This window comes from Microcaecilia unicolor, chromosome 1 (genome assembly GCF_901765095.1).
Source record: "Microcaecilia unicolor chromosome 1, aMicUni1.1, whole genome shotgun sequence".
Classification (NCBI taxonomy): domain Eukaryota; kingdom Metazoa; phylum Chordata; class Amphibia; order Gymnophiona; family Siphonopidae; genus Microcaecilia; species Microcaecilia unicolor.
Window position 1 is genome coordinate 127,030,686 of NC_044031.1, and position 144,179 is coordinate 127,174,864.

The following is a 144,179-nucleotide window of genomic DNA, read 5'->3' on the forward strand; positions in this document are numbered from 1 at the left end:
ATATTCAGTGGCAGTACCGAGAGAGCTACCTGGTTAGCTTAGGACAGCCTTTTTCTGTCAGCTATCTTGTTACCACTGCTGAATATCAGCGGTGCCCAGAAAACTCCTGGCTCCACCGAGACTCCACATCCAGAGGGCTCTGACATTGCTCGGATAATACCAGTGCAGTCAGCCCAGATTTTCAGCAGCATTATCTGGGTAACTGCTGCTGAAAATCCAGGTTAGATCCAGTCAGCCTAAGTTAACTGGATAGGAGCTCCTGATTTTCATCTTGTTCTGTCTAAAATCTTAGGGCTCCTTTCACAAAGCGGCGCTACTGATTAGTAGTACGCGGAGGGGCCCTTTTACAAAGCAGTGGTAAGCCCAACGCAGACTTACCGCACGCTAATCTGCAGCTACTGCCAGCCCAACACAAGCACCTGTGGTAGTTCCTGCCCCAGCATGCACCATTTCCTGTGCTGGATAAATCGGGGCTGTAATGTGTAGCGTGGCACTAACCCAGCGGTAATCGAGCAGCACTGCGCACCACCAGGTTACCACTAGGTTAGCGCAGGAGCCCTTACTGCCACCTCGATAGGCGGTACATGCTCCCTCTCGGATGGCCACGCAGTAAGAGCAATCAATGCATGGCCATGGCTATTTTCAGCCTTTTTTACCCGCTGCAGTAAAGGGGCCACATCATGTGGCAAAAACAGCCCCCACCGCTAGCCCAGGGCACTTTTTACCACAGCTTGGTAAAAGAATCCCTGAATGTGAAGAAGCCCATTCAGTTCCTATAGGCTTCTTCACATTCAGTGCACACTAATCAGTAGCGTTGCTTTGTAAAAGGAGCCCTTCATTTTCAAAATGAAGTTCCACAACTGTGAAGATGTGATGTAATACAGAAATCAGTCTTTTTAGCGTTTGTATAATATTTTGAACACTTTCCACTACAATAAAACATTTTAGCAAAAACTTCTAAAGAGATTTGGGATCACAATATTAGTGTATACACAAACTAGAATATCAACTACTTCCAAAGATCAATATTCAATATTATCTTTGTTCATTTTGTACTACTTATGACATTTACTCAGTGATCACAGATATATTTCTATACTTCTGTCTTGTATAATGAACATATGAAGGTTTGTATTGTGAATATCATGCCAATAAAGACATAAAAGCTTGCCTTCATCTTTTTATATACAGTAAATCATTATACGCTATTTGATCGATTTAATTGTTATAAGTAATATGTGTATATTGAATTGCGAATGCATCACCTGGATTCCTTTAGAGGGAAGTTACTAAACTGCACTCAGATTTTATATTTGATCACAGCTTAGTCTACCTTGGAAATCACATACCTGAGGTAACTCAGTACTGCAGGTTAATGACTCCCTTGGTAAAGGATTAACTGAACCTGCACTGAACTTCATAAAGGGAAAGTGATTTGGGATACTGCTTTTCTGTGGTTACAGTCAATGCAGTTTACATATTATATACTGGTACTGTACTTATCTTGTACCTGGGGCAACAGAGGTTTAAGTGACTTGTCTAGAGTCACAAGGATCTACAGTGGGAATCAAACCCTACCCATGGTTCTCAGGACACTGCACTAACCATTAGGCAACATCTCCACTCCAAGGTTGATGCAGTTTCTTCCAGGAATAGGTTGTGTTATTCCTGGAAAAATAATGCCAAATCAAAGCTGGCCTTATTTTTCCTGCCTAGGAACATCGCACTGCCGAATGCTCACAGGCAGCATGTTAAAGGGACCGCAACATTTCTAACTTGGTATGGACCCTCTTTCAATCCAGACCCCTTGTCCCCTGAAGTCTACTACTACTACTACTACTACTACTATTTAGCATTTATATAGCGCTACAAGGCATACACAGCGCTGCACATAGTCACCCCCATCCTTCTTCTCCTCTGAAGTTCTCCCATCCATAACCTCCCCTAATGAAAACATCCATCAGTAATTTCCCACCTCGCCCCCACATCCATTACCCTAAGATTCCCCACTGCAAGGAGGTCACCTGGCATCATTTTTGAACCCTGCAATGGAAGGAGCAGGAGAGACTGGGGATCACTCCTGCCCATACCTGCTACACCACCATGAAGTTCTTCAGGTAAGCCTGGTAGGAAGCTTCTGGGGGGGGGGGGGGGGGGAGGAATATTTGAGAATGGTTCTGGATGGGGGACTTCTTTGGGGGGGTGACTTCAGGGAGTGGGTGTCTGGACTGAGGGGGGGATCTACACTTTCCAAATATACTAGGACTAGGGGGCATGCAATGAAACTACAGTGTAGTAAATTTAAAACAAATTGGAGAAAATGTTTCTTCACCCAACGCGTAATTAAACTCTGGAATTCGTTGCCAGAGAATGTGGTGAAGGCGGTTAGCTTGGCAGAGTTTTAAAAGGGGTTAGACGGTTTCCTAAAGGACAAGCCCATAAACCACTACTAAATGGACTTGGGAAAAATCCACAATTCCAGGAATAACATGTATAGAATGTTTGTACATTTGGGAAGCTTGCCAGGTGCCCTTGACCTGAATTGGCTGCTGTCGTGGACAGGAAGCTGGGCTCGATGGACCCTTGGTCTTTTCCCAGTGTGGCATTACTTATGTACTTATGTACTTATTTAAGAAATCTTGTAGTCCATTTTGAAGCTGCAGCTATGTTTCAAGGCAGTAGCCACAAATTGCAAACACTTGAATGGCAGAGAAAACAGAACAATTAAAAATTAAGTGCTGAGTCAATGGGCACAGGAATCTTAAGAGACAGAGGACAGCTTTATGTATTAATTTAACTTGAATAAACACACTTACTGGCAAACTGGAAGTAACTGAGGCCAGGAGCCTTGATATATTGTGAGGACAGTCTGACCACAAAGAAAGAAGGATAAATAAAGCACATTTGGATCTGTGAATCAAAGAAAGGCTGCAGCAGAGCAAAGCATAGAAATAAATACTGCCAGAAGCCTAAAAAAAAAAAAAAAAATCATCTTAAGAGGAAAGGAGAGAGAATTTTAAAAAACGGTAGGTGGGTTCAGGCATGTACAAAGCCACCCCTTGCAACAAAGGCCTTCCTAATATTGTGCTGCATGGCTAGCAGAACTGGAGCTTTATTTACAGTGGGAATTAATGAGATCTAACATAAATATCTTAGGGGTCCTTTTACTAAGCTGCAGTAAGCTAGCATATGCTTGCCACAAACTTAAAATGGCTTACCATGGACATGCTTAGGTGTCCTGCAGTAAGTTTTGCACTAAAAATATATTTTTTTCAATTTGGGGGGAGGGGACATGTCTGAGGGCACGGAGTGAGTATTTATGCACTAACCAGTTGACACGTCTTCATTACTGTGCACTATGGGGTCCTTTTACTAGCAGCGGGGGTTGTTTTCCCGCATGTCATGGCCCTTTTTAGCTCAGTGGGTAAAAAAGCCCCTAGACACACATGGCCATGCAGCAGGGAGACCTTACCACCACCTACAGATAGTCCCATCAAAGCTCCCATCAGCTTATGAGGAAAACACTCTCTGTCCCCCACCATGCACCAGCCATCTGGGACTCATTCAACCAGGCCACAGAGGAAACGCTTGAAAAAATTCTGAAAGTTCTGTGGCCTACAACCTGCCCTCTTGACCTCTGCACAGCAAAGATAGTACAATGAGCGAGCATAGGCCTTATTAAAGGGGCCACTGAAATTGTTGACGCCACTCTTGTGGAAGGGCAGTTGCCATCAACACTAAAAAGAACTGTGGTGTACCCCGTACTGAAAAAGAGCTCCTTTGACCAGGACAAGCTTGAAAACTACCGACCAGTCTAGCAGTCTCTAACATTCCTTTCTTGGAAAACCCCAGTCTACATTTGACTCAATGACTGGCTAATTGAAAGTAATTGGCTAGACCCATATCAATCTGGCTTCAGACCTGAGTACAGAACAGAGACAGTTCTTGTGTTCCTTCTTGATGATCTACACAGAAACTGTGACAGAGGATCTGCCTCGATACTAGTGTTGCTAGATTTCTCAACAGCCTTCCATACTGTGGATCATAATATCACGCTTACAAGGCTGGCAGAAACAGGTATCAGTGGCACAGTATTTACATGGTTCAAATTCTATTTTTTCTAACAGACAACAATCAGTTCTGCTTAGCAACAGCACATTGCTACCTTGGGCACTGAATTGTGGGCTGCCTCAGGGATCCATACTGTCTCCCTTTTTATTTAATAACTACCTCAAGCCTCTGGCTGAGCTGTTTCAGTCAATGGACACAAAATTCTATATCTGTGCTGATGACGTGCAGCTACTCAAACTGTATGCCTGTCTAACTGCAACTCCGAATGGGCAAACAACAATAAACTCTGCCTGAACCCAAGTAAAACAGAGATTCTTTGGGTCCCTAACCCGTGGATAAATACCTGACTTCAAAATACCTTGGGATACTGCTAGAATCATCACTCACTCTGATTCCACAAAGTCAAACAACCTTTAAAAATTGTCTCTATTCTATTCCGTGATTTCTATTCCACTTTTAACCTTACAGTGCAAAGCAGATTACAGAATTAGAGGAAAATCCCATCTGGATCAAGTTTATTTATTTATTTATAGCATTTATACCCCGCTCTTTCCCACTCGATAGCAGGTTCAGTGCGGCTTACAAAGTACGGTACAAGTATCACAGAGATAAAACAAAGTATGGTACAACATATCACAAAGGTAATCCAGTTATAGAGAGTAGGAAAATAGGACGAGACGTGGGAGAGAGGATTGGAGTATGGGTGGTGCTAGTGGTGTGGATTAGGTTCGAGATTTAAGTTGGGTTGTTGGGGTAGGCTTGTTTGAAGAGGTAAGTTTTCAGCAGCTTTCGGAAGGGTAGATGTTCATTGGTTGTTCGGATATGTCAAGGTCTTGCGTTCCAGAGTTTGCTGCCTATAACGGAGAAGTTGGATGCGTAGTAGGTTTTGTATTTGAGGCCTTTGCAATTGGGAAGATGAAGATTGAGATATGTTTGAGAAGATTTGGACCCGTTCCTAGCTGGTAGGTCGATCAAGTTGGCCATTTAGCTTAGAGATTCGCCATGGAGGATCTTGCGGATCATTGTGTTGGCTTTGAAGTTTATGCGTTTTTGGCGCCTAACCACCTTCCCCATTCATGATACCTACACTGACTACATAGTTTGTTACCTTTAGATTGTAAGCTCTCTTGAGCAGGGACTGTCCTTCCCCATGTTTAAACTTGTACAGCGCTGCGTAACCCTGGTAGCGCTATAGAAATGCTAAGTAGTAGTAGTAGTATAGAGAGCCAGTGAAGTTTTTGACGTAGTGGTGTTGCACTTTCAAATCGTGATTTGCCAAAAATGAGTCTGGCTGCTGTGTTTTGGGCGGTTTGGAGTTTTTTCATGATTTGGGCTTTGCAACCGATGAAGATGCTGTTGCAGTAATCGGCATGGGTGAGTACTGTGGATTGTACTAGATTGCAGAAAGTTTTCTGTGGGAGGAATGGTTTTACTCTTTTCAGTACCCACATCAATAATCCATCCATTTTAAAATCTTCAATTTATACCATTAAAAATAGTTCCTATGAAACTGAATTCTGTAGGGAAATTAGATGAGTTTTTAGACCTTTCAAAAGGAGCTCTAAGGTGTAATCAAGAGAACATTTATAAGTAAATTATTCCATATTTTAGCTCCCTGAAATGTAAACGAGTGCTCCCGTACTGACTTCAAATGCACATGCTTTACATATGGAATGTCAAGTAACAGTGTTTAGAACTTCTTAGATGCATTCCATGAACTGGAAACAAAAGCAAATCCTCTACCATTTCTGAATTTGTGCTTATAAACTACGCAGGCCACTTTAAATTGAATATAGAATTCCAATCTCAACCAGTGTAAATTATTCAAACGAGGACTGACCTTACTAAATTTACTCAGTTTAAAAATTAATCCAGCTGATGTATTCTGCAATGGCTGATGTGTTCTGCACAACTGAAGTCTCCTCAGTTGTTGCTTAGTTATACTGCAACAATGCAACAATGGCATAAGAATCGCCTGAGCTATAGCTCAATATAGTTTGAAATTCTCCAGGACTCAAAGGTGCTCTAATTGCTCTCAGCTTGCATATGTGAAAAATATATTCCTTACTAATACACCTGTGGACGCTATGAAATGTCTCGCCATATATTGATAACATGAGTCTGACCACAGTAGTCCATGCCATAATAACATCACAACTAGACTGCTGTAATGCCCTGTACACTGGTCAAACCAAAAAGAGTTTGCATCAGCTCCAACTAATTCAGAATGCTGCAGCACGACTGATAGAAGGCTGCAAGTGGTGTGAACACATCACACCCTTCCTGCAAAAGCTATACTGGCTACCAGTACCTTCAAGGGCTAAATTTAAAACTCTATAGCCCCTGTTTACAAAGCCATGCTAGTGGCTGTTGCATAGCAATTCTGATACAATCCATTCAAAGTGAATGGGCTGTGTCGGCATTACCGCACCACCAGCTTCTAGCACGGCTTTGTAAACAAGGGGTTATGTTTGGTTTTCAACAGTGCTTTTTTTGTAGGAAAAAAGGTACCAGTACTCATTATGGGCGGGTCACCATCTATGGCTCTGCCCCTATGGTAGCCACACCCCTTATACCAGCCGTGGTGCATACAAGCACTATCATTGAAAATACTATACCAGTATAGGAGAAAAGCTTAACGTTTGATTTTTTTTCATTATAAATCATTTCTGTAAGCTGTTACAGCTCCAGTATACCCAGTGCAAAATAAGACAGCAGATATAAATTCTCAAATTGGACATCTTCCAAACACTAAAATGAAAATAAAATGATTTTTTTTTTCTAACTTTGTTGTCTGGTGACTTTGTTTTTCTGATCATGTTGGTCCCAGTCTCTGATTCTGCTGCTCTCTATCTGTTCCCTGAGCTCCGTTTCCATGGATTCCTTTCCATTTATTTCTCTACTTTCCTCCTTTCTTCTTCATTTCTTGCCCTACATCCATAGGTAAAAGCTGGGTCCTCCGCAGACTTGAATGGAGGCGGTATAGAGTAGATCCAGCTTTTGTCTATTTTATCCATCCATGTGTAGTTTTTCTCCTCTTTTCCCTTTCCCTCATCTCGTCAGTATGCATCTTCCTCTTTCCATTCACGTCCAGCGTTTTTCCTCTCCCCCTCCATCCATGTCTAGCATTTCTCCTCTCTCTTCCCCTCCATCCATGTTCATCTCACATCCTCTCTCTTCCCTCCCCTCCATCCATGTCCAGCATTTCAACTCTCTCTCCGTCCCTCCATCCATGTCCAGAATTTCTCCTCTCTCCCCTAAATCCATGTGCATCTCCTCCTCTGTCTTCCCTCCTCTCCATCCATGTCCAGCATTTCTCCTCTCCCCCTCCACTTCATCCATGTGCATCTATTTCCTGTCTTCCCTCTCCTACATCCATGTCCAGTTTTTCTCCTCTCTCTCTTCTCCTCCAACTGTGTGCATCTCGTTCCTCTGTCTGTCTTTCCTTCCCTCCAGCATTTCTCCTCTCTCCCCTGCCCTCCATCCATGTGCATCTTCTTCCTGTCTTCCCTCTCCTCCATCCATGTCCAACATTTCTCTTGCCCTTCCCTCCATCCATCCATGTCCAGCAACGCTGCTCTCTCCTCTGCCCTCCCCTCCTATCTATGTCCAGCAATTCTCCTTTGCCCCTATACTCCCCTCCCAACCATGTCCAGCAATTCTCCTCTCTCCCCTGCCCTCCCCTCCATGTCCAATGATTCTCCTACCCTTCTCTCCATCCATCCATATCCAGCAACTATGCTCTCTCCCCTGCCCTTCCCTCCCATCCATGTCCAGCAATTCTCCTCTGCCCTCCTCTGCCATCTATGTCCAGCAATTCTCCTTTTCCCTATCCTCCCCTCCCAACCATGTCCAGCGATTCTCCTCTCTCCCTTGCCATCCCCTCCATGTCCAGAGATTCTCCTCTGCCCTACCCTCCAATCTATGTCCAGTGATTTCTCCTCTCTCCCCTGCCCTCCCCTCCCATCTATGTCCAGTGATTCTCCTCTGCCCTCCTCTCCATGTCCAGTGATTTTGTGCTGGCATGTACCAGCACGAAACAAGCACTGGTTTTCAAGGTCCTCAGACAAAATGGGCCAGAGTACTTAAATAACAAGTTAGCCCTTTACATAACTTTCAGACCTCTAAGGTCCTCTCAAAGAGCATCACTATCTGTACCCTCATCAAAAGAAATTGTACGATGTGATACCAGTCAGTGAATCTTCACGGGAGTAGCCCCCATGCTCTCAAATTTATTCCCAGAAGGGCTACATCTAACTTGAGACTACCTGTACTTCAGGAAGCAGGTGAAAGTCTGGCTTTCTCCCAAGCCACTCTGCACCTGGACTAGCTTGCTACACACACTGTAACTTACCAGTTTCTTATATCTTGTTTAACTGTACAAAGAACTTGCCTTGAGTTTAGCCCCCCATCTATTTATCCCAACTGACTCTCTACTATGCATCTTCTCCCCATCTATATATCTGCACTTGGCCCCTCGGCTACATGGTAAGCTGTATTGTAGAAAAGCATTAGCATCATATCTGTTTTTTGAATGTTTTAATGTGTGCTTATTAGATGTTTCATTAGTATTATGCTGACATCGTATTATAACACTGTTATTTGAATTTCAGTGCTGTTAAATGTGTGTATTTATGATACTGTTTCATGGTGGTCCTATTAGGTTTTAATTTGATGTTCTCTAGTTTACCGTATATGAAATATGACCCCTTGTGGTAGTAGAACGATACTACCACTAAGGACACCATTTTGAAGGTGGCACTGGATAGGACAGGAGCAACTGGGCATCGCTCCTGCCTGAAGATCCCCATGGGCCCCTGAAGACCCCCCACTTCTGGACCATCAACCTTTCAGATAGGGGAGGAGGACTAGGGGACTTCAACTCTTGGAGGGTGCCTAGTGGGGAAGGGAAAGTCTGGTGGACCCTCAGCTAGTGGCCCAGGAGCATTGGGCCACTATTTTATGGAAGGATACTCCTGGGCCACTGGAATAACACTGCTTGTGAGGTGGCTCGCAAGCAGCATTATTCCTTTAAGGCAGGATTCAGCAATCTGTGGTACTGGGATCCCGCAGTTGCTGACTCCCGAAGAAAAATTAAGGTGTGGTAAAAGGCAAACTTTTACCGCACCTTGATGAATCCCCCCCCCCCCCCCCCCCCCAATCTATATAAAAAATTTAAAAAGGCATCACTATGCAACTGAGACTACTACAGAGAACCTCTGTATTTATATCCTTCAACAATAACTGTCATAAGAGTGAGTTTGAATGTAGAGCTGTTAATCATTAATTTTGCATAGAGTCCTAGGTTGACTATAACTGCTGCAGTATTTTACTGAGTGGCTATACAGAGGAACCCCAGTGACATTTGCCAGTAACTCTGCTGCATCTAATCAATATTTTTAGAACATATTGTGGCTTAGAGATCTTGATAAAGTTTTTTGAGAGAAATTTCTCAAAGCAGATAGTTGGTTTACAAAAATAATATCAATTATAAGGGAAGTTGATTTAGCGATATGATTGATTCCTTCATAATACAATTTCAAAACAATCTACTCTGTTTTTTTCTATAACATAGCAGTACCATTTGAACTGTTATTAGATTTCTGAGCTGTATTGACAGTGTAGTATTTAAAGTACATAAGAATTGACTTACTGGAATAGACCAAAGGTCCATCAAGCCCAGGATCCTGTTTCCGGAAGTGGCCAATGCATGTCAGAAGTACCTGGCAGGATCCCAAAGAGTACAATATATTTCATTCTGCTTATCCCAGGAATAAGCAGTGGATTTTTCCAAGTCCACTTTAATAATGGGCATTTAGGACCTCATCCAAACCTTTTTTTTTAAATCCTTATGTTTATAAATTGGCCTCTGAAAATTTTTCTACAGATTTGCTTAACCACTTTTCAAAAGCATTTCACAAGCATTCACATTATTCTGATTGGGGTTCAAAAGAAAGTCAAGATGCTTGACTTAACTCTTATATGAGCATATCACAACAGGGGTACATAGCATGAGAATTATTGAACTAAAATAGACATGGGGTCCTTTTACTAATGCACGCCGAAAAATGGCTTGCGGTAGTGGAGGCACGGGTTTTGGGTGCGCGCCAATCCATTTTTCAGCGCACCTGTAAATAAGGCCTTTTTTTATTTTTGCCAAAAATGGACGTGCAGCAAAATCAAAATTTCAGCTTGTCCATTTTGGGTCTGTGACCTTACCACCAGCCATTGACCTAGCAGTAAAGTCTCACGTGGTAACCAAGCGGTAATGACCTATGTGCATCAAACACCACTTGGCGTGCATCCGATACGCGCGTCTGAAAATAAAAATTATTTTTCGGCTGCAGGTATTGGATGCGCACCAGAAATGAAATTACCGCAAGTGTCACCCGGTAACTCTAATTTGGCGGGTGTTGGGTACGCATAGACACTTACATGGCTTAGTAAAAGGGCCCCATAGTTATTCTTAATGATACATAAGGAAACAAACATATTACTGTCCATCTTCGGATTTTTGTTCTTTGGAGATATGTTGATGGACTTAGGTATCCACCCAGCTAGTTTTTGTTATCAGTAATTTCCAGGGGGGGGAGGTGAAAGCAAAGTCTTTGCTGCTGTATATAATTTATAAATACATTTGTATCTGATCCAGCAAAATCAATAACTCTGACAATTAAACTCGTATCATGCTACAAGGGAACTGTCACGCTGAAGCAGGTGTGATATGATGCTTCAAATTAGATTACTGATGGCACCAGAATTGTCAGGCAGTTCTGCTGCTATGATCTGGTGTTATGTTTGGATTCGTATAGAATTAGGTACACAGTATTCTGGTTGACATATATACAACCCTGCATGACAGTATCAAGATTTTGAACTTCACCCACACTGACATTGGTAACCAGTGTTGATCTATCAATAGTGATATTACATGGTTAAATCTTTTGGCGCCATAAAATAACTTAATAGCTGTATTTTCTTTGAGCTCAACTACTACTACTATTTATTTCTAAAGAGTAATTCCTTCGTTTCATCAGATATGTTTTGAAACAATTCATTCCTCTATTTTCAGTATCTTAGGGTATACACTATCAAAGAATATATCACTTATTTACATATAATCGCCTAGTCTTATTAGGCCCTTACATTGGTGACACAGATGAATTATACGGACACATGATGCAAGAAATGATTTTCTTTTCTTTTTCCTTTTTATATTACATTTCTTTTAAATTTTTGAAGTTTTTGTATTAATTTATTTGTAAACCGCCTAGACAGCATTGTTTGCAAGACAGAAAATCAAAACTGAAATAAATTTGCAAACTATAGAGTGATATTAGACTTACACATGAGATATTCCCAGCTGAACAGAGCTCACGATCTATCCAAGACAAACAAACAGGACAAATACAAAATTAGGGGATTTCATTTATAAGAGGAATGATTAAAACAAAATGGATATTAAACAGGTGATTAAGTGGTTAAGGGCCCCTTTTACGAAGATGTGGCTGTATCGGCATGTGTTTTTGATGCGTGCCAAGGCCCCCTTTTACCGCAGAGGGTAACAGGCAGGTGTTTGTTTTTTTCAGGGAATGGCCGTGTGGCAAGTGAAGCACTTGCCTTGTGGCCATTTCATGGGGAGAACTTACCTCCACTCATTGAGGTGGAGGTAAGGCCTCCTGCACTAACCCGGCGGTAACCGAGCAGCACACGGAATTGCCCGATTACTGCCAAGTACTCACCGGCACAACAAAAATAAAAATACTTTTGTAATGCTGGATATGACACTTGCTAGAGTTGGGAACTACCGCCGGGCTGCTGTGGTAGCCCGGCGGTACTTCCCTTTTAGCAAGCGGTAAAACCGCATTGGGCTTACTGCCTCTTTGTAAAAGGACCCCTAAGAGTTAAATGCAGCTTTATACGCGGCTTCAAAATGGCGCACTTTTAGTATGGATCTTAGTAGGACCACAGCTGGAGAATGATGTACTAACTCAGGAAGTATGGCACAGCAAGATAGAAGAAAAAGTCTGGAGTTGGTGGTAGAGGAGAAGGGTACAGATAAGAGTGACTGGAGCAAAGTTCCTGGGTAGGGGTGCAGGAAGAGATAAGAGAAGAGAGATACTGAGAAGCTGCAGAAGTAATACATTTGCAACTCGGTAAGAGAAGTTTGAGCTGTATACAGAAACAGATAGGGAACCAACGGAGTGGCCTGAGAAGAGGCGTTATGTGAGTATAGTGACATTTTGTGCAGCAGAATATTGAAAAGATTGAAGGGGAATAGTCTAAACAGGAGGTAAGGAGAGCATGGATAAGGATTTTGGTAGTGTGTTCATAAAGGAAGGTCTGAATTTTGGTGATGTTATAGAGGAAGAAATGACAGCTTTAGCAGTCCATTGGATATGTGCAGAGAAAAAGAGAGAGACAGGAGTCAAAAATGACCCCACGTTTAAGAGCAGAGCAAATAGAAAAGATGGTAGTGTAATTTGTGTTATTCCTGGTGTGTGTAGAGAGGTAGATCTGGGAGTCATCAGCGTAACGATGATACTGAAAACCATGAAGGGAGAACAAAATATGAAGGGAACAAGTTAGAGGCTGACCGAATTTCGGTTTTGGTTTTGTTACCAAAACAAGACAAAAATTGGTATTTGGCCTTGTTTTTCTTTGAGCCAGAAATGCCAAATACATTTTGAGCTGGAACCAGAACTTTATGGTGGGTCCCTTAGATCTCCCTCCCCCTGAAAAGAAGCCCTCTCCATCCTCCCCCAAGCAGAAGTCCTTTTCCCCAGAAGTCCCCTCCCGGAACCACTCGTAAACCCTCCCCTGGTGATCTAGTAGCTAGTTAGGGCAGGATTGATCCCCATTTGTTCTTGCCTATACTGCCAAAATGGCTGCCATAATCTCCAGTGGCAGCCTTGCAGGACTACCGCAGGAGGTTGCAGCAGCCATTTTGAGATTGGAGCCAGCACAAGCAGAAGGGAAAGGGAAATGGGACTTGATATAGTGCCTTTCTAAGGTTTGTGCAACTATATTCAGAGTGGTTTACATATATTCAGGTACTTATTTTGAACCAAGGGCAATAGAGGGTTAAGTGACTTGCCCAGAGTCACAAGGAGCTGCAGTGGGAATTGAACTCAGTTCCCCAGGATCAATGTCTACTGCACTAACCACCATCCACAGTCACATGCTCCCTAATTGTGTCTTTCTGTATTCAAACCTGCTAGCATCAGTACGCTCCATCCAGCTATGGAATGGGAAAATGATTATTGAAAGGCTGTGGGATATCAAGATCATTTGATCCCATGGGATGGTATGAAAAATTTCCTATGGGCTAATATTCTTTTACAATTTGCTTCAACCATGGGAACTCTCCATAGCTTTTCAGGTGCCATGGGGAGTACTGAACCAGTATAGTTTGAAGTCAAACTATGCACAAGCCTGCAAGTCACTGAAAACACCTTCTATATCTACTTCTAGCAGCTGGTCATTTAAATACTTACCAGTTTTATAGTGCTACTGGATGTACACAGCACTGTACGGTGGTGATAAGGTCTTTGGTACAATATGACCCTACCCCAAAGAGCTTACAATCAGGCAATGGGAGATCAAGTGACGTGCCCAAGGTCACAAGCAGTGTCAGTGGTAGAAGTGGAATGATGGACTCCTGTTGGAAAGGCAACTCAGGCTTCACTGGTTCTCAGCTCATTGCTTTAATGACTTGACTATTTCATCTCCTAAAATGTTTATCTTGATCACGTGCACCATGATATTGCAAACAAAAAAAAGCCAGCATTTAAAAAGTAATATTAGAAAAGAGCACCTAATCAAAGCACCTTTTAAGCTGCCTTCGTTTAGCCAATTTTAAAAAGACAAGGAGGCATCTAGTTGTCTTTATAAAATACTAGCAGAAGTGACAGGGGCGGATATTTACACCAGCCTTAACATAGGTACCTCATTTCAAAATAATTGTGGTGCTAAACGCACTGCAAATTTCCCTTCCTTGGACAAAATAAAGGACCTTGATTAAATTTGAGGGTGCTCTGCACCATTGCACCCACAGAGTTTGTACCTATAAGCCCAGAGCTGGTGTACATCTCCACATTAACATGTATCAAGTATGTACATAAATTATAGTATTTTAGAATCTATCCGGCTAATACTCAGCGCTATTTAACACATCAGGATTGGCTCCTGGCCAGTTAAATAGCACTTAACCGGCTATCTGCGAATATCCAGAGGGCGATAGCCAGCTATCTCCCACTGAAAATTCACAGTCAACGCACAGGAGATTCTATGTATACATAAGTACATAAGTAATGCCACACTGGGAAAAGACCAAGGGTCCATCGAGCCCAGCATCCTGTCCATCGAGCCCAGCACCCTGTCCATCGAGCCCAGCATCCTTCTGGGCGGCTAAAAAATCAGCACTGAAATCAGTGTCAACTAAGCATATTCTGTAATCAGCTCCTAGATTTAGGCACTGATTATAGAATATGCTTAGTTGATATTTCAGTGCCTATATCTGTGTGCATCCATTTACGCCAATGAAAACCTGGTGTAAATCTCAGCGCGTAGATTTAGGCGCACTGGGCTATATTTTATAACTAGGCACCTAAATTTTGGAACGCTCATGAAACGCCCATTTCCCCATCCATAACCACGCCCCTGCTTGCCTCCATGCATTAGAAGTTCGGCGCACATTGTTAAGAATACACTTAGCGAATTGCGCACCTAAATTCTCATCAGTGCCAATTGGTGCTCATTATTACTTGTTAAATGCTGTTATCAGCGCTCATTAGCTTGTTAAGCCAATTAAGTTATGCGCGGTGTTATAGAAGTTGCACCGATTTCGGCGCCTAAATCTAAGCACACTATATAGAATTCGGAGGATTGCAGCTAACTGGATATATCGTGTGATACAAATATTCAGTGCTTCACCAGCTAAGTTAAGTGGCCATATTGGACCATGCAAATAGTAGGCCTATCTTTGGCCGCTATAAACGTAACTGGCCAGCACTGAATATTAACTTAGCTGGTTAAGTTTATAATGGCCCAAAAAAATGGATATTCAGTGCCTGTCACCGGAAACAGCCCGGCATTCAATATCCAGGCTCAGTGCTGACTGCAGGACTTAACCAGCCTGCCGCCCATGGCCTGAATATTGGCCCCTATGTGTGTATTTGCTCCATCCATGTTTTTCCCAAACTCCACCCCTCTGCCTGCCCACTGGCAGTGTATGAGCCATGATGTTATGATGTGTACATTTATTAGTCACTATTTTATGAGATCATATATGGCCACATCTGTACGTAAATGATGAAAATACCTCAAAGCATGCAATACTGCTTAAAATAGGCATCCTCTTATAGAATTATCTTCTTCATGTATGAGCTCCAGAGGGTACAGTTAAAAACTCTTAAGTGGTATCTTGTCTGCAGTAGATTCTTGAGCTAGTAGTCCAGAAAGTTCCGAATCTGAACAACATACCCGGTCTGACAGCCCTGGTCTTGGAATGGATGTTGCTGGATCTGAATTATGGTGCTATAGCTGTACTTCTGTCTTCCAGTTTAGTATGTTAGTATGCTTTATTTTTTAAAAAAATATGTTGTTTCTAAAATGAGGTATATTCAGTCGGGGAGGGGGAATTCTAAAGTGACAGGCAGAGCAAGAAAATAACACTGTGTGATCAGAAGAGGGTCTTCACTACCCGCATGAAAGCTGCACACAGTGAACAATCAGAAAATAGTTGCGTGCATGTTTTACCACAATTTTGTACTGAAAATTTTAAATGGATCTTTAATAGAAAAACATGTGAAACTTTCTCTGCCAGATGCATTCCACACCATGGCAAGAGCAAGAAAGCAGAGGGGACTGTGTCTCTTAATCATTCCATTCTGCATTTGCTACTGAGAAGATTTGGCCCTCAGGCCAAGAAGAATTTGTGCAATTATGTACTTCCCTGCAGATGTCAGTTTGGCTGCAGTTTTCCTACGTCACTTCTCACAAAGGGAGGACTTACAGTTGTGAAATCTGACTACTAAATAAATAAAGCATGTGGAGTTGCTAACCAGAGAGTGAGTGATTATGAGGAAGCTGGAACTTCTCTGAATCCTTCTCACCCCATCTGCAGTTTCAGCTTTGCCTCTCCACTTAATTATTTTGAAAAGGAGGAAAAAAGAAGCTTCAGGTAAGTCGGAGTTTAAAAGATTATCCACTCCCCTGAGCTGTAATCGATACCCAGTGTTCAGAGAACGTGTAGTGTTAGCAAATTGACATATGAAGACCATCAGTAACCAAGCAAAATTATACTTAATTGTGCAACTTGAGTCGCTCATCAGGTATTTAGAAATAATGATAGTTAAAAACTGTGTCACCATTACAAAAAAAAAAAGTCAAAGAACTTCAACTAAGTTCTGTTGATAAAAAAATGTTTAATAATTGTGGAAATGAGACATTCAACTGCAGGGTTTATTTGTATAAATTATTATATTTAAACTCTATCCACTAGATAAGGTTTGTTTTGTTTTGGGCCTAACAGCTTTCTTGCCGTTTTTGGAGCTTACAGCTCAATCAGAATATACTGGATTTATGACACCAATTTCATCCAGTCATAACAAGCCAGGGTAGATCCTTCTGCTGTAACCCAACCATAACTGTCCTTGGGCAAGGGCTACATACCTTGGCTTCCTCCAGATCATGGTATATTTGCATACTGACCACTAGATGTCACCATTGTGCAATATCTAGGCTAATTCCCTCTCTTAAGGATTCTCATAACTGGCCCAAGCAGCAAGAGATGGACTCGAGATCATAACTCACAAGGCCCACATGGCCTCACATAAGAATATTTAGTACAATAAAGAAGAACCAAAAGATAACTGTGGATAACAGTAAGATGCATATCATACTGGAATATTAATAAGATGATTTCAAATATAGGACTGCCTGTACAATACATCTACTGTCACCAAGAGCCTTTGGGACCTCTTGATTAGCAAGGACACGATAGGATTTGCAAACACATTAGTGGAACTATTTGGCCTTAGGATGGCTGTGCTGGTGCACACTACAACAGTAGTCTTTGACAGAGGTACCTAGCCAGAATTGTGAGTTTTAAAAAAACTTGTATAAAATAGTCCAATATGATAATTCAGTAAAAGATAAATGAATGATCAAATAGCAAGTTGTGGTTTTGCAATGAGATCTGTCATCATAGTTTACTTTGTGAGTGTGGGATGCTAATAGTGAACAGTAGCTGTGCACAGCCATAAGATACTGCAACTTTATCCCTGAGAGCATGTGCAAGAGGAGGTTGGTGCAGAAGAACCCCACCCTCCCCCACCCCATCCCCATCTCAGCTCTCTTCAGTAGCACATAATATCCAGATAAGAGGACAGAAAAGCAGAAATGATTCATAGAAATAAGGATGTTTTTCAAAAACTGATGTATTTTTAGATTATTGATGTAGTAATTTGATGTTGTAGTAATTTTTGTTCTGGGATATTTTTTTCCTGCATGTTTGATTACTTTCTAGACTACACTGCATTGAACTTTGCTTTACAAAAGGCAGTTTTAAGCACAGTATAATATCTGGAGGATCTGGCCTTCAATTGCTCATGCATAGCACAGGGTCCGACTAGAATTCTCAGGGATTGAAAGAGAGCCCAGATCACTGAGCAAATAAAAAATACATGAGATACTTTTAGAAGAAATTTTTAAGCTGTTTTAATACATTACACGTGAAGACATCTAGAACACACATTGCTGGAAATTGGGAACTAAACTGAAGTCCTTATAGAGTAGGCCAGGACCATGGTCCTTCTTGTTTGTGCTGTAATGCAAGTTTGAGAAACCTGTACAAGTTCATCTCTTCTCCAGTGGTAAAATAGAGAGAGCAATTTTCAATGCCATTGACCTGACTGGCTGAAAATTGTCCTCATTCAGTCCAGTAAGCACATATGGCATTCCACAGTGTGTGTATTTTTAACTAGATTGCTTTTAACTCCTAACCCTTACTCACTTGTTCAGTACCCTTATTTTATCATCCCCACCTTAGTAATTCCCTTATCTCTTATTTGTCCTGTTTGTCTGTCCTAATTAGATTGTAAGCTCTGTTGAGTAGGGACTGTTTCTTCATGTTCAAGTGTACAGCACTGCGTACATCTAGTAGCACTATAGAAATGATAAGTAGTAGTAGTATTGGGTGAAGTATTTCTGCATATCATATTTTGGGAGACATTAGAAAATAATGGTCACAGAGGCCAATGTGTGGCAAAATTCACAGAGTTGCCTTCCTATGTTAAAATCCTATTAGTGATTTTCCCTTTTGCTCTCAACCATTAGTGATGTTCAGAAGTTTTCTACATAAGCAAAAGGAGACTAGAACATAAGCCCTGAGGCAGGTGATTATTTGCTGAAACACTTGCCATGTCAGGTTCATATTTGTGAATAAATGTTGTCTCCTACATCATTTCAGGCCTATTGCTCTTTTCTTCTGTGCTGTTTACACATGTAACAGGCAGTATGGAGAGATTTAAAGGTACTGCATTCCTGATGTGGTTTGGGCGGTCCCTTAAAGTATACATGCATACCATATTTTAGAATAGCAACATCCATATAGCTTGGAAAATTTCCCCACCAGTATTTACAAAAGATGTCCATATACTGGCTCTACTTGTCTGTTTGGGCTGCTATTGTTGCAACTGGCTGGAGGAGATCTGAGTGTGATCTGTTGGTCAGGTTGGTGTCTCTGTCCACCCTGGTCTGTCAATCCCAAACCGTCACTGTCATGCATTATGTCTGAGTTCATTCTGGAACCAGATAACCCTCCCTCTGCAAGCTCCCTTTGCACACCTCTCCCCTGCTACCTTGCAAACCTTCTCTCTCATCCTCTACCTTCATCTGTGAGTCAATCATGCCCCACTGTGTGTCTGTCCACCTGTGCTATGCTGTCTGATAGCCTCCCCAGTCCCACCTGTTACCTGTGTCTCTGTGTTCTGTCACTGTCTAAAAGTCACTGCATGCAGAGGTGGCCGAAGGCAATCTGCTGCCTCAGGCGAAGGATGACATGGTGTCCCCCTCCCTGACTCCTCCGCAAAACTACAATCAGGGAGTAAGGAGGCTGAGAATCATAGAAAACAATTAAGCAATTAAGTTTATTACAAAATCATGAAAATACATATATGAGAATTATAAATGTATGTTATATGCACATAAAACCAAAGTTGAAGAGCCTGATGAAGTCGAACCACACACAAAAGAAACATGTCCAGTCCATTCTACCAGAAGTAGAATGTTCCACTTTACAACTCATCATACAAACGCTGGTGTCAAATCAGTGATAGCAACACAAACCACTACCAAACACTGTGTGATGTAAGACAAAACCTAGCAAATAAACATTCAGAAGCTTACCATACCATACCAGCTCCAAGTTAAGAACTCAAACTGCACCAACACTACACATGAAAAGTTAGTGCTGCAAATGCTCTAGAACACTACTATACCTCCAGGGATTGGGGGTGAAGGGGGGAGAGTGTCTTATTAAGGAGAAGAGGAACAGGGGCTCTTTTCCAACTGGAAAAAATAGACTGATTCAGATTCCTATACATCAACAGAATCCCTCATCTCTTCTACACAAGGATAACACAGGCCATCACTTCGTAAATAAATAAATAAAAATATATGAGACTGCAAACTAGAAACAAATGTATAGGCAAAAAAATGAAATGGAAAACCAAAGAAACCAGAATTGGTGCAGTGGAACTCCAAAGAATGAGAAACAGAGATGCATTTCCTTCAGTACAGAACAAAATACAAGAAATGCACAATTTCAAAGCTGGCATTATGTTATTTTGTAAGGGGCCGATATTCAAACCGTGGGATATATTATAGACCAACTGATTCCCACGGTCGGCGCTGAGCCCGGATATTCAGTGCCAGACCATTTCTGATGATCAGCATTGAATATCCGGTTTACTTTTGGCCAGTTTAAGGACAACTGGCTAAGTTGATATTCGGACTTGGCTGGTTATCTTTCAACCGGCCAAAAATATCCTACCTTTTCACATGGCCAAATATGGCCATTAAACTGGCTTTAAAATAGGCACATAGCCAGTTATATTAGGTGATATAACTAGCCATCTGCTAGCCGCTAACTGGGGATATTCAATGGAAGTTATCCTCCACTGAATATCAGCAGATAGCCAGTTAGCACTATTTAACCGCTTAGCAGCCATGCTGACAAAATGCCTAGCTACCCACCTGGGGTTACCCCACTGCCATTCAGAGGATCTATCCCCAGCACAGCTCAGGTCCACCTGCACCTGCTGCTTGTGCTCTACACTAGCACCTTCCTCCCACCGACTGAGTCTCAATCGCCTCTGGGTGAGTCTCCTGCTCCTAAATTATCCCCAGTGATTTCTAGGTTACTGGAGGCCACACTCCCCATGGTCCTTCAGTTCCCAGAAAGCACTCACAGACCCAACAAACAAACCACCAGGATTCTTTATCAGTCCAGACAAACAGGGCGAATAAACAATTTTGAACAGTGGACAAAAATGTACAAATAGCAAACAGTAACAAGTAACTGAAAATGGATCAATTAGAAAACTAACTAAACATCTATATACTGTCTAAACAGTACCTGGGAAGACCAGGACATATAATTGTTCACAGAGCCTTAGCAAAGAGATCTGTCTCCCTATTTTTCCAGGCTAAGACTGAATCAACAGCCAGCATCTGCTAGGTAATTTCAAATCTCCAGGCCAATCAGAGCCCAGAACAGTCAAGTTTCAAATAAAAACTGGTTACATCACTACAGGCACTTCCTATTATCTGTGTGACAAATAAAAGAAAGAGAAGTCAGTCCTCTGTTACAGTTTTAAGCATAAACTTGCACCATCTGCTGGCCAAACAGGAGAAATACACTTCAGACATATTTATGACAGGAAAATATCCAATACATTTTAGAGGCTTAAACATACTGTTTCTTCACAATCAGACAGTAAATATCAAAAATAAATTTGTTTGTATCCTGGTTATCTGACCATTTTATTTTTCCAGTTGAGTTGGTCCTGGTCTCTCTTTACTACTTCCTTTTGTTCCTGTTCTCCAAGTCTCTTTCCAGGATCTCTTTTCCATTTTCTGTTTCTTTACTACATTGTCTTCTTCCTTATACCTGTCTGACACTAATGCTTCTGTTTCATTTTTGTCTTCATTTTTCTCATCTGCCTTTTATGTACCTGTAACTACATTTCATCCCTTCCCCCACAATCCTCAGCCTCCTCTTTTACCTACTTATCAGCTTTCCCACTTCCTACACTTTCCTCTCTTATCCTCCCATTCCCACCCCTCTCTCATTCCTTCACCAGCCTTCTATTCCCTGAATTTCACCTACTTTCTAGTCTCTCATTTCCACCCCCTGTATCCATTGCATCCCTAATCCCTACTCTTTCCCTGCTATTCATCCCCTCCCCACCTTCATTCTCTTTCTTATGTCTTACCCCCTTATTCAGGCTCCCATTCCCCCTTTTACCTCCCCTATTTCCACCTTCTCTTATCTATGTCACATTTTTTTATCCCTTATACTCTTTATAGCTCACTGTCTTTTTCACCTTTCCCCAGCAGCCATTGTCCCTGCCTCTATTCCCGTATTTCCTTCTCCACTTTCCCAGCATTTACTCATATCCTTCTGCAATATTTTTCTACCCTATATTTCTTCCACCTTAATCCCAGCATCCATCTCTGTGCCATTTCACCTTCCCCTGCATATTTTCATGTATCTCCCTCCCCCCAATATCAGTCCTTCTCATACCAGCAATGCCCTCTTCCTATCCTCTGTACAGACCTATCTCTAAGCAACAGCTCCCACCTCCCCAGCGCCACTAGTCCTGTCTTCCCTCCATGTACTCTGGTAGCCAGCACCACGCAGGAGTTGAAAGCAGAGAACAAGCATTTCCGGTATTGCACATAAAACAGGAAATAGATCTCTCTTTAACAGGTACATGGTGCTGGCAGCCAGAGCAGCCGGAGCGAAGAAAGAAACTCCCTGCTCTGCAGATAATTTAATGATGCCAGGCCAGGCAAGTAGTAGAAATGAGCAGCTGGCACAAGATTTTGTGGGGCAGGACCCGCTGGGCCAGGGCAAGGTCCCATGTGCGCCCCTCTGCTAAGTTGAGAGACATCAAGGGTGGCCCCTCCCAGAGTGTCAGTTTTACTACCACAGTGACTAAGATTGAAGGCCAATGAGTAAGTTTTTCTACCAGTGCATTAGGGGTATGGCATTTTGAATGATCTACATGCTTTTTGCTTTGTAGATGCTGCTGAGAAGTGGAGTAGCCTAGTGGTTAGTGTAGTGGACTTTGATCCTGGGGAACTGAGTTCCATTCCCACTGCAGCTCCTTGTGACTCTGGGCAAGTCACTTAACCCTCCATTGCCCCTGGTACAAAATAAGTATCTCTATATTTATTTATTTATTTATTTATTTATTGGTCCACTTGTATCCCATATTTTCCCAGCTTATGCGGGCTCAATGTGGCTAACAAAGTTACAATAAAATTACATTATACAATAGCAAAAATTGGCAAGATAAGAGAAGCTGACAGAAGGGAAAGAGTGGATAAACTAACAAAATGGGAAAAGAATAAGGGTGTAAAACAGCATTGTTGACTTCGGGGTAGGCTTTGTTAAACAAATAAGTTTTTAGCAGTTTTTTAAAAGTTTGATGATCCGTTGACTCTTTCAAAAGTCTCAGCAAAGCATTCCAGGTTCGTGGACTGATGAATGAGAAGGAAGAGGCGTAGATTGTCTTATATTTTAGATGCCTGCATGAAGGATAGTGCAGATTAAGATAAGTTCAAGATGTCACCAAGGATCATGTAAACCGCTTTGAATGTAGTTGCAAAAACCTCAGAAAGGCAGTATATCAAATCCCATTTCACTTTCCCTTTAAAAAATAGGGCAGGGATTCTTAAAGCAGTCCTCAGGCCACATCTAGTCAGTCAAGTTTTTAGGATGCAAATTTATCTTATGCATATTCATTTTAAGTATCTTCAAAGCCTGGCTAAGTGAGGCCTAGGTTGATAGCCCCCTGCTCTAGGATAATGATTTTCAACCTTTTTTTAGTTGGGATACACCAGATGGATGATGCTCGTATATGTAACACGCTTTATATATGACCCTCAGGGGCTTTTGGTTCAACATAATATAACAGTTAAATGTAAATGGTTTGCATTGACAAAAGTCCAACCTCCCCCAAACAAGTGCAGATCATAACTAGAACATTTCTCTATGAAAGTCACAATACAAAAAAAATATTGTGATTCTCATGTCATCTGAGCAACAGCAACATAAATCTCTCCACTACCAGGCACATTGTGAAAGAATACAAAACCTGAAGAAAATCCAAACTCAACCCACATTTAAACAAACATGTCATACAACAGTAGCACCAATGCTATGATTCAAACAGTAAGAGCCCTATTACTCCTGAGAGAATTCAGCACAAAATGAAAATTTCTGCATAAAATTTTTGGAAATTCTGTGCACAATATTTTAACATTCTGTATTATTTGTACTTTTTTGTGTGGAGTTTCCCTAATCATGACTATTCTCCCAGCGTATTCCTTCACCAGTAATAATCACTCTCTATGTTCTACGTTCTCCAGCTCTTTCTCATGCAGACTTTGCTTGAGCCCCTTCCTTTCACCCAGCTTTCTCTTTCCCCTAGTTCTTTCTCTCCTCTTAGCCACCAACCTTTACCTTTCTGTGTTTTCTCTCTTTGCCCCCCACTTTACTGTATCTTTCTTCCAGATCATGTGACATAATAAGAAGTAAGCAGCTGCATATCAGACTATTTCCTCCTCCTCTACCAGCCTTTGGCTATCTATAGAATCGCAAATTTCGTATGATGAGCTGATGCTTGATGAAGATGCGTCTGAGCTTGCTAAGTTATTAAGGATATTAATCTAATATTTAGAAAGTCTTTAGGTTATATAGTATATTGTGTGATTTAGTTTTTCCTTCTTTGAAAGTAATGAAATGTAATTAAAACTCTGTAAGAGCACACCTTCCTTGTTATCCTAATTAGAATAACTGACTAAAGAGTTGTGCTAAGCGTGAGCGGGAGTTGGGGAGGGTGAGAGAGATTTAAGCCTAAACTAGGTCCTTCTGTGCCTTCTAGAAACTATCTGTAATGTTGTAGGCTGTGACAGAAAGTTCAAGCTAACTCAGTAATCCAATTGTCCTTAATAATCTTTGCAAGTATTCTACTTCCTCACACCTTAATTAACAACTAATTCATGTTAGTAGCAGTGCTACCTCTCCAACAGCCAGAGAACAGAAAATAACTGTCATATTGAAAATGCCCCTCCACATGGACTCATTTGGACTTTTTGCAGCAGAACTAGGAACTGTAAAATTATTTGGGGTGGTTGTTGGTACTTATTTTGGATGAGGATATATATAAATCAAAGAATACATCGTGTATATTAATATAGCTATGAATTTTACATTTTTCTATTCAGTCTTTTAATGCACTTATATTTTGTCTTTTTTCCACAGATTATGGAAACAGATTTGTCTAATATGATTCCACTGTATGCAGGCTCTTCACAAAAGTATGATACTGTATGTATTTTTGGAACAGGGGATTTTGGAAGGTCCCTGGGATGTAAAATGATGCAGTGTGGCTATTCTGTAGTGTTTGGGAGCCGAAACCCTCAGGCTTCCAGCCTGCTTCCTAAAGGAGCAGAGGTCCTAAGTCACAGAGAGGCAGCACAGAAAGCATCCATCATCATCCTGGCAATTCACAGAGATCACTACGAGTTTCTTACTGGGCTGACCGATGTCCTTGAAGGAAAAGTCTTGGTGGATGTGAGCAACAACCTGAAAATCAACCAGTATCCGGAATCCAATGCAGAATTTCTTGCTGAGTTGATACCAAAAGCGGAAGTAGTCAAAGCATTTAATACAGTGTCAGCCTGGGCTCTGCAATCAGGAACACTAGATGCAAGTAGACAGGTAAAATAAAAGGAAGCATGTGGTTTCTCATGTACTGCACTGAACAAGCATATGAGAACGAATGACACAAGTAATAATCCTGCCAAGCAATAAATTTAGATACTGTGGTTTAGTGAACAAAAGGGTGTCATTCAGAAGCAGATCTTACTTACTGAAGAAAATCTTGCAAATTTTTGTAGCACTGAGTTCCTACAAAATGACTGTGGAAAGGAAGCATTACAGTGCATGCTATACTTCAGAGATAGCATAAGTTTACATTTATTAAATATACCACACCAACAGTACAAGCTAGTGGTTCCCAAACCTGGTCCTGGAGGCACCCCAGCCAGTCAGGTTTTCAGGATATCCACAATGAATATTCATGAGAGAGATTTGCATGCACTACCTGCACTGTATGCAAATCTCTCATGAATATTCATTATGGATATCCTGAAAACCTGACTGGCTGGGGTGCCTCCAGGACCAGGTTTGGAAACCACTGGTACAGGCCATCTGGGTGGTTCACAAAGTTACAGTAATTAATGTATAGAGAAAGGAACTACAAATGCAAAAAGTAAAGAAAAATAAGAGAAGAGAGGAGAGAGGGTAGGACTAGGCAGGCTATACAAAAGAAGAAGGCAGAGGTTCACAGAAGACTATCTATATATGCTGCAGCTCAACCAATATCTGAATAGGCATCTCATGTCTTTAGGCCTGATTTAAATTTGTCAAGATTACATTCCAGTCACAGGTGAAGTGGCAATGAGTTCCAAATAAAAGGAATGGATTAAACATTACCAGACTTTATTAAATGAGAAACTATGGTGGCAGCTCTGTTTGGGCACCTGTCTGTAGCCAACCTGCCACATGCGGTGATACCCTATCCTATAATGGTGTCTGGGTGCTTTCGGCACCTAACCTTTATACCTTTCAGGAAATCTAGACTGCCCCTATTTGACTGACTGTACATTTGTCCTTTAGATTGTAAGCTCCTTCTATGTTAAATTGTACAGCGCTGCGTAACCCTAGTAGGGCTTTAGAAATGTCAAGTAGTAGTAGTAGTAGTAGTAGTGTAACCCAGCATCAGTGAACCTTATATGCTGGCACTGGTATGACTAAACACACCTAAATACAACAAGGGTGTACGTGACCTAAAGTACTTCAGCAAGGAGGAGTAGCCTAGTGGTTAGTGCAGTGGCCTGGAGAACTGGGTTCAATTCCTTCTTCAGCTCCTTGTGACGCTGGGCAAGTCACTTAACCCTCCATTGCCCCAGGTACAAAAAAAAGTGCCTGTATGTAATATGTAAATCTCTTTGATTATAACCACAGAAAGATGGTACATCAAGTCCCATCCCCATTCCCTTCTCTAGTCTATCAGTTGCAATGTAAGTAGGATGCATGCCCATATCCTGTGCATGTTCTTCCACATGAATGCCCCCCTTGTATTTGCACGCTAAAGTGCTTATTTGTGCCCTTATAGAATAATGCTTAGGGTGCTTAAATGTGTATGTGCTGCTTTTTGGCAATTATACATGCGCAAATGAGCACCTAACCTCATGCTCCTAGTTATAGAATTGCCTTTCATGCTCCTACTGGTCAGTAAAATTTAATTGAGGTTAGTTTTCAGCAGCACAGTCTCTGAGTTTTAATCATAAAACTTGAAGCCCTGAAATTCAAATGCATTTATCCAGGTAGCAGCACCTGTTATCCTGAAAAGTGCTACTGACTGGTATCATCAATTGATTTTCAGCAGCAGCATCTGGACAGACTGATACTCAGACTGGTGCCTAGTTAACTCAGCGTATAAAGTTAGCAAACCGAATATCATCAATAACTGTCTAAGATATGGCTCAGCCCAAACTTCACACCTGGACTTCCCCTAAGTTAGGGAATGATTGGTTAGTGGAGATATTCACCAGCGTTAGTGCCCCTGAATGTCAGCAGCTGACCAGCTCAGCGGGGTTTAACCAGCAGAAGCTTTTTGAGCAGTGCCGTTCGTATTGGTTTATAGGAGCTGAAAAGTTTCTTTGACTCAACATTTTCCAGGATTTACAGTATGCACATAAAGTTAGGCACCTGGATCCATACTTCAATTTTACGTGTGGGTTCGAAAAGGGGGCATGGCCATTCGAGGGTCATGGGTGGATCAGGGGCATTCCTTTGATTTACGTCTACTATTTAATTATTTCCTAACATTTGATACACTGCTAAAAAGGACTGTGCATAGGCAACTAAGTGATTTACAATCACTTAATAAAAGAGCAATCATTAAAACTGATATGCAAGGACAAATATAAAAGGTATGCTAGATACTTAAAAACAAACTAGCTGGATTCAGAAAAAACACATAGGAAAAGATGAGTCTTGAGCAATTTCTTAAAATCTTACACAAAAGGCTGATTCCTGATGTGTAATGTCAAAGCATTCCAAAGCTTGGGGACAACATAGCAGAAATTGGAATGATGGGAGGTGTTGAGACGAAGTTGAAATGGAGTGGGTAGTACCAGCAGATCATGGTCAGCAGAACGGAGACACTGGAGTGTATGGGATCAGGTGGGTGTTGAGATACATGGGAGCAGATGGGAGCCTGGATTTATATTCAAAAATAAGAATCTTGAATGTGATGCACGCAGAAACTGGCAGCCAATGTTCCGAATGAAGGAGAGTACATAAGTACATAAGTATTGCCATACTGGGACAGACCAAAGGCCCATCAAGCCCAGCATCCTGTTTCCAACAGTGGCCAATCCAGGTCACAAGTACCTGGCAAGATTGAAGCAATGTGATTTATGAAGTAACTTTACTGCAGTGGACTGGATCAATTGAAGATGTCTAAGTGAGGAAAAAATATGATCAGTGTAAAGTGAGTTACGTTAGTCTAAGTGAGAGATGACAAGTGCTAGAAGAAGAGGCCAAAGAACAGCAGCAGGAAGAAGCGGATAGACTGAGTGGACTCAATGAACGACAAAGAAGGAAGAACATAGTACAGAATCTATCTGGGGCATGAAAATAAGGTGAGAATTGAAAGTGACACCAAGGATCTTGACAGTGTCTTTAAAAGGAAGAGGAGTGCCATTAAGTGAGGGAGCAAGGGATGTAGCATTACTAAAGAAGGGGAAAATATGAATTCACATTTAGACGTATTAGGATAGAGCAGATTGTTGGAGAGCCAGGAAGAAACCCGAGAGAGGCAGATGTTGAGATGGGTAAGTGATGAGGCATCAGTAATTTTGCAGAGTATCTGAATATCATCTGCATAGCAGAATGGGGTGCAGGAGTGATCTTGGATGATGGTTAACAGAGGAGCAAGGAAGCTACTGAAGGAGAGGAAGAGATGGGATTGTGGAATCCTGAAAACAACGTTGATAAGAACGATCCTTGAGGTAGCTAGTGAACCATTCTAGGACAGTCCCAGAAATTCCAATTGAGCAAAGATGGTGCAGAAGTGTGTGGTTTACAAGACTGAATGCAGAAGAAAGATCAAGGGAAACCAAAATGACAGTACACTGATCAAGAGAGGCACAAGTGAGATCGTAAAGTGCTAGAAGAAGTGTCTCAGTGCTGTGAAATGGGTGGAAACCAGATTGGTAAGGATGAAGAATATTGCTTAGTTCAAGATGCTGGGTAAGTTGATGAACAAGCTTTTCAATAACTTTTGAAAAAAAGGGAAGATTAGAAATAGGTTGAAAGCTATCAGGGAGAGAGAGGTCAAGAAAGGGTTTCTCCAGCAATGTGAGGACCGAAGCATGTTTCCAGACTGAGGGAACAATGCCTTCAGAGAGAAATGAAGGAGTGATATGAGATGGTGGTGATGACTTGAAAAAGATGCTTAGAGAGAAATGTTGGCTAGGGGTCAGCCTTGAAAGAGGATAGGTTGAGAGAGGCAATGGTCTTCTGAAGGGTGAAGGCAGAGGGAAGGTTAAAGGTAGACCATATCAAGGAAGGCAGGGAGAGGACAAGGAAGGCTGATAGGAAAGAGAGGTTGAGGGAGCAGGAAAACGGGATGGTGGGGTGGGAGGCAGGGAAGGAGAGATGCATATAGTCATTTTTAGATTGCCAAGAGGAGGCAAGAAACACGGACTTCAACAGGCAATGAGGGAAAAGTGGCAGAAGGGCGGATCAGGGTTCAGTTGGTGTAAATCCTCATGACTAAAAATAGTCATGGATACTGGTGTGACTGTTGTAAAGGGGGGTCCTCTTCCTCTTCTTGGGTGGAGCCAGCAAGCCTGCGGGGCTCCCAGAGTTCCAGGACAGAATACTGCTGATACTGGGACTCAGGGCCAAAGTATTTTATTATCAAGGCAATTTCATACCAAAAATCATAATTATATTTTTCCAAACAAAAAGGTATAGCCCTCTTAATATAGTCTTCAAAAGAAAAAGGTACAGTCCTCATAAGATAATCTTCAAAAGAAAAAAAGGTACAGTCCAGGCCCCCAAATCCCTCAGCAAACGCTCAGCTCCTCAAGACCTCAGGTCTTCTATTAGGGCATTAGCTTTCCCTTCCCCCTCCTTCAGAAGGGTTTAGTAAGAGTTCAGCACACTTCCAATATAGCACAACAGTTCAGAACAAATCTTCATGGACAGTCTTTGCACATCAAACCAATACCACAAATCACCTGCCTTTTCACAGCACAGAGGGAACCCTGTATGGAGCAGGGTTGGCAGTTTCTCCCACCTCTCATCACTCTGCCCGGTGTGGCCTCCTCCACTGCCTTCATTTGCTGGGCAGGGCAACCTTTGAATTCTCCCACTCCATGGTAGCTGGCTCCTCTCCCTTGGGCAGCTCTAGTGGCAGACTACTTCCTTCCTCCACATACTCCATGGAAGCTCTCTCTCCCTGCATCTCTCCTCTCTCCTGGTGACTGAGAGCCTCCAGGAAATCTGCTGTCCCCTTCTCACAGCTGGGGGGAATTATATACTGATGGTGAAGCCAGGGAAACTGAGCTTCATCCTTTCCTCTCCCTCTAGTGGGGAAGAGAGTAACAGGCTCACCCTGCCTTGAGCCATTGCTCCCCCTGCTAGGGCTAGGAATCCATTCCATCTTTTTAGGACTACTCTCATTCTTGCAAGGACTTCTGGGACCCTTAGTCTGGGCTCAACTGCTTCACTGGGGAATCTCCGGGGCTTGCCTTGTCACAGTGTGATTCTATAAACGGCACTTTTTTTCAATGCTATTTATAGTATTTAGTCCCAAATGTCATCTGCCATTTGAATGCCCAATTCCCAGTCTCATAAGGTCCTCTTGCAATTTTTCACAATCCTCCTATGATATAACAACTTTGAATAACATTGTGTCATCAGCTTATTAAATTTTTTCAGTAGTTAATCCCATCTCTAGATCATTTATAAACATGTTAAAAAGCAGCGGTTCCAGCACAGACCCTTGGGGAGTCCCATTATCTACCCTTCTGCATTGTGTGTTGGGTCTGTGAGTTCTTTCTGGGACTGAGGGACCACTGGGATTGTGTTCCCCAGTAACCCAGAAATCACTGGGGATAATTAGCGGGAGACTCGCTCAGAGGCGGTTGTAACCCAGTCAGTGGGAGGAGGGTGCTAGTGTAAGCATAAGCGACAAGAGCTGGTAGACCTGAGCTGCGCTGGGGATAGACCCTCTAAGTGGTGGCAGGGTAACCCCCAGGCAGGTGGCTAGGCGTTTTGTGACAGGTATATTTTTAATGTCTTTTATAAAGGCAATAAAGGTGCTTATGCATCTTTATAAAATAGACTCCCAAATTGAGTCCCAGTAGTGGGCAAATACTGAAGCACACATTTACACCTTCTCTGAGGCAGAAGCATGATACATTTTACAAAATACACATGTACACCCACCTTCTTAATGCCATCTCTCCTGCTCTTATTCCTTTTATCTGTCACATTCTCAACCTCTCACTTTCCACCGCGACTGTCCCTGCTGCCTTTAAACATGCTGTGGTCACACCTCTCCTTAAGAAGCCTTCACTCGACCCTACTTGTCCCTCTAATTACCGACCCATCTCCCTCCTTCCTTTTCTCTCCAAATTACTTGAGCGTGCTGTTCACTACCGCTGCCTTGATTTTCTCTCCTCACATTCTATTCTTGACCCACTACAATCTGGTTTTCGCCCTCTCCCCTCAACCAAAACTGCGCTTACTAAAGTCTCCAATGACCTATTACTGGCTAAATCCAGAGGTCAATATTCCATCCTCATTCTTCTTGATCTTTCCGCTGCTTTTGACACTGTCGATCACAGCATACTTCTCGATACCCTGTCCTCACTTGGATTCCAGGGCTCTGTCCTTTCCTGGTTCTCTTCCTACCTCTCCCTCCGCACCTTTAGTGTTCACTCTGGTGGATCCTCTTCTACTTCTATCCCTCTGCCTATTGGCGTACCTCAGGGTTCTGTTCTTGGTCCCCTCCTCTTTTCTATCTACACTTTTTCCCTTGGTTCATTAATCTCATCCCATGGCTTTTCCTACCATCTCTATGCTGATGACTCCCAAATCTACCTTTCTACCCCTGATATCTCACCTTGCATCCAAACCAAAGTTTCAGCGTGCTTGTCTGACATTGCTGTCTGGATGTCTCAACGCCACCTGAAATGAAATATGACCAAAACCGAGCTTCTCATTTTCCCCCCCAAACCCACCTCCCCGCTCCCCCCATTTTCTATTTCTGTTGATGGCTCTCTCATTCTCCCTGTCTCCTCAGCTCGAAACCTTGGGGTCATCTTTGACTCTTCTTTCTCCTTCTCTGCTCATATCCAGCAGATTGCCAAGACCTGTCATTTCTTTCTTTACAACATCCGTAAAATCCGCCCCTTTCTTTCCGACCACTCTACCAAAACCCTCATCCACACCCTTGTCACCTCTTGTTTAGACTACTGCAATCTGCTTCTTGCTGGCCTCCCACTTAGTCACCTCTCCCCTCTCCAGTCGGTTCAAAACTCTGCTGCCCGTCTCATCTTCCGCCAGGGTCGCTTTACTCATACTACCCCTCTCCTCAAGACCCTTCACTGGCTCCCTATCCATTTTCGCATCCTGTTCAAACTTCTTCTACTAACCTATAAATGTACTCACTCTGCTGCTCCCCAGTATCTCTCCACACTCGTCCTTCCCTACACCCCTTCCCGTGCACTCCGCTCCATGGATAAATCCTTCTTATCTGTTCCCTTCTTCACTACTGCCAACTCCAGACTTCGCGCCTTCTGTCTCGCTGCACCCTACACCTGGAATAAACTTCCTGAGCCCCTACGTCTTGCCCCATCCTTGGTCACCTTTAAATCTAGACTGAAAGCCCACCTCTTTAACATTGCTTTTGACTCGTAACCACTTGTAACCACTCGCCTCCACCTACCCTCCTCTCTTCCTTCCCGTTCACATTAATTGATTTGATTTGCTTACTTTATTTATTTTTTGCCTATTAGATTGTAAGCTCTTTGAGCAGGGACTGTCTTTCTTCTATGTTTGTGCAGCGCTGCGTATGCCTTGTAGCGCTATAGAAATGCTAAATAGTAGTAGTAGTAGTATGTTCCTGGAATGCCTACATGCAGCTTGTATGTAAGTACATGCCACTTTGTTGGTGCATGCATTTATACACTGGTATAATGTCATGCAATTTTATGAATGGCTCAAGTACAGGGTGAGGCAAAAAAAAAAAAAGTAACACGCTAGAGTTTTTTGCAGTTTTCTCAGCAACTGTTTGGCATTTTCAATGTGAAACTTTACAGCTTTATTTTTTGTTACTATCCACGTGTATGTGCTGAGTGGATTAAGTTTATCTTTAAATACAGTGAAGTTACAGACTTTTTAGTGTGACCACCCAGTGATTTTTGTGTGTTCAAAAATGCACTGTAAAGCAACTGTTAGTTGAAAAACAAATGTGGTACTGATGATGACGTCACACAGTGACATACACTTTTGTCTGGGGAGCATTGCTGCAGGGCTCTCACAAACCCGTCCAAAAAGTCGACACCCCCACCCCGCCGTCATCAACCCCGCCCCTGCCGTCATCAACTCCACCCCCGCCGTCATCGACCACGCCTCATCCGTCATCGACCCCCCCGCCTCTTCCATCATCGGCCCCCGCCTCTTCCGTCATCGGCCCCGCCTCCTCCGCCATCAGCCCTGCCCAAAACGTCATCTAACCCCGCCTAAAATGTCACTAGCCCCGCCCCCGCGGCCCGAAAAACCGCACAAAAAACGTGGAAAAGACCCAAAAACAAGCCCAAAAAAACGCGACCCGCAGCGGGCAAAAATTTCCCGCAGCGGGTCGCGGAAAACCGCACACAAGCTCCACCAAAACCAGCAAACAATCATTGAGCTCAAGGAAGTGCTGCAGATGATCTGGGACAGCCTGCCAAGACAAGGATGTTAAGAACTTCCCAAAGCAACTGAAGCCTGTGTTAAACTGCAGGTGGACACATTATTAATTGTATCATTTGAATGATATTATTTTGCTGTGTTTGAGCTCAAACATTTTTTTTTGTTACATTTGTACCATGCACTTTCCCACTCATGGCAGGCTCAATGTGGCTTACATGGGGCAATGGAGGATTAAGTGACTTGCCCAGAGCTGCCTGTGCCTGAAGTGGGAATTGAACTCAGTTCCTCAGGACCAAAGGCCACCACCCTAACCACTAGGCCACTCCTCCACTCCAAACATCAAATTATCTCAACTGAATCTGTACCACGCATCTTGTTCCCATCATATATCTGCTCTTGGTCCCTCAGCTATATGGTAAGCTATATTGTAGAAAATCTTTAGCATCATATGTTAGTTGAATGTTCTAATGATGCTTATTAGGTGTATCATTTAGTATTGTGCTAACAATGTATTATATCTCTGGTATTTGAATTCCAGTGCTGTTAAATGTGTATATTTTTGATACTGTTTCACGGTAGTTCTATTATTAGGTTTCAATTTACTGTTTTCAAGTTTACCTCATTTATTGTATTTAGTCTATTCTTGGTTATTTTACAAAATTGTAAGTTGCTGTACAGCCAGTGGCGTTCCTAGGGGCGCTGACATCCGGGGCGGATCGACGATGCGCCCTGCCCCCCCAGAACAGCGCGACCCCCCCCCCCCACGGCGAAATAACCCCCTGGATGCAGCGCGACCCCCCGGCAAAAGAACCCCCCCCCCGGGTGCACGCCACTGGGGGTGTTGCCACGCGCCTGTTGGCTCTTCATTTCCATGCTACCTCTGCCCCGGAACAGGAAGTAACCTATTCCGGGGCAGAGGGAGCATGAAAACGAAGAGCAGACAGGCGCACGGCACCCCCCCCCAGCGGCGTGCACCTGGGGTGAACCGCCCCCACCGCTCCACCCCCTTGTTACACCACTGTGTACAGCACCTTGGGTGAATCTCTTCAGAAAGGCAGTTAATAAATCTCAATAAATAAATAATGCACAAAGGGGTTCTTTTACTAAGGTGCACCAAAAAATGGCCTGCGCTGATGTAGACGCATGTATTAGGCACACGCAGGTCCTCCTTTTTGGGACCAAAAATGGACGTTCAGCAAAATGAAAATTGGCGCACATTCATTTTGGGCCTGAGACCTTACCACCACCCATTGACTTAGCGGTATGGTCTCGCGCGTAAACCGTGCGGTAATCATCAGTGCGCGTACAATGCCAATTACCGCCCAGTTAGTGCCGCACACCAGAAAATAAAAAAATATTTTCTAGCACACATATCGGACGCTCGTCAAAAATAAAAATTACCACCCGTGCCACACAGTAGCCGGGTGGTAGTTCAAAATTGATGCACGTAGGATGCACATACATGCCTATGCGGCTTAGTAAAAGGGCCCCAAAAATTGCCAGGAACTAACGGTAAACTCTCAATAACATCAACATAGCTTAACATAATTAAATGTTGTTTAATAGTAATACGTAAATATAATGAATAAACATGTAAAATTTCTCACTGAAATTCAAAACAGTTGCTGAGAAAATAGCAAAAAAAACCTCTAAGGAGTTACATTTTTTTAGGCCTCACCCTGTAGAACAGCATCACATGTGGGAAAACCTTTATACAATTACCCCACAACGCTCCCTTTCTCTGGACAAATACCTTGGCCATTTTTTAAATTAAACAACCAGCTGGGAATTGTGTCATATTCTGATTATCAATTCAATGTCAGTTTTATAAATTGTATAATATCAGAACAAGGAAGCCAAAGAGACTGATCTAATGAGATGGGTCCTTGTCTTCTGTTACTTACTGATGACTCTGACGTCTGCCTATATTTTTTTTATAGTAAAGAAGTCCTGTGAGCCATCTGTTAGTTATTAGTATAGCATATGAATTTGGATGCTCTATTTACATGCTTCACTACCTTCTTGCTCCATTCACCTTTCAAATTAAAACAATATGATTTTATTTGCATTACATGAGCTTGTTAGTTGTTTTGCAGACATTTTCTATGCAATTCATCTACGATGCATCCAAATCACAAGGGGGGGGGGGGGTGTCATAGGCATTTTGAAGGCAAGATTAGGGTGGGATCTGGGCATGCCTAACACTTGGATGTTTACAGCCATAATAGAACAAAATGAAAGCGTCCAGGGCGAAAATGTAAATGCTTTGGTCTAGACCTGTTTTTACAATGAAAAAGGGAAGGGGAAAGGGAAAGGGGACTTGATATACTGCCTTTCTGAGGTTTTTGCAACTACATTCAAAGTGGTTTACATATATTCAGGTACTTATTTTGTACCAGGGGCAATGGAGGGTTAAGTGACTTGCCCAGAGTCACAAGTGGGAATTGAACTCAGTTCCCCAGGATCAAAGTCCACTGCACTAACCACTAGGCTACTCCTCCACGCAAAAAGACTCAAAAGGTGCCCTAAATTCCCAGATGACACCTGGAAAGAATTAGAGATGGCCTCTCCTTACTCCCCCAGTAGTCCCACCCCCCCCCAAAAAAAAAAATGTCAATAAAAGTAGTATTCACCAGCCTCTATGACATCCTCAGATGTTATAGCCAGGTACATTAAAACAGCATGCAGATCCCCAGAGTACTGTAGTGGTGGGTGCAGTGCACTGTAGACAGATGGACCCAGGCCCATACCTTCCCCTACCTGTTACACTTGTAGTGGAAACTGTGAGCCCTCCAAAACTCACCAAAAACCCACTGTACCTACATATAGGTGCCCCAGCAATGGTGAAATGTACCAGGAGCATTTATATGAAGTCCACAGCAGTGCCCCCTAGGGTGCCCCATTGCTCTTCTGTGATGTCTGGGGGACCAATATGCTAAAAATGCCAGCTCCTCCTACATCCAATGGCTTGATTTTCTATGTTTTGAACTTGTATATATATTTTTTTTCAAAATAGCCTGAACAGGTAAATGCACAGAGCACAAAACTTTGTTACAAATGGCTTATAAAAAAAAAAAGACATCTTACTTTTTCGAAAATGGTTGCATTTGCTATTTGGATTTAGGACATTTAATACAAAACATCCAAAGTCCGACCTAAACGTCATATCAAAAATGCCCCCTTTTGTCATCACTATTTGATCCAAATAGCCAACGCTATTAGTGAACCTCTTGGGATCCCTACAAAGCTTGCTAGAAAGGCCTGGCTACATGAGCCCTTGTGTTTCCAAGACTTGGAAAACTTATATAACTTGCAGCCTGCTGGACAGACCCAGTTACTCATTTGATTCCATTAGGATGGCCTGTTCTAAATATCTACCTTTCAATTACCAGTGAGCTAATTAAGTTTCCTACAGGGCTGGCTATGTTTGCCACTTTTGTTATTGTGAATGAAATGGTGGCAGCCCAGAATGGTCAGGACTTCGCAATAGCAAGACAGGAGAGGAAGCAGACTATTTTGAAGTGAGAAAATTACAGAGCATATTCAAAAGCATGGATTAACAAAACAAAGCCAACACAGATTAAGTGAAGGGAAATCTTGCCTCACCGATCTATTACATTTCTTTGAAGGGATAAACATGTGGATAAAGGTGAGCAGGTCAATATTGTGTATCTGGATTTTCAAAAGGTGTTTAACAAAGTACCTCATGAAAGACTCCAGAGAAAACTGGAGAGTCATGGTAGCTGTTATGCCCGTTAAAACGGGCAGGATTTCCAGCTACCGCCCCCCCCCCCCCCCCCGAGGTCGCCGCTACAGTGATTCCAAAACGTGTTTTGTTTCCTACAGAATTTTCAATCTATTTGATTCAAGGCCCTCGTTAATATGCAATGCTACCCCTCCACCAATTTGATACATCCTATCACTACGATATAATTTGTACCCCAGTATGACAGTGTGCAACTTAAAATATTCTGTAAGTTGCATTTGTAAATAGGAGACACACCCAAGTCCCGTCCATTCTCTGCCCAAATGTATAACCCCCTTGCAATTGTGCACTAAGAGGCCCTTAACTAAGGTGCAGTAGGCCTAATGTGGGCCTACAGCATGGTAAAAGGCCACTTCCGCAGGAAGTGTGGAGGCTTCCCACAGTTGTCTGAGCAGCAACGCACACTACTCCTGCAGTAAAAAATGGGGGGGTTTATTTTTTGCCCCGAGAATTATATCTGGGGGAGAGAGTAGGTTTGTCTGCACTAATCGGGTAGTGTGGGTACATTTCCATGTGCTACCCGATTAGTGCAGGAGTAGCGTGGGAGCCCTTACTGCCTCTTAAATAGGTGGTGGTAGGGGCTCCTGGAGGTAATGGCCATGCGTTAATGGAATAATTAGCATGTGGTCATTTTCAAAAAACCCCAACCACAGCCATTTTTCAGCCATGCTAGAAAGTGGTTGGAGCACGCGACATGTACTAGTCGCGGCACTGGCCACTTTCTAGTGCACCTTAGTAAAAGGGCCCCTAAGTTGCAATTTTCCCTGCAATTACACGCAGATAACTGCAAGCGGACAGTTATAGAATTGTTCTTCATGATTGTACTTGAGCTAATGGAGGGTTAAGTGACTTAACCAAGAACACAAGGAGCAGCAGTGGGATTTTAATCCTAGCTAGCTTCCCAATTCATTGCTCTAACCTTTAGGCTATGCCTCCATATGATTCAATAATGAGATAATGTAGAGTCAGGGATCAACCCTTATGGCTGCAGAGAGGGAATGACCATGGGGCCAACTGATGCCCTTTTTCAGATCCTGAATTTGAGGAGTCCTGTTATAGCTGAAATATTGCATTCTCACAAAGTTTTGCAAGGAGAGCTGTTGTAAGGGGTGGGCAAGACTGACAGACACTTTGGGCAAGTTCAGACTATGAGTCTGCAAGCATGCGAAGCTGAACAGGAAGAGTACCGTCAAAAACAATCTTTCCTCTGGGTGCCATTTTGTTCATCCACTGCACTGTTTGCAGATTTACACCTGTGCATTCTATTTTAATATTCTTGTTGCATGGATAACACAGTCAACAGAAATTCCTACCAGACTGCCTGGAGCCCTTGTAGTTAATGCTTTGAACATTACAAGTTTTTAAAGTACTCAGATATTGTGAATTTACAATTTAAAAGCCATGTGCATGCATTTTCTATTATATTCCCAGCTTCTTATGTGCTAAATATTTTGTCTCATGGGCCAAAGTGAATGGCAACTAAAAATAAGAAAAGATTGTAATGTATGGTCCTACTTATGAGTAAGCCTTGTTTATACAGACAACTTGATTCACATTGAAAATTATTCTTTTGTACCTCAGGTCTTCATATGTGGAAATGATCACAAATCTAAAGAAATGGTGGTGGATATTGTCCGAGCTCTTGGTCTTACACCACTTGATCAAGGAACTCTTCTGGCATCTAAAGAAGTGGAAAACTACCCACTGCAGCTCTTTCCAATGTGGAGGCTTCCCATGTACATAGCTACTGGTTTAACTGTGTGCATTTTCCTCTATTGTCTACTAACTGATGTTATCTACACCTATGTTTCAGATGGAAGAGATATTTCATTTCGAATTGCTATTTCTATTCCTAATAAGGTCTTTCCAATTGTGTCCCTCATACTACTTGGTCTGGTATATCTTCCGGGTTTAATTGCGTCAATTCTTCAGTTATACAGAGGTACAAAGTACAGTCGATTCCCTAACTGGTTGGACCATTGGATGCTATGTAGAAAACAACTTGGACTGGTAGCTCTGGCATTTGCCTTTCTACATGTTCTCTATACTCTTATTATACCTACTCGCTATTATGTACGATGGCATAGAGGCAACAGCATCATAAATCAGGTAATTCCCTACTGTTATCATATCATATTTCATAGGTCTTATTTGTTTTTTTCTGCAATTATTGTTGAAATTCCTTTCATTTCCCATACTGTTTGGCTCTTTAAAGAATTGTCATGCATAAGACATTATTGCAGCGTAAAATATAGCAGTTATTAGTATAACACTAGGGTCAGTATACATAATTTCCCAAGATGGCAAGCATGAGGCAGGAGAAAATGGCGATTGCTCCTGTCCCCTTTATCCTGGTAACCTTTATCTTGGTAACCCCACAAAGAGAGTAATGTTTTCTATCAGTTCCAGGGGTACAGTTTTTGTTTGTTTGTTTTTCTTTGTGTGTGTGTGTGAAAACAGGCCCTCAAAGCCTTTTTTTCTCACTCAAGGCTCCTTTTACTAAGCGGCGGTGAGCCCAACGCGGGCTTATGATCACTATACAGGAAGTACTACTGGGCTACCACAGCAGCCTGGCAGTACTTCCCACCCTTAGCACGCTGTTATTTCCAGCACTACAAAAATATATTTATTTTTTTTGCACCAGAGTGTGCCCGGTGATAATCATGCAGTGCCATGTGCTGCCCGGTTACCACTAGGTTAACATGAGAGCCCTTACCGCCACCTCGATGGATGAAGGTAAGGCTTCCCCCTGAAATGGCCATGCAGCAAGTGCTTTACTTGCCGCACGGCCATTTCCTGCAGGAAGGCAAGACCCCCTTTTGCTGCAGCTTGGTAAAAGAGGCCCTCATTTTCCTCTAAGAATGCTTAGGTTCCTTGTGAGCATAAACTAGCTGTGCCACCTGTCATGTATGCTCAATTGGCATCTACCCAGGAAGGTGCATTTGTTTGGCTGGCCCCAGTTCTCTGGAATAAGTTGCCCTTCCAGATTAAAGCATAGCTCTTTTACAGGAAGTATAGGTCCCTTTTTGAAGACCCATTGTTTTAAGATGCCTTTGGGGGCTAGAACCTTCTGAGTCAATGAAGGGGGTAGTTGTCTGTTTGATTATATGATTCTATGAATGTATGATTTTATGACTGAATATGACTGACATACTTTGATGTTTTGAAATTTATGCAATTATGCTTTTCTCTTTTTATTGTAGTTCTTTCTTTTCTTTGTTATTGTTTGAAAACTATTTCGACCTGTTTTGAATTGGCAGTACAGGAGAATCTCGATTTTCTGACGTGAACCGAACCGATGGGTTTTTGGATAATCAAAAAGTTGGATAATAAAGAAAAAGTGGATGAAGGATAAAATAGAAATATAATAAATGCATATTTCAAAAGAGGAAGCAGTAAAAAAGAGTTTAAAATGAATGCACCCAAGAATCTTACCTAGCATTCTGCCCCACCCCCCATAAAGTTTCTCTCCAATCCATAACTCTGAAATTCTTTTCCTATCACCCAATTCCTTTCCTTCCTACACCTAACCTTTCTCCTACAAATCGGGCACTCGGCACACACTCAGTTCTGTATTTGTAGTTACATACTCACACAGGAGTCAGTTTTCGAGAGAAAGTTAGAATTTATTTAGGCCGCAGCCAGGAACATAAAACACCATCTTTTATTCACACAATATAACAATTTAATAACTTGTAACATTCTTACTATCTAACTCTTGCCGGATACAGAGCCTTTTCTGTAATCTCCTACTTCCACACAGGGGTTGCCATCCAACCAATCTGTCTCTGCTTTTTTTGTGCCATCCCATTTAGCACACGTTGTCCTTCGGCCTATCCCATTGAAGGATGTGCCTCCACAGCTGTACATAGTATTCTGATGTATCAGGCCTCCCAACCATCCACGCCAGAAGACAAAAGTGTCAAATATTCATGTCTCTCAAGTAGCCACTAACCTGCGGCAAAACGTTTCTTTCATTAAATTTCAACTGAACACACATAGTTTAACATTTAACTTTCAACCATTAACTGTCAAGGTGCTGTGTACCCGGCCCTAACTGACCTAACATATCCACCACAGATCATGGCAGCGACACCTCACTTACCATGGGCTCCCCATTTCACTCCTGGCTGCGTCCTCCCCCTAATGTAATCACCTCTATATAATCCTGAAATGCTGAATTCATGATATCTAGTTCGATTTCGGACAGGTGCACTCCATCTGGTCTGTATAGTCCATAATAGAACTCTGATATCAAATCGTGGAATATATTATGGCCTTTATTGTGGTGCATGAACTTTGACATCCATTTATTAATCTTTTTGCGACATTTTTCTGTTGACCGATGTGATCTTTTGCCTCTCCATACCCGTTGTGGGGTGATGCAGGATCAGGCCAAGCGCGATTCCGGTATGACAGTTGTCAGTGCTAGAAAATCATTTTGCATCTTCTTTACTGGCAAAACACAATTGGTATCAGTCAAATCGTCCCTGCTCAGGTGCACTATGAGTGCAGTCGGGACTGGGTGGTGTCGCAACGCCCATAGTACAGTCGCCATGAACTGGTCCCACTTCATCTCTCTCCGTCTGCGTAAATGTACGGGTTAAGGCCTTGGGTGGATAAGGACTGAGCTAGCGGGTCATCATTAGGTTGAAAAGGATCGGTGATAGTGGTGATCCTTGGGGTACTCCACAGTCTGTTTCCATGGTGGTGATATGTTCGAATTTGATTTCACTTGATATGTTCTAGTGGTTAGAAAACCCTTAATCCAACTAAGTACATTTCCACCAATTCCGAAGTATTCTAGAATGTTTAGTAGTACGTTGTGGTTAACCATGTCAAACGCTCTAGACATGTTGAATTGTAGGAGATGTATGCTTTTGCCGGTTGCAATTTCTTGTTTAAATTTGGTTAGGAGAGTAATTAGTATTGTTTCGGTGCAGTGGTTGGAGCAAAATCCTGATTGTGATTCATGTAATATGGAGAATTTATTTATGTAATATGTGAGCTGTTTTGGTTTCCATGCTTTCCATCAGTTTGACTACCAGTGGGATAGATGCTACTGGGCGGTAGTTGGTGATTTCATTCGTTTTTTTCTTTGTATCTTTTGGAATTGAGGTGAGTAGGATGTTACCGTTTTCCTTAGGGAAGTGTCCATGTTGTAGCATGTACTTTAGGTGAGATGTGAGGTCTGCTATGAAACGTAGAGGAGCGGATTTTATTAGGTAGCTGGGGCAGGTGTCCAATTTACAGTGAGTCTTGGCGCCTTTGTTGATCGCTTGGGTGATTGTTTTAGCGTTGAGGAGATTGAGGTTTGTCCAGATTCGGTCTGCTGGGTATTCACCGGGGTTTGGGTCCAGACAGTCAAAGAATTTATCGATGTCAATGTTGTTCTGAGGTAAGGTGCTGCGTAGGTTTTCAATTTTTTCCTTGAAGTATTTAGCAAGTTTGTCTGCAGATGGGGTGTCTGAATTGGTCATGGTGACCATGGTGGTGTCTAATAGTTTGCTTACGAGTTGATATAGCATGGAAGCCCCTGTCACCTACAAAATAGGTGACAGTAAGGGCTCTCACGCTAACTGGGAAATTAGCGCATGGCTATTAATAGAAAAATATTAATTGTGGCCATTTTACAGCCACGCTAAAAGTGGCCTCAGCACTCAGGAAACCCACACGCTAAAAATAGTGCAGGCCATATTTTAGTGCATCTTAGTAAAAGTGCCCCTATATTTACCTTTAATAGTTTTGCTACATGACTTCCTAATATCTTGATTCATTTAAATTAATTTGACAGCTGGAGAAACACTTAAGCACATTCCCCCGGATTCTATGTAGTGCACCTACAGTTACGAGTGTTTCTGCATGTAAATCTAGGCGTATTCTATAACTATGCACATAGATTAATCGTTTTAACAAGCAATAACGAGCACTAATTGGCAAAAATTAGAATTTATGCGCGTGCATTGCTAAGCGTATTTTGTAATGTACTGCACCTAAATTCTAATGTGTGCAGGCAAAAAGGGGCATGCTTAGGGGCATAGAAGTGAGCATTTTGTAGGCATTCCAAAATCTACATGCATTGTTATAAAAAAATGAGCCAGTGCACGTAAATCTATGCTCAGGGATTTACACCAGCTTTTCGTTGGCATAAATGGATGCACATAGATTTACGTGCGGTATTTAGAATACACTTAGGAGTGATTGCCTAATGCATGTTAATTTTAGGCGCAATATATAGAATTTTAGGCGCAATATATAGAATTGGGCCCATTATCTCCTGGAGTGGAGGAGTAGCCTAGTGGTTAGTGCAGTGGACTTTGATTCTGGGGAACTGAGTTCAATTCCCACTGCAGCTCCTTGTGACTCTGGGCAAGTCACTTAACCCTCCATTGCCCCTGGTACAAAATAAGTACCTGAATATATGTAAACCACTTTGAATGTAGTTGCAAAAACCTCAGAAAGGTGGTATATCAAGTCCCATTTCCCTTTCCCCTGCTCCTGGGCCACATCTCACAAGAAGAGTCAAGAATTTACCATGCTTGGGTGGTCCTTTCTATGATTTGATCTCTCACCAGTCAGGCTAATAGGTGAAAAGTAGCCTGGAAATTCTGCACAGCAGATTGATGCAATACCATGACAACATTGTGCTGAATCATATGAAGACACATTTTATAAATTAAATATGTATTTTATATTTTTAGATCAAGAAAAATGAAACATCTCCATTTGAAACTAAGTCTGCCTGGCGTACTGACTCATACATGGCTCTGGGTATGCTTGGATTTTTATTTTATGTCATCTTGGGGATAACCTCTTTGCCGTCAGTTAGCAACGTGGTCAACTGGAGGGAGTTCAGGTTTGTGCAGGTATGTGTACCAAAATTTATCATTCCTAAATGGAAAAGATAATGGCTATAATAAATTTATTCAGCAGTAGATTTGCACAGCAGTGAACATAATCAACTTTCACCAAGTCATCCCTGGTTACATGGCCCAAGAGCAAACTTGTAATTTTGTTTACTTCCTCATACCACAATCATGAGGCGCATACATTAATCTTCACACATACACCAAAAAAAACCATTTAGTCAATTTTCACAACTAGAGATTGGAATACTCTTGCAGAACATTTGTTGCTTAATGTTTTCTATGTAGTGGTGTACCAAGGGTGGGACGGTAGGGGCGGTCCACCCCAGTGCACACTGCAAGGAGATGCAGGGAACAGCCACACAGCAGTCAGTTCCACTGGTTCCCTGCTCCCTCTGATGTTACTTCCTGTTCCGGGGCAGGGAACTGGCAGAGCCGACAGCCACACAACTGCTCCTTGCAGTCCCAGAAGGTAAGAGTAATGCGCTTGGGAGGTGGAGGTGATGTGCCGGGGTGGGGGAGGTGATTCACTGGGGAGGTGATTTGCCGAGGTGGGGGGTTCAGTGGTGATCCACCTAGGAACACCACTGTTCTATGGAATGTTTCCTTTCAAGAATTTGCAATAAATTAACTATTTGAACAACAAGTGGGCATTGCCAGACTTGTGCAAGCAAACTGACCAGATTTAGGGGGGAAGTTATCAACTGTTAAGTTGGGCTATTTTATAAGTTGGGGTATTTTAGCACAGGTTCTCGCTGCATAATTTGGGACCCTCTGCTAAATTAACCCAACTTGTGGTAAAATAACCAGACTTAACAGCAGCTCACATTGATAACTTCCCTCCTAAGAAAGCCTTTGGGACCAGATTCAATATACGGCAGTGAAAAAAAATGGCACCGAAAAAAAAAACAACACCTAAAGTTAGGTGCAGTTTATACAATATGTGTAGCACCATCCCCATGACTAAAATTTGCACGTGACCATTTATGCCAGCTAAAACCTGGTGTAAATGCCCCTGCCTAATTTAGGCAAGGATCGGGCATATTCCATAACAGTGCGCATAACTCTGAGGAACACCCATGACCCGCCCATGCCCCTCCCATGGCCACGCCCTCTTTTGAGATCCATGTATTAGAATTTACACGCACCACTTGACAGAATACACATAGAAAGTTGTGCATGTAAATTCTAATTAGTGCCAATAATTGTGTGTTAGTGGCCATTATCGGCTTGTTAAACGATAGAGCTGCATGTGCAACTTCAGTCGCCATATATAGAATGTCAGGTTTGATGTATTTTTAGTATAAGGACAAAAAACTATTAAGGAGAAACTGAACAACAGAGGTAAAATCCAACAGAATAATGAAGATGTAGCAAACAGTTGGAAATAAAGACAGAATCCAGTGCAGTATGGTAAAGGTCACTTTTATGCAAGAAAGCCTGATGTGGCCGTGTTTTGCATAATGCTTTCATCAGAAATACAGACCAATGTCTAATACATACTTAAATAATGAATAAGAATGCATATACAGTGCAATCCATTTAAGTGCACGTTGGATAAACGCATGCTCTGTTTAACTGCATGCCGTACTTCGGTCCCGATTTTGGCACCATCAATTTCTATGGGGACAAACTTCGGTTTAGCGCACCACTGATAAGTGCAAGATTCGCTTATATGCATGGTTTAAGACCGCTCCTCTGCAGGAAAGACTCCGCATAAGCGCACGCACGGAATATGGAAGCCAATTGGCGCGTGACAAAGGGGCGGTAAATTTGAAATCTCGTTGGTTAACTGCCACAGGCAGAATAAGCGAAAGAATGTTGTTAGAGTGTACACTGGAGTTGTCATCGTCGTCATCGCGTAACTGTAAGACTTTAACACTGGCTGAACAAATAGAAGTTCTTAAAAAATTAGAAGACAAAAGTCAAGCATCTATTGCTAAAGAATATGGTGTCAATCCCAGTCAAACTTCACGTATCTTGAAGCAGAAAGACCAGCTTCTGGAAGACTGGCAAAACAATACAAATCCACACCAGAAACGTAAATGGGCGGGAAAAGCTGAGGATGTAGAAGATGCTCTTCTTCGGTGGTTTTCTCAAGTCAGGAGCAGACAGTTTCCTGTCAGTGGTCCACTGCTTATGGAGAAAGCTAATCAGCTAGCTGAAAGTCTTGGACTAACTGAATTGGATGGTTGGAAAGATGGAAGGAGAAGAACAACATAAAATTCAAGAAACAGCATGGTGAAAAACAAGAGGCTGATGACTTTGGTGCTGAAAATTGGGTTATTTCAATTCTTCCTACCATCTTGAACGAGTTTGCACCTCATTACATTTTCAATGCTGATGAAAACGGTCTTTACTGGCGAGCAATTCCTGATGGAACACTTGCATTCAAACAAGCCGAAACTACAGGAAGTAAAACGTCAAAGGACCGACTGACGATCCTCCTTTGCTGCAATATGGATGGGAGTGAGAAGTTGGAACCACTCGTCATTGGAAAGAGCAAACAGCCCCATTGCTTCAAGAATGTTAACTTTCTGTGTCATACAAGGCTAATGCAAATTCATGTATGACTGGGGAAATTTGGAAGCAGTGGCTAAAGAAGTTAGAAACTAGAATGTGGGCACAAAAGCGTCAGATTTTGTTGCTTTGTGATAATTGTGTTGGACACAGTAATGATGTCAGGCTGTCTAACGTCAAGGTGGTCTTCCTGCCACCAAACACTACCTCTCTGATCCAACTTATGGATCAGGGCATAATAGCAATTTCAAACAACATTATCGGGCTCCTGTGCTACGTCGTCTGATGAGCGTTATGGATGACCAGACTGGCAAGGATAAACGTGCTGTTGAACTGGCTTGTAATCTATCACTGTTAGATTCCCTACATATGCAGAAAGAAGCTGGAACATGTTACACAGGCAACCATTGTGTGAACTGCTACAAGTGGGCAAGCTTTGTTAGGGATGTGGAGAGGGACGAAACAGATGCAGCTGTTGCAAACGCGTCAGATGAACAGGCTATTGACATCCCAGCCAGTGTTACTGAAGAGGACTTTCTTCACTACATAGATATTGATTACGATCTACAGACAGCTGACAACAACACTGATGTTGAGATATGCGCCTACACACAGGCAACGGATGATGATGAAACAGATGATGAAATTAGCAGTGAGGCACATGCTGACGAAATTCAACAACCTCCTGTCAGTTTTGCAAGAGCGCTGGAGAGTCTCAACACCGTGCGGGCCTATCTGGAGGCCACTGGATGTCAGTGCTATGACAGTTTTTACCGTCTGGCAGACGTAGTCTATGGAATTCACAGACACAAGAGCATACAGGGGACTATGACTGGTTACTTCAAGTAAGCCTAATGCCAGTTAAAGGAGACTGTATAATGTCAGTGACTGTATACTGTACATATAATAAACAGTACTGTACATATGTTTATCAGATGTCAAGCTTCTTTGGGTCACAACGGTTAAGTGCATGCTCTGGTTAACTGCATGTATTTCTTTGGTCCCAGACCCTTGCACTTAAGCGGATTGCACTGTATATATATTTTTTAAATTGTACAAGTTTCCACACCATATAAAAATCATGCAAAAAATACTTTGACCATTAATAAATACATAATTAGGCAAATTAAAAAAACTAAGATGATAAACTAATAATAAGTTTATAATAATAATATAATTTCATCCAATATTCTTTCAGAAGATGTTGTTGACTCACTTTCCTCAAAAAGTGAATCTTCAAAAGATGAAATACAATGTAAAAAAAACTTGTTCCAATTGAAAATCTAAAATACATCAATGTACACTAAAATAAACCTCACATTTCTGTTTTCTCCCAATTAACTTTATAACCAGAAACCTCTGAGAAGTTAGATATGAGAGCAAAAAGGGCTTTCAGGGATGACTGAGGGTTGGTGAGATATAACAGAATGTCATCCGCATAAGCGGAAAGTTTGAACTCCTCAGAGCCGAGATGAATACCAGCAACATCAACTGACTGCCGGATGGCCACTAGGAGAGGCTCAAGGGCCAAATTAAATAGCAAGGGGGAGATGGGGCAACCCTGCCTAGTACCTCTATGCAGAACAAAAGAATCAGAGATGTCACCATTAGCCACTATACGAGCCGAAGGGTGAGCATAGAGTAGCTGTACCATACGCACATAAGTATCAGGAAAACCAAATTGCTTAAGCACTATAAATAGATATTTCCAGTCTACTCGGTCAAAGACCTTTTCCGCATCTAGGGAAACAGACAGTATGGGATAATCCTGTGACCGAGCAAAATGTATTACATGACAGAGCAATCTAGTGTGGTCAGCACTACTCCGGGACTGAACAAAACCAGCCTGATCCCTGTGAATAAGAGACGGGATAAGACTCTCAATTCTACAGCACAAAATTTTGACATAAATTTTATAGTCAGTATTTAACAATGAGATAGGCCTATAATTCTGCACCAGGGTGGCGTCTCCAAAAAGTGACCAGGAGTAGTAGATTGCAGCAGCGCCTGAAAATAAGTCAACAAATGCAATGAGATGGTGGAAGTGAAGGCCTTATAAAATTCTGCAGGTATACCGTCAGGGCCTGATGCCTTGCCCAAGGGTAGCTTATTGATTGCAGCAAGAACTTCAGCAAGAGATATAGGCTTGCAAAGATGCCTGATGTGACTGTCCGACACCCGTGGTAACTGTAGCGCTGCTAGAAAGTGGTGAACATCCGTATCCTGAGCTACAGAATCTGAAGCGTAAAGGGCCTTGTAGAAGGTTTCAAAAGCCTCCAGAATTTGAGAAGAGGAGGTTAGTGGGAGCCCTGCAGGAGAATTAACCATTGCAATTCTCTGACTTGTCCTTCTGCCCTTCAAGTAAGTGGCAAGTAGTCTACCAGCTTTATTTGCGTCCGAGTAGTACACAGGGCTCTGTTTAAAAAATACCATGTTAGATATGTTGGACAGCAGGGTGTTGTACTGCAGCTTGAGCGGCTGCAGCTGCTGCAAAGAAGACTTAGACGATGAGGTGTAAAGCAACGCTTCACTCCGATGAATTTCCTCTTCCAAATCAGCAAGCTTAGCCCTATTGACTTTGCGAACATGGGTTGTATAGCTAATTATTTCCCCTCTAAGCCAGGACTTAAACGCCTCCCAAACTACCGTAAAAGAGGGCACAGAGCCCACATTGTCCTCAAAAAATTCAGCCATCCGTGCGGTGATGCGCTGTAAAAAGGCAGTCTCTGATAGCAAGGTGACATTGAATCTCCAGAGAGATGAGTTAGGTTTACTGACGGACCAAATGAGATCACAAGTTACAGCCCTTCTTGGCCCGTTGCAGCACTCCCATCCCCTGGGTATGCGTCTTCCCAGGGGCCTCGTGTCTAATCCGCTCATCCATGCAACCTTTAAATTACTGGTGTCCCTTGATAAATTAATGGATATCCCTTGGTCTGCTACGCCTCTCACCTCTATTTGGAATAACCCCAACTTTAAAATTGGCAATAAGCAGGTTTCATGGTCTTAGTGGCAACATATCGGCATTTGGACTTTAGAGGATTTGATACATGCAACTAGGCAGTCTTGGAAAACCTTTGCAGAAATGAAACTGGACTTTGGCCTTTCTGACGCCCAATTTTACCAGTGGCTTCAGCTTGGCTCCATGGTAAAAAAGCAGTACAAGGGTGGATTTCAAGCCCAGTTCCTCTCCCAAACCCTAGGGCTTCTGGATTTTGGTCTGAAGCTTCAGCGCACTGGTCATGTGGCTTCCCACATTTACAAATATCTTCTTTGTAAATCCAGCACTAAATGTACTGGTTTGCGAAGGTGCTGGGAGGAAGACTTGTGGCAATCTATTTCTGGCAAGCTGTGGGAATTGCTTTGGAAGTCCCTTTTCAGGTGCTCTAACTCTTCTACCACCACACAGTCTATGTATTTCTTTCTGCATAGATCCCTCTGGACGCCGTATAAGTTGCATGTTATTAATCCCTCTAGTCCAGCTGTCTGTTGGTCTTGTCACTCCCAAACGGGTACTCTCAGGCATCTTATATTTGAATGTGTGTGCCTTCATGAGTACTGGTCAGAAGTCTGGTCCCAGCTGGTAGCCATTTTTCCCCTCCCTGGCTCCATCTCTTATCAATTTGTGATTCTTCGGGAACAGTCCTTTGAGGGTCAGTTAACTCCTAGTGAGGGGGCTCTTGTTGGTGCCATGGTCTCTTTGGCATTGAAGGTGATCTTCTCTCACTGGAAGTCCTTACATCAGGCCACTTATCAGGAATGGTGGAGCTCATTGCTCCAAATGTACAAATTCGAATTACATCTGGCAAAGAAATCTTCTTGCTTCGCTTCCTATAGGGAAAAATGGCTGCCACTGGGGTCCTATTTTGCTTCGGTACAGAGTTAAGCACTGAGTTGATGTATTTTGTGGCCTATGCATGCTCCATGTCTGGATTTGTATCCTCCAACACCCCTCTCCCTTTTTTTTTTTTATTTCTCGACCTCCTCTTTCTTCCCCCTTTTTCTTCATGTGTTTCTAGTTGTGGATAGATGTTTCTTGAATGTGAGCTCCAGTTTTGCCATGTTTGTAACTGTTGCTTGTTGAACTGTGGTGAGCTCTTGCTTCTATTGTATTATGTTGAAAGCCAATAAAAGATATTAAACTAGAAAAAAAACCTCACAGATGTTAACAATAATGTTAAAGTATGTTTGTCCTGCTTAATAACTGGACATAATCCACAGCAGACTATCAAAAAAACACATCATTCCTTGGATTCTATATATCGTGCCTTAACTTCCATGCAGAAATCAAAGCGTATTGTGTAACAATGCGCACAACTTAATTAACTAGCTAATCACCAATTTTAATTGGATGTTAACAAGCAATTATCAGCACTAATTGCTATTAATTAAGATTTATGTGCACAACTTACTAAGCGTATTCTGTAACATGGTGCACGTAAATTCTAAATCGCTTAGTGGAAAAGGGAGCATGGCCAGGAACAGGGCATGGACGCTTCTAAAATCTATGCACTTTATTAGAGAATACACCAGCTCGGCACATAATTTAGGCATCGGGATTTAAACCAAGTGAAACACGGCATAAATGACCATTACTAAATTTGGTCATATGGCGAGGCACTTGGCGAGGAAATGTAAGCCTATTCTATAAAATTTAGGTGTATTTTTTTTTGTATGGAATTATCAGGCACCATATAAAGACTCTAGTCCCGTGTGTTTTACACTGAATAGATAACCAAATCTGCATGGTTATAAAATGTTTGGTGGAGATGAAAACAATAATGGAATTCAAACATGCTTGGGATAAACTCAAAGAAATCCTGTTTAGAAGAAATGGATACATGGAATCTTAGCAAAGATTGGGTGGCAACACTGGTAATTGGGAAGCAATATGCCCTGATCGTGACTGAATAGATATGGATGGGCTGGAGTGTAAATTTTAAGGGGCTTCAACGTTAGTTTCAGAACTTTTAGTACCAGAACAGTGCTGGGCAGACTTCTACAGTCTGTGCCCTGAAAATGGCAAGGTCAAATCAAACTCGGGTATACATATAAAGTATCACATACCATGCGAAATGAGTTTATCTTGTTGGGCAGACTGGATGGACCATACAGGTCTTTATCTGCTGTCATTTAATATGTTACTATGTAGGACATTAAGAAGCTAAGGGGCCCTTTTACTACGCTGCACTAAAAGGTGGCCTGTGCTATGGTTAGCATGTGGATTTAATTATATGCTGAAGCCACTTTTAGCGTGAATGTAAAATAGCCACATTTCCATTTTTCCTATTAATTGCCAGGCACTAAATTCCAAATTAGCTCTTGGTCATTAGCACGCGAGCCCTTACCAACATGTATTTAGAAGGTGGAAAATGCTCACACGCTAACCATCCACTAATCAGTTTGCATGCAGCAATGTAGCTGCGCTAACCGATTAGCGCTGGGTAGGCCTGCTCTCCGCCCCCCCCCCCCTAAATATGCCTCCAGTGCTTTTGTATTTTTTAGCACCAGGGAAGCATGTGCAGATGCCTGAACTACCACAGGGCACCGGGATGCATCATGTGGTAGTGTATTTTGATGCGTGGAAAGCATTAGTAAAAGAACCCTTAAAATTGTTGTTACTACATTGCATTGTGCATATTGCTTAATTATATGCAGATGTCAATATAAAACCAATGTGAGTTAACTAGAATTTGTGAATTAAAAATACTAATGATGCTTGCCATGCTTCTCCACAACCTGATCCAAAAGGCACTGTCTTTTATAGCTCCACGAACCACATTTAAAATGACTAATAGTAGTTATACTAATGAATATTAGCATGCTGCTCTACAAGGAACAAAGACTTGCTTTCATTTTATTGTTTAAATAATTCACTCTTCTTTTACATAAATATATATTTTCATGGACTAAATCAATTAATCATGAGCCCCTTTTAGGAAGCTGCGACAAAAAGGAGCCTGTGCTGGCGTCAGCGTTTGTTTTTGATGCGCACCAAGGCGCAGCGGGTAAAAGGCAAGTCTTTCTTTTTTTCACGAAATGGCTGTGCAGCAAGTGAAGCACTTGCTGCAGGGCCATTTTTTTGGGGGGGGAGCTCTTACTGCCACCCATTGAGGTGACGGTAAGGGCTCCTGCGCTAACTCAGCGGTAACTGGGCAGCGCACGGCACTACCCAAATACCACTGGGTACACACCGGCACTACAAAAACAAAAATGTTTTGTAGCGCCAGATTAGATGTTCACAAGGGGTGGGAACTACTGCTGGGCTGCTGCGGTAGCCCGGCAGTTCTTCCCTGTTAGCAAGCGGTAAGCCTGCATTAGGCTTACCGTCACTTTGTAAAAGGACCCACGTGTGAATAATAAATATAGTGGCCCTTTTGCTAAGCCACATTAAGCGCTATCACGTGCTTAATGCTGCAAAAATAGCATACGTGAGACGCACAAAACTCCCGCTTTTACAATTCTGCATTAGCGGCTGCCGGCTATGTTGGCATTACATTGCAGCAGCCGCTAGCATGTTTTTGTAAAAGGGGAAGTGGGGGTAAATTTGGCACAGTAATTATTTTTTTAATTTTTAAGGGAACGTATCAGGGGTGGAGAATGAGTCTTCAGCTCCATTACCATGTTAGCACACTGTTAATGTGGGAGCCCTTATCACCTCCTAAATAGGTGGTGATAAGTTCTGCCATGGTAATTTTTTTAATGGTCACGCACTAATGCTAACATTAGCACATATCCATATATTGAAAAAAAGAAAATAGCCCTTTGTCACAGCCAAGGTAAAAATGGTCTTAGCGTATGAGAAAAACCCATATACTGTACAGTTCAGTTAACTGTATTCTGCAGTCAAAAGCATATTTAAGAGAAATTACAGAGCAATCTCAAAGAGGACTTGCTTATTAAAAAATCCACTAAAACCCATCTTCTCATCTAAGCTATACGGTTGCATGGTTCTGAAAAATCAAAGTCTGCTCTTTCCTTAACAACAGTGTATCAATAGCCATCTCTAAAGGTTCTCTTTGCAACAAATAAAGCACAAAATCTAAGTTCCTCAAACCTATGATTTCTTATATTATAGCTATTTTTCTTTTTCTACAACTTTTATGTTCAGGAATCCTAGTCTTATTTTTTTCTTTTTGTTTTACTGATGTAGACCAATGTAACTAGATGAATAAAAGATTTGCCCTCTAATATCACTTCACACGCTGTGCAGTTACACATTTGAAATTTCCTATGGATGTTTTTTTCTTTTGTAAAACCATGGATTGTACTACAGCAAGGCAGAAGGTGCCATTAATTTTTTTTTCAAATTCTTTCCCCTTGAATAAACAATTTTTTTTGTTACATTTGTACCCTGTGCTTTCCCACTCATGGCAGGCTCAATGTGGCAGGCAGTGGAGGGTTAAGTGACTTGCCCAGAGTCACAAGGAGCTGCCTGTGCTCAGAATTGAACTCAGTTCCTCAGGACCAAAGTCCACCACCCTAACCACTAGGCCACTCCTCCACTCCATAATGACTTTCTTATTACAAAAACTTTCCAGTGTTTGTAGAATGTACCTATTTTTTTTCTCAGTATTCTACTGATGCTGTGTCCCCCAAGTTAAAGAACTTCAGTGGACAAATTACTACATCATCCTTGATTTTATTAGCTTTTTTTTTTTCACATCCTTTCAGAAGCAACTTCCTAGTTCTTTGCCCACCAGTAAGTTTCTGAATGGGAGGAACATAGCCTTCTTAATTGCATGAATTGGTTTGTGGGTAAATTGATTTTAAGGGGCAGGGCCTATTATTTAGATTTACAAGTTTCCATAATAGGTCCCTTGAAACCAATCTCCTACTAACCAATTTTTGCAATTAAGAAGGCTATGTTCCTCCCTTAAACAAAAATCATCTGACACGAGGAAGATATTTCTTGAGAATCAAAATTCCATACGATGCATTCAGAAATCAGTTGTATAAAATGAAAAATAGCTGACAAACCTTTGGTAGAGAAATTATAGGTTTCATAAATTTGGGCCTGATATTCAGCCAGTAGAAATCAGCGCTTGCTGACTGCCACCAGCATTGAATTTCTGGGTTTCTGGAGCCAGCTAAAGCATGACTAGTTAAGGGGCCCTTTTACTAAGGTGCAGGAGGGCTAACATGTGGGCTAGCAGTGTGTGTGCCCGGCGATAATTCTGAGTTTGGAGCACGGGAACATTCCTGGCAGTAATGAGCATGGCTACCGCGTGGGTAGTGAGCGAGCCCTTACCATTAAGTCAATGGGTGATGGTAAGGGCTGAAGCCATAAATAGGCACACGCTAGTTTTAATTTCAGTGCAAGCCCATTTCCCAGCCCATTAAAAAAAGCCCTTTGGCCCAGCGCGTGCCCAAATAACGCACCCACATTACCACAGGCCACTTTTTACCGCAGCTTAGTGAAAGGATCCCTAAGTGTGATATTCAGCATTTAACCAGCTATGGGGCCCTTTTACAAAGCCATGGTAGGGCTACCGCAGCAATGGTGTGTGGCAAATTGTTCCCACCACCGGGCTACCGCAGGAGCCCAGCAGTAGTGCCGGTGTGTGCCATGCACCATTTCTAGCACTCAAAAAAATAATTTTAGTTTTTAGTACTGGAGGCTTACTCAGCAGTAATCGGGCAGCCCTACATGCTGCCTGGATACCACCAGGTTAATGTGGGAGCACTTGCCACCTCCTAAATAGGAAGCAGTAAGGGCTCCCCCAGGAACTGGCTGCATGGCAAGTGCTTAACTACTGCACCACCATTTCTGTTGTGTTTTTTCAACATCATTTTACTCACAGTGGTAAAAGGGGGCCTCAACACGTGGCAAACCTGTGCGCCATATCACCGCAGGGGTCCTTTTACCGCAGCTTGGTAAAAGGACCCCAAAGATAGCACTGACCAGTTAAGTGTTCAATATCAGTAGTTAACTGGCCAAGATGCCAACTTCGTCCCTGGAGCAGTCCCAAAATAGCCGATTTTCAGTTTGGCAATAACTAGCTTAAATCACTTTCTGCTGCCCGAGTGGTGATATTCAGCAGCACTTAAGCAGAGAGTACTGCTGAATATCCCCTCAGACTGCCCAACTAAAAGGTGGGCAGATCAGGGGCAGCACTGGGGGCAACAACAGAGAGGAACCCCTGGTTATGTGGGTGTTGGTAATATTCAGTACCGGCACCTGCATAGCTCAGTGGCTTAATTTAGGACAGCTCAAGAGCTATCCTAAATAAGGCCACTGAGCTATATGGGTACTGACTCTGAACATTGGGCTGGCACCCGCATAACTATTTTTTGTGTTTAAAAAAAAGCCCCCAAGACCCTCTCGCCCCCCTCCAATGTCCCCTCTTTCCTTCCCCCTTCCTGCAGCCCACATCAAGATCTCCTCCCCAGCCATGCAAGTAGGCCATCCCCCGGGCCTACCCGTATACCTGGTAGTCCAGCAGAGTTGTTGGGGGCAGGAGCGCAGTCCCTTCACTCCTGCCCCTTGTGGCACTGGTCTAAAATGGCTGCTGCAAACTCTCACGGCAGTTCACAGTACTTTGTTAAGGTAAGGCATTTACAAATGTTTATGTAGTTTATATTTTTTGGCACAATGACCGTGATTTAAAATTGCATGCTCAGTCAAGTGAATATAAATCAAGTCAGCTTTACTGCAGTTTAGAGAGTTTTTTTAAGTAAACAACATAAAGACATTTTTTCAGACCCACTGTGAGGTTACTTTGCTTAACAAATGCACTATGTTTCGAAAATCAATCATTTTGAGTGCTGGACATAAGCTGCACTTGTATTTTAGTGAGTTGATCCTTTTTATTACAGAACAGTAAGCCACCACAGTGTTCCTTTTATAAAACACAGTAGAGTCTTGATTATCTGATGTAACCAGGACAAGCCCACTGTTGGATAAGTGAAAACTCAGATAATACGGAAAACAATGGGAACCTCTCACAATGCACGGAAAACATACTTTATGCATGAAGAACAGAAATACACTAATTAGCAACGAAAAAAATGAAAAAAATTGTACAGCAGGTAAATTGAACCGAAATACAGAGCAGTATACACAGCACAGCAATTCTACAACAGGCAATGTTGTACAGGAAGAGAACCGAGGAAAGGAAACCATACTTATCAACTGCATATACAGAAATAAAGAACCAAGCAAAGCCGCATTTCTCAAGATCACTGTGTTGTCTTCTGCAGTCAAAACTGATGTGAAGCAGAAATCAAGGCAGCAGAACTAAAACTGGAAACCCTCTGGATCTAAGAATGAGAGTACGAATAAAGAAAGTGCTGTAAATGTAAATGAACAAACAGAAATACAGTAGGTGTACATACGGTACTGCATAAAACTCATTGTGCACAAGAATCTTACCATGGTTCCAGTGGCGTTCCTAGGGGGGCGGACACCCGGGGCGGCGCCCCACCCCCCGGGTGCAGTGCCCCCCCCCCCCCCGATGCAGCACGGACCCCTCCCCGGTGAAAGACACCCCCCCCCATGAAAGAGCCCCCCCTGGGTGCATGCCGCTGGGGGGGTGCCGCAGCGCGCGCCTGCTGCGAGTTTACTAACTTTGCTCGTTCGCTGCAGCTCCCTCTGCCCCGGAACAGGAAGTAACCTGTTCCGGGGCAGAGGGAGCTGCAGCAAACGAGAGAAGTTAGCGAACTCTCACAGCAGGCGCGCACCGCGGCACCCCCCCAGCGGCGTGCACCCGGGGCGGACCCCCCCCCCCCCCCTTGGTACGCCACTGCATGGTTCTGTTTCTGCAGAAGTATGGCCTCAGAACAAAAATGGATCCCTGGCAGGAAAAGCAGGTTCTCGGGTCACATAGCACTCACTGAGTGTCAGCTCCAAATATTTCTGCAAAAGCACGGGCTCAGATCAAAAATGGTTCCCTGGCTGGAAAGCAGCTCAAAACATCTTTAATGTTCACTTTCTTTAGAAGTTCCTTTCTGCAAAAGTTTCTGCTTTATAGACAAAACAGCTTTTTCCTCTTTCCATTAATTGCTGCCATGCTGTAAAAGCAACGTCTCAGATAGAAACTTCTTCCAACAGTTTCCTCGCTGCAAAAGTGGGGTCTCAGGTCCAAACATTGCTGCCATGCTCTAAAAGCAAGGTCTCAGCTTAACCGTTTTTCTATGGTTCCTCTCACTGCACAAGCAGGGTCTCGGGTCCAAAAATTATGATTCCCTTGCATAGAATCATGGTCTCAAAAAAAAATGAATGTATGAAAGCATGGTCTCAAATCAAAAAAAAAAAAAAAAAAATGTTTCCCTTGCTGCAAAAGCTGGGTCCCAGATCCAAAAATTCATTCTTAAATGTAGGCTAAAATTGCAAAGAGAAAGAGAAACCACCCGCTCCTTAACTCGTTTGAGGGGTGCATGAGGGGTGCATGAATGAATATTAGCTGCACCACAAGGGTCCCTTGCAGAGACGATCTCAGATCAATAACATGGCTTCCTTGCAGCGTATGAAGCCAGAAAACAAGAAGAGAAGCTGCACACTTCTTAATGGCAACGCGATGACATCACCAGGGGTCCATCAGATATACCGGATGCCGATGGTCAGAGTAGCAAAGGTCGGATAATCAAGACTGTACTGTATAAATGGTTGACTATAAAAAGGCACCAAATGAGATATATGCAGGTGGAAAAGACATGACATATATTAAGGGCTCCTTTTATGAAGCAGCGCTGCCAATTAGTGTGCACTGAATGTAAAGAAGCCCAAGAGAACTGAATGAACTTCTTTGCAGCACATGCTAATCGGTAGCACCACTTCATCAAAGGAGCCCTAAATGCAATGCTATATTTAAATTGGTATGTATGAATTTTTTCTAGCAGGAATCTCCATTACTTACTAGTTCATAGTAACATAGTAACATAACATAGTAGATGGCTGCACATAAAGGCCTGTACAGTCCATCCAGTCTGCCCGACAATATAAACTCATTACATATGGTTTGAAGTATTGCATCAAATGTATATCTGCTCTTGATTTATCCTTGCCATAAGAGTCTCCCCAGCACTGGCCTTGATCTAAAATTTCTGAAGTTGTTGTCAAAGCACCCGAAAAGCTCCACTCCGGCCCATCCAAATCTACTCAGCCTCCGTCAAGGAACAGACTGTAGAAGTCAGACCAGCACCAGTTTTCTTACCTAATCTCCCCTAAGCTTCTTTGGATCCGATCCTTCTAAATAGGATTCCTTTGCGTTTGACCCACGCATTTTTTGAATTCCATTATCATTTTTATCTCCACCACCTCCTATGGGAGGGCATTCCAGGTATCTACCACCCTCAGTGAAAAAAATACTTCCTGACATTATTCCTGAGTCTGCCCTCTTTCAATTTCAATTTATGTCTTCTAGTTCTACCACCTTCCCATCTTTGAAAAAGGTTTGTTTGCAAATTAATACCTTTCAAATATTTGAACGTCTATATCATATCACCACCCCTGTTTCTCCTTTCCTCCAGTGTATACACGTTTAGGTCAGCAAGTCTCTCCATGTATGTCTTGCTGCCTCAATTTTGCAGATCTCAGCAAAGCCAAGTCCTGCTTCAAAGTTGCAAAAACATTCTCAGATTTGGTATCTATCAGAACACACGAAAGGCATGCCAAACAGATAGCATGTATGGTCAACTCCCTCTTATTGTTTTAGCAGCCAAAAAAAGAGATACCAAGATAGCTGGTGGAGATCTTGCAGAAACTAAGGTTGCAGCATTGCGACTTTCTGAGAGCTGAGAGCCCCTGAATCTTATCTTGGCTGAAACACATTTCTTTACTGTATGTGCCCACCCTGCGACAAAGTTTTACTATTAATTTCAAAGGGAAGCCTATTTTCAACATATATATGACAAATTAATGTTCTTTAAAAACTTATACTGTAACCAAAGATTATGCTATTTTTAAAAAGATTGTGCAAAGGGATCTAATGTAATTGCTATTACATGTAGCTCTAAGATGCATAAATAATATTAACTGTGTTTTTTTTTTCATTTTTAGTCTAAATTGGGTTATCTTACACTGCTATTGTGCACCGGACATACACTGATCTTCGGCTGGAACAAGTTTCTCGATGTTTCCCGATACCGATGGTATCTTCCTCTGCCATACATGCTTTCTCTTGTTATCCCTTGTATTGTGCTAGTCATAAAGTTTGTTCTTATTATGCCATGTGTGGACAAAACAATTACACAAATCCGTCAAGGCTGGGAAAGGAACCCCAAATCTGCTAAGCAGTCAACCTTTAAGAATGGCAAGATAGCTGTGTAGCCACTGGGTCATTACTAGCTGTCAGTATCTTCTTATGCATGTCCAGGGATAAAGCTGAGTTTTACACACACAAAAACACCCTTTTATAAAATCACCTGGATTACATGTGCCTAAACGTATGTGCATACATCTTATCCATATAAGTTTTTCCAACCCGAGTGCCGGTGTCCTAGGGAGCAGGGCTTGGGCAGAGTTTTGACATGTACCTACTGAATAAAATGCACATGGACATAAAATAAACAAGAAACTTTTGAGCATGCCAGAGGGCAGGTGTAAACAGATGCATGTATTTTCCCTTTGAAAATTTGTGGAACTTATGTGCATATCTGCCATACAAGTTCAGTGGCCTATTCTAAGATTATCCGCCCTGTGTATTAGTGTCATATTCCAGTCAAGCTTCAGACTTTAAAAATTTAACCCACTGTTATCAAAATGATCAAAATCAGAAACAAATAGAATAACAAAAAGTAAGGGCCTGATATAAAAAAATAAATAAATAAACAGCTGAGCTCTTAAATGTATCCTTTTAAATTACGCTGCTATAGCTGTCAACTACTTTAACCAAATTTAGGGCTCCTTTTACTAAGCGGCGGTAAGCCCAATGTGGGCTTACCACTCGCTAAACAGGAAGTACCGCCGGGCTACCGCAGAAGCCCAGCAGTACTTCCCACCCCTACCGCGCCGTCATTTCTGACACTACAAAAACATATTTATTTTTAAAACATATTTATTTTTCTAGTGCAGGAGTGTACCCAGCAGTAATCGGGCAGTGCCATGCATTGCCCAGTTACCGCCATCTCAATGGGTGGCAGTAAGGGCTCTCCCCTGAAATGACCGTGTGGCAAGTGCTTTACTTGCCGCATGGCCATTTCCTTCAGGAAAGCAAGACTTTTACCTACTGCGGTAAAAGGGGGACGCAGTGACCGTGAAAAACATGTACCGATGCCAGCACAGGCCCTTTTTGCCGCAGCTTGGTAAAAGGAGCCCTTAGGGGTTAAAGTTTTCAAATGAAAATTCATCTTAATTTAGTTGTTTAAAAGTTATGAGCAGCATTGTAGAAAAGACGTACAAATCAGAATTGAGAAGTCCATGTCAGGACATCTCAAATCCCGCTAGGATTTTTGAACAGTATCTGCTAACATAGAACCTGCTGTAAAATGCATGAAGAAATGGACATTTATGTGATGGCTGCGTGTGGCAGGAGCATCCATTTTAGAATCATCAATGTCTAAACTATGAGTGGGTCAATATGGGCACAAACCCCAAGTTTATGTTATGAAAAACAAGAGAAACGTTTTTGTTTATGGTGACCATTTTAGACACAAATATATATTTTTCCTGAAGTGTCATAGAGCCTGGTTTTCCATGCCAGTTTTGCTTTCAGGGCGGAACATCAACCACTGGCAGATTAATGGGGTGATTTCCCTTAATCCCTCCAGTGGAGCACTGCTCAATTACTACTACTACTACTACTTAACATTTCTAGAGCGCTACTAGGGTTACGCAGCGCTGTACAATTTAACAAAGAGAGACAGTCCCTGCTCAAAGAGCTTACAATCTAATAGACAAGTGAACGGTCGGTCCGATAGGGGCAGTCAAATTGGGGCAGTCTGGATTCACTGAACGGTAAGGGTTAGGTGCCGAACGCAGCATTGAAGAGGTGGGCTTTAAGCAAAGACTTGAAGACGGGCAGGGAGGGGGCTTGGCGTAAGGGTTCAGGAAGGTTGTTCCAAGCATAGGGTGAGGCGAGGCAGAATGAGCGGAGCCTGGAGTTGGCGGTGGTGGAGAAGGGTACTGAGAGGAGGGATTTATCCTGTGAACGGAGGTTACGGGCGGGAACGTAAGGGGAGATGAGGGTAGAAAGATAGTGAGGGGCAGCAGACTGAGTGCATTTGTAGGTAAGAAGGAGAAGCTTGAATTGAATTGAATTGCTCAATAAGGCAGTTTTCTGAAACCTAGATGTTCCAGGTAACAGATGTAAATCCATGTGTAGCTGACCCATTTTATAAACCAACACATGTAAGTACAACCAATTAAGTAATGAGGCAATGGTTTCATTTTGGGGGAGGCAATAATGTACAAATCAGCGCAGACTATAACAATGTGTGCAACTTAACAAGCTTAATAAGGTAATGAGTGCTGATAACAGCACTTAACATGCAATAATGAGCACTAATTGGCACTGATTAGAATTTATGCGCACAATTCGCTAAGCATATTCTGCAACAAAGTGCGCCGAACTTCTAATGCATGCAGGCAAAAAGGGGCATGGTTATGGGCATGGGAAAGGGTGTTTCGTGGGTGTTCCAAAATTTACGCACATTGTTATAGAATGTGGCCCAGTCTGCGAAAATCTACACGCCAGGATTTATGCCATGTTTTTGTTAGTGTAAATGGTTGCACATAGTTTTAGGCGCTGAAATATCAACTAAGATTGTTCTATAATCATCATCAAATAAATTTAGGCACAAATTATAGAATATGCTTAGTCAGCACTTATTTCAGTGCTGGTTTTTTAGGTGTCATATATAGAATCTCACCCCTATACACCTCTCCATGCAACCAAATTTAGTTGCAACCATTTACACCATGTTTTCTTTGGTGTAAATTCTAACTCCTAAATTAGCCACAGAGCAGGAGTATTCTATAGCAATGCACATAGATTTTAGAAATGCCCATGCTTCAACCATGGCCACACACCCTTTTCAACTATGCAATTAAGAATTTACACGCACCATGTTACAGAATACGCTTAGCGAGTTGTGCACGTAAATCTTAATTAATGCCAATTAATGCTGATAATTGCTTGTTAATATCAGGGGCGTAGCCAGACAGCAGATTTTGGGTGGGCCTAGGCAAGAAGTGGGTGGGCACCAAGTGTTCTCCACCCCACCAAAAAAATATCTCAGCTTGTGGAAAAATGCTTCTCTCCACCTTGGCAGTCTGCAGCAGGCAGGCGCTGAAAACTGAGTATGTGCAGCTGCCGGTATCGTGGAGAGTAGCGTTTTCAGCTGGCAGAGATTGGGATCCCCACCAGCTACTGCTAAATCTGTATTACTGTTGGGTGGGCCTGAGCCCTATGTGGGTGGGCCCTGGCCCACCCCAGCCCACCTGTGGCTACGCCACTGGTTAACATCCAATTGACAACGCTGATTAGCTAGCTAACCAATTAGGTTACATGCATTGTTATAGAATACACTTCAATGTCCACATGCAAGTTAAGGCGCGATATATAGAATCCAGCATATAGCTTATGTTCTACTAAAAGCACACTCCCCTTGAAATTTTTATGTGGTACAGCTCTCCACATGTAAATAGAAACTTTCTGAAATCAGTATTTTTGCAAAATAATGGCCTGGCTCAAATGAGGCACATTCCCCGCTTGTTCCCTGTCTCCTTCCATGTTAGGCAGATAAAGCAAAAATAGCACACAGTAACTGCTAAGATATTATGTTAACTGGAAGCACAGTGTATACATCATGTAATATAATGCATGTGTTGCCATGTTAACAGCTAACACAGCTTAGTAAATATGCCCCTATATTTACCTATAATCAATAACAGTACCTGCCATATATTTTAACATAGCTTTCAAGTGATGAACAAAGCTACATTACATTGACTGTACAAAGGCTTGCTAAAATCTTATACATGGTGCTAAAGTCTAAAGAGAATCCACGTGCGTGGAGAACTCAATAGATCCCACGAAGCGTGAAATGAAAATAAAAAGGTGGACCCTAACACGTCAATCGCTTCTTTGTAGAGTGCAGCGGCAGACAGATTATTTGCCCAACGTTCTTTTTCAAGACCATTTTTAAGTCCTTGTCTACATTTGTGATTTGAGATTCCCTTATTATATCAATTGATGATCTTATTTTACTGTTTATCTCAGTTACAAGACTACTGATGTAGGCCATCTGGCCGAAACACAACGTTGTGTCGAGTCACTTTTAATGTGGAATTGTTTTATTATCATTAGTTTGAAAATTATTAAACGCTGTTTATGTTAAATTACATTTTGGTTCCAATTTTTGGATAGCCTGGCTCATATTCCCACCTTTTTATTTTCATAAAATCTTATACAGACACTTCTTTCATCATTGTACTTTTCTGTGTTGTAAAATAAATTTCATTACGGTTTTACAACATGAGAGTATTGTAACAATAAAAACCATAAACTCCTGAGAATCCCCTCTGTATATCAGTGTGAACCACAACTTGAAGTTGAGTACTGAATGTTGTGAAGCAATTAAAAGGAAGTTTAATAAATGAGTGTTTTGTGTCAATGTGGCTTCATGTGGAAAAATGTAATTGTTCAGAAAGAAACCCAGCTGTCATTAGACTGTGTAATTGTAGGTCTAGCTTGATGGTGCAGCAGCAGTGTTGAGCTCTACCATATAAAAGATCTAGGTTTGATTCCTAAGCCCCACTTCTCCTCTTTGGGCTTGTTCCATTGTTGAATGCACTGTGGAGGCAATATTCCTAGCACCCAAGGGCATAATAACATGCAGGGGCATTTTTGAAAAAAACCCCATCCAAATCAGAATTTGGATGTCCCACTCATTATGCCTAAAAAAAAAGTCCATTCCACAGCTATTTTCAAACAAGAAAAACATTGGGATTTCCTGTTTGAAAATATGTGAGAAGGATGTTCTTGCACTAAAAATGTCCAAAATATGAACAGCCAAAAAAGCAGGCACAAAAATGTCTGTCTGACATCATTTGTACAAAAATGGCCAAGCAGACTAGAGGTCAGTGCTGTGGACATTAACAAATGGCACCCAGGTACAAATCTCACCTCCTTTATTATGAATTGTGAGCCCTCCAGGCCCAGAAAAAAAAAAACCCTGCAAGTGTCTCCTATACGTAGGTACTGTATTTGGAGGGCTCATGATTTTCACCAAAAAAGAACTAGTTAGAATGGGATTTGGACCCAGGTCCCCTTGTGTATTGTCCACTTCACAGACCATTAGGCTACTCCTGAGAGCTGCTTGCTGCTCTGTTGAGTATGCCCATAATTAATACTTGAGTCTGTCATATAGCCTGCTATCCCCTTTCAGGTTCAGTTCTTAGGGAGGGTGGGAGGGGAACAGCATCAACTACAGGATTATGGAGAGCACCTTTTTGTTACATGGGCATGGTTGAAACAGGTCTAAATACACACATCCTTTTTTTTTTATTTGGACTTTTCTTCCTGTTCCATTATAGCTGAAAGACATCCTAATTTTGGACTTAACCTAGTCCCATACAAAATATGCCTCCAACGTGCCTCCTTGCTATTTGGATTAACTGCAGTGCAATATATTCAATTTTTGCTTTTCAAAAAAGCTATTTGGACATTTTCAGAAGATAGACTTTTTGGCCATTTTGAGATGTCCATGTGCTTCAAAAATGAGCGCCATAGTAACTAGTAGATGATGGCAGATAAAGACTTGCATGATCCATCCAGTCTTCCCAACAAGATAAACTTATTGCATATGCTAATAACATATCCATACTTGATCTTGATCTGTCCTTGGAATTTCTAGACCTAATTTAAAAGTGGAAATACTTTTATTCAAGAAGGCTCAGAGCATATTTCATTTGTACAAAAGCCAGTTTACTCCACCCAATCAAAAAGCTTTTCAGGACCAAATGAAATTTCTATACCTGGAATTTCCACCTCTTTAGTCCTATCCAGGATATTACATAATAAGTTTGCATGCTCTGTGACTTGATGTTCTTAAAAAATACTTGTCTGATCCATGAAGATTAATCCTTCCATGACTTTGTTTAATTTTAGGGCCTATTTCTCAGCGTATGTTTGACAACCCGTATTAATAAATTAGACAGGCCTGTAATTTAGATTACAGGTACGTAGCTAAAGGAATTCCTTGGTTTCTTTAATAGTATAATTTGGCCTGAGTAAAAGTACTTTCAGGTTTACTCTAGCAAGTTCCATCTTGATGCAGATGCTTAACAGCTTACAATTAAATTCTTGGTAAAATGCCACTGTAAACTACCCAGTCCAGTGGAATTACCAGGTGTCAGATACAAGAGGCAATTTTGAAGGCGTCTGTATAGTTGTGCCTCAGATGCTGCACACCAGGATTACGTGGTAGGAGAGGAGTAAAACAAAAGCCTCTGTGGCTATGTTAGATTGGGAAAAGGGGGAGAGACGAGAATAGGTAAAAACTCCAAAAAGCATGATAAATTATTGCAGAATAAGATCATCTTGAACGATAACAAATGCCTTTTAGACCCTCTTGATTTTTTTGTTGTTGCTGTTTTTCCTTCAAAAACAATATGTATAGTAGAGGATCCAAAAAAGTACAATATGTTGCAATGATTATAGCGGGTAAGTCTCATATATACTTAACGGCTGGTGTCACTTCACTCCCTCAGTGAACCTCTTGCCGTGTCAATATTATAATCATAGACTTTTACCCCCAACCTACCAATACCTCAATTCTTTGCTGTTTATTCTTTTATTCTTTTATTCTTAACATTATATAAAAAAATTCAGGCAATGTGCTACTTATCTTAACTTATTCTCAAACGGGTGTGCTCACAGACCTTCAAGCCACTTCTCTGATGAACTGCTCTGGTGACCCTTTCCTTCACTCGAATTCTTTGTGGTCTCTTTTTTCCTCTTTACTCTGGGATTTCTGCAATCCCATTCTTGATTATATGTGAAGACACCATCACCCAATGATGTTCCTTCTTAAGTCCAGTCATAGGAGATAAGTCCTAGTGAACCCCCAAAACAAAGTCCAAGAGTTCTCCCTAAGTGCTGGCTGTCTTACTAGCAGGGTTAGAAATGAAACAAGGACCTTTTTCAACCTTGAGGTATGCACGTTTCCCTAGGGATATGCTGTTATTTCAAAGTGCCTGCAAACCTTGTACATCCTATTTTATACATAGGTGTAGTGGGTGTATTTGTGAAAATGCAAGTACTCATGCTGTTTTCCTCCCTGACCTAAATAAATCTCTTGCAATGTCTCTTTTTAACCCACCTAAACATTTGCACGCTATGAACCCCTGTGCATAATTTTATCCAGGCACAAATTAATATATACAGGTAAATTGCTATGTACTCAGAGAAAATGATCCTGAAAATTGTCATTTTAATGACTTCTTGAATTTCCTTCTCTATAATTCAGAGTCCAATTAACTTTTTTCCTCCTGAATTAACAGGGGCCACTCTAATGTACTAAAAGAGGCACTTAAAATTTCTCTATACTACATATGACTTTGATTGATACAGATTGGAACATATTTCAGAAACTGTTGGCTACGATGATTGCACAGCTTGATCTCTCTCCCTGTTCCATCTTGCTTCTAAAAAATTGTACTAAAATATGACCACATTTACTACTGTCTGAATAAGGCCTAGTTTTCAACAAATTCAGTGATTTGCCCACTTGTCAGTGACTAATGGTATTATATTTGCGATTCAGCTTCTGACATTGCAACAGTAATGTGTCAACTTGCCTACTGATGTGTTGATTCTCCATATGTTTGATGACACTTCCCTAATTGTGCATCTCCAGAGTCTTTAATTTATTCCTTCCAGTGTTAAACTTTATAATCACTCCCTTGAGTTTTCTAAAAGTATTCCATTTAATATCAAATCATGTTCCATAGTTCCCTTGTTGAATGACATCCAAGTCAGCATAACAATAAATTTACTTTCCAGTTTTGACACCTCAGTGTACAAACTCATGATACACAGAATATGGTAATATTAGCATGGTTGTGTTAAAGACAGTTTGCTAAAAACAAGTTGTATTCTGCAAACCAAGGGGTCCTTTTACTAAGGTGCACTGAAAAATGGGCTGCTCCAGTGTAGGTGAGTGTTCTGGGTGTGCGCTGATCCATTTTTCAGTGCGCTTGTAAAAGAGGCCTTTTTAAATTTTTGCCGAAAATGGACAGGCAGCAAAAAATCAAAATTGGCATGTGTCCATTTTAGGTCTGAGACCTTACTGTCACCCATTGACTTAGCGGTAAGGTCTCAAGCGTTAACTGGGCAGTAATGGTCTACACACATAGAATGATGATTACTGCCCAGTTTCTGCCGTGTGCTGGAAAATAAAAATTATTTTCCAACAAGCATAGCGGATGCGCTTAAAAAATGAAATTACCGCCCGGGCCACGCGGTAGCCAGGCAGTAACTCTGAATTGGTGCACATTGGGTGTGCATAGGCACCTACACAGCTTAGTAAAAGGGCCTCCAAGTTTCCTTGAGAAAACTAGGTCCATGTGAAAGGGCCAGTTGGCACAGGGAAAACTTTCCTCTCCCCTCCTTCTCTCTTCCCCAAGAATACATCTAGGCCTCAGTGCTCATCCTTGCAATCCCAGAAGTTACAGAGGTCCCTAATTTCCCCCAGTCTGCATACCTCCACTTATGAGAATCTGGAATTCTTCACTATACCAATATGTAACATAAGCATTCACATGCCCACATTTCAACAACTTCCACATTAATAAAGAAATAACACTTTACTCTAACTGTGGATCACATCGACAGCAGCTTTATTAAACAAGTTCAAACCAGTTTAAATTACTTAACCACTTTAATGTATAATTAACAATAATGTAATAAACCGCCTTTAGGCAGATGGTCGTGTACTGACATATCAAATTAGAACCAACCCATTCCTCCTAAGTCCATGGCGGTACCGCACATGAACCCTCAATTTCCTTTCAACAAACTCCCCAACTGTTTTTCACTCTAGAATTCACACTGAGAATAAAATGATCATTCAAACCCTCCACCACTAGCAGTGGCAGCTCAGCTTGTCACTGCTGCCCCACTCCCACCCCTAGCTGCTAGCTGATGAAAATCCACACAAAACTCCAACAAATCCTGCATACTAGACAAAAAAATATCCAACCCTATATCAGAAAGATGGACCCCATCTCCCATAATTAAAACCTGGGCAATCTAGTAATAAGATCATGCAACAAAACTAGACCTCCCAAATGACTAATGAAACGAGACACTTCAGAATTGACTCACTTCCTCAACCGTTCAATAGCATGCACTTTAACTGCCCCATGCCAAATCAATCTGGGAATAAATTGAGACCAGATCAACCTGGCAGTTGGAAAATAACAGCGTATGATCAACTAAGCACGCTTCATCTGTTGGATCAATTCTACACTCTTTACATTACACAAGTCATTGCCTCCCAAATTAATAAAGAGAAGAGCTGGAGAGGAGAAACGATGAGCTTGTAGCAATAGAGAAAGCAATTGATCCCATGGCTTGAAGTCCAAACCAATGAATATGGACTCCTAAAGAAACGAGGCAAGAAATGATGACCACCATCAAGTTTCACTCACTGTCTTCTGTGCCCAAAAAAATGTAAGAATGGCCACAGAGCCAAACACAAATTCCTGGCACCACTGGACCTACAACAGGAACTAAAGAAAAAACATTAGCAAGCAGCAAATTTATTCTCAGATCTCTCATAACACTTGAATTTGTTAAAATGCCATCTACCCACTCTTTTAATTAAATCCACTGACCCTCCCCACTCTGCCACAGAACTAGCTGCACCAATACAGAACAAATGCCTGGCAGGAAGGGTAAAAAAAAATGAGACCACGGGGTGTGAGTAAGAGAGAGAGAGATGGAGAAGGAGCAGAAGATGAATGGGACAAGGAGGTATATGGGAGGAGGAGGGAGAGGGAGCATAAGATGAATGGGACTAGGGAGTGGGGGAGAGAGAGGGAGCAGAATATGGATGGGACTAGGAGTTGTGGGGAAGACAGAGAGCAGAAGATGAATGGGACTAGAGGGTGTGGGTGGGGGAGGGAGAAGGGCAGAAGATGGATGCAACTAGAGGTGTGGGGGAAGGGGAACAGAGCAGAAGATGAGTGGGACTTCTTGGTGATTGAATGGGAAAAGAAGACACCAAGAGGAGAGAGAAGAAATGGAAAAACCAACCTGGAAAAGAATTTAGAAGACTGACACATGGAAAGTGGAAGAGAGTGGGACCAGTCCAATCAGAAAAATAAAGTGCTCAAAGGTAAAAAAGAAAAAATATATATTTTTATTTAATTTTTTTGTAAAGATTGAGATATACCTGTTTTGTGAACTGTACTTTTTTATTTTATTTTTTTTTTTTTTTTGCAGAGTACAGGAGAAAAAAATATTTCTGTTTCTCTCTTACCAGTATTGCCCTGCTTGTAGAGTCTAGCTTTCTTGGGTGGAGGGGAAGGGGGGTCTCCATTTCATTTTTTGTCTGAATGGTTTTTTGTGGTCCCCTATTTTTATAGATAGATAGATAGATAGATAGATAGATAGATAGATAGATAGATAGATAGATAGATAGATAGATAGATAGATAGATAGATAGATGCTCAAGCCAACTCTGGGGCCATTGTTTAGCACACCATTCCCCCTCTAAAATAAACTCCAAAACCCTTCCCAGCAGAAGCCTCTGAAAACAGCTCCAGATCCCAATTAGTAACTCAAGGCGCAGACCAACAAATTCAAACTCCATTAAATCCCACAAAAAGGAAAGCCAAAGACGCAAATCTTCTTTGACACTGGTAGGAATCCGAATGATATGATGATGCCTTCATATTCCCACTGTGAAACACGCTAAGCGATGAGTAAAAACTCTCCCCATAGGAATTACTCATGCTGCAAAATTAAATAAACCCAATAACGACTGCATTTGCTTCAGAGTTACTTTTTTAGCCTGAAAAGCCATTACAGCAGCCTGAACCAATTTGTCAACCTTTGCCTTGGGTAATCAAGATTCCACAGCAATAGAATCCAACTCAATTCCCAAGAATGTCAATCTGGTAGTTGGACCTTCAGATTTACCAGAAGATAATGGCACACCCAATTCATCAGCAATGCAATGAAATGTTAAAACCAAATCCTGTCAGGCAGGCCAAATAATGCTGCACATGAACAGTGCCCGCTACTTGCTGAGTCACCCACTCCAAGAAGGTAGCAAAACTTTCAAAGCAGGCACAAGCTATAGAGCAGTCCATCAGTATGCAATGGTCATAATAATAAGCTTCATCAAATTTAAGCTCAGTCATGTTAAACCACCCAGCATAAAATCTGGGGTGGAACCAAATTCTTGTTGGTTGTACCTTCCACATATCTAGATGAAGGCACACTACCCTCTTATAAGTGTAGCAGATTGTTTAATCTTGGTGATTATTAGGGCAACACATAGAAGTGAGGAATATGCTCACATTTCAAGTATATTGCATTCAAGTTCATGAATTACATTTTCTTTGTGGCATGTAATGTTTATGAAACTTACGCATTTCTAGTATATTGTTGTCAATCATTTGCATATGTTGAAAAATTAAACATCAGACATCATGAAAATGTGACCTCTTTGCCCTTTCCTGTAATGTCGGAGGGTACCTTTATCAAAAAAATTGAGAAACAATGCATAGCCATAACATAGTACTGATAGAACTGAAAAATGAGCTTGCGGAGCTACTGCTAGTGATATGCAATTTATCCTTAAAATCGAGCATGGTACCGGAAGATTGGATGGTGGCCAATGTAACGCCGATTTTTTTTAAAAGGTTCCAGGGGAGATCCGGGAAATTATAGACTGGTGAGTCTGACGACGGTGCCGGGGAAAATGGTACAGGCTATTATCAAAAACAAAATTACAGAGCACATCCGAGGACATGGATTACTGAGACCAAGTCAGCACGGCTTTTGTGTGGGGAAATCTTGCCTGACCAATTTACTTCAATTCTTTGAAGGAGTAAAAAAACATGTGAACAAAGGGGAGCCGGTTGATATTGTGTATCTGGATTTTCAAAAGGCGTTTGACAAGGTACCTCATGAAAGGCTACAGAGGAAATTGGAGGGTCATGGGATAGGAGGAAATGTCCTATTGTGGATTAAAAACTGGTTGAAGGATAGGAAACAGAGAGTGGAGTTAAATGGGCAGTATTCACAATGGAGAAGGGTAGTTAGTGGGGTTCCTCAAGGGTCTGTGCTAGGACCGCTGCTTTTTAATATATTTATAAATGATTTAGAGATGGGAGTAACTAGTGAGGTAATAAAATTTGCTGATGACACAAAGTTATTCAAAGTCGTTAACTCGTGACAGGATTGTGAAAAATTACAGAAGGACCTTACGAGACTGGGAGACTGGGCGGCTAAATGGCAGATGACGTTTAATGTGAGCAAGTGCAAGGTGATGCATGTGGGGAAAAAGAACCCAAATTATAGCTACGTCATGCAAGGTTTCACGTTAGGAATTACGGACCAAGAAAGGGATCTGGGTGTCGTCGTCGATAATACACTGAAACCTTCTGCTCAGTGTGCTGCTGCTGCTGCTAGGAAAGCGAATAGAATGTTGGGTATTATTAGGAAAGGTATGGAAAACAGGTGTGAGGATGTTATAATGCCGTTGTATCGCTCCATGGTATTGTGTTCAATTCTGGTCGTCGCATCTCAAGAAAGATATAGTAGAATTGGAAAAGGTGCAGCGAAGGGTGAAGAAAATGATAGCGGGGATGGGACGACTTCCCTATGAAGAAAGACTAAGGAGGCTAGGGCTTTTCAGCTTGGAGAAGAGACGGCTGAGGGGAGACATGATAGAGGTATATAAAGTAATGAGTTGAATGGAACAGGTGGATGTGAAGCGTCTGTTCACGCTTCCCAAAACTAGGACTAGGGGGCATGCGATGAAACTACAGTGTAGTAAATTTAAAACAAATCAGAGAAAATTTTTCTTCACCCAACGTATAATTAAACTCTGGAATTCGTTGCCGGAGAATGTGGTGAAGGCGGTTAGCTTGGCAGAGTTTAAAAGGGGGTTAGACGGTTTCCTAAAAGACAAGTCCATAAACCACTACTAAATGGACTTGGGAAAAATCCACAATTCCAGGAATAACATGTATAGAATGTTTGTACGTTTGGGAAGCTCGCCAGGTGCCTTTGGCCTGGATTGGCCGTTGTCATGGACAGGATGCTGGGCTCGATGGACCCTTGGTTTTTTCCCAGTGTGGCATTACTTATGTACTTACTTATGTACTTATGTACTCATAAAGGGTTTTGTCTCAATATAAGGGCATATGATAGGAACCAAATACAGAAGGGCCTCCACACAGCTTCTCTTATGTGTACATTGATGACATTTTTGGAATCCTGCTCCTATGTTTGCTGAATAATGATGTGTTGTCTGTAATTTATGTTTATTAAAATTTGGTGAGAGTTCCCTGACTAATTTTAGAAAGAGTTATAATGACCTAGACAACAGAAAAAGAAAAAGATATGCCAACACAGCAAGTGTGATCAGGGAGCCATGGAGGGTCCAAAGGCTGTGGGAGAAGCTAAGGGAACTGTCTTTTTGAACGGATAGCTAGACCAGTAGAGAAGCAAGATGATTCCCTTAAGGCCAGCTAGACCTAGCCAGGAGATGGAGTCAAAGAGGCTCACAGACCAAAGGAAGGTCTGGAAGAGCCCATGGAGAAGTTATCTGAAGCACTAGAGGTCTAAAAGGACTTTAACAAATACTCCAGAAGGAGGCCTGCTGCTGCTGCACTGAGTATGTTGTATCCCTTAGAACGCGAGTGGGACCAGCACAGCATATCTCACCTTTCCTACTTAGACATACAATCTGCCATGTAAGGGGCTAATTCTATAAGGGGGTCTTTTACTAAGGTGCACTAGCATTTTTAGCTTATGCTAAAAATCAACTGGCACTAAACGCTGAGGCGTCCATTATATTCCTATGGGTATCTCAGCATTTAGTGCCAGCTGATTTTTAGCGTGAGCTAAAATCACTAGTGCACCTTAGTAAAAGACCCCCTAAGTGTACCTATATTTAAGAGCCTGTGTGGTATCTATTCTATAAAAGAAAATAGGTACCTATTTTCCTTTATAGAATACTAACATAACTGGGTATATATGCATGTATGTGATTAAGCATGAGCACTTATGCGCAGAGCGGGTGTATTCTATAACAACGCGCATTGATTTTCGAAACACCCATGACCCACCCATTCCACATCCATAACCACCCCCACTGTTCAAGTATGTGACTTATATTTATGCACACCAAGTTTGGATGGAAAGTGCAATTCTCTGATCAGTTGCACTTTCCATCCAAACTTGGAAATGCCAGGCTCAAAAACTTGAAACACCAGGCTCAGTTTCAGGCTTTTCAGAAGAACATTGCAGATAAGTGTTTTTCCAGGTGCACTTTTGAATTGATACCTGGAGGGTGTTTTGCTGTTAATCCCTTTTAGTCTACATTAATAGATGGAGAGTTTTTTATGCCGGTGATATGATTGAAGGCAGCTATTGAACTATGATATAACGCTGCTACTTAAGCTTGAGGCTTTTTTCTCCATCTGTTGTATTTGGGTAAGACAATATGGGATTGCAGTGATACAACACTTGAGAGTATTTATGGCAATAGTTGTTAAAGATAGCTGTGCAGTTAGTTTAATATTGCCTCCTACTAAATATTTTATTTTATGTAGAAAACTAACTTATCGGTGATATTGTCCCTAAGCTTGGTGTTCTAATAAATTCTAATCCTCTACTGTATCTGTTTAATATCTGCCACTTAGTATTTTGATTTTGATTTTGTAAGTGCCTAATTTTTGAGGACATGCTTAATACAGGCTTTTTTTTTTAAGTATTCCCTGAACTAGACTTGTTTTTGGACTGCATGAAGATGATTTGCAGTTTCTTTGAAAATCAATCAGTTAGGACCCTGGGACATCTGTCTCCTCCCCTCCCACCAGAACCCTTTCTAATATTTTCCATTATTTTTGTGTACCCTGTGTGGCAACTCTCAACCTACTGTAAGGAGAGGCTTAACAAGAAACTTGGCTACCACATTTGTCACAAGCAGTATGAATGTTTAAACTGTACTAATGGTTATATTCTGGTATGTAGCTTTCCAGCAACCACTCTCTATGATTGTAATATGCTCTCTTTTTTGCAGAAGATACCAGCTTATTAGGATAACCTCTATCTAACAATTTCCTCTCCAGCTTATTTGCATGCTGATAAAACTGGTCTCGAGTGGAGCAGATACGCCTATATCTAAGAAATTGAGCAAAGGGTATGTTGGATCTACAATGATCTGGATGCATACTCTTAAATTGTAAGGAAGTCAGTGGGCACTAACTGAGGACGAGGTCCTCCATCCAAAATTTCTCTCAAGACTTGCAAGGCTTCTTTTTGCGGGATAGATGTATAGAGGGCGCACACATCTAGCGTCACCAGTCTCATACTTGAAGTAAATCGCTCTTGTACTTCGTCCAGCAATCTTAAAAAATGAGAACTGTCTTTTACAAATGATTTAATCATCGATAAATGAGGTTGTAAAATTCTGTCTATATATTGAGCAGAGCGTTCCAATAATGATGCTGAGGCATCCCATAGTAATTTGGGTATGTGTGAGTGTTATGCAAACATTAAAAATAACATTTATTTTTTGGCACAGGGGGCTTGTTTGCACACTAACCTCCTATTTGGACAGACTGGATGGACCGTGCAGGTCTTTCTTCTCCGTCATCTACTATGTTACTGTCCTGCTTATTTTCGAAGGAGAAGGGCGCCCATCTTCTGACACAAATCGGGAGATGGGCGTCCTTCTCCTAAGGTCACCCAAATCAGCATAATCGAAAGCCGATTTTGGGCGTCCTCAACTGCTTTCCGTCGCGGGGATGACCAAAGTTCAAGGGGGCGTGTCGGCAGTGTACTGAAGGTGGGACGGAGGCGTGGTTAACAGATGGGCGTCCTCGGCTGATAATGGAAAAAAGAAGAGCGTCCCTCACGAGCATTTGGCCAACTTTACTTGGTCCATTTGTTTTCATGACCAAGCCTCAAAAAGGTGCCTGAAATGACCAGATGGCCACCTCCCACCCCGAAAAAAACAACTTCAAAAACTTTTGTCTTTTTTTTGGAGTATGTCTTTCACTATGCCTCTGTCCCTGCAACGCAGTTGAGGACATCCAAAATGTGGATGTTTCTATGAGAAGGACATTCATGCCTTTGCTATGCCTCTAGCACTCTCTTTATTTAGATTTTGGATCACAAGTAGCAGCAGTGGGATTTGAACTGACCACCTCTAGATTACAAGACCAGCGCTCTAACCACTAGGCCACTCCTCCAAGTTACTCCACTCCCTTGAAATTTGGCCATCCCTGTGGGGGGGGAGGGCAGTATGCAGGTCCCTGGGGGGAGGTATGTGTGTGTCAGCGGAGGCATAACGAAGGCGTGGACATCCTTCTTTCAAACATTTTGGAAGTCCTCAACTGCCCCTCACAGGGATGGCCAAATTTCAAGGGAGTGAAGTAGCATAGAGGAGTGGCTGAGTGGCCTAGTGGTTCAAGAATTGGTCTTACAATCTAGAGGTGGCTGGTTCAAATCCCACTGCTGTTACTTGTGATCCAAAGAAATAAATAAAGAGGGTGTCAGAGGCATAGCAAAGGCATGGACATCCTTCTCACAGAAATATCCACATTTTGGACAAAATCATGTGCAAATGAGCTAACAGCGATGGGTAAGGGAAGGGCTTTTTCCATTCAGTTAGTGGGACCAGTGCACTACGAATGCTGGCTCCTCCCGTGACCAAATGGCTTGGATTTGGTCATTTCTGAGATGTGTGTCCTCGCTTTCCATTATCGCCAAAAACCAGGGGCCACCACCTCTAAGGTCAACCTAAATTTCATGATTTGGGCGTCCCCGACCATATTATCGAAACAAAAGATGGACGTCCATCTTTTGTTTCGATAATACGGGTTGCCCCGCCCCTTTATGGGGCCATCCTTTGAGATGGGCGCCCCCGTTCGATTATCCCCCGTTACTATTCAGGAAGGACTGGGTAAGAAGAAAGAGAGGAGAATTGGTATTTATTTATTTATAGCATTTATATCCCACAATTTTCCCACCCATGGGCAGGCTCAATGTGGCTTACAACAGTCTATAAAAGCATACAACAATTCAGCAAACAAACAATCAATGTCATAGGAGTGAAAGAGAGAAAGGTTAATAGCAAAGGAGGGAAAAGGAGAAAGAGTAGTGGTGATCAAAATGTCGCTATGACAGTTACAGTTCAGAAGTAAGAGAGGCCAGGCGGGTTTGGAGCGTAAGTGTTTCCAAATAAAAAGGTCTTGAGGCACTTTTTGAAGGTTGTGTGATCAGAGGTAACTTTACCAATTTAGGTAGACCATTCCACAAATGAGCGTTAATATAGGAGAAGGTGGATGCATAGGTGGTCTTATACTTGAGGCCACAAAGTATTGGGTAATGGAGATTTAAGTACGAACGAGCTTATCTGTGAGAGTTCCTAGGTGGCAGGTTGATTAGGGTGTCCATATAAGCTGGGGCTTCACCGTAGATGATTTTATGCACCAGAGTGCAAATTTTAAAAGCGGTTCGGTCCTTGACAGGAAGCCAGTGCAGTTTCTCATGTAGTGGTCTGGAACTTTCGAATCTCGGTTTACCATAAATAAGCCTAGCTGCTATATTCTGGGCAGTTTGTAGTTTTTTTAGAAGCAAATCTTTGCACCCAGCATATATTCCATTGCAGTAATCAAGACGGCTTATGACTAGTGATTGAACCAACTTGCGAAATACTTCTCTAGGGAAATATGGTTTGACACGTTTTAGTTTCCAAAGAGAGAAGAAAATTTGTCTGGTTGTAGAGTTCATTTGGTGCTGCAGTGTTAAGTTTCTGTCAACAATGACACCTAATATTATTAGGGTCTCTGAGATTGGCAAGGTAAGCTCAGGAGTGGTTAATGTTGGGGGCGTGAATTTGTTTTCAGTATTGAGTTTAAATTTAAATGAGTTGGCCCAATTAAGCATGGTGTGCAATCCAAGTCGTATTTCATTGGTTATTTTGCTTAGGTCTTTTTGAAAAGGAATAAAGATTGTGATGTCATCAGCATAAATAAACAGGTTGAAACCAAATTTGGAAAGGGCAGTGGCCAGAGGAATCAACATTATGTTGAAGAGAGTGGGCAAAAGTAGGGAGCCCTGTGGCACACCACAGTACGCCTTCCAAAGAGGTAACAAGCTTGAGCTGTGGACTTCAGAAAAAGCTCCCAGGTACATAGCTCCCTTACTTTGTGTGCTGAGCCCCCCAAAACCCACTACACACAACTGTACACCACTACCATAGCCCTTACGGGTGAAGGGGGGGCACCTCGATGTGGGTACAGTGGGTTTCTAGTAGGTTTTGGAGGGCTCACATTTACTACCACAAGTGTAACAGGTGGGAGGGATGGGCCTGGGTCCACCTGCCTGAAGTGCACTACACCCACTAAAACTGCTCCAGGGACCTGCATACTGCTGCAATGGACCTGAATATGACATTTGAGGTTGGCACAAAGATTTTTAAACTTTTTGAGGGTGGGAGGGGGTTAGTGACCACTGGGGGAGTAAGGGGAGGTCATCTGGTCAGTTTGGACACCTTTTCGTGGCTTGGTCGTAACAAAAAAAGGACCAAGCAAAGTCATCCAACTGCTCGTCAGGGACGCCCTTTTTTTCGATTATGGGTCGAGGATGCCCATGTGTTAGGCATACCCAAGTCCCGCCTTCGCTATGCGTCTGACATGCCCCCAGGAACTTTGGTTGTCCCCGTGACGGAAAGCAGTTAGGGATGCCCAAAATCGGCTTTCTATTATGCCGATTTGGGCGACCCTGGGAGAAGGACGCCCATCTTCCGATTTGTGTCGAAAGATGGACATCCTCTTTCGAAAATAAGTCTGATAATCTTTATCTGCCATCATTTTCTTCATTTCTTGGTTTCTGTTACTGGGCTTGACATCTAGAGGTGCCTAGTTCAAATACCACTGCTGCTCCTTGTGATCTTGGGCAAGTCACTTAACCCTCCATTGTCTCAGGTACAAATTTAGTGCCCTTTTAAAAAATCTGCAGTAAGCAACATAAAATGGTGTAGTATGGGGTATGCTGAGGCATTCTAAAATATCGGAATAGGTAGAATACTAAATCCACAATAATCCCAAAATAATTCTATCATTAACTATGAGTGTTCAAGGGTAGATGGAAATCAATTGAAAAAAAGGTGGAGAAAAAAAAGACCTCAGTGAAAACCGGATACACCTCTTTGTAAAGGACACACCTTTTAAATAGAGAGGGAACCTCTTAATCATTAGTCTTTAAAAAAAAAACTCCACTTCATTAACTTTCATATTCATAATGCCATCTCACCCTTGTAAACATTCATTCAGGGCAGACACGCAATGCTTCATATCAAAAAAGTCCAAAGCTTAAAGATTACTTATCTTGGACGGTGATCATTTCCATCTATGAAACTTCACGAAGTATTTTCTTTTGTTTTTCTTTATCTTTATCTTATCTTTTAATGATTCCCAACAGGGAAACCCTGTTTCGCCACTGTCCGGCTGCTTCAGGGGAAAATATGTTAGTTCAACACCTCCAAGAGCAATTGACTCACCAGCATACTGTCCTCTGGCTTCTACATAGAAATGGCGGTCGGCGTCTTAGTTGAAACTTCCAGATTAAATACACAGCGTGTGACGTCATTCCATACCTATGACGTATATTCACAGGAACGCTTTCCATTCGATGGATATATTTAGACCTTTCGGTATGACAGTTTGTAATGTGAAAATCCACCTCTGCTCCTTTCTGATGTCTCCCCTTCTCTCCGTAACTTGAATCTGCTCTATTACCATGCATTTCAATTCTGAAAAGTCATGCTGCTTGTCTACACAATGAGTCACCATAGGGTCATGCATTTTGTTTGACTGTATGCAATGCCTATGTTCAATAAGTCTAGTCTTCAACGCCCCGTGACGTCTGCCCGACATAATTCAATCCACACGGGCAAGTGATAACATATATCACATTTATTGAAGTACAATTGGTGATGGCACGGCAAGCATACACCTTTCCGGTATTCTGATCAATAAATTCTTTCGTTGTCATCATGTTCACACAAACAGAACATTTCCCACAGCTACTATGCATGCCTTCATGAGTGTAATCCATGCGTTGTCTATTCCAAATGTCCGCAGGGCATAGGATATCACTTAGATTGTTGTTCCTTTGATATGCAAATAAGATCCTCAAATTTTGCAGGCAAGGATGGACCTGTAAAAAGGGGTAAATGTTTTTTTACAATCTTGGACATGATTTTCGAATGTGAGTTAAATTTTGTCACAAATGTCAATATCTCTTCCTCCGATTGTGATTCCACTTTCGGTTGAAGCAACCACTCTCTATGATTGTAATATGCTCTCTTTTTTGCAGAAGATACCAGCTTATTAGGATAACCTCTATCTAACAATTTCCTCTCCAGCTTATTTGCATGCTGATAAAACTGGTCTCGAGTGGAGCAGATACGCCTATATCTAAGAAATTGAGCAAAGGGTATATTGGATCTACAATGATCTGGATGCATACTCTTAAATTGTAAGGTGGTATTTCTATCTGTAGGTTTTATATAAATAGATGTCTCCAACTTCTCGTTCCGAACTTCCACCCATATATCTAAGAAGGCAATACCAGTGCAGCTATGTTGCGCTTCAAATTTAATAGTATCGTGACAGGCATTTAATTTCTCCACAAATTGCATCAACTGAGACTCCGTACCATCCCATATCATAAAAATGTCGTTGATGTACCGGAGCCAGCATACTGCATGCCCAAACAATTCCAGCGTATATATCTGTTTTCTCTCTAAATCTTCCATAAATAGATTTGCAATTGTAGGAGAACAAGCGGCTCCCATCGAAACACCCATTTTTTGAATGTAATACTTCCGATTACATGTGAAATAGTTCTCTGACAGAGTAATCCATATCAGGTCTATAAGGAAGTCAGTGGGCACTAACTGAGGACGCGGTCCTCCATCCAAAATTTCTCTCAAGACTTGCAAGGCTTCTTTTTGCGGGATAGATGTATAGAGGGCGCACACATCTAGCGTCACCAGTCTCATACTTGAAGTAAATCGCTCTTGTACTTCGTCCAGCAATCTTAAAAAATGAGAACTGTCTTTTACAAATGATTTAATCATCGATAAATGAGGTTGTAAAATTCTGTCTATATATTGAGCAGAGCGTTCCAATAATGATGCTGAGGCATCCCATAGTAATTTGGGTATGTGTGAGTGTTATGCAAACATTAAAAATAACATTTATTTTTTGGCACAGGGGGCTTGTTTGCACACTAACCTCCTATTTAAAAGCTGTGTGGCAATGCCGACATAGTATATTCAAACTGAATGGGTTGTGTCAGCATTAGCGCACCAACAGCTGCTAACTCGGCTTTGTAAATAGGGGGAAGAAGGGTAGCTGATTATCATGAGCTTAGCGTGTGAGCTCTTACTGCCTAGATAATGGTTGGCCATAGGGGCTCACATGCAGGTCACTGTTTACCTCTGTTGGTAAAAGGACCCCTTAGACTGTAAGCCATCTGGGGACACAGAAACATATGGAGAGGCATAATCGAACGGGGCACCCAAGTTTTCCTGAGGGCATACTCGCAGGGCATTCTCGTGAAGGGGCGGGGAAACCCATATTATCGAAACAAGATGGGCATCCATCTTTTGTTTTGATAATACAGTCGGGGCTGCCCAAATTTCAACATTTAGGTCAACCTTAGAGATGGTCGTCCTTAGGTCATCCTTAGAGATGGTCGTCCCTGGTTTTTGGCGATAATGGAAACCAAGGACGTCCATCTCAGAAACAACCAAATCCAAGCCCTTTGGTCGTGGGAGGAGCCAGCATTCATAGTGCACTGGTCCCCCTGACATGCCAGGACACCAACCAGGCACCCTTGGGGGCACTGCAGTGGACTTCACAAATTGCTCCCAGGTGCATAGCTCCCTTACCGTGTGTGCTGAGCCCCCCAAAACCCACTACACACAACTGTACACCACTACCATAGCTCTTATGGGTGAAGGAGGGCACCTACATGTGGGTACAGTGGGTTTCCGGTGGGTTTTGGAGGGCTCACATTTACCACCACAAGTGTAACAGGTAGGGGGGGATGGGCCTGGGTCCGCCTGCCTGAAATGCACTGCACCCACTAAAACTGCTCCAGGGACCTACATACTGCTGTCAGGGAGCTGGGTATGACATTTGAGGCTGGCATAGAGGCTGGCAAAAAATATTTTTAAAGTTTATTTTTAGGGTGGGAGGGGGTTAGTGACCACTTAGAGAGTAAGGGGAGGTCATCCCCAATTCCCCCCGGTGGTCATCTGTTCAGTTCGGGCACCTTTTTGAGGCTTGGTCGCAAGAAAAAATGGACCAAGTAAAGTCAGCTAAGTGTTCATCAGGGATGCCCTTCTTTTTTCCATTATCATCCGAGGATGCCCATCTGTTAAGCACATCCCAGTCCCGCCTTCCCTATGCTTCCGTCACACCCCCGGGAACTTTGGTCATCCCCGCGACGGAAAGCAGTTGACGACGTCCAAAATCAGCATTCGATTATGCCGATTTGGGCGACCCTGTGAGAAGGATGCCTATCTCCCGATTTGTGTAAAATAAGCCAACTAGTGTACCTGAATGTAATTCACTTTGAGCTAGTACCGAAAAAGTATGAGCTAAATCTAAATAAATAAATAAATAAATGTAAAAACCTCTTTGGACCTCCCTCTTGTCCTGCTCATTATAGGTTTGCTGGATGTAGGCTGGTATATAGGCAAACATGGCTTCCAGAAAGATTATGACCATGTGGAGACAAAGCTCTAACTATTGTCAGACATCAGACATGTCTCCTGTCATCCTCTACAGGAAACCAGTAGCTAAATAAGACAGCGGCTAGAAAGCCTATTGTTAAGATTTGCCATTAGTATCTCAGTCTACTGATGGAATGTAGCTTTAAATATCTTCAGTCAAGTTGTCAATAGTAAAACAATTGATGGAATCAAATGTTAAAGACCCATCGTTTTAGTTTCACTTCTTCTTTATGAGCTTTTCTGAGTCAAAAATGGATTTAGTGTTTGGGATGATAAAGTTGCAGAAAAATAAATTAGATCAGCCACAGGAGATGATTAAGTATTTCATTTTGCTTTAGATACTCAGTATTGAGTTGCAGACCTAATATTACCTGAGATTATGAGAACCATGGTGCTATTCTCTGCAAACACTACAGAAATAAGTGGACTGCAATTTCGTAAGGCTCCCAAGGCCAAACAAGGATGAATTCCTGGAAATGCAATACCAATTTTACAATCAGACTAGCAAAAGTCATTTGATATCTTGTCGTTTTGGATGAGTCTTGTGACCCTGAAGAGATTTATTTTAACAGCATGCTCCTCTGCCTGGTGCACTGAGAATCTTGGCATAAAGTTGATGTTGTGACGAATGTTATTCTTGGAAGTATTTTTATTATATCACTGGTTGCTATAGCAAATAAAGGGAAGCATGAACTCCTGTTCGCCAGTATTCAAGCTAATGACATTATGTTCAATCAGCTAGATGAGAACTTCTCTAAATGTAATATTTGTATGTACTTGCTGCGTTCTTTTTTAATATACACTCATTTTCATTTAAGCCTCCACGTAAGGAATCTTCAGAGAGTTATATTGTTGAAAACATGAAAATGACTTACTGAACTGGAATAAAACATTTTAAAGGGAATGTGACACAATAGATCATTTTTTTTTTCAAAAAGGATAAGAGGAGAGAAATAAAAACATTTCCCAAAAAGTAAGACTTGATCCTTTAATTAAGCAAATAGCTAATGTTTGCGCACTTTCAATTTCAGATTGTGTCTGAATGGATTCTAATTTAAACTTGGACAGGCATATACAGTATTCACTATGGAGCCATTTTTCAAAGGGTTTAGGCTTCTTAGCCTACAAAATTGGCCTCTGAATATTTACTAGAGCTGAGTGCCTAAAATCAAAATCAAAATTTCACTGAACTGCAGATAAACTGCTAAAAAGCGGGTGGCAGGATCAGATAGGGCATGGAAAAAGTAGTTAGGAGCTTATCACTGATTTCATTAGCTTTCCAACAATTTTTGGAGTCAAATCCAACTAACTAGCCACCTGAGTATAATATCTATATCCCCCCCCCCTTTTTTCCACTTCTCCTCCTTGTTTTGGTTTTTTTACCTACTATTCATATTCATATAACTTCCATTAAAGTGCATATCAATTCCATCTGTATATTTGTTGAGATTGTGTATTCACTCAATTCAAACTTTTGAACTACTATAACATTATTCAGTTTTTATACAGTTACATGTCTTATTACTACTACTACTTAACATTTCTAAAGCGCTACTAGGGTTACGCAGCGCTGTACAATTTAACATAGAAGGACAGTCCCTGCTCAAAGAGCTTACAATCTAAAGGACACGTGAACAGTCAGTCTGATAGGGGCAGTCAAATTGGAGCAGTCTGGATTTCCTGAAAGGTAAGAGTTAGGTGCCAAACGCAGCATTGAAGAGGTGGGTTTTAAGCAAAGACTTGAAGATGGGCAGGGAGGGGGCTTGGCGTAAGGGCTCGGGAAGGCTGTTCCAAGCATAGGGTGAGGCGAGGCAGAATGAGCGGAGCCTGGAGTTGGCGGTGGTGGAGAAGGGTAATGAGAGCAGGGATTTGTCCTGTGAACAGAGGTTTCGTGCGGGAACGTAAGGGGAGATGAGGGTAGAGAGGTAGTGAGGGGCAGCAGACTAAGTGCATTTGTAGGTAAGGAGAAACTTGAACTGAATGCGGTATCTGATTGGAAGACAGTGAAGTGACCTGAGGAGAGGGGTGATATGAGTATATCGGTTCTGGCGGAATATAAGACGTGCAGCAGAGTTCTGAACAGATTGAAGGGGGGATAGGTGGCTAAGTGGGAGGCCAGTGAGGAGTAAGTTGCAGTAGTCAAGGCGAGAGGTAAATTGTTCTACATTGTTGATACATTTATAAGAACTGTCTATTATCATATAGTTTCTCTTTTATGTAATGGAAGTTATAAAACATTGTTATTTTGTATTGTATTTGGATGTTTGTTACCCTTAAAATCTAATAAAATTTACTTCAAACCCCAAAAAAACTGAGCTTCTAAATTTAGACTCCTGATTTAGGTTCCTAAATTTTTCTCTTATTTTCAGTCAAACATAGGACCCTCAGTTTTCTGCTCAAAATGCACCTAAGTATAGGAACTTAGGGGGTCTTTTACTTAGGCACACTGGCGTTTTTAGTGCGTACTAAAAACAGGCGCACGCTAAACGCTAAAGACGTCAATGTATTCCTATGGGCGTCTTTAGCATTTAGTGTGCACCTATTTTTAGCAAGCGTTAAAAACACCAGTGCATCTAAGTAAAAGACCCCCTTAAAACCTATGCCCTTCGTTTGCCAAGGTTTATTAGCACAATTTAGGTGCCTCATTCTGAAAATCAGTGCTAAGCGCATAACTGTTGTCTCTGCACTAAATCTGCCCATTGCCACATACTTTTGAGGATCATATATTTAGAGGTTTGGTGAAATATTGTGCACAAAATTAGAAACTCAGCCTTAGTAAATTTTCAGAAGTCAATTTAGGAGCTGAACCCTGAACGTTAGAGGTTAAAACTCTTTGAATACATTGCCTGCCTAGACTTCTAAATTTGGTTGAAAATAGGGTCACATTCAGAAATCTTAGGGGCCCTTCCACTAAAATATATGTTACATTTTGGGTGTAATATACTATACCACAGAATTTTAATGTAAGCTGTGGGTTATATTTTATAAATTGTTTACCTAGGGTCTGGGGTTTGTGGGGAAAGGCTCTGAGCTTCCAGAAGGCATTGGTGGCCAGTGCTGTCCTCAGTTTGGGCTCCAGAGGACGTTTTAGGGCTACTGGGGAGGAGGTTGGACCACCTACGACCTTCCCCGACACTGCCCAGCCAAGGAGTGAGCTTTCCCAGCCAGGCACAAGCAAGAAAATGGACGGTTTTGGCCTGTAGGAGGAGAGCTCTGAGCATGCATGACTTTTCATGCATGCACAATAGCTGTCAACACTAGGTCACATCCCATTTTTGAGGAACACTCCTTGCACATTGCCTTTTAGAGGGGACAAAATTTTAAAGAATTATTGAGTCCAGCAGTGCTGTCGAAGAGTGAGCCCCATGTAAGTGAACGTATTGGCCATTTTAAATGTGGCGGTTGTCAAACATGTGAGATAACTAAAGAATGTGTCTCATTTGCAAATCCAATGAATGGAAAAATGTATAAGTTATGACAATATACTGATTGTAAATTACAGGGAGTGATCTACTTGTTGCGTTGTCCTTGCAAAAGAATTTATATTGGTAAGACCAAGTGATGCCTACATATCAGGATGAATGAGTATCGACATAGCCTCTCACATTTGAGACCAGGGGCACCTTTGGTAGAGTACAACGTGTTTGCATGTCAATGGTATTGCCATGGTTTCACGGTGATGTCATTAAGAGTCGATGGATATTTGAAGGGAGAAGTGCTCCCTGGGCATCTTTTGTGCACTCTAAAATGCTTTAAGATGGGCTCTGTGTATGTGCATGTCAGTTTTGTCAGCAAAGAAATAGACGCCTGAGGAAGATGTTAAAATGGGGCACTCCTCATGCTGCAGTGAAAAACTCTGTCACAGTTGCTGAAATGAAGCTAAATGCTTTGTGACTTTTTCAATGTTTTATTATTATAGCAATTTTGTGGCCACTTCCTAAAAAATCTTTTTATTGCACATTTAGAATTCTATTCCTCACTAGTGGATGGTGTTTAACAGTTTAATTTCAATACGGATTCACAAGTAGCACCTCGGGGATGTGTGAACAATATCACCGATCTGGCAATAGAAGCCTTTGGGCTCCATTTTTTTTATATTAAGCCTTGGTATGAGCCTGTTGAGTGATACACTGAGAGGTTCCATCAATATAAAATACATTTATAATGTTGAATATTCTACCACTGTGGGGAATGAAGTGATTCCATTTTAAACTCATGGAGTTTGATAGGTGTGATGAATAATCAGTGGTCATCCAACTCCAGGTAGGAGCCTTTCTTACCCAGTTAAACCCCTTTGACTATCAGGTCCAATTCTGCTAGTTTAATCACAAAGAAGAAAAAGCCTTTGAACCACATCACCTTAGTGTTAACTTTACACTGGCTTCTATTTTTTTTTTCTACTCATTTGCTTTAAGAATTTGACTTTCGTTTCTAGAGTACTCCATAATTGGGTCCAGACCACATAAAGAACAAATTGTTCACATATAAATGTATAAAAATCTTTGTTTATTGGTGCTTTCCTCAGAGAGGGATATAAATTTACAGAGCACAAACAACAGATTTTTATGCTAGAAGGACCTTAGACTCTGGAATGACTTCCAGAAAGAAATTAGATATCGAAGTAATCTTCTGGGCCCTCAAAAAGACAGTAAAAGCTTTATTGTACCAATTTTGTAAGTGTTTTCTTTTATATTTCTTACTGTTACGGGTTTTTATTAGGTTCTGTAAGACTTTGGGGTGGGTGTGAGCTATTCATTTTGGGTGCTTAGTGGCATCATATACTTTTTTGTTGAGATGTCAGATTGATATGGTGACTTTGTCTAAAGGGAGGAATTTCTTTTGTAATGGTTAATCCTTACATTATAAACATCTATCGACTGATTTTGATGCATATGAAGGAAGGACAAATTATGTGTTGATTACCTGAACATTACTAAATTTTGATGGACAGGCAGGCAGACAGGCAAATGGGACTTCTCTAATAGGCACTATTGTTTGGGTGAAATAAATTTTAAAAGCAAGCGATAAATCTAAAATCCAAATCCAAATATCTGAATACAAGTCCATATACACAATATTTTATCAGAGCAATATTCAATTAAACCTTTGCAAGAATTCTAATTACTTTTATGAAGCTGAGCTGTGTTAAGTGCTAACACATGCCCAATGCAGCAACAATGGCCTATTGTGGGACGCACTAAAGCATTCCATTTTAGGTTTGCCATCTGCATGTGCTAATTACACAATAATTATTTTTTGGGAGGGGCCTGTCAGGGGTGGAGAATGGGCACAGATACTTTAATTGATAGTGTGCTGATATTAACACCACACTAATTGGTTAGTGTGTCCATAACTTGGGAGCCTTTCTGCACCTCCGAAATTGGAAGCAGTAAGGGGGTCTTTTACTAAGGCACGCTGGCGTTATTAGCACACGCTAAAAATAGTCAAGCGCTAAACGCTAGAGATGCCCATAGGAATACATTGGTGTCTCTAGCATTTAGCGTGCCTATTTTTAGCGCATGTTAAAAACACCAGCGCGTCTTACTAAAAGACCCCCTAAGTGCTGCCGTGGTCATTTTTTTCAACAGCCACACACGGCCATATATTCAAGAAATGAGATAATGTTCTTTTTGATGGCTGCAGTAAAAATGGTATTAGTGGAAGGGAAGGACACTCATGAAGGACACACTAAGCCCTTTTCTTGGCGCAGCTTAGTAATAGCATGGGATTTCCCTGTGCATTAGTCCCAGATTTTCCGCAGCAGTATTTGGGGCATTTGAAATAATTGTTTTTCTACATGTCCTGCATTAATTTTTCAATTAGCACATGGGACTTGAAAAAAATTAATGCAGGAGCAGTTACCGCCTCCTATTCAGGAGGTGCTAAGTGCTCCCATGTTAAGTCTGCATTATCCAGTTAGCATATGTTAATCAGAACACACCAGCTGGATAATACTTCCATGCCCTTTACCTGCCGATTGCATGCCCCCTCCCCACACAAAAAAATAGCAAAATAATAAAAAGATGATGCACCATTAGCACACACAGAGGTAAATGAGTATTTTTGGCATGAACCACACATTAGGGTTTAGCACCCTTTTAGTAAAAGGGCCCCTTAGACATCAACTTTCCTTTATGGAATACTAGCTTAACAGGATAGATATGCATGTGTGTGCTTAGGTGGGAGCACGTATGCCTGCCATAGGGCTCACGTAATTTCAGAATATACACACAAAAACGTATATGCTAGTACTTTAAACATTTGCATGCACAATCGGCTCATAAATATTAGCATCTATATTATAGAATTACCCCATATACAAATGATACCTTAACAGGTGCATGCAAAATAGACTAGTATGCTCGCCTCGATGCATTATTTCATGTATGTTGACTAAGACCTAAACTTTACCATTTGCCTAAGTCCAAGTGTCTAACTTGGACATAGTTGCAGTCACAGAGACATGGCTCAATGGTTCCCATGAATGGGATGTAAACATACCAGGCTATAATCTTTTTAGGAAGGATAGAGAGGGACGTATAGGTGGAGGAGTAGCTCTGTATGTCAGAAATGATATCGCAGCGACTGAAATGACAGGGAACTGGGGAAAGGAAGAAGCGATATGGATCACCTTAAAAAGAGAGGATAGAACCTTGGTCCACGTGGGTGTTGTCTATAGACCCCCGACACAATTGGAAGAACTAGATAAAGATCTGATTGCTGATATTCAAAAGTTGGGGAAGAAAAGAGAGGTGCTGTTGTTGGGAGATTTTAATCTGCCGGATGTAGATTGGAAGGTTCCGTCTGCAAAATCAGAAAGAAGTAGAGAGATTGTGGATGCTTTCCAAAGTGCTCTGCTCAGACAAATGGTGAACGTACCCACAAGGGAGGGAGCCACGTTGGATCTGGTGCTCACGAATGGGGATAGTGTGTCAAATGTCCGAGTGGCTGCACACCTGGGAAACAGTGACCATCAAACAGTTTGTTTTGATGTAACGGCTCATGTGGATGGCGGCCACTCTAAACTCAAAGTCCTCGATTTCAAGCGAGCTGACTTTAACAAAATGGGAGAATACCTGAGGAAGGAGCTGATGGGCTGGGAGGACATACGAGAAGTGGAAGGACAGTGGTCCACGCTAAAAGAAGTCATAAACAGGGCCACAGACCTTTATGTAAGGAGAGTAAATAAAAGCAAGAGAAAAAGGAAACCAATATGGTTCTCAAAGCAAGTGGCTGAGAAAATAAAGGTTAAAGAGTTAGCGTTCCAGAAATATAGAAAATCTCAAGAGGAGGAACACGGGGAGGAATACCGGATGAAACTGAAAGAAGCCAAGAGAGAGGTACTGTACGTCTGGCGAAGGCGCAAGCGGAAGAACAAATGGCTAGAAATGTAAGGAGGGGAGACAAAAACTTCTTCAGGTATATTAGTGAAAGGAGAAAGACTATAAAGGGAATTGTGAGACTAAAAGAAACATCAAAACGCTATGTAGAAAACGATGAAGAAAAAGCCAATTTGCTAAATAGATACTTTTGTTCTGTTTTCACTGATGAAAACCCTGGGGAAGGACCGAGAGGGACTGGCAAAAGTACACCTGAGAAGGAGGTGGATAGAGCGCCGTTCACGGAAGAGAGTGTGTATCAACAACTTGGAAAGCTGAAGGTGGACAAAGCCATGGGGCCGGATGGGATCCACCCCAGAATACTGAGGGAGCTCAGAGAGGTTCTGGCGGGTCCTCTTAAAGACTTGTTTAATAAATCCTTGGAGACGGGAGAGGTTCCGAGGGATTGGAGAACGGCGGAGGTGGTCCCTCTTCACAAAAGTGGGGATAGGGAAGAAGCTGGAAACTACAGGCCGGTAAGCCTCACTTCGGTTATTGGAAAAGTAATGGAAGCCATGCTGAAGGAAAGGATAGTGAATTTCCTGGAAGCCAATAAGTTGCAAGATCCGAGACAACATGGTTTCACCAAAGGGAAATCGTGCCAAACGAATCTCATTGAATTCTTTGACTGGGTGACGGGAGAATTAAATCAAGGACGTGCTATGGACGTCATCTACTTAGATTTCAGCAAGGCTTTTGACACGGTTCCCCACAGGAGGCTCTTAAATAAACTAGACGGCCTGAAGATAGGACCCGAAGTGGTGAACTGGATTAGGAACTGGTTGACGGACAGACGCCAGAGGGTGGTGGTAAATGGAGTTCGCTCGGAGGAAGGAAAGGTGAGTAGTGGAGTGCCTCAGGGATCGGTGCTGGGGCCCATTCTGTTCAATATATTTGTGAGTGACATTGCCGAGGGGTTACAAGGTAAGGTTTGCCTTTTTGCGGATGACACCAAGATTTCCAACAGAGTGGACACCCCGGAGGGTGTGGAAAACATGAAAAAAGATCTGAAGAGGCTAGAAGAATGGTCTAAGGTTTGGCAATTAAAATTCAATGCACGGAAGGGGAGAGGGATCTTGGGGTGATAGTATCTGAGGACCTGAAGGCGAAGAAACAGTGCGACAAGGCGGTGGCAGTAGCTAGAAGATTGCTAGGCTGTATAGAGAGAGGAGTGACCAGCAGAAGAAAGGAGGTTTTAATGCCCCTGTATAAGACGTTGGTGAGGCCCCACCTGGAGTATTGTGTTCAGTTTTGGAGGCCGTATCTTGCGAAGGATGTTAAAAAAATGGAAGCGGTGCAAAGAAAAGCTACGAGGATGGTATGGGATTTACGTTCCAAGACGTATAAAGAAAGGCTTGCTGACCTGAACATGTACACCCTGGAGGAAAGGAGGAACAGGGGTGATATGATACAGACGTTCAAATATTTGAAAGGTATTAATCCGCAAACGCACCTTTTCCGGAGATGGGAAGGCGGTAGAACGAGAGGACATGAAATGAGATTGAAGGGGGCAGACTCAGGAAAGATGTCAGGAAGTATTTTTTCACGGAGAGGGTGGTGGACGCTTGGAATGCCCTCCCGCGGGAGGTGGTGGAGATGAAAACGGTAACGGAGTTCAAACATGCGTGGGATATGCATAGAGGAATCCTGTGCAGAGGGAATAGATCCTCAGAAGGTTAGCTGAAATTGGGTGGCAGAGCAGTTGAGGGGAAGAGGGGGTGGTGGTTGGGAGGCGAGGATAGGGGTGGGCAGACTTATACGGTCTGTACCAGAGCCGGTGATGGGAGGCGGGACTGGTGGCTGGGAGGCGGGAAATACTGCTGGGCAGACTTATATGGTCTGTGCCCTGAAAAGGACAGGTACAAATTCAAGGTAAGGTATACACATATGAGTTTGTCATGGGCAGACTGGATGGACCATGCAGGTCTTTATCTGCCGTCATCTACTATGTTACTATGTAAGTGTTATGTTTTTGGCATGCCCATGAGTTAAAATCCCCTGTACAAAGTAGCCTGACATTAAAACAGAGAAAAATGCAGCATCTAATGCATCAGTTTTATGGTGTACAGTACCTCTGTATGGAGGATGCATCAGCGCTAATTACACAGATCATTTATGTATCTTCTCCTCTGAAAGAGCTAAAATACCCTTTATGTCTTGGGTTAGTAGCCTTTAGGAAAGAAATGAATTGTGCTTTCCTGTTCTCTCCACATACCAAGATGAAAATATAATTTGTGCTGCATAAGAGTGGATCTAAGAATTCATTCAGGGCCCTGTTTACTAAGCCGCGCTAACGCTAAAGACACCCATATATTCCTATGGGTATCTCTAGTATTAGCTTGTGCTAAGTTTTAGTGCACGCTAAAAAGTCAGCGCACCTAGAGCACAGCTTAGTAAAAGGGCCCTCAAGCTCTTATGAACTTTAAAAAAAGACGTTGAGCTTTCTGTGGCTGAATCGTTGAATGGAGGCCAGTAGGGTTATGTAAGGCAAATATGTTTGGTTTGTTTTTTGTTTTGACTTTGGATGAATTTTGGAAATTTTGGTCAATTTTTGGATAGGCTGTAGTTCCTTTCCAGCAGATAATAACCACATGGTCTATTCAGTCTGCCCACCCATATGAACTACTAAGCTACACAATCTTTTCCTCTTCCACAGAGATCCTCTGTATTTATTCCATGCCTTCATGAATCCATATACAATCCTCATCTCCACCATCTCTGCTGGGAGACCGTTCCATACATCCACCACCTTTTTCATATGGAAATTTTTTTTAGATTACTCGAGTCTATACCCTTTTATCTTTACCCAGCGTTTTATTTCAATTGAAAGATGTTCACCTCCTGTGTATTTATAACATGGAAGTCTTTCATGGGTGGCATTATAAAACTGCATTAGGGCTTTAAGTAGCATTATTTGCCCCGTAACATGACTTAAAGGACCCTAATGCAGCTTCATGGCGATATTTAGGTCACTGTAGATTACATAGTAATAAGATGCAAAACATGCAAATGCATGAAGGAACTCACTACTATGTCAAACTTTAATACAACTTGCAGTGTGCACTGGATGCATGCTGCAAGTCATATCATGGTCTCAAACCCAAGTAAAATATCCCCAACCAAAAGAGAGAGATGGAGAGAAGGTGGGAGGGACATGCTAGACACAGTGATGGAATAAGGAGAGAGAAGGTGGACATAGAGATGGGAATAACTAGTGAGGTAATTAAATTCGCCGATGACACAAAATTATTCAGGGTCGTCAAGTCGCAGGAGGAATGTGAACGATTACAGGAGGACCTTGCGAAACTGGGAGAATGGGCGTGCAAGTGGCAGATGAAGTTCAATGTTGACAAGTGCAAAGTGATGCATGTGGGTAAGAGGAACCCAAATTATAGCTACGTCTTGCAAGGTTCCGCGTTAGGAGTTACGGATCAAGAAAGGGATCTGGGTGTCGTCGTCGATGATACGCTGAAACCTTCTGCTCAGTGTGCTGCTGCGGCTAGGAAAGCGAATAGAATGTTGGGTGTTATTAGGAAGGGTATGGAGTCCAGGTGTGCGGATGTTATAATGCCGTTGTATCGCTCCATGGTGCGACCGCACCTGGAGTATTGTGTTCAGTACTGGTCTCCGTATCTCAAAAAAGATATAGTAGAATTGGAAAAGGTACAGCGAAGGGCGACGAAAATGATAGTGGGGATGGGACGACTTTCCTATGAAGAGAGGCTGAGAAGGCTAGGGCTTTTTAGCTTGGAGAAGAGACGGCTGAGGGGAGATATGATAGAAGTGTATAAAATAATGAGTGGAATGGATCGGGTGGATGTGAAGCGACTGTTCACGCTATCCAAAAATACTAGGACTAGAGGGCATGAGTTGAAGCTACAGTGTGGTAAATTTAAAACGAATCGGAGAAAATTTTTCTTCACCCAACGTGTAATTAGACTCTGGAATTCGTTGCCGGAGAACGTGGTACGGGCGGTTAGCTTGACGGAGTTTAAAAAGGGGTTAGATAGATTCCTAAAGGACAAGTCCATAGACCGCTATTAAATGGACTTGGAAAAATTCCGCATTTTTAGGTATAAATTGTCTGGAATGTTTTTACGTTTGGGGAGCGTGCCAGGTGCCCTTGACCTGGATTGGCCACTGTCGGTGACAGGATGCTGGGCTAGATGGACCTTTGGTCTTTCCCAGTATGGCACTACTTATGTACTTATGTACTTATAGGGAGAGATGGAGGAGTGAGGGAGAAGAGAGGGAGGTGCTGGACAGGTAAAAGGCCATAATGCTCTCACTGAAGGGGGATCTTCAGGTGGAGGTCTTGATCAGGGGGTCTTTGGAGGGAGTGCCCTTGATCAGGGGGGTCTTTGGGGGATAACCTTCATCACGAAGGATCTTCAAGGGGGTCTTGATCTGAGGGGGTCTTTGTGGGGGTCTTGATTGGGGAGGCGTGTGAGGGTGAAATGATGGGGGGTTAATAGGAGTACCTTGGCCCCTTTAACATCAGGCCAGGGACCATCTACCTGTGGCTTTCATGCCTGATGCACCTGGCACAGTAAAATAATCTCAGGTGCATCAGGCATGAAAGCCACAGGTAGATGGTCCCTGGCCTGATGTTAAAGGGGCCAAGGTACTCCTATTAACCCCCTATCATTTCACCCTCACACGCCTCCCCAATCAAGACCCCCACAAAGACCCCCTCAGATCAAGACCCCCTTGAAGATCCTTCATGATGAAGGTTATCCCCCAAAGACCCCCTGATCAAGACCTCCACCTGAAGATCCCCTTCAGTGAGAGCCTTATGGCCTTTTACCTGTCCAGCACCTCCCTCTCTTCTCCCTCACTCCTCCATCTCTCCCTATCCCTCTCTATGTCCACCTTCTCTCTCCTTATTCCATCACTGTGTCTAGCATGTCCCTCCTGCCTTCTCTCCATTTCTCTCTAACCCTTCCTTCCATCCTGCATCTTCCTCTTTTTTCTTATTCCTTCCCTGTATCCGGTATCTCTCTCCACTCTCTCTCTTCCTCAGCATTAGCCCTCCATTTCCTAAGATCTCCCTGAGTGTACCATCTCCTCTGTATCCTAGTTTATGCCTCCCATGTCCAGCATCTGCACTCTCTTTCTCTACATTTCCCCATGTTCAGCATCTCTCCATTCCTATACCCCCCCCATGTCTAACATTTTCCCTCCATCTCACTATTTTCTCCGCCACATCCAGCATTTTCTCTCCATCTCTCCATACCTCCATGACTTCATATGCTCCCCAGCATCCATCTCCTTTCTATGTCCCTGTCACCCATGCCCCAAGTGTCCAACACCCTATGCCCCACTCATATCCAGCATCTCCCTTCCATTTCCCTATACCTCCAATTTCCAGCATCTGTTCCATCATCATATGTCCCACCCCATAACACCCTGTGCCCATCTCCCCATATAACCCCTCCCATTTTACCAAGCACCTGCCCTCCACATCTTATTCCTCCTCTACTAAGTAGTCCTGATTCATTTTTGCAAGTGGGTTAACGCATCATGTCCCTGCATCAACCCACTTACACCTCATTGCTGCTGCCAGGGCTGCCACCTGCCTTGTTCATCTCCTCAAGTCTGCAGCTGTGGCAATGAATAAAGAAATAATAAGCATGGGGCCTTTGAGACTCTGGTATGCTTGCAAGGCCTAGATAATCATCCCCACCCGTGCCCTGACACAAGCCTATTTTATAAGGTTGGTGCATCAGGGTCTTGGAAGCGCACAGGAGTCTCAAAGGGAGTCTCAAAGGCCCCATGCTTATTGTTTCTTTATTTGCTGCCACAGCCACAGAGTTCAGGAGATATGGGGCTGAGCAATAGCCATAGAATCAGGTCAAGGGGAGAGAAAGCCATAGAGGAAATGCTGCGACTAGCCAGCAGTAGAAGTGAGGTGGTCACTATAGATGAGCTGGTAAGGCAAGCTTTTGTCATCCTTGACTCATTGCCTCACCTTGTTCATGCCTTAAACTATCCCTGGTGAACCAGGCATAGAGTATGACTGCTATGTTTATTACCTTGTTAAAAACTGCTATAGGTTGAATCTTGGTTTCTAGGAAGGCAATCTAGAAGTGTAAACAAATGTGAGTTAAATAACTTCACAGCTGCCCCACTTCTTAAACCTCAAAATTAATGGCAAGAGAGAACAAATCCTCAGCCCCACAGTGAGGGTAGAGGTAGCTGGCATAACTTGGTCCTTTGGAAAGCTAGAAACTGCACAAGAGGCAACACATCACCAGGCAAGTAGGCCAAGAGTAGCAGAGTAGCCAATGTGTCTAAGGCACTATGGGGGTAATTCTACAAGGAAGACAACAACAGTTTGCTGCCAAGAGCACACGTACAGTGGTGGAAATAAGTATTTGATCCCTTGCTGATTTTGTAAGTTTGCCCACTGACAAAGACATGAGCAGCCCATAATTGAAGGGTAGGTTATTGGTAACAGTGAGAGATATCACATCACAAATTAAATCCGGAAAATCACATTGTGGAAAGTATATGAATTTATTTGCATTCTGCAGAGGGAAATAAGTATTTAATCCCTCTGGCAAACAAGACCTAATACTTGGTGGCAAAACCCTTGTTGGCAAGCACAGCGGTCAGACGTCTTCTGTAGTTGATGATGAGGTTTGCACACATGTCAGGAGGAATTTTGGTCCACTCCTCTTTGCAGATCATCTCTAAATCATTAAGAGTTCTGGGCTGTCGCTTGGCAACTCGCAGCTTCAGCTCCCTCCATAAGTTTTCAATGGGATTAAGGTCTGGTGACTGGCTAGGCCACTCCATGACCCTAATGTGCTTCTTCCTGAGCCACTCCTTTGTTGCCTTGGCTGTATGTTTTGGGTCATTGTCGTGCTGGAAGACCCAGCCATGACCCATTTTAAGGCCCTGGCGGAGGGAAGGAGGTTGTCACTCAGAATTGTACGGTACATGGCCCCATCCATTCTCCCATTGATGCGGTGAAGTAGTCCTGTGCCCTTAGCAGAGAAACACCCCCAAAACATAACATTTCCACCTCCATGCTTGACAGTGGGGACGGTGTTCTTTGGGTCATAGGCAGCATTTCTCTTCCTCCAAACACGGCGAGTTGAGTTCATGCCAAAGAGCTCAATTTTTGTCTCATCTGACCACAGCACCTTCTCCCAATCACTCTCGGCATCATCCAGGTGTTCACTGGCAAACTTCAGACGGACCGTCACATGTGCCTTCCGGAGCAGGGGGACCTTGCGGGCACTGCAGGATTGCAATCCGTTATGTCGTAATGTGTTACCAATGGTTTTCGTGGTGACAGTGGTCCCAGCTGCCTTGAGATCATTGACAAGTTCCCCCCTTGTAGTTGTAGGCTGATTTCTAACCTTCCTCATGATCAAGGATACCCCACGAGGTGAGATTTTGCGTGGAGCCCCAGATCTTTGTCGATTGACAGTCATTTTGTACTTCTTCCATTTTCTTACTATGGCACCAACAGTTGTCTCCTTCTCGCCCAGCGTCTTACTGATGGTTTTGTAGCCCATTCCAGCCTTGTGCAGGTGTATGATCTTGTCCCTGACATCCTTAGACAGCTCCTTGCTCTTGGCCATTTTGTAGAGGTTAGAGTCTGACTGATTCACTGAGTCTGTGGACAGGTGTCTTTCATACAGGTGACCATTGCCGACAGCTGTCTGTCATGCAGGTAACGAGTTGATTTGGAGCATCTACCTGGTCTGTAGGGGCCAGATCTCTTACTGGTTGGTGGGGGATCAAATACTTATTTCCCTCTGCAGAATGCAAATAAATTCATATACTTTCCACAATGTGATTTTCCGGATTTAATTTGTGATGTGCTATCTCTCACTGTTACCAATAACCTACCCTTCAATTATGGGCTGCTCATGTCTTTGTCAGTGGGCAAACTTACAAAATCAGCAAGGGATCAAATACTTATTTCCACCACTGTATATGACCAAAATATCAGAATCTAAATGGACTAAGGGCCTAATTCTATATATGTCGCCTAAAACATCAGTGCTGAGGAACAACACACTTAGGTGTATTCTATAAGTGGTGCCTAAAGTTAGGCATGGTTTACAGAATACACCTAAATCCATCCACATGACTAGAATTTAGGCACAGCCAATTACACCAATAAATACCTGTTATAAATGCCCATGCCTAACTTTAGTGATGGATAACAAAGTGAGGACTATGCAAAAAGGATCTCAGGAGATCCCTTTTGTGCAGTCCTCGCTTTCTTATCCATTGCTTTTGTTGCACGTGAGGGTTTTCCTCCTCCTTTTTGCATGCCTAACTTTAGACATGGAGTGGGTTATTCTGTTTGCTTTTTGATGTGGTGTCCTGTTAAGACTCCTTGACACATTGTGGTTTTTTCAGCACCATTTTGTCTTACCATTCCCTAACAGCAGCGTCTGTCTACATTTGTATATGGTACTCACTCCAGGTTATTTGTACTGATTTCACATCACAGTTGAAACCCAGGCCAAAGTTTCAGCCTGCCTTTCCGACATCGCTGCCTGGATGTCCAACCGGCATCTGAAACTGAACATGGCAAAGACTGAGCTCCTTATCTTTCCACCCAAACCCTCTTCTCCTCTTCCCCCACTTTCCGTCTCTGTTGACAACACCCTCATCCTCCCCGTCTCTTCAGCACGCAATTTCGGAGTCATCTTCGATTCCTCCCTCTCCTTCTCTGCCCATATCCAACAGACAGCTAAGACCTGTCGCTTCTTCCTCTATAATATTAGCAAAATTCGCCTATTCCTCTCTGAACAGACCACCCGCACCCTCGTCCACTCGCTCGTTACCTCTCGTCTTGACTATTGCAACCTTCTCCTCGCTGGCCTCCCGCTTAGCCACCTATCCCCCCTTCAATCTGTCCAAAATTCCGCCGCACGTCTTATCTACCGCGTGAACCGATACTCTCATATCACCCCCCTCCTCAAGTCGCTTCACTGGCTCCCAATCCACTACCGTATACAGTTCAAGCTTCTCCTATTGACCTTCAAGTGCACTCAATCTGCTGCCCCCCATTACCTCTCTACCCTCCTCTCCCCGTATGTTCCCACCCGTAACCTCCGCTCTCAGGACAAATCACTCCTATCTGTACCCTTCTCCACCACCGCTAACTCCAGACTCCGCCCCTTCTGCCTCGCAGCACCTTATGCCTGGAACAGACTTCCTGAGCCCATACGCCATGCGCCCTCCCTGCCCATCTTCAAGTCCTTACTCAAGGCCCATCTCTTCTCCCTTGCTTTTGGCGCCTAACCACCTTCCCCATTCCTGTTACCTACACTGACTACGTAGTCTGTTACCGTTAGATTGTAAGCTCTCTTGAGCAGGGACTGTCCCTCCCCGTGTTTAAACTTGTACAGCGCTGCGTAACCCTGGCAGCGCTATAGAAATGCTAAGTAGTAGAAGTAGTAGTAGTAGTGGTGGTTTTCCTCCTCCTTTTTGCATGCCTAACTTTAGAAATGGAGTGGGTTATTCTGTTTGCTTTTTGATGTGGTGTCCTGTTGAGACTCCTTGACACATTGTGGCTTTTTCAGCACCATTTTGTCTTACCATTCCCTAACAGCAGCATCTGTCTACATTTGTATATGGTACTCACTCCAGGTTATTTGTACTGATTTCCAACATCCATCAGTGTCTCTACGACCCCCGAGGCAGGTGGGTTTGCCCCGCCGAAACACGGTTCTGTGTCGGGTCCATACTGGTGCAAATAAAGGTTTTCTCCTGGACAATTACCTGTGTGAGATCTTTTTGCATATACTCCCAGAGCTGGTACTCTTGATGTCTCCTCTACTTTGTTTTATTGCCTTTGTGTTCCCATAGAGGTGGTTTCCTGTTCTCCTTGCTGTGAGATATTCTGTAACACTATGTGTAAAATTTAGGAATGCCCATGACCAACCCATGCTGCTCCCATAGCCATGCCCCCTTGTGAGATCCACTTGGTAGAATTTACACAGACTACGTTATAGAATGCGCTTAGGGAGCAGTGTGTGTGGAGATAATTATTGCCAATTAGTGCCGATAATAGCTTATGAACATCCAATTATCGACACTGATTATTGGTTTGTTGACCAATTAAGTTGTGCACGCAAATCAAGATATGCCCAGATTTATGTGCATAACTCTAGTCGTACTATATAGAATTTGGGGGTACATGTGCACATATCCATGTAAATGCCAATATTCCAGCTATATGCTGTTCTATAAAATGGCACCTAAATGCAATGATGTATAGTTTGAAGGTGAACATATATATGAAGGTGAACATGAGTGGAGTCTGGGAGGAATGTGGGCAGGGTTTATAATTACATGGGTGAATTATATTTTTAGCAGCCAAGGCATGGGCCAACTCTATGGTTGGTGTAAATGGTTGCAAATGCAAAGTGATGCATTTGGGAAAGAGGAACCCAAACTATAGCTACGTGATACATTAGGAGTCACTGACCAGGAAAGGAATCTAGATGTCATCATTGATGATACATTGAAACCCTCTGCTCAGTGTGCGACTGCGGATAAGAAAGCAAAGAGAATGTTAGTTATTATAATTATAATGCCTTTGTATCACTCCATTGTGCGACTGCATTTCCAGTCACCACATCTCAAACAAGATATAGTGGAACTAGAAAAGGTACAGAGAATGGCAACAAAATGATAAAGGGATGGGATGACTTCCCTATGAGGAAAGGCTAAAGTGGTTAGGGCTCTTCAGCTTGGAGAAAACACAGCTAAGGGGAGACATGATAGAGATCTATAAAATAATGAGTGGAATGGAAAGGGTAGACATGAATCACTTGTTTACTCTTTCTAAAAATACTAGGACTAGGGGCACATAATGAAGCTACAAAGTAGTAAATTTAAAACAAGTCAGAGAAGATATTTCTTCACTCAATGTGGTAAAAGCAGTTAGCTTAGCGTGGTTTGAAAATGGTTTAGATAACTTCCTAAAACAAAAGCCCATAAGCAATTATTAAGATGAAGTTAGGGAAAATCCACTGCTTATTTCTAGGATAACAAAAAACTGTATGGCTTGACCTTCTCCAATTATAAGTATAAACTACTAAAAAATATATACTGAGGAGAAAGTCCCTAAGAATACTTGCAGTTAACAACCAGGTGGAGTCTCATATCACTTAGCACGGATATTCATATCACTCCCCTGGTGACTCTATAGTAGGTTTAATCATCAACTAAAAACCACCTCCACCCTAATGTTGTAATTGCAATAATGATAACTTATGTTCTCACACCATCATGCACAAATATATAGATATTCAAAAAGACACTTAGCTTAAAGAGCATGTATACTCCACAATTCAGACTGGCGTGTGTAGAAGCCCCGACAGTGCCTGTTTCGCTATGCTTCTTCTGGGGGAAACTCACACCATTTAGCTGTGTTGTGTCTGAACGCAGCTTCTTAGCTGGTTTTTAGTCGATGATCAAACCTACGCACGTTTATAGAGTCACCAGGGGAGTGATATGAATATCCGTGCTAAGTGATATGAGACTCCACCTGGTTGTTAACTGCAAGTATTCTTAGGGACTTTCTCCTCAGTATATATTTTTTAGTATTTCTAGGATAAGCAGCATAAAATGTATTGTACTGTTTTAGGATCTTGCCAGATACTTGTAACCTCGATTGGCCACTGTTGGAAACAGGATGCTGGGCTTGATGCACCTTCAGTCTGTCCCAGTATATTCTTATGTTATGTAAAACATAGGCCCACATTTGCCCTTTTACATTAGGATTCTACAAAGGAAAGTAGGTACCTACTTCTTTTTACAGAACACGGTCTAAATGGGCAACTTTTTGGTGCCTAAAAATAGGCACCCCTTTATAAAATTACCCTCTACTGTATGTGTTGCTCCAAGAAATGAGCTGCTTTAGGTACAATGAGCTAATGTGCTAGTGCTTTGTTTGACTGATTAAAGTAGTGTTGCATGAGCCTTGAGAAATATTTTATTGGGATCATATACCACTGAACATCTTGTATAACTCAAAATTGAAAGTAGAAATAAAAAACATAGATGTAAAAAAATTAAGTCAATCTTTGAAGGATACAATACAGCATACCATAGCAGGTATGTTCTGGTCTTATTTTTGTACACAGTGTATAGTTCCTTTCCACTGGCATCTAGCCAAACAGCTGCTAGCTATGAGGGGTTTTTTTTGTTTTTAATTCATGATTGTTATTACATTTTTTCCAAGAAAATGAAATGTACTTTTTGGGTTTTGTTCAGAAAGTACAAGTAAAGAAAAGTTATTATTTAAAGATACACTCTACCAGGACAAGAACATTAAATCAGAGTGAACTTAAGATAAGACTACGGTCAACACTAAAACTTAACACAAGAATATAGCATAAAAATCAGTTAAATGTCATTAGACAGGAAATACTAAATTGAGGCCAGTTAACAGAATGTTTTCACCATACACCATTGATGTGCTGCCAATTTCTGAACAAGGGTTTTTTGCAAAGTCTCTCCCACATTTATTTTATTTGATAATCACCAATGTTCATGATAAATATATTAACAAATTTATTTCTAAAAAGAGAGAAAGCATCAATATCAGATAACAGAAATATATAAACAAAATAAAGACACAATGTTCATCACACCCAAAGGCCGTACTGTGCTGTAAATAATTTAGGGACCCTTTTACTAAAGGGTTGCCGCGTGGCAACCCAGAACTACCTCTGGCCCAACACAGGCGCCAGTGATAGTTCTACCCCTAGTGTATGGTATTTCTGATGCTGTTGGAATTTTTTAAAAAGTACCACCACAGGGGGTTACCTGGCGGCAATCGGGCAGTGCCACATGCTGCCCGGTTACTCCTAGGTTAGTGTGGGAGATCTTACCGCCACCTCAGTGGGTGGCAGTAAGTGCTCCCAATCCAAAATGGCCACACAGCAAGCAAGTGCAAACTTACTGCATGGCCATTTCTTTTTTCCACCTTTTTACCAGCTGCGGTAAAAGGGGACTCTGCGTGCAGCAAAAAACACGTTGCCGCTAGCGCAGGGCCCCTTTTACTGCAGCCTAGTAAAAGAATAGCCATACTGGGTCAGACCAATGATCCATCTAGCCCAGTATGGCTACTCTTCTGTTCTTTTACTATGGGCCCTTAATTAACATATATTCTTGAAAACATGACAATTCCCCCACCCCTGCAGAATTCAATCAATATTCTATGCTAACCATGGGTCCCAAACACTGATGTAAGTATGTGACTTTTCAATTAACTCTTAAAAGAGGCAGTTTCATCCTGCAATCTAATTTGTACCTGTGGTGAATTCCATTCCCACAGTTCCTGGTCTCTTCAAAAAGAACCTTCTATAGGAAAGGAATTTCGACAGCAAACATATACATTTTAAGTACTGCCAACAAATAGTAAGGAGCATCCTGTCTCAGGACTCTGTGTATTTTTAAATAATAATATCTTAATAATAATATCTTATACTTTATCCAGAATTCTACTAGTGGCCAATGAAGATGGATGAGTCTAGGAGTAACATTCTTACATTGTATTGTATCTCTGTTATTTGAATTTCAGTGCTGTTAAATATGCATATTTTTTATCCTGTTTCATGGTAATCCTATTATTAGGTTTCAGTTTGCTATATTTATTGTATTTATGTTTATACTTGTACATTTTGCTATTGTTATGCTGTTAACAAAATTGTAAGTTTGATGTTAAACTGCACCTACTTTTCACCGCCTTGGGTGAATCACTTCATAAAGGCAGTTAACAAATCCCATATAAATAAATAAAATAAGATCAGTTAATGAAACATGCTGCTGCATTCTCTATTATCTGTACTAAAAATTATTTAGAAGCTGGAAGGCCAAAATTCAATTAATTACTGTAGTCTAATTTTGGTAATACAAGATTTTATACAGCCAGTATTATGGGTTATAACTTGTTAAGGAGTTGCAGCTTAAAGAACAAACCCTGCACTGCAGTATGTATTTGTGGTATCAGGGTGGTGTCTAGTAATAAATCTAAGCTATGTACTTGTTTGGCCACAATGATCTTCAGTTGCATATATTGATCTCAGTAGCAGTGTCAGGTAACATAGATCTGCTTGTAATCATAACTTTTTTACTTAAGAATAAATGGTAGATTCTGCTGTCTCAAGAAGATTTGAAGGAACTTAGGGAAATTCTGGCAGCTCTGCTGGCTAACCTTTTCAATGCTTCTCTACAGTTGGGAATGGTCCCAGATGAATGGAGAAGGGCAGATGAGGTCCCTATCCACAAAAGCAGAAGTATGGAAGTGGTTGGTAACTATAGACTGGTAAGCCTGACTTCTGTGGTAAGTAAATTAATGGAAATGCTTTTAAAACAGGGAATAGTAAAGTTTTTGGAATCCAGTGGTTTATAGGACCCAAGGCATATGGTTGCACTAGAGGCAGGTCTTGTCAGACAAATCTGATTAACTTCTTTGACTTGGTGACCAGAGAATTGGATTGAGGAAGAGCCCTTGATGTGGTGTATTTAGATTTTACTAAAGCCTTTGATATAGTTCCATATAGATGACTAATAAGTAAACAGAGAGTGCCACATGTATGATTATCTCATAGTTTGTGAGAGGTCTCAGAGAAAGAGTACAATATCTGGAGGCTAGAGTGGCAGATGGAGGAGCTGAGGTAGACAGTGAGGTATATAGAGGAGACCTTCGAGGTCATAGTAAAGAAGTACCACCTCTAGTTTGGCAACTTTTATGCTGCCTCGGAGGTGAGAAATCACCTGACAGGAGAACATTACCGGAGTGAAGGAAGAGGCAATCCCATTAGTCACTTGCCTGCCTGCTGTAAAGGTGGTCATCTAGATAAGAATTTAAGCAACACTGGGGATGAGCTGGATGTCTTGGTAAATGTGGGTGCCAATGACACAGGAAAGTGTGGAAGGGAGGTTCTGGAAGCCAAATTTAGGTTCTTAGATAATAAGTTGAAATTCAAATCCTCCGGGGTAGTATTCTCAGAAATGTTCTCCATTCTACACACAGGACCCAAAAGATAGGCAGAGCTCTGAGTTTCAATGTGTGGATGAGACAATAGTGTAGGGAAGAAGAATTTGTTAGGGACTGGGAAAAATTGGGGGTAAGGGGGAACCTATTCAAAAAATATAGTCTACAACTTATGCAGGGTTGAATCAGGCTGTTGGCACTAATGTTTAAAAAGGAAATAGAACAGCTTTTAAACTAGAACCTGAGAGAAAGCCGACAGTCACTCATGAGCACGATTCAGAATGAGGTGTTTTTGAAGGATTCTATCAAAACAGGGAAGATAGGGCATCCCAAAATAGAGGTTGCAATTAAGGCAAAGGTAGGCCAGGTGCCTTTAAGAGAGGAGCAGACAGAGTAAAGATATCCTCTTTGAAATTAAAAAATCTTGGGATAGCAGGCAATGTCCTTTCGTGGATTAGAGGAAGGTGAATAGTGGAATACCACAAGGGAGACCGCATTTTAAGTACTGTGTGCGATTCTGGTCACCACACCATAAAAAAATATAGTAGAATTAGAAAAGGTAGAGAAGGGTGACCAAAATAATAAAGAGGATGGATTAACTCTCATCAATAAAGGCTACAGAGGTTAGAGTTCTTCAGCATAGAGAAGAGATGGCTGAGTGGAGATATGATAGAAGTCTATAAAATCCTGAGTGGTGTGGAAGGGTAAACACGAATAGATTGTTTACTGTTTCAAAAAGTACAAAGACTAAGGAAACCATCATGAAGTGCCCTTGAGCGGCCCCTTAAAATAAGAGAAAATATTTTTTCATGAATCCGGAACTACCGCTGGGCTACCACAGGAGCCTGATGGTAGTTCCCACCCCCAGCACATGCTATTTCCGGTGCTACAAAAATATTTTCTATTTTTATAGCGCCAGTGCTTACCCAGCAGTAATTGGGCAGTGCTGCACACTTCCTCAATGGGTGGCAGTAAGTGCTCCCTCCCGACATGGCCATACAGTAAGTGGTTCAATTACTGCAAGCCCATTTCTTTTCAAGAAAAAAAGACAGCCTTTTACCCGCTGCGGTAAAAGGGGGCCTCAGCACACATCAAAAACTCGTGCCGACGCTAGCGCAGGCCCCCTTCTACCGCAGCGTAGTAAAAAGACCCCTCAATGCACATTTAAACTCTAGAACTTGTTACTAGAGCAAGAGGTAAAAGCAGTTAATTTAGCTGTGTTTAAAAAAGGTTTGGACAAATTCCTGGAGATAAATCCATAAACCCTCATTAAGATAGAACTGAGAAAAGCCACTGCTTATCCCTGGGGTAGATAGCATAGAACCTTGCTGTTTCTTGGGATTCTACTTGTGACCTGGATTGGCCAACATTAGAAACAGGAATCTGGGCCAGATGGACCTTCAGTCTGACCCAATATGGCAATTCTAATGTTCTTATGTTCTTATTTTGGTCAGTCTTTTTTGTTTTCTTGGCAAGATACAGCCTCCAAAGACATAAAAAGACTTGAAGATTGAACTTACCATTCTCATGCAATTTAATGTGCCCTCATTAAGGGGCACTTTTACCAAACTGCAGTAAAAAGTGGCCTTAGTGCATCCTTATGGGGGTTATTCCAATGCGCTAATGCTATTTTTCTTACATGGGTAAAATAGCCACTTTGTCTATTTTTAGAATTAAAGGCCATGCTCTGATTTTCCCATTAGCACATGGCTAATTGCGCTTGAGTCTCTACCAGGGGCGTAGCCAGACTTCGGCGGGAGGGGGGCCAGAGTCCAGGGTGAGGAGGCACATTCCCCCCCCCCCGCCGACCCCCCCCGAGCCGCCATTTTTGACCCCCCCCCCCCCGCCGACGCCATCTTTGACCACTCCCCCGGCGTCGCCAACCCTCCCCCATCGCCGTCGCCATCGCCATCGAGTACCTGTGCTGGCGGGGGTCCCCAATCCCACGCAAAGAGAATCGGCTTCCCGCTTGCAGAATCAGATCAGCTGCTGCAGGCTGCAGCAACGCGCTGGCCCGGAGATGGGCTGAAGACACAGAACTTCGGCTGGCAGGGATTGGGGACCCCTGCTAGCACAGGTACTCGACGGCGACGGGGGAGGGTTGGCGACGCCGGGGGAGGGATCCAGGGCCCCCTCAGGCCCCACGTAGCTACGCCACTGGTCTCTACCTTCACCTATTTTGTAGATAGTAAGGGATACATGTGCTAATCACATGCTAATCATGTAACATGGATTTGCAGAGAACATGCCTACTCTCCACCCCCAGACCTGCCACCAGTGCTAAAAAAATACCCCCCCCCCCCCCGATATTCAGCACTCTTCTCCTCCACTGCTAACTCCAAACTCCATTCCTTTCATCTTGCTGCACCTTATGCCTGGAATAGACTTCCTGAACCTATAGGTCATGCTCCATCTCTGGCCGTCTTCAAATCTAGGCTAAAAGCCCACCTTTTTGATGTTGCTTTTAACTCCTAACTCTTACTCACTTGTTCAGAACCCATTTTTTATATCATTCCCACCTTAGTAATTCCCTTATTTGTCCTGTTTATGTGTCCTAGGTAGATTGTAAGCTCTGCCAAGCAAGGACTGTCTCTTCATGTCTAGTGTACAGCGCTGCATACATCTAGTAGTGCTATATAAATGATAAATAATAGTAGTATATAACTGGCCAGAACTGCTGCTGTCCAGTTAAATAGCGCTTAATCGGCTATCCGCCAATATTCAGCGGGGAGTAACTGGCTATCCTCTGCTGAATTTCTCCAGTTAGCAACTAGCAGATAGCCGGTTATATTGGCCAATATGACCTGCTATCCGCCGATTTTAAAAGCTGGTTTCGTTGTCCTATTTGTCCGCATGAAAACCTGGTACACTTTTGGCCAGTTTAACGATAACCAGGTAAGTCTGAATATCGACTTAGCTGAGTCAAAAATTAACCGAATATTCAATGTATGTCACTGGAAATATACGATTTTAGCACCGACTGTTGGAGTTAGTCGGTCTAACTCCCGTGGTCTGAATATTGGCCTCACAATATATTTAGCATGTAGAAAGCACATACCAATCACAAAATTACTGCGGGATGCTTGATTGTGCCCCACAGTAAGGCCTTTTTTCCTGCGTAAACATGCATTAGTCTTTTTACTAGGCTGTGGTAAGTACTAAGTAACATGCAGTAGACAGTTGGCTGTTTCCCACTCTCATTGCAACAATCCCACAGGCCTCTTTATTCTACTCTCCAGCCTGATCAAGCACTCAGCAACCAATCTTTAAAATTTACAAAACAACAGTTTCCACAGCAATCCTCAAGGGACGAGCAAGACAACAGAATACTGCTGAGCTATCACATACTCCACCTACCTTCTGCTTCGAAGTACGGTGAAGTGAAAGGGCAAGGTTCATGTGCTTCATTTGTAGCCATATACCGCGGTGTCTTCAGGGATTGTGGACACTTTTTAGCGGAAGCCCTCATTGATGCAGAGCTCAGGGAGTTGTCATTGAGTATGGCTCTGGGGAAGGCGTGGCAGGGCCGTCTCCAGAGACCTCAAGGTCTCATAGGTCGGCAGTTATTTGAATTGAATTTCTCTTGGAAATGTACTATTATCTACAGATCTGCTATTTTTCTGAGGAGCAAAAAGGTTGTTACACCTCCAACATCTTCCTTTTCAACAGTGTTAAAGATTAAAGGTTCAGCTCTCTACTAGGATGGGACCTCTGTAGTAGTTTTTAATATAATCTTGAAATTTATGCACCACTTGTGTGCATTAATTTACAGAGTACTGGCCTTTGCACATAAATGTACACTTACTCTCAAAAGAGCTAGGAAGATGTCTAAGTGCATCTGGCATAGCATGAAAATACAAGGGGGGCAAATCATGGTCAGGCAATGGGCAAGGCTCCTACTTACTTGTCCCTATCAAATTTAGGTGCCAGCAGTTACGCCATGCCTTGGCTGGTGGGCCTACAGGCACATACAATTTCAAAATCAGGAGAGGAACCAAACTCACTTTGACTTTGAAGTAAAATGTCCAAATTCACTCTTCAAAAATCCCACAGACAACAACCATAAAATCAATATACAAATATATTAGTAATACCAAATGTGCTCATAGTTGAGATTGACCATCACAGACCAAACAGGTCAATTGCTCATCTATAAACTATCATATAATCATTGTACATTGTTTTAAATGTGACGCACCCACGTGCCATATTCCAAAACTAAACTGTGTCTTTAAAAACATGTAATCAAAAAGAAAATATGAAAAACTTTTTTAAATAATCAGCTTATTAGCCAGGGCTTCCTTTGGATTACATGTTTTTTAAAGACACAGCTTAGTTTTGGAATATGGCATGTGGGTGTGTCACATTTAAAACCATGTGTGCAATGATTATATGATAGTTTATGGACGAGCAATTGACCTGCTTGGTCTGTGATGGTCAGTTTCAACTATGAGCACATTTGGTATTACTAATATATTTGTATATTAATTTATGGTTGTTGTCTGTGGGATTTTTGAAGAGTGGGTTGGCACATAAATGTCCTGCATACTGATACCAGGTTATGTCAACATTCTATAATGGAATCTGGTTGCCTAGATGGTGCTATATAATGGATTCTCACAAACATCTTCAGGGCAGCTAAATGAAGGTGGCTGGTCATAGAATTGTCACCTTTATGGACTGATAAGGGATGACAGAATAAGTTTTCCTAATTTGGTGCCCCTTTTACTAAGCTGCGTAGGCGCCTACATACACCCAACACGCGCCAAAATGGACTTACCGCCCGACTACCTCACAGCTCTTGCGGTAATTTCATTTTTGGTGCACATCCGCTACGCACATTTTAAAAATAATTTTTCTTTTTGAATGCACGTAGCGGACACGCGCCAAGTGGCATCTGATGCGCGTAGGTCCTTACTGCCCAAATTCTTTACTGCTAGTCTATGGTTGGCGGTAAGGTCAGAGACCCAAAATGGACATGCAACAATTTTGATTTTGCCACGCGTCCATTTTTTTTGGGGGGGGGGGGGGAAAGAGGCCTTTTTTATAGGCGCGTTGAAAAATGATTGTGCGCGCCCAAAACCCACACCTACACTACCGCAAGCCACTTTTCAGCGCACCTTGGTAAAAGGACCCCTTGATTTGCTTGATGTTATAGTCTATGCTCTTTCTCTGAATTTCTGTACGATTATGTCTTTCTTGGCTATATCTTAGAAATAGTTAATAAAAAATAAAAGAATTAAACATGATCCTGTTTCTCTGTTCCACAGGCTTTTCCAGACATTGAATGACCAGGTTTTGAAAGTCACGGTTTCCACTGTAGCTCTGTTCCTCTGCTTCACAGGCTCGCTTGAATAATCAACAGTAAGGCTTATAAATTCCCAAAACATTTTCTTTTGCAGTCCTGTTAACTTACTGTTTTATCTGTAGGTCACTGGCTTCTCAGCTCAACTTCTGTTAGAGACCCTCGGGACTGAAAGAAGCTCTCACTGCCACAGCTACTTTTTCTAAAACTGCTGCTATGTGTCTTCAGGCTGAATCCCTGTCCCTAGGCCTTTTGGGATTTGCATTTTCCTATATTTTGAACCTCCTTTTCCCTTTGTTTCTCCTTCCTATTGTTAGTTTTTGTTTCTCCTTCCTACCTATTGTTAGTTTCCTTTCTTGTTTCTCCCTTACTACCCCTCTCTTTTCCCCTTGATAGTAATAAATACCATCACATTGCTTATGCTATTTAGCAGATATATTTTAAGGTTTTGAGTATGAGAGTTATGCAACATTATTTATGAAATGTGCTTACCATGCCTTTTACATTTTTGTGCTCTCACACTAAAGATGATTTTGCAAGGTTTTTTTTTTTGCAAAGGTCCTTTAATCTAACATATTGAATGGTACTTTATAGAGGTACATTTTCAAAAACTCAGTGCAGACAGATACAAAATAAGGAAAATGTGGGTGTAAGCTTAAGTGGATTTTCAGAGACTTAAAAATATACATATAAATCGATAACATAGAAGCATTTGTCTGCACAAATTTAAAGCATTTTAGGGGGGAAGGTTTGTAACCTTAGGCATATCATTTGGGGTTTTTTTTTTAAGTTCCACAATTAAGTACCAGTAGCTCATTTTGAAGTGGTTATGTTACGTGTATATACAGCCATTCAAAGGGTAATTTTCATTTTTTAAAACTGCATTTCAAAATGAATCACATAACTTGACAAAGAAAAGAAAATACAATCACCAAATTTAATAAAAGTAATTCCTATGCAAAAGCAAAATTGTATACTTACAGTTCCTTATAAAGGGAGAACACAACACAGAACAAAAACAATTATCAAGTTGCTAATAGATTCTAATCTCTCTAACTGGCAAAGAACGCATATTTAACACATGCATATATAAGAATCCACTTGAAAGGAAAAGAGCAATATCACTATGAATATCTTTATTTATGCCTGTGTGCCATGACACAATCTAGAAAATCCACATTTATGATCCATAAATATAGTGTGATGATTTATAAAACACCAAGTAGAGAATACAGTCCTGTGTCACTGTCTTGGCTTCTACCTCCTTAGATCTGTCAAGAGACCCAATATATCCATCTACTCCTCTCTCTCTCCCTCTCTACCATAGAATGTTTACAAGAGGTTTGGAAAAAAGGTTTTATTTTTCTGCCTTTGTCTTGCTATTTGCAGACTTTTTCTATAATTTTTCAATAAATCTAGTGAAGAGGAGAGAGAATATTTTAGAAAATTCAGTGCTCTTAAATTCAAAAGCATAGCTGGACTTTCCAGATGGTCCAGCTTATGGTGCTCAGCATTTTTATCCTGCCTATGAGTGGGCTGCGCAGACGCCAGATGTGATGCGCTCTGTTCCAAGATCCCATTCCTCTCCACCTGGGAGACTGCTGATTTCCTGAGCCTGCATCGTAGAATGCAGGTCCAAAGTAAGCATAGCTTGCAAAGCAACTGATTTTTTCCATTGAGGCCATATCATTCCAGATATTATCAAATGTAGTCTTTCCTACTAAACCAGAATCAGTATTTTTGTATCCACAAATCTTATAGCTAAGTTTCAATGGGAAACTACCCAGACAGATACACAAATACAAAGTGTGCTTGTATTTTGCTTCTGCTGCTTCTCATGGCAAAACACTGCAAGCATAGTTGAAAATGCAAGTGTATGCACAGCCAGGTTGCAGTTAAACATCTAACAAGCCTATCCTTGAATTTTCAGCCCTTATGGGCTAGATTCTATATATGGCACCCAAAAAGTCGGTGCCAAACAAATTGCTATTCTATAAGCCATATTTAAAGTTAGGCACAGTTTATAGAAGTGTGCTTACACCGGGAATCGTGTATAAATTTAGACATGGCCATTTGCACTAGCTAGAATGTGGTGCAAATGCACTCACCTTCCTGAGGCATATATCCCCATTATTCCATAACACGTTAATTTTAGGAACGCCCCTATTCTGCCCGTTTCTATGCCCCCTTTTTCAAATCATGTGTAAATTTATGCGCAGATCCCATGCCTAAATTTACGCACACAAAGTGTAATTAAATGTAATTAGTGCCAATAATTTCTTATTAAAAAGCTTATTAGTGCTAATTAGCTTGTAATTTAATTAAATTGCAGGCGCAAATTGGGCACATGTCCAAATCTGCGCACTCAGTTTTTGGTGGCTTTTACAGAAATAGGGAGTAAGTGGATAGCATCCAGAAAAAACCAGACTGGAAATTCTAGGGGGCAATTCTACAACTGGGTGCTATTGTTTATGCATCTCAAGGGTGCACAGTGGGAGAATCTTCTATACTGGCAAATGGGCGTCCAGATTCCGTGATAGAATATTAGCCTAATCTAGCATCTGTGCCCCTAATATTTACATGCTTGCAGTAGAGCTGGTGTAAGTGCAAGCACTTAAATGTGGCAAAGACACATATAGCTTGCATAAGTAGAAACTCTGCCTATGTCCCACCCAGGCTCCCTTCCTGTGTAAAAGCCCCCTTAAATCTGTCTGCTGTAAAGGTTAGGAGCACAAGTACAGAATAGCACTAACATGCCCTAAGGAATATTCACAGGTAAGTGTATACTTAGGATCAAATTCAGTAAATAGAGCCTACATTTGGGTGCCAGGAAAAATCAGTGACCAGCGCTATTTACTCTAGGTTGAGTGCATAACTTCGATTCCACGCCAAAATTTGGATGCCAGGACTTATGCCTGCTGCAACCAGGTGTAATTCCAAGTGCCCAATTTTGGCAGACATCTGCGGTATTCTATACCATTGTATGCAAATTTCCGAAATGTCCTGACCTGCCCATGCTCCTCCGATGGCGACGCCCTCTTTTGGGTTGCACACTATCAGGTTTATTTTCGAAAGAGAAAGATGCCCATCTTTCGACACAAATCGCAAGATGGGCGTCCTTCTCACAGGGTCACCCAAATCGGTATAATCAAAGACCAATTTTGGGCGTCCCCAACTGCTTTCTGTCGCTGGGATGACCAAAGTTCCCAGGGGCATGTCTGAGGCGTAGCAAAGGCGGGACTTGTGCGTGCCTAACACATGGGCGTCCTCGACTCATAATGGAAATAAAAAGGGCGTCCCTGATGAGTACTTGGATGACTACTTGGTCCTTTTTTTCTTACGACCAAGCCATGAAAAGGTGCCCGAACTGACCAGACAACCACTGGAGGAAATCGGGGATGACCTCCCCTTACTCCCCCCAGTGGTCACTAACCCCCTCCCAACCTCAAAAAAAAATTTTTTTAATATTTTTTGCTAGCTTCTATGCCAGCCTCAAATATTATACCCAGCTCCATGACAGTAGTATGCAGGTCCCTGGAGCAGTTTTAGTGGGTGCAGTACACTTCAGGCAGGCGGATCCAGGCCCATCCTCCCCACCTGTTACACTTGTGGTGGTAAATGTGAGCCCTTCAAAACCCACCAGAAACCCACTGTACCCACATCTAGGTGCCCCCCTTCACCCATAAGGGCTATGGTAGTGGTGTACAGTTGTGGGGAGTGGGTTTTGGGGGGGGGGTTGGGGGGCTCAGCACACAAGGTAAGGGAGCTATGCACCTGAGAGCAATTTATGAAGTCCACTGCAGTGCCCCCTAAGGTGCCCTATTTGTGTCCTGGCATGTCAGGGGGACCAGTGCACTAGGAATGTTGGCTCCTCCCACAACCAAAGGGCTTGTATTTGGTCATTTCTGAGATGGGCGTCCTTAGTTTCCATTATCGCCGAAAACCAGAAACGACCAAGTCTAAGGACGACCATCTCTAGGGACGAACTAAATATCAAGATTTGGGCGTCCCCGACTGTATTATCGAAATGAAAGATGGGCGTCCATCTTGTTTCGATAATACAGGTTTCCCCGCCCCTTTGCCATGACGTCCTGCAAGGACGTCCTCAGGAAAACTTGGTTGCCATTTTCGATTATGCCCCTCCATGGGATTGGTGCACCCTTTATAAAATCCAGAGGTTAACTGGTAATTGCTAGTGTTATAGACATTTCCATGTTAGTGGGGCATATAAAGGTGTGCAGCTGGACTGTAGAACTGCCCTGCACATGTATAATAAAGGGATAGAGGGGGGGCAACATAAGGATGGAACAAAAAACTATCCAGATTTGCAGCAATGTTCAACTAGTATCTAGATAAATTATCAATTAACCCCAGGATTCTAAATAGCGTGTCCGAAATTGAACGTGCAAATCCATTCATATTCTGTATTTGCATGAGCAATTTAATTACTTAACAAGCCAGTCAGTGCTGATAATTGCCACTTAACAAGCAATTATTGGTACTAGTTGGCATTAATTAGAATTTACATGCACAACTTGATAGACGTATTCTGTATAGTGGTGTGTATAAATTCTAATGCACACTGTCAAAAAGAGAGTGTGGCCAAGGGAATGGAATGTGCAGGCTGTGGGCATTCCAGAAATCTACACGAAGGGTTATAGAATACACCTGCTCTGTGCCTAACTTAGGCACCGGTATTTACACCAAGGTTTACTTGGCGTAAATGGACATACCTAGAGTTAGGCAAATGCATGGCCTATAGGCATATTCTATAAACCTGCTAGGCATATTCTATAAACCGCGTCTAAATCTGGGCACGTTGTACAGAATACGCCTAGGTGGAAACATTTTCAGTGCTGATTTTTCAGGCGCCATATTTAGAATCTAGTCCTTAGGGGCCCTTTTACTAAGGTGGACTAATGGATTTAGCGCACACTAATGATTAGCATGTGCTAAATGATAAGACATCCATTATACTCTTATGGGAGTCTATCACTTAGCGTGTGCTTAGCAACCCTTAGCATATGTATAGGGGAAATTCTGTAAAGTAGATGCCAATATTAGGGCTGTACCGACTGTTTGTATTTGATTCGATTTGGCCCCGAATGCATTATTTGTATTTCGACAAATAGTGATTTAAATTCAAATACAAATAATCCTGGATTCCACTGTGCTAAATCCTACTGAAATAAACACTTGATCTCTGATTTTCACATTGTTTCTTTTATTATTTGTTATGTTACAGCTCAGTGCCTATTTTGCATATTTGGTATTCGTATTCAACCGAATATTTGAGGGGGAGGAATATGTAGAAGCTGATAAGGATAAAGTTGAACTGCTTAACAACTATTTCTGTTCTGTGTTGACAGATGAAAGGCCAGGGGTAGGACCGCAGAAAACAAATGCAAATGGGGATGGATGTATGATAGACCAAGACCCGTTCTCAGAGGATTGTGTTTGTGAGTAGCTAGCTAAAATAAAAGTAGACAAAGTGATGGGGCCTGATGGGATACATCCGAGGGTGCTCAAGGAACTCAGAGAATTTCTGGCATCTCTGCTGACGGACCTCTTCAATGCTTCCTTAAAGTCCAGATTGGTCCCGGAGGACTGGAGAAGGGCGGATGTGGTCCCTTTGCACAACAGTGAGAGTAAGGAGGAGATTGGGAATTATAGACCTGTCAGTCTGACCTCGGTGGTGAGTAAACTAATGGAAACACTTCTAAAGCAGAGGACTGTGAGGTTTCTCAAACTGAATGGAATGCAGGACCCAAAGCAGCATAGATTCACTAAAGGCAGATCATGTCAGAGGAATCTGATTGATTTCTTTGACTGGGTGGCCAAACATTTGAACATGGGAGGGGCACTAGAATTGGTGTACTTAGATTTCAGCAAAACCTTCAACACGGTTCCACACAGGTGACTCATAAATAAATTGAGTACCCTTGGTATTGGATCTAGAATAACTGACTGGGTTAAAATTGATTGAATGGGAGGAGACAGGGTCATGAACTTGGGTCACAAGAATCTGAGACAATATAGCAGGTGAAGTACTTCTGTCTACAAAGGAAGAGTGGGACTTGGGGATGATTATGTCTGATGACCTTAAAGTTTCCAAACAGGTTGAAAAAGCAATGGTCATAGCCAGAAGGATGCTTTGATGCATAAGGAGAGGAATGACCAGCAGGAACAAAGAAGTGATAGTGCCCTTGTATAAGTCTCTGGTGAGGCCCTATTTAGAATACTGTGTGCAATTCTGGAGACCGCACCTATGGGAAGTCCAGAGGGCGGCTACAAAATTGGTAAGCAGTCTTGGACATAAAACATATAGGGACAGGCTTATGAACCTTATGCTGGAAGAGAGGAGGGAGAGAGGAGATATGATAGAGACATTTAAATATCTCAGGGGCATTAATATACAGGAAGCGAGTCTTTTTCAAATTAAGGAAAATGAGGGGGCATACGATGAAGTTAAGAGGAAATAGGCTTAGGAGGAACATAAAAAAATATTTGTTCACAGAAAGGATGGTGGAAGTGTGGAATGGCCTCCCGGTGGAGGTCATAGAGACAAGGACTGTGTCAGAATTTAAGAAAGCGTGGGACAAGCACGTGGGATCCCATAGGAAAAGAAAGAGTTAGTGGTTACGGAGGAAGGCAGACTGAATGAGTCATTTGGCCTTTATCTGCCTTCATGTTTCTATATTTCTATTATTCATATTCGGTCAAACAGTAAAATATACTATTCAGTACAGCTCTAGCCAATACTCGGATGTTGAGTATGCACATACAGTGCATGACCAGAATACTGGCATATGTGTGTGTAAGTGCATACATATTTTATTTATGTTCATATTGTTTTGAGATTTATTATCCACCTTTATGAAGAGAAATCACCCAAGGAAGTGGACAGCAAGTATAGCTTGACAAAAAATTTACAATTAACAGCTTAAAATGACCAAGTATAATCATAAATGCAATCAGGGGTCCTTTTACAAAGGCATGCTAGCATTTTTAGTGCACAATAAAAATAAGCACATGCTAAACACTAGAGACACCCATAGGAATATATGAGTGTCTTTAGCGTTTCGTGCACCTTTGTAAAAGACCCCCTCAGTTAGGTAAACTTGGATATAGGTAAATTGAATCCTAATAATAGTGTCAGAAATACACACCAGTACAACAATCATATAACAAATATGATAAATGTCAACAGGGTACAAATGATACATCATAATAGGTTGCATAGAGGAACATTCATATAACAGATATGATACTCCATAATACAAATGAAACCCCTTGATAGGTAATGCATTAGAACAGTCATACAACATAGATAAAACAAACACATCTGCACAATATAAATGACTCATCTTAATAGGCACTCAGAGCATTCAAATAATTTAAATATGATGCTTACTATGTCAGTACGATACAATGAATGATCTTAATAAGCAGCCAAAGGAACAAGTGCAGTTGAGACAGACATGTGGTAAGACAAATTTGTTTGGGATAAATATATAGATGGCTAAATTGAAGGCAAATTATATATACAGTTGAATAATGTATGTAGAACTGGTTTAAATTACTAGTTGTGTGGCAAGCTAATTCAGATCCTGAGTGAGTGGATAGTCAGTCGCTACATGAACTAAAGGCATGGGGAAAACAACCAGACTTTCACATGCTTCCTGAAGTAGAGGTAACCACTAATCATCCAGCCGATATTCAGCTGACGGCGGTCAGCATTTTTTAAACACCCTCGCTGGCTAGATTAGCCCCAGATATTTAATACCAGGCTTTGGTGAGACTGGCCGCTGAAGCTTATGCAAGTCCCAACCAATATTCTGCTGGGGCCCACATAAGACAGTTATGCATGCCCTGGCTGAATATTGGCTAAGCCCTGCATAAAAAAACAAAGCAGAATTTCCCTCTGATTCCCCCCCCCCACCACCACCACCACACACACACACCCCTGATGAGGTCTATAGGCCCCCTCCCAAGTCCCCTGATGTCATGCATAGTCCCCCTCAAACCACCTCAACAGTTCAAAACACCCCCCTCGAATCCCCATCCCTTACCCCCAAGTCAGGATAGGTCCTTCCAGGCTAGGGTTACCATATGTCCGCTGAGAGTTGAAGTGGCCTCGCGAGGCTTCTGCAGAAGTCTTGCAAGCTCACTCTCAGTGGCCATTTTGAATCAGTGCCGGGACCGGAGTCAGCAAGAAACAGTATGCAGGCACTCCAGGCAGGAAAGAGGGGGCTCTTTCCTGCCCCGAAGAGGTCACTGGACCACCAGGACTGTACAGTAAGGTAAGGGGAGGGGAGGACACCCTTAGGGGGGGTGTAATGGGGGTGCAAAAGGGGTGGGGCAGTATGTGACAGGGGGCAGGGCCCCTCTTTTTGGGGTGAGCAAATATGGTAACTACCTGACCTCCCTGGTGATCAAGTGGAGTGATGGAGGCAGGAGCAAACCCCCTTTACTCCTGCCCTAGCAGCAGCTTCCTGAAATGGCTGCTGTGACCTGTCACAGCAGCCTCGTTCTGGTACTACAGTACTATTGCGAGGCTGCCACAACAGGTCACAGCAGCCATTTTCATAAAGCTGCTGCTAGGGAGCAGGAGCGAGGGGTGTTCCCTGCTGCTGCTGCTGCTGCTGCTGCTAGGGGCAGGAGCAAAAGAATTTGTTCCTGCCCCTGTCATCCCACTGGACCTCCAGAGAGGTCAGGTAGGCCCATTAAACCACTTTGAATATTGTCTCGCTTGAGTTAGAAGTAGGCCCTGTGGGAGTGAGTCACAAGTAACTGGCAGAACCCCAAATAGTAGCACCATTCCATGCCATCAATCCCAGAGAAAGGTACAGAGAAGGGTGATAAAAATGATAAACAGGGTGGGACAACTGCCCTATGAGGAAAGGCTAAAGAGGCTAAGGCTCTACAGCTTGGAGAAGAGACTGCTGAGGGGAGATGTGACAGAGGTTTCCTATATAATAATTCTCACCTCCAACGTTCTAATGTGCCTGGTACCATGGCTCCCTCGGAGGTGGTCTGCTAGGCAGTTTAGAATGCAGTGATGTCTGATGTCACTGACAGCTGATTCCAGGCAAGGGGAGGAGTAGGGAAACACGCGGAGTGTGTTTCCCTACTCCTCCCCCTGCCTGGGAAACAGCTGTCAGTGCCCCCCCTCGGTGCAACACCCAAGCCCCTCCGCCCCGGCACAGCACCAAAGCCCCTACCCCCCCTCTCGGGCACATCAACTCCCTCGCCACCCGCAGCCGCCAATACTAACGCTGTCCGGCCGCTGCTGCTTCTCCTGTGGAGCAGCAGCGGCCGGTACAAAAAGAAAAAAGCCAAAAAAAGATTTTTAACCTGAAACGCGGCTCCGTAGACAGCCATCTGGCATTGGCTGTCGTCACTGCAGCCGCTCCTCCTCTCCCCTCCACGTCACTGCCCCTGCAGGAAGACCCCGGAGGAGCACAGCGACGTCAGAGGGGAGCGGAGGAGCGGCTGCAGAGATGACAGCCAATGCCAGATGGCTGTCTACGGAGCCATGTTTCAGGTTTAAAATCTTTTTTTGGCTTTTTTCTTTTTGTACCGGCTGCTGCTGCTCAACAGGAGACGCAGCAGCAGCCGGACAGCGTTAGTATTGGCGGCTGCGGGTGGCGAGGGGGTTGATGTGCCCGAGGGGGGGATAGGGGCTTGGGTGATGCGCCGAGGGGGAGGGGAGGGTCACTGGACGGGTGGCTGCAGGGGGAGAGGAGGGTCGCTGGACAAGGATGGCTGCAGGGGGGGGCAGGGAAGAGGGAGGTGGGGAGGGGATCCTGAGACCAGGTGGGTGGCTGCAGGGGAGGGCAGGGGAGACAGAAGGGATGCTGCGGGGGGGGCAGGGGGAGAGGAGGGTCAGAGGACATGGGTGGCTGCAGGGGGGCAGGGGAGAGAGGTGGGTCGCTGGACATGGGTAGCTGCAGGCGGAGAGGAGGGTTGCTGGACATGGGTGGCTGCAGGGGGGGCAGGGGAGAGGAGAGTCGCTGGACATGGGTGGCTGCAGGGGGAGCAGGGGAGAGAGGAGGGCTGCTGCACATGCATGGCTGCAGGGGTAGAGGAGGGTTGGTGGGGAGGGGGTCCTGAGACCAGATGGGTGGCTGCAGGGGGGGCAGGGGAGACAGGAAGAATGCTGCAGGGGGGGAGATTACCTTGCTAGTGCCCGTTTCATTGCCTACCGAAACAGGCCTTTTATACTAGTATAAAATATTGAGTGCAGTGAATTAGTAGATGTGAATCACTTGTTTACTCTTTCCAAAAAAAACTAGAACTAGGGGACACGCAATGAAGCTACTAAGTAGCAAATTTTTATTTTTGTAGTGTCAGTGTTTACCCAGTGGTAATCGGGCAGTGCCGTGCGCTGCCCAGTTACCACCAGGTTAGTGTGGGAGCCCTTACCATCACCTCAATTGGTAACAGTAAGTGCTCCACCCCAAACTGGCTGCGCAGCAAGTGGTTCACTTTGGTGCACGGCCATTTCATTTTTTTAAAAAAGTCTATTTTGAATAGTATACTTTTTTGGGAATTATTATATGTCTGGAGTGTTTTAGAGTGTTTTCTCTATTGATATGGCATAAATTGGTGTATCTAATGTCAGTGTGTAAATGCTGACTTACACTAGTAATTCTATAACAGAATCTGAGTGCCCAGATCCCATTTGTCATTTCCAAGCTGGATGGATTAAGCTAACAAAAATATTTGGATTCTTCTTTCAAATATTTAGCTGCTAAGGTTTGGAATGGGTTGCCAAACTTTGTAAGATCGACTGTCTTCTCTCTTATATAGGAAACACCTGAAAGCTCATACGTTTTTTGCTGTTGGAGGTCATGCTATTATAACCTGCTTCATGCCTAATCAATGTTTCAACCAATATGGCATCATATAAAATATGGTACAAATAGGTACCTTTTTGCCCTTTCAATTCATTACAAAATTATCCCCTGTATCAACAGTGCCTCCCCTTAGAGGTAAATATAAAACCCTAATGAAGTAATCCTATAAAGTAGGCATGAATATTTGCATGCCATTGCATGTGTAAATGTTATCATATTGGCATTACATACATATGTGTGCACATATAAGTGTAAACGATGAGAATCCATCTAAGCACTATTCTGTTAATATGCACATATCTTACATAGAGCATATTTCACAGGTAAGCTCTGGTGAGTAGCTAGCACTCGTCATCCCAAAACCTAGGGAGCTTAGGCACTGTGAAAGTTGTGGGAGGGGAGTTCTCAAACAGACTCCTAGGATGTCATCAGGTACACTCCCCATCCCCTGCCCTATTGAGGACAGAGATCCAATCACAGTGGAGGAGAAGGAGAGACATCAGTTCCCCTAGATCCATATCATCTAGCCTGATCCATTCGAAAGAGAGGGGTCATTTCCAGCCAGTCTGTCCCGCCTATCATCTAAGCGGACTACAGATAAAACATACATAAGTTGATTAAGTAGCCTTGAAAGCAGAACCCAGGGAGAGGGAAACATTTTGAAAGTCACCATTAACTCAAGATTTGGATACAATGTAACTATTAGAAAGTGGTGGCAAATCCCTTCCTGAAAGAGTGATATTTCCAAGGAGTGTGAGGTGAACTATTTTACTGGTTGTTTTCAATGGACAAGCAGCTGGGAGGGTGGGGGGGAGATAGTATATAAGAGTTTTGAGTTTCACTATCCTGAGGGGAGGTGGTTGTTTAGGCTGAGCTGCTTCAAGCTATTGGTGAGAGAATGCCAACCTTTTAGCACTGCATAAAGAACTATGAAATGAAAATTACTGACTGAATTGCCAAAAAACCTAAGAGAGATTTGATTAATCTATGTGCTGGGTAGGAACAGAAAGGCTAATTCATTAGAATTGTTAGAACCTTAATTGCCAGAGCCTGAGGTGGCTAATAAAGCAAATTTACATATGTGCTGACCTCTATCAATCTACCTTTGTTTTGTTCCTCTTTCTGAGGTAAAAGAGATGGTTGAAAGTCCTGAGGACTGACAAATATCCTGAAAGTATTTTGGCAGTCATTTTCTAAGTTTACAGTGAAGTTTTGATTTCCTTTAAAAATTGGATTTCACCCTGACAAGAAAAGGAAATCAAATTAAAGACTAGTGTAGGTGAAAGGCATGTCTTTATGTATTTACAATATGATACAATACAATACGATCATTTGTATTCCGCTAGGTACCATAAAGTGTACTTTGGATCACAATTCAATAAACTAAACCAGTATCTAGGAATTACAGATCTATCTAGGAATTACAGATCTACCATGTTTGCCTACCCCTTAAATCCATCCCACCCCAAAAAATAAATTTAAATTCAAACTTTATAAAATCTTTGAAATAAAAATGTTTTCAACTTTTGACAAGATAACATATAGTCCCTGATCCTATGTATATCATCTGGAAGATCATTCCAAATTTTTGCTATCTGATATAGGACTGATTATTCAAAAATCCTTCTATAGTTTATTCCTTTTTGGTCAGGGAAATGAAACTTAAGAGAAGCACATAATTATCTCTTATTTTGTCCCAACAATGGAGGCAACAATAAGTGCGGAGCTTGCCCATACAAAGACTCACAAACCATAGTGCATAATTTTAAAAGAATTCTCTCTCTAATCAGAAGCCAATGTAACTGATACATCAGAATTTGAATACATTTTTCCTGTGGAAAGCCGTAAGAGGAAAATTTCTAGCTATGTTCTATATGCTACGGATTCCACTGTAAGTGGAAAAATAATCTTGATGTTGACAGTAGGATTTTTCTTATTTCATCAGTGAGAAATCTGGGGGCTTTACTTCATGTGGTTTTTGATGTGTTGAAGAATAGGCAAAGGTTAACATTTCTGAAAAATGTAAGGTATTTACCTGTTTTGCCTAATCAGACATTTACATTTGTTATCAAGAAAAGTTTGAAGGATATATGTCATTGCTGTAATTATATTGCAGGATCCTGTCTTATGTGTTGAGATATTTGCCATTATAGTAGACATATCTGGTCAAGTTTTAGATATGGGATAATGTAACTATATTTAGCATTTTTTCCTTTAAGTAGGGATCGGCGGGAACATCATTAAGTGGATAAAAAGTTTTATCACCACCAGATCATATCAGGTCAAATCAACCTCATCAATATCGTCTGCATGGTCATCAAAATGCAGAGTCCCCCAAGGATCACCTCTATCCCCAATCCTCTTCAACCTTATGATGATTCCTCTGGCCAAATCCCTATCCAAATCTGGCCTTAACCCCTTCATCTACGCTGATGATGTCACAATATTCATCCCTTTCCAATCCAACCTTACTGAAATCTCAGAGAAAATAATCACTGCCATGAACATCCTAGCGTCCTGGGCCAACGCTTTCAAGATGAAATTGAACAAAGAAAAAACCCAATGTCTATTCCTTTCATCACAACATGCTACTCTGCTCCCAGCCACCTTGATCACCCCTGATGTCACAATCCCAATATCTGACAATCTAAAAATCCTAGGAGTAACACTAGACAACCACCTAACTTTGGAAACTCATGCAAAAGCCACAACGAAGAAGATGTTCAACATGATGTGGGTACTGAAAAGAGTAAAACCATTCCTCCCACAGCAAACTTTCCACAACCTAGTACAATCCACAGTACTCACCCATGCCGACTACTGCAACAGCATCTTCATCGGCTGCAAAGCCCAAATCATGAAAAAACTAAACCGCCCAAAACACAGCAGCCAGACTCATTTTTGGCAAACTATAATTTGAAAGTGCAACTCCACTTCGTGAAAAACTTCACTGGCTCCCTATCAAGGAACGCATAAATTTCAAAGCCCACACAAAGATCCACAAGATCCTCCATGGTGAATCTCCAAGCTACATGACCAACTTGATCGAGCTTCAAGCCAGAAATAGGTTCAAATCTTCCTGAACATATCTCAGTCTTCATCTTCCCAACTGCAAAGGCCTCAAATACAAAACCTACTATGCTTCCAACTTCTCCGTTATAGGCAGCCAACTCTGGAATGCAATACCACGACACATCCGAACAACCAATGAACACTTACCCTTCCGAAAGCTGCTGAAGACTTACCTCTTCAAACAAGCTTACCCAACTTAATTCTCGAACCTAATTCCACACCACCAGCACTACCCATACTCCAATCCTCTCCCCCATATCTCTCCCCATTGTTTCTACTCTTAACTTGAACATCTCTGATACTTTGTCATACCTTGTGTATCTATGTGATACTTTGTACCATACTTTGTACCATACTTTGTGTTATCTCTGTGATACTTTGTACCATAGCTTGTAAGCCACACTGAGCCTGCTATCAAGCGGGAAAGAGTGGGGTATAAATGCTATAAATAAATAAATGTGGATTATTGTTGATGCAGGGCAGCTGTTGGGCAGAGAAATCCAAAACAAGAAACACAAAGGGCTTTCAAGAGTGGTACTAGTGTGCTTTATTGGTGACCCAAAACGGGCCGTGTTTTGGCATGAAGCCATGCCCGTGACACAGCCGGCAGCTGGAAGCTGGAAGACTTTCCCATCCGGCACTGCGGCCACAGCACAGTCGTATGCAGTACTATGGGGAGCAAGCAGCAAGGCAGGAGCAGCTTACCAAACCAGACAGGAGTTAGTAGTTAGCCATAAAGTAGCAGTAGTGACACAGGCATGCTGCAGCACTTAATCATGGTGAGACTTCCACATCAGGACCCATCCCACGGCACACCACACTAAAAGAAAACAAACCAAAAACATTTAGACAGGCAGATAGGAGGAGCTTGGGAGGAGGAGGACTGGCAGAGCTGCCAGCTGCCTAAAAGCAGGTGGGAGATGGCTGAGGTTGAGCTGCAGCAGAAAGGCTGTTGTGCATTTTGGTGCCTAACTGGGTGGGTGGGCCTGAGCCTAGATTGAGTGGGCCTGGGCCCACCCAGGCCCACCCATAGCTATGCCTCTGTTATAAACAACATTGTAGTAACCCAACTGCTTCAGCACTAACGCCCCTCACCTGGTTCAGGAAGCCACCATACCATGCCTAAGAGTCTTGTGAGTGTTTACTTCCTGGTTGCTGCACTTCCCCTTTATAGCCCTAGATGAGGCACTGACAGATAATCTCACTTCCTGGCTAGGGATATATAAGAAGGTTCTCTACACTCCTCTAGTATTTCGGCAACAGGCTTCCAGAGTTGTGCCTCTCTAGTGTTCGCTGCCTGGCCAGCCTGCTTCCTCCAGCCCTGTTTGTTCCTGCTTCCAGCACTGCATGTTTCAGCCCTGTCTGTTCCAGCCCTCCAGCCCTGCTTGTTACTGTCCCCAACCTTGCTGTTCCAGCTACTCCCTGGCCTTGACTCCATTGGGCCAGCCCAAGGGCTCTCTTAAGAGCCAATCTCTAGACAAACCCTGTCATGCTTCAGCCAGTCTGCTAGGCACTGCCTAGTCCTACACTTCTGCCTGTCCAAGTCATGTCCCCAACTATGCCAGACAGACCCATAAGCAACCGTCAACGAGGGCCTGCACAGCGTTTATCCGCACAGGGAGAGCTAACATCATCATGGTCCAAGGGCTCACCTTCCCCAACCATGACACAGAGCTATTATTCTGAGCTGTTTGGCCAGAAACAAATGTTTAATCTTTTTAAGCTTCTTCAAAACTACATAAGATTTTCTCACTAGATTTTTTACCTAAAACCTTTAAAGAGGTTTCTTTGGTTGTTTTTATAGGAGTTGAAACCTTGATTTCTCTACCCTGATGTGCCTGTGGTCAGTACACATTACAAGGCATACACATAAGTGAAATTTCCACTTACATGCGTAACTTATTGAATACTATAAGTTATGGCACTTATTTTAGAACCCTATTCGTGATTTGAATGTTGAAACACATCTAAATCCTATTTTTAGGCAGCTGGTATATGTAACATTATGGCAAGATGCAAAACAAAGTGAGTTGAGAATGAAATGAGACAGCCATCCATACAGAGGCAGTATATTGAAACATGGATCCATGTTGGTGGTTAGTCCCTGGTTTCTCTAGATAAGTAGTCTGTGATACCCCAAGTGGGGGTTTGAGGGTGGGCCTGCGAAATAACACAGCCAGATCAAGGTATATAAACAAAATAAGTGGTTTATTAACTGAATCCTGAGGCCTGTTATGTCACAGAGCCAAGAACACAAGGTGAAATGCCTCTGTAATTCAGTAAATACAGTCTCTGGCTGGCAGGCCCAAAACACAAGTCTGTGGCTGGTGGAGCAGCCATACCCCAAACACAGCCTGTAAATTCTTCTCAGTTCTTTTCCAAGTTCCAGGTCTGACTCCAGCCAGACCTTAGAGCAAGGCTTGCTAATCTTAAATCAGTAAACAAAAAAGGCTTACCTCAGCCAGGTCACAATCATTAGCCATAAGCTGTAGCAGCATATGCTGGGGCTCTCATTCTTCCTTCCCTGGGCCCACTTAACCTTGGTCTGGCCCTGACTTTTATACTTCCTGGTTCTGACTCCTCCCTTCCTGGCTCACTTCTTCCTGGGGTGGGACCAGTGATCTTAAGGTGGCTCAGGCTATTTGAGGGACTATTCTTAAGGGTGAGGGGCAGTGCTCTATAGACCCCCTCACATAGTCTTAAAGTTTACCTTTTGAATATTAACACTTGGAGATTTTATGAAGCTTAATTGGAAGATTTCAGGATTGATATTGATGATTGATTGGTACAACAGATAATATATATATATATATTTTTATATATATATAAAAGAAAATCTTGGACCTATGAGGAAATTAATTCAAATAAATATCTTGCGATATATTGTCCAAAAATTATTTGATTTCTGATGGTCCTTAACAAAATCTGAGGGTATTGATTGTATTGATTGGATGCTATTACTACATGGCTTATTTCTAATTGGCTTGCGCTCAATCCTTCTAAATCCATTGCCTATTGGCTCACTGGGCAACATGAGCGTCCCTCATTAGGACTTCACTTGCTGGGATCAGCAGTTCATCTCTGCAAGTCATTACCTAGCAATCATTTTGAACCAGGACTTATCTTTTGAATCACAGGTTACTTGAGTAGTCAGTCAACGCTTCTGATCCTCGTGCCAATTTCCTTCAGTGTGCTACTCTTTATGATCCAATTCCAAGAAGACCCTGTTATTTGTAGTTATTACTACTCCGCTTGATTATTCCAATTCTCTTTATGTGGGGATTTCCTTTTTTTTTTTTTAATTCTCTTTATTAGTATTAAATTTTTTAACATTCATATACAAACATTATCAGGAATATTTGAAACTTAAACATAAGGAAAAAGAAAAACAAAAAACAATTGCAATTTCAACTATTTCTCAGTCCACAATTTTGATCCAAGAATCAGGATAATTCTAATCAAAAACAGAAAATTAACATTATTGTTAGAGCAGAGGTATTAGCAATGCTACAATCAGTCAGCAGTATTATTCTGGTCTGCTAATACTGGGGATCTTCTCATATTCTCCCTATGAACTAAAAATTCTTGAAGTTTCTTGGGATCTGTAAAGAAATAATTATTAGACTCGTAGGAAATAATGCATCTACAGGGAAACTTTATAAAGAAGGAAGCCGCAAGGGCCAGGACTCTTGGCTTAAAAGCCAGGAGTTCCTTCCTTCTTAATTGGGTTTCCCTGGATACATCTGGAAAAATGTTAATCTTTTCTCCCAAGAACACTTCATTTATATGTCTAAAGTATAGACGTAGAATATTTATTTTATCCAGCTCGAAAGCAAAAGAGACAAGCAAAGTAGCTCGTTCTTTTTCAACAGATGTTTCAAGGAAATCAGTAAGATTAGTGTCTCTAGGTGGATATTTAGATGTCCACTTTTTCCCTTTTATATAAAAGGTCTTCATCACTGGTGGATGATTTTCAATCTTAAGTCCCAGAATTTCGGTAAAATATTTCTTTAATAACTCAGTAGCAGAGATATAAGGTGATAATGGAAAGTTCAAGAAACGCAAGTTATTTTTCCTAAGCTGGTTTTCGAAAAATTCCATTTTCCTTGCTGTCATAGTTTTTTCCTTAATTAGTAAAGTAGTCAAGTCCTTAATAGATTTTATCTCAGTTTCACAAACTTTTATGTCGTTTTTGTGTCTCTCCATCTCGTCATTGCTTCCGGGTTGCGGTGGGGTCGTGCCCCATGAGGGAGAGCTGAGAGTCACTCCATCACTACTGCTGTTCGCTGATGTCTGTGCATTCTCTGAGGTAGACATTGCAGCTACCAGCGCTCGGACTCCACACGCTTCTAAGGTGAGCTGGTATGTAGCGGGGATCCCAGTCGGTCCCGAGGAGGCTGGGGCTACGACCTTTCCCTTTCTTTTCCCCATAGCTCACTAAAGCTCGCCAAGGGGACGCTCTATTCCGCCAGAACAACACTTGGGTTTGCGGAGCTCTCAGAGCACGCTTCCGCTCCAAAACGCCATCTTGGATCTCTCACGGGGTCGGGGATTTCCAATTATTTTATAAAACACTTAAAATCAGTCCACTATACTGCCATACAACTTCTTTATTGGGCCTCAAAATATGATCATGGGATTCCACTGGTACTATTTGGGTTTCTGCTGCTACTATTTGGGTTTCTGCTAGGTACTTGTGACCTAGATTGGCCACTGTTGGAAGCAGGATACTGGGCTAGATGGATCATTGGTCTGACTCTGTATGGCTGTTCTTATGTTTAACATCATTGGCTTCCAGTTGGATATCAGACACAGTTTAAATTATTTACCTTAGTGCATAAGGCCTTATATTCTGGCACCCCTCTCTACTTGGCCCCTCTAATAATTCCTTTCTCTACCCCTTCCTTTCTATGATCCTCATGTGGTCTATTCCTCCTCCTAGATCTGCATGTCTAGAAGTGACTAGAGATTGTGCTTTTTATCTTTCCAGCACCCCTGATTTAGAATGCATTACTTGTTCAATTTCAGCTTGAGTGTTTTATTAAACTCAAGGTAGCTCTTAAGACCTATCATTTTACAAAGGTTTTTGGGGGTGCCCCCTGAGTTGAGGCTGGTTCTTCCTTTTACCTTACCTTTTTCATCTCTTCTACTGTCCTATCTGTAATATGATGTTCTTTCCTAGCATGTTTGTGTTTGTATTGTAGACTGAAATGTGGTGCCAAACGTGGCGGTATATTAAATTCAAAATTTTTAAAAACATAGTTAATTTTATTTTGGTAGGACTACTGTAGTCAGAGCGCAGGCTGAAGGTTCCAATTCTCCCATTCAAGCCTAATCCAAGGGAGCGAACTGATGAAAGGATCAGCTGGAGAAGCTGATCCAAAACTCAAACTGACTAGGGAGGTGGAAAAGTAATTTATTGAAAACTTACTTTTAAAGCTCAATCTTCAACAATGTTAGAACTCAGTACTGAATATTATTTAGTTACTTAGATTTCACTTCTTCCTGATGCCCCACTGAATTTGCCCCTATCACTTCCTATATATTATTTTTATGATGTATTCTTTAAAAGTAACTCTAACTTATTTCTTTTCTTTTATGTTTATATTGTAAGCCACATTGAACCTGAGTTTCACTTGGGCTAATGTGGGATAGAAATGCCATAAATAATGAAAGCAGCTGGAGTGAGGGGGTGGCTGAAAACTCAGAAAATTCTTTTCTATTGGAGTCTTATATTCCACCCATTTTTCACAAAGGATTCATAGCTGTTTACAATAAAGAAAGTGAAGCTCTTCATATACAGCAAAGTGATATCTTGAGGAATGATAATAGGAAGAAGAAATCAGTTACACGGGTGGTCTGAAACTGTTGACATAATACCTAACTATTTGTCAAACAGATAAGTCTTCAAGGCCTTCCTGTTGTGGAGTAATTAGATGCCTGGGATGAGGTCCAAAGGATGTGCAGAGCAGCAGGGAGCAAGGAAGAAGCATAAAACACAATCTTCAAAGGCTTTCAAGCAGTTCTAAACGTGTTCTCTCTCATTTTTCTAAATGTCCCTATATGTTTTATAAGTCCTCACTCCCTCTTCTCACTTTCCTCTCTATTATATTTTTCTAGGTTTTTGTCCCCAGAACTGCTCCGCTCCTCTTTTTCCAATGAATGGTCATGTAAAATGGCTGTAAAGCTGGAAAAGTCCAAGTGTAAGAAGAAAGCACCATGTCTCCTGTAGTGTATTTCACTGCAAATGAGAACTGAAAACAATCTAATCCACTCTTTTGATTCAAAGATCCAATTTCTACTTATTTAACCTTTTGACAGTTGTTCTTGAGATCGCAATTGTGATAAGGCAGGTAAACATGACCCTAGACAGATGCAGCCAACCCTAGAACTACCATACCCAGAATACCTTGGGAGACTGAAAGAGAGGGGTGGACACAAACATGGAAGGGACCTCTAACTCTAGTAGGAATGGAAGGAACTCCAGGAAATGGGAGCCAGTTACTCCAGCTACCAGCAGAAGGAGCTGCAGTCAAGAAACTCAATTTCCGTGGTTGCGGAATCAATATATAATGCCTCCCAGCTGTGAGGACGGGAGGGCGGATCTCCTGAAATCTCTCAGGAGTGTGGGAGAGGAGGAAGTCTGTGGGGAGCTAACTGAACCTATGGAGTATGTGGAACAGGAAAAGGATCTGCTTCCAGGACTTCCCTGCGTAGAAGAGCAAGCCAGCATGGACTGGGCACATACAAAAGCCAACCTCGTCAGCACATAAGGGCAGTTGTGGGAGGCCACAGGTTTTTTGGTTACTGTGAAGTGGGAGGTGAACTCCCAGCCCTGCTTGCTGCAGGGTGGCTGGAGTGCTACAAGAAGAGAGGTGATGTGCTCATGTTGGTTTTTTCTGCTTTTGAACTGAACTTTGCTTAAGTTGTTGAACTAACTTTACTTAAGTTAGTGAGCTGAACTTTAATGGACCTTTTGAACTGAAGAGAGGATTGGTGGTGGATTATGTTTTGGAGGAACTGGGTTTACATTAAAATTTCTTTTTTTGTTTGAACTGAGTCCAGCTTAAGGCGTGGTGCTGAACCAGAACCCTGTGCCCTGAACAAGGCTTCTGGTTACCTTCCCAAAATAGAAGAGGAGGACCCCTTTACAATTGGTACCCCAGATCCTGGGACCGGAGTGTTGAACAGCCACGTGGAGGAGTCGCTTACAGAGGACCTTGACTACCTTTAGCAAGGCGCAGACCAGCGGTCACACAAGGTAAACAGTACCTGGTGTGGGCACAGCTGGATACGCGGGGAAGCTAAGGGATCAGAAGCTAGGCCTTACAGGACCCAGGCTGCACTCATAAAGTGGCAGAGACAGGGCATTTTGGACCTAGGCAGTAATAGTATCCCCAGGGAAATGTGCTGAAATGCCAACTGGCTACAGTCTGGTTCAGGGAGAACCAAAGAACTCATAGCATAGCCTCGAGAGAGTGTAAAAGTCGTCAGAATCCAGAGAGAGTCTCCAGCGCGTGAGATAGTGGGATCTGTTGAGTCCAAGAGGCAAGTCGGAGGAGTTCCAGACCAGACGAGTAGCCAGAGCGAGGTGGTGGTGTCCTGGAGATTCCTGAAGCCCGTTGAGGAGGCCAACATTGACAAAGGTGTATTACTTGCCTACTCAGGTAAAGGGTACCTAGAGGGGAGGCGAGGGAGGATCCAGTAAATTGAGAAGCCACAGTTCCGGTAAAGTGGTAGAAAGGCTTGTTCTTGTGGAATTTCTGGTACGAGTTCCAAGCAGTAGCATAAGTGTAGGACCAGGGGAAAAGGCAGTTCGCACTTGGATTCTTCTTTTGTGTTACAGGCTGCACCCCATCAGATGGTCGAGGAGGACATCGGAGCCATGGGAAGGCAGAGACAGCCCAAACCGGGGACAGAAGTCCCGAGGCCAAACGAGCCGGAGCTCAAGTCACAAGCAGTAGGAATGGACATGGCAGAGATGGACACCATGATCTAGGTTTTGGGACTTGGAGGGGGACTTCGTCTAGAGACTGGTGGGACTATGCTTAAGCCTGAAGAGGTATCTGGGGAAGACAGAACCCCGAGGAGAAGAAAAAAGGTTGAGCCAGTATGTTACCAATTATTATTATTATTATTAGCATTTGTATAGCGCTACCAGACGCATGCAGCGCTGAACACCTGATACAAAGAGACAGTCCCTGCTGAAAAGAGCTTACAATCTAAATAATACAGACAGACATGACAGTTACGGGTGAGGGAAGTAATGGGTGAGAAGGGAGGAAGGGACAAGGGGAGGGCAATTGTGGCTAGGAGCTAAAAGCAGCAGTGGAGAAATGGGCCATGTTGGAGAGTGGTGGGTGTCTGCCAATATCCAGTTCAGAGGATGAACTGGGAGACTGGGAGGAAATAGGAAATCCTACAGTCAGTTGGTGGGGGTTAAGTGACATTGCAGGCAAGAGGAAGCCCAAAGGCCATAGGAGTCAGGAGGGACCCATTCCTCGGGGGCTGACTTCATGGTTAGGCCAGGAACCCAAGGGGAAAGAGGTGTCTGCAGGGAAGAGGGTCAGGAGGAACCCGCTGCAGGGGGAGCACCCAATGTCCCAGGGAGAGGGGAGGCCACAAACCTGAAAAGTGCCAAGAGGGAGGATGGGTGCCTGGACAAAGAAGAAAAACCCCAGTTGCAGGATAGTGGTAGTCCTGGTAAGAAGGGTAAACCCTCTAGGAAAGTGAAAGGGGGTGTAGGCCCAGGTGAGAACTTCCCAGGTGACAGGATGAAAAGTAGTCCTGATTGTGTAGGGGTAGAACCCAAGGAAGGGGAAGTAAATGCACAGGGGTGAGACAGCTGAAGGAAAAGTAGGCTGCCCATGCTACAGTGAAGAACTGGTAGTATTTCCAAGTGGTGGGGAACTAGGGAGAGTTGCCCCAAAGAAGAAATACTGGGAAACCCAGGGAGTAGGGGGACGTAAATCTATCAGTCTGGAAATGGGATTAAAGGAATTTCCCAAAAATGGCCCTGAGTTTGGTAGGAAACTCCAGGAGGAAGCCCAAAAAGAGAATGAGAACCCGCTGTTGAAATCCCTTAAAGAAGGTTTTGGCCAGGTAGAATGGGAGTTACAAGCCCTATGTAAACCGGGAAACCCTATAGGCACTCGGAGCAATGTCTGAGGGAGGTCCTGGAACTAAATAAGGGACTGATGGTAACTTTAGTGGGCAATATACAGCAGCAAGAGGAGTCCCGCACCCAAGATTGTAGGTATTAAAGGGAAAACTAAGAGAAGTTCCCTTGCCCCAAGATGTGCTGTGTATGCTTAAGAGTAGCAGAGGAAGAAATACCTAGCCCAGAGTGTGTCCAGAGTTTATTATGATTGTTCTGTACTGTGATTTCTAGATTGATTTTTGGTTTTCTTGACTATGTGTTATGTTCTTGTATCCACAGGGATTACACCAGGATGAAGTACAGTGTGAGATGAATCTCTCGCCTGACCCTGGTTACCCAGTAAATGATTTTGTTTTTGAACAATCCCAAACCAGTATTTGAGGTTTTTAGGGTCCAGAAACCTTTCTCTCTCCTGCACCAATTCATAAGAACCCAGGAAGCATGGGGTGTCAGCTTGACTCATCTATCCCAAATGTGCTCCATGAGTGGGAAAGTGTGGGGTACAAATGTAACAAAAAAAAGTGCAGTAAACTGTTTTGCTAATTTGCCAAATTGACAGTTAACATGTGTTAATGACACCTGCATTAACTGAAAGGTGCACTCCTACCACTTCCTCATCCCCTAATATCAACTTCTGCATTAATAAAGGTACATTTATACAACTTTTTTTTCCATGTGTAAAGCCTGTTTACATGCAGAAAAGGGTTTTTATAAAATAGCATGGAAAAAATAGGTATATGAAAAGATTGTACCTACTGCTACATGACCAAAATGATAAAGGGGATAGAACTACTCCTATATGAGGAAAGGCTAAAGAGGTTAGGGCTCTTCAGCTTGGAAAAGAAACAGTTGAGAAAGGATATGATTGAGATCTATAAAATCCTGACTGGTGTGGAACGAGTAAAAGTGAATCGATTTTTCACTTTTTCAAAAAGTACAAAGACACTCAATAATATGGAAATACTTTTAAAACAAATAGGAGGAAATATTTTTTTACTCAAAGATTAGTTAAGCTCTGGAACTCGCTGCCAGAGGATGTGGTAACAGCAGTCAGCATATCTGGGATTTAAAAAGGTTAGGACAAGTTCCTGGAGGAAAAGCCCATAGTCTGCTATTGCGACAGACATGGGGAAGCTACTGCTTGCCCTGAGATTGGTAGCGTAGAATGGTGCACTAATAGGGTTTCTGCCAGATACTTGTGACCTGGATTGGCCACTGTTGAAAGCAGGATACTGGGCTAGATGGATTTTCAGCCAGATAAGCAAAAGGAATGTAAAAAGACAGGGCCAAGTTCTTTTACCAAAATAATTGTAATAATTGAGTGTGTGAGTGTGTGTGTGTCAACAGGCAGAGACAACAATGTTGAGGCTAGTGCATGATATTACAAGCCGTCAGAGATGATGATTCATTATTGGTGCCATTAGATGTCACAGCACCTTTTGACATCTCATGCTACCAACTTTTCTTAGGTATGACAGATGTTATACCCCCCCTCCCCCCGACATTCAAAAGCATTTAATCGGCCAGGATTGGCACCTGGACGGTTAAATGTCCCACAACTAGCTAGCCATGAATTTTCAGCAGGACATGGCCAGCAATGAACCGTTGAAAATTCACAGTTAGCAGATAGCCAGTTATATTGTGCGATATAACCAGCTATCCACCGATTTTCAGTGTAACTATGGCGGCCATATTTGGCCGTGTGAATACCAGGCCTGTCTTTGACCTGTTCTAACTTAACTGGCCAGTGCTGAATATTGGCTTGGCCAGTTAAGTTTGAACTGGCCAAACATAAACCGGATATTCAATGCCAGAAACTGGCATTGAATATCCGGGCTCAGCACCGACCGCAGGAATTAGCCAAGCTAATTCCTACAGTCTGAATATCGGGCCCTTGAAGTACTTCCTAACTGGTAGGTTATATGTTGCAGCCCTTGTAGCACCACTGCAGGAAATGCAATGGTAGGCATCTCTTCTCACAGAGCTGTGCCAAACATGCCCTAAAAAATACAATGCTCATAGCAATCCTTCAGAGACCCTACCTTAGCTCTGGCCCTCATTACACTTAATGGCTTGACTAATGACATGGAGCTAGCAACACCTCTGGGGTTTTAGCTAACTATTCTGTGTTGTATACCACATGATAATTGGAACTTCCACATTAGTTATTTAATGTAGCAATTAACATGCAGTTATGTATGATAACTGTTTTTGGACCTCTGTTTTAACTGTTAATGAGCATTACAACTTACATTAAACACTTAACACAGCTTAAAAATAGGCCCCATAATATTTACTGGAGTTAATCGAGATCAGGCTCCCAGATTCTGTTCTTTGTGTAAATTATGTATATACTTTGGTGGCATTTTAATCAATTATGTACAAATGTGGGTGAATGGACAATGGTTTATCAAGGACAAACCAATGACAAGTCACAGTTTCTAAGAAGCCATGTTTATTGAAGGGTTGAAGTGTTCTTAGTTTGTCCTCGAAAAGCCAGGGCTCTATTTTGTCTGTAATGTTAGTCAATCTTTATCAAGTCCCTTTGTTGGGCCTAAAACGGGGTATAAAACACTTATATTTTTGAAAATGACAAACAGCTACTTGTTAGTGTCCTTAACCAAGCATCTAGCATAGCTAAGTTCAACCTATGCCTTGAGATAATGGTAGTAGCATGGCTACACCAACATAAGTTGAAATTGAATACCTTAATAGTGCTTGTTTGTTGGACCATGCTTTCTCAAATTTGAGGACTGCTGCTAGCATATACAGTGGTGGAAATAAGTATTTGATCCCTTGCTGATTTTGTAAGTTTGCCCACTGACAAAGACATGAGCAGCCCATAATTGAAGGGTAGGTTATTGGTAACAGTGAGAGATAGCACATCACAAATTAAATCCGGAAAATCACATTGTGGAAAGTATATGAATTTATTTGCATTCTGCAGAGGGAAATAAGTATTTAATCCCTCTGGCAAACAAGACCTAATACTTGGTGGCAAAACCCTTGTTGGCAAGCACAGCGGTCAGACGTCTTCTGTAGTTGATGATGAGGTTTGCACACATGTCAGGAGGAATTTTGGTCCACTCCTCTTTGCAGATCATCTCTAAATCATTAAGAGTTCTGGGCTGTCGCTTGGCAACTCGCAGCTTCAGCTCCCTCCATAAGTTTTCAATGGGATTAAGGTCTGGTGACTGGCTAGGCCACTCCATGACCCTAATGTGCTTCTTCCTGAGCCACTCCTTTGTTGCCTTGGCTGTATGTTTTGGGTCATTGTCGTGCTGGAAGACCCAGCCACGACCCATTTTAAGGCCCTGGCGGAGGGAAGGAGGTTGTCACTCAGAATTGTACGGTACATGGCCCCATCCATTCTCCCATTGATGCGGTGAAGTAGTCCTGTGCCCTTAGCAGAGAAACACCCCCAAAACATAACATTTCCACCTCCATGCTTGACAGTGGGGACGGTGTTCTTTGGGTCATAGGCAGCATTTCTCTTCCTCCAAACACGGCGAGTTGAGTTCATGCCAAAGAGCTCAATTTTTGTCTCATCTGACCACAGCACCTTCTCCCAATCACTCTCGGCATCATCCAGGTGTTCACTGGCAAACTTCAGACGGGCCGTCACATGTGCCTTCCGGAGCAGGGGGACCTTGCGGGCACTGCAGGATTGCAATCCGTTATGTCGTAATGTGTTACCAATGGTTTTCGTGGTGACAGTGGTCCCAGCTGCCTTGAGATCATTGACAAGTTCCCCCCTTGTAGTTGTAGGCTGATTTCTAACCTTCCTCATGATCAAGGATACCCCACGAGGTGAGATTTTGCGTGGAGCCCCAGATCTTTGTCGATTGACAGTCATTTTGTACTTCTTCCATTTTCTTACTATGGCACCAACAGTTGTCTCCTTCTCGCCCAGCGTCTTACTGATGGTTTTGTAGCCCATTCCAGCCTTGTGCAGGTGTATGATCTTGTCCCTGACATCCTTAGACAGCTCCTTGCTCTTGGCCATTTTGTAGAGGTTAGAGTCTGACTGATTCACTGAGTCTGTGGACAGGTGTCTTTCATACAGGTGACCATTGCCGACAGCTGTCTGTCATGCAGGTAACGAGTTGATTTGGAGCATCTACCTGGTCTGTAGGGGCCAGATCTCTTACTGGTTGGTGGGGGATCAAATACTTATTTCCCTCTGCAGAATGCAAATAAATTCATATACTTTCCACAATGTGATTTTCCGGATTTAATTTGTGATGTGCTATCTCTCACTGTTACCAATAACCTACCCTTCAATTATGGGCTGCTCATGTCTTTGTCAGTGGGCAAACTTACAAAATCAGCAAGGGATCAAATACTTATTTCCACCACTGTAACACTGGGGAACTGCAAAGTCATAATTAGATTGCATTTGGCACCCATATGTGTGTTTAGAACTTATTTAAATGGATGCATGGCATACACTTGTCCATTAAATATGTTATATTTACATTCATTCTTATGATTTTGAATTTTATCTGTTGCATTTATATAATGTAAACATATGTTTTTAATTGGATGGATGGCACACATTTGTCAATTGTACATGTCACACTTCTTTTTCCAATTTAATCTGATATAGTTGTAAATATGCTTGTTGTGAGTGGACCCTTTGCATTTTTGTATGTAATTAAGATGAATATGTTTTATATTATTTATGTATTAATTCTTTTTGGTTGATTTTAGTCATATACCTCCTGATTCTATATAGTGCGACTTAAGTTGTGTGCACAAATCCAGCGATATTCTGGATTTGGGAGCGCAGCTTAACTACTTAACAAGCCAATTAGTACTGATAATTGCTACTTAACAAGCAATTATTGTCACCAATAAGCATTCATTAGAATTTACACACAGAATTGTCTAAGCATATTCTATAACATGATGTGCGTATATTCTAAGTCGCATAGTTGAAAAGGGGGCATGGCCATGGGGGTGGAAAGGGAGGGACGTGAGCATTTCTAAAATCTATGCATGTTGTTATAGAATACACCTAGTCCACACGTAATTTAGGCGTCGGAATGTACACCAAGTTTTACTTGACATAATTGTCCGTGACTAAATTTAGTTGTGTGGACAGGCACTTGGCATATTCTACAAATCATGCAGAAATTAAGGTTTATTCTATAAAGTACGCCTAAATGTAGGTGTACTTTATAGAATACACCTAGGCATATTTCATTTTGACGCTGATATTTTAAGTGTGATATATAGACTGTAGTCCATACCCCTGAGGCATCCCTTGGAGGGCAAAACATGGATCACGTTGGGTTTTTTTTATAAAGAGAACGTTTTTATTGAAATCTGGATTTGGGGTCTGCTTGTTTTTTTCATAATTACTACCTATGCCTTGAGACAGTGGTAGTGGCGTGGCTACACCAACATGAGGAGTGGAGGAGTGGCCTAGTGGTTAGAGCACTGGTCTTACAATCCAGAGGTGGCCAGTTCAAATCCCACTGCTGCTCCTTGTGATCTTGGGCAAGTCACTTAACCCTCCATTGCCTCAGGTACAAACTTAGATTGTGAGCCCTCCTGGGACAGAGAAATATCCAGTGTACCTGAATGAAACTCACCTTGAGCTACTACTGAAAAAAGGTGTGAGCAAAATCTAAATAAATAAATAAAGTTGAAATTGAGCCTGGAGTGGAGGAGTGGCCTAGTGGTTAGAGTGGTGGACTTTGGTCCTGGGGAACTGGGTTTGATTCCCACTGCAGGCACAGGCAGCTCCTTGTGACTCTGGGCAAGTCACTTAACCCTCCATTGCCCCAGGTACAAATAAGTACCTGTATATAATATGTAAGCTGCCTGCTATGAGTGGGAAAGTGCGGGGTACAAATGTAATTAAAAAAAATAAATATCTGGAGCATTATGGGTTTCCAGATCTCCTTGGCCTCTGGTAGTCCAATCAATGATAGCTGAGATAGTGATACTGCCAAGGGAATCAGCAGTCTAGGAGTTTTGCTAGATAGTTAACTGAAGAAGAATAAATAAATCTTGGCAGTTGTTAGGTATGTTGTTAGGGGCCTTCTTACTACCGCGTGCTTACTGGAACTTAAAACAGCGTACCACGGGATGTGTTCAGGCGTCCTAAAGTAATTTTCAAATACATAAATGCCAACCACATGCTAAAAAAGGTTTTTTTCATGGGGGTTGTGTCTTGGGGAGCAGAGAGTGGACATTCCTGCGCTAATCGGTTAGCATAGTTACGTTACTACATACTGATTAGTGCATGACCCCTTACTGCCTACAAAATTGATGTCGGTAAATGCTCACATGCTAACTTTTTGTAATGGCCATGCACTAATGGTAACATTAGCACATGGTCATTAATTGAAAATAATGGAAAATTGTCCCTAATAATGGCCTTAGTGCGTAGGGAAAACCCGCATCAGGGCGCTAAGGCCATTACTGCAACTTAGTAAAAGGTCCCCTTAATTTGTTGAGATTGGAATGCTAGCCCAGTGTACTGTAGTCACCAAAACTCAAATAGAATGTTTGATATTATTTAAAATGGAATGGAGACCAAGACTAAGAATATCGTTGTCCCCTTATATGTCCATGGTGCAACCCTCCCATGAGTACTTACTGTGTGTAGTTCTGGTTGCCAGAAAGATATAGCAGAACTTGAAAAAGTTCAGAGAAAAGCATTCAAAATGGTTAAAGAATGAAATACCTTCCTTATGAAGAAAGACTAAACAGGTTAGAACTCTTCAGAGAAGATCTAGTTATTTGATTTAATGGTGGGGTGATGGGAAGTCCTAAGAGCTGGAGCTCTATTTGCTAACATCTACGGTATTGCTTTTCATTTTGTTTTATCTGGAACAGCAGGAGAATCATCTAATTTTGTAAGCCACACTGATGCTTTTTGTTTCTTTGTGAATTACAGGCTATCAAATCATATAAATAAATACAAATGATTTTAGTTGAATTGACCAACAAAGATTCCACAAAATGAAATCCTGACTGCTGGATAATGTAATTCAGTTCTGGTGGGCTGTAAAGATCTCTTTGTTTCCTGTGAAATGAAAGCCATGGGATGCAGAAAATAAGTTATTCTGTCTGGTTTCTTGGGCTGTGGGTCTGCTATTGATGTTGAAATCTGTCAGTGAGCATTGCTACTGTATTTTAATATGTATGTTGTTTTCTTACTGGCCCCGAGTGCTTTCAAAGTAAATAAATACATTTTTTACGGAAGTTGAAAAGACTGTATGATAATCCCCATAAAATGAACAGCTACCCTGAGTTCTCAGGAAGAGGGTTTTTCCAGACCACTCCTCAGTGTAGTGAGTTTACATTACATAACAATGCAAGGTCCTCTATATTACTGCATTAATGTGTTAACAGACATTAATATATATCAACATGCAATGCCATTTAACACATCTCTCTATATAAAACGCACCTCCAACGTTCTAATGAAGCCTCACTTTCCCAAGTGAGGCGGCAGAGATCGATTTTCACCCATGAGTGTCTGCCCCGCCCACGCGTCAAACGTGATGACGTCGAGGGCGGAGCAATGACACTCACCAAACATCTCCAGCACGGACGCAACACACAAAACCACGAGCCAGGCATGGGGAGGAGTGCACGGATGCAACACACAAAAACGAGAGCCACGCATGGGGAGGAGTAGGGAAACACGCGGAGCGTGTTTCCATACTCCTCCCCCTGCCTGCGACACAGCTGTCAGTGCCCCCTTGGCGCATCAACCAAGCCCCTCCCCCCCAAACACATAGCTCCCCAGGAAATAGTAGAACCGCGCCACAAGAAAAAAACCTCTGCACCCCGTCCCCCCGCCCACAGTCCCCTTCACCCACCCTCCCATAGCCGGTCGCGCACCGTTACGCAGCCCACCCTCTCCTCACTGTAAGCTGCCTTTTTTGAAACACCTCAATTGTGCACAACACAGCCAAAGCGTACCCGCATGTAAAACAAGGGGCAGCAGAGTCCCTACTATTATGAATATGTTAAAATAAGACCCGCCTCCTCAGCAACCAGACAATCTAAAAGCCTGTCGTTGTTGAGGGCGTGCTGTTTCGTAGAAAGACACTTGAACAGTCATAGGAAATACTATGCTAGGACCCACCTACTAAGAGGAATCAGCCAATCAATAAGCTCTGTCCTCCTTCAGGGCGAGCTAGTTTCTTTCAATAAGAAGGACAGGTTCAGCTAAGCTAATAGAAGAGAGCATGGTGCAGGTTGAATGACGGGGAGGAGCAGTCAGAGGACTCATGAAACTAATCAAAATGGCAAAAAAAAAATAGACCACACCTCTGCAGGGACTTTTGCTAACTGGTGAGGGGAATTCTATTGTTTTCGTTTTTTTTTCTCTGTACCTATACATAAACTTTGATCACTTGTGATGCTAATGGCAAAAGAAGGCTGGGAGACAGTTTTGGTCCTGACACACAGTCAGCTGCAGCTCTTCTCTTCTCCACACATCCTCTACCCCTAATCGTTTCTTTTTCTGTGCTGGCTGTCAATGGGAGCACTACACCCACATTCTACAGCCACTTCTGCTCTCTCACTATGCTAAACGGGACTGAGTCACAAATTTTTAACAAACAACTGGATCCTCAGAACAAAGAATTGCCTGAGCTGAAGATGGGAGCACAAGAAAGGTTCTTCTACTCACAACAGACCCAGATGGGCCAGCAGAACTGTTCTCTGAACTTCTCCTACCTGGGACAGACGATGCCAGGTTTTGCAGTATCAAGTTCTGGGAGGTTTCTACGTCCAGCCTCGAGTAACTGCACATATAGCCCTGTACGTCAGGAGAAACTCGGAGGGAGGAAAGAGGGATGACCCTGGAATTCGGCGGGATGGAGGGGGGAGGGAGGGGCTCCTGGCACACACACTGATTCTCACACACACACATTCTCTCTCACGGACACACTCGCACCCAGTCTCAGTCTCTCTCTGTCACATACAAACACTCACACATTCACTCTCTCTCTTGACCCTGGAACTCGGAGGGATGGAGGGGGGAGGGAGGGGCCCCTGGCACACACTCTGATTCTCACACACATACTCTCTCTCTCACAGACACACTCGCACCCAGTCTCAGTCTCTCTCTGTCACATACAAACACTCGCACATTCACTCTCTCTCACACAGTCAATCTCACACACACTCTCTCAAACATACACACTACGAGGAAAACCTTGCTAGCGCCCGTTTCATTTCTAACAGAAATGGGCCTTTTTTACTAGTGTTCAATAATGCAAGCCTTGTTAATTTCAGCAGGGTCTTTTTTTTTTTACTAATTGTGGTGTAATTGTGTAATTAATTTTTCATACATATATACCAGTATACATGCATAAAATGGCTCTTATAAAATGAAACCCTGTGAGGGAGTGAGTTGAATAGTGACAGGTGTCCCTAAGAACACTCCCTCACTGAGGAAGTCTTTTACAAAAGTGTGCTAGTGTGTTTAACGTGCACTGATCAGCACACACTAAACTCTAGAGACACACATAGGGTGTCTCTAGCATTTAGCACACACATATTTAATGCATGTGCTAAAAACACTAGCGTGCCTTTGTAAAAGGGGACCTGAGGTTGCAGATTAGCCACCTTATCGCAGGTGGTGCTAACCTGCTATTATATGAAGGGAGTGCAAGGGAAGAGGACTGGCCCGAGCTCAGTTCCTTCCATTCCTGAGTGATAAGAAGTTTTAAGTCTATGCTTCCTGGGATTCCAGGGTTGTGTGATTACAAGTGAGGAAACTGAAGACTGCCAAGGTTGGCTAATTATCCCTTGGCTACTGGAACTGTGGTTATGATAAAGGAAGTTACTGCAAATTGAAGAGTGTAGCCAAGCCATGGGCAGGCTACTGGAATTCGGACTGTGTTTGAAAGACTTTATGGGAAGTATCAATGCTGTGAGGAAACAGGGCTGATTATTGCTGTATGTACATAAATAAAAGTATTTTGTAGAGAATGACACAGTTACCGTTACCGTGGATATACCACAGTATAAGCGCTGCGTAACCCTAGTAGCGCTTTAGAAATGTTAAGTAGTAGTAGTAGTAAACTACGGTAAATGCACAGTAATAGCAACACTGAAAAAAATTCCCACAGATAAGGGAAAAAACTTTTTACCACCCCACAGAAACGGTAAAAAACCTTGTTCCCATGGTTAAAAAAAATCCTTCCTCTGATCAACCTAATACTATCCATATAATAAGGGACTGCTTTGGGGGCTAGGTAAGAGCAAATGGAAAAAATAATGGTGATGAAATTCAGCCACTATACAGGTAACTTATATACTTAGTTTAAGCCAAATAGCAGGCCTAACCTAAATGGAAAGTGCCAACTTAGTGTTAATACTATCTGTATGTTCAATACCGCTATCTATATGAATAGCAGTACTGAATATACACATTAATTCAAGCACCAACACTAGTGCTTAAGTTAATACAATCACCATGCCAGCTGAAAATTTGATCCAAGATTTTCAAGACCCTCATTAGTTACGATACTATCTGATAATTCTAATGCAAATCACTTACATGAGAATTTATTAGATTCTGTAATGGCCAATAATTCACTCTATACATTCCTCAGCAATGGAAAGGGCCTGCCTGCTACCCTTCTTTTTGGCAATGGCCCCTCCCCCCAGTCTGCACTGCCTTTGTTCTGTTTGACCCTCAGTGGAGATAGAAGTAGACAACTGGTTTTTCACAATTCCCTGAACAATGCACAGAAATCTCTCTTCAGCTTGGCTGGTAGACTTTCTGGTCTTCTCTGATAGTGAGTACTGCTGGCCCTACTGAATTCCCTCCTCTGCTTTACTACCATGTATATGACTATCCTTCCTAAGCACTGTGATCCAATCATACAAGATTGTAAGGTCTATGGAGCTCTCTAGAAATGATAAGTGTTAACAGATGACAGGCAGAGATAGGCAGAC

The 144,179-nt window shown here is 42.4% G+C and overlaps 1 protein-coding gene across 2 annotated transcripts; it reads left to right on the forward strand.

Moving 5' to 3' along the window:
- Nucleotides 1–16,137: 16,137 nt before the first annotated feature.
- Nucleotides 16,138–64,067, forward strand: STEAP4 (STEAP4 metalloreductase). Of its 2 annotated transcripts, XR_003941856.1 has the most exons (6): nucleotides 16,138–16,255; nucleotides 24,632–25,090; nucleotides 38,721–39,248; nucleotides 43,841–44,005; nucleotides 59,526–60,113; nucleotides 63,323–64,067. XR_003941856.1 is itself a non-coding variant. In XM_030200018.1 (5 exons), exons 2-5 carry the CDS (start codon nucleotides 24,635–24,637, stop codon nucleotides 59,793–59,795), a joined length of 1,419 nt encoding a protein of 472 aa, XP_030055878.1. In that variant the 5' UTR covers nucleotides 16,138–16,255; nucleotides 24,632–24,634; the 3' UTR covers nucleotides 59,796–60,430. The 2 variants fall into 2 exon arrangements, 1 of the variants encoding a protein (XP_030055878.1); XM_030200018.1 differs by lacking the exon at nucleotides 63,323–64,067 and having other exon boundaries at nucleotides 59,526–60,430.
- Nucleotides 64,068–144,179: the final 80,112 nt, after the last annotated feature.

Coding starts and splice junctions, on each gene's coding strand:
- STEAP4 (XM_030200018.1), top strand. CDS start 24,635: ATGGAAACAGATTTGTCTAATATGATTCCACTGTATGCAGGCTCTTCA. Junction 25,091..38,720: donor CACTAGATGCAAGTAGACAG/GTAAAATAAAAG, acceptor TTTGTACCTCAG/GTCTTCATATGTGGAAATGA. Junction 44,006..59,525: donor GGGAGTTCAGGTTTGTGCAG/GTATGTGTACCA, acceptor TTTCATTTTTAG/TCTAAATTGGGTTATCTTAC.